At 51.7% G+C, this 140508-nt stretch overlaps 2 protein-coding genes across 2 annotated transcripts; both read left to right on the top strand.

The window, feature by feature from the left end:
• Nucleotides 1-68970: 68970 nt before the first annotated feature.
• UNC5B (unc-5 netrin receptor B) lies at nt 68971-120134 on the top strand (the record flags this gene model as incomplete). Its single annotated transcript, XM_084264369.1, has 17 exons — nt 68971-69055; nt 105419-105640; nt 109422-109565; nt 111277-111380; nt 112218-112398; nt 112682-112849; nt 113146-113310; nt 114271-114303; nt 115347-115541; nt 115945-116337; nt 116760-116847; nt 116940-117108; nt 117211-117444; nt 118387-118536; nt 118804-118968; nt 119062-119252; nt 119744-120134. 17 exons carry the CDS (start codon nt 68971-68973, stop codon nt 119907-119909), a joined length of 2853 nt encoding a protein of 950 aa, XP_084120495.1. The 3' UTR covers nt 119910-120134.
• A 6076-nt stretch (nt 120135-126210) lies between these two features.
• On the top strand, nt 126211-133468 carry SLC29A3 (solute carrier family 29 member 3). Its single transcript, XM_084265787.1, has 5 exons — nt 126211-126468; nt 129688-129770; nt 130686-130912; nt 131936-132098; nt 132741-133468. The coding sequence occupies exons 1-5, from the start codon at nt 126220-126222 to the stop codon at nt 133408-133410; spliced, it is 1392 nt and encodes a 463-aa protein (XP_084121913.1). The 5' UTR covers nt 126211-126219; the 3' UTR covers nt 133411-133468.
• Nucleotides 133469-140508: the final 7040 nt, after the last annotated feature.

Below are 140508 nucleotides of genomic sequence, written 5' to 3'. Positions count from 1 at the left end.
AAAGAAGTAAGTCAGAATCAGAGACTTTTGCAAGAATTAAATTAAAACAGTGTGCAGGGTCTGTTTTGGTTCCCGGGCACAAGAATTGCATTGAGGCTCCGCTCTGCCTGCTGTCTGATAACAGCAGTACCCACTGGCTAGGCTCAGCCTCTGCTACGATATGCAAAAAAGAGGACAAGAAATATCAGGCGGCAGCCTCACGCAGCCTGGTAAATGTAATTTCAGGTGTCTCTCTCTTTACTGCTGTTCCCTGGCTCCCAGGTAATTAATTCAGCAGGAGGAGGAAAACCCCAGATGTCTGATGGAGTCATGTTCCCCTGGAAGTGGCGGGAGCTGGCTGCCGCTTGGGCTGCATGCTTAGCAAGCTCACCTGGATGTCACCATGGCTCCTGCACAGGGAATGGAGTGATTTGATCCAGAGGAGGTGACAATGCTCAGCCAGAGACCTGGAGCAAGGCTGCGTTGGTGCAGGGGGAGACCACAGGAAGGTGAGAGACCCTTTTGGGGACATCCCTTGAGGATGAGTGGAAGTGGAACTGTTCGGATGGTGCATTCCCCACCCTGTAAAATCTCCCTGCACAGCATGGGGAGGTTTGTCCCCTTGAAGGTGCAGGTTCTGAGCCCAACGTGAGCTGTGAACCTGCAGGTTTGGTGCGTCCCCTTTTCCCACCTCCTCTTGCAGGGTTTCACACCTCTCCGCAGGGCTTTATGCCTCGCAGGGTTTGCACACAAACCACCTGAAGAAGCTGCTTCTCGGCTGCAGCACCCTTTGCAGGGCCTCTCCCTGACGCACTTGGGAGGTAATTAGATAACTGCCGCCAACAAATACGTGCATTTAATAAGTATGCTAATTGCTATTGACCAACATGTGGCAGGCGCTCTGTCAAGTGCCAATTAGAAGAACTGCTTGAGATACAAGAGGCCGGTGATTAGAGCTCGGCATTGGGGATCCAAGCAGATACTGGCTGCCGATCCAGCTGCGCTGGCGCCTCGTGCCCAGGCAGGACCCTGCTGCCCTGGCAGAGAGGGAGGACAGGGCTTGAATGGGCACAGGGGTGTGCAAGGTCCTGTTTGTCAGTCCTATCAGCTTGGCTGGGGCTTGCCTGCGATGCATTCATTTGATCGGTATCGACTGTGCGTGGTGTATTTATTTATCTCCCCCCACACCACTCCCAGGGGTGTAAGGGGGTGGGATAAACCATTTGGGTTAAAGAGGCCTGCTTCTGCCTGGGTCTGTCGGGACATACCAAGGAGAGAGTCCTTCCCATTGAGTTCAGTCCCCACAGGGTGGTGAAGCTTGCGCCGAGGGGGATAATCGATCGGCCATGGCTGCCGTCCTGTCCTGGGCATATGGAGGAGGAGGAGCAGGTCCTGAGATACTCATGGGTGCTACTGCTTTGGTGCTAGTGTTGCCCAAACTGTGTGGCCAGAGCTGCACCCCGGGGTGCCTCACTGCCCACGTTCGCTGCCGTTTGGCTACAGGGCATCCAATACTCTAACGTGAGCCCCGCTCCCAACACACGCTGCTTCCCGCTGCAGGCTCCATGGAGCAGCTCAGACGCTCTCATTCGCCTGGATCGGTTTATTTATTGCCACCATTAATTAATTTTGTTTGGGTAGGAAGGACAAGTCCCCCGAGACTGTCTGCGTGCTGGAGACCATTACTGCACTGGTGTCTGAAGGCTTCAGTGCACAAAAACCCCTCGCTGCTGTCAGCCTGGCACAATTAATTAACCGGCACCGTTCAGTAGCTGCAGTCCAGCGTGTCTGTGTAGTATAATGACGCTGGCCCTGGGACATCTTTACTCAGGGTAAAAGAGGCTCTACCTAGAGGTATGGCTACTGCCAGCACCCCAAAGCTTCACCGGATACACTGTCTTTTCCTAAGAAGGGTCCCAGGTGTTGCACGGAAAGGCCACACATCTCTCCAGGTGGGCTCCTACATCCCTCCCAGTTGAGGACTCCAAGGTGGGAGCTGCTGCTTCCGTCTTCCCCTGCTCCTGTCTTCCGCTGTGTGAAGGCACCTTGGGGCTGTAAGCTTAGCTGGAAAGCCAAACCTGGTTATGGTCCCTCTTGTCTTGGCCCAAATTAAGTTTCCACATCCTTTTTATGAGAGCCAAAGAGAACAACCCTTGCTTTCTGCGGGCTGTGCCGGCACACATAGCTGGTCCCACAGCATGGCAATGAGCAAAAAGGAGCAGGATTGGTTTGGTTTTATATGTTGTTGGAAGTGTGTTTCTCAGTAATACAGTGACCTAATCTCACTTTTACTGATTTTGAGATAGATACAGACAGACAGACATACATGTGGGGAGAGACAGGCATCACTGAAAATACAAACCCCTGAACTCCGGGAAGGGCAAAACCTGTTTCCTTCAGGTTTTTTTCTAAAGCCCAAGGAAATGCAGGCACACAAAGATGGCTGACCCAGCTCCGTGTGGGTGTATGAAATGGGTCTGTGTCCCTGGCAGCACTGCGGGAGAGTGGTCTGTGCTGTACGTCGGTAGATGCTCCATCTCAATCCCAGGGCAGGAGGTATCTGGCTAACCAGGAACATCGTTTTCTGTAATTAATGGCTTCCCTCCCTGCAATGTGGAATGTGGGAAGAGAAAAGCCCTGGCAAATTAGGCAGAGCGGTTTTTCTGACAGGCCAGCGCTCTCCCAGATAAAGGAACAAACAGAGTTTTCTCATGGTCAGGGTGACACTTTGCCACAAAAGAAGAGTAGGGAGAAGTTAATTAAACTCTAAAGAAGCCATTTATTAGAAAAGGAAAGTAAGGCATGGCTTTTCTTCAATACAGGAGGAAGGTTCATTATGGAGAGAAACCATTCTTTAGCAGTTAATAAACTTTTTCCTACCACCTGGCTTTGAGGAATAGATAATGGAGTGTCCACTGCTCATTTTAATGTGCAGCTTTGCAAGGTCTCTGTGGCCCGTCGGCTGAAACAGTTTAGGAAACAGCTTTCTCTGAAAACAAGGGACATGGGAAGCTTGGCAGGTCTGCAACCTGCCAAGGAGAGGCCTTGGGGCACCGTTTAACATTTGCCCTGCAGAAATGAGTCCCTGCTGTGCTCAGTCGATGCTGGGGTGCATGCTCTGCCACCAGCCAGAAGGACTTTCCTCTGTCCATACAAGTGAGAACCAGGAGCCTTACACGACCAGAAGCCCTCATGGGAGACATATGCAGACCAGGAACCCTCACTATACTGGTATAGTAATAATAAGTATCCAGATGTGCTGGCAGGGACAGTCTTTTCCTGCTGAGGGCTGACCCTTTAAAGAATTCATTGCCACTGGATGTATTTTTAAAACAATCCAAGAAAATGTGATATATGGCCAACAAGGAGCCAGACCCTCGAAGAGCAGCTGTAGAGCCCCAGCACCTCCTTGCTGAGAACCTTGTTTTAATCCCAAGCCTCCTTTTTTTTTCTCCCAGCTGCATTCAGTTCTCCCCAGTAACTCTCCCTTTGGGGTTAGAAAATAAAACCCTCTCATTTTCCTCAGAGTCTGAAAGCCCCCAGTGTCAGGGAGGACTGGTACATACCACAGGTATAACTCTGGAGGAGACTTCCCAGGTTATGGCAAAGGCTAGATGTTTTAGAAGGGCCTTTTCTTACTTCATCTTATGTCAACTGCCTTAAAATTTACCTCATTTCCTCTGCAGCCAGACTGCATGGGACTGCTTCCCGCCTGCAGCGTGCTCCTCGGTGCAAGACGCTACCTTGAGAAGATGCTGATTCATCTGTTGACCATACAGCATTGCTGTGTGTCAAATCCAGCTGCATCTCCCTGTATTTGGGGAGTCCAAGGGGGCTGGGAGCAAAAAAAACGAATGAAGTAATGATGTTCGCCAGTGATGCTGAGCTAATACCAGAAAGATTAAAATACAGCCAACCTCCAGGAATGGGAAGAGGACCTTATGATACTTAGTGAGTGGGTAATAAAATGGCAGATGAAATTCAAGGCCACTAAATGAAAGCAATGCACAGGGGAAAAATCATTCTAACTTTACGCATAGGGTGATGGGCTCTGAAGCGGCTATTACTGCTCAGTGAGGAGATCTGAGAGTTAGGCTAGAAATATCCATCAAAATGACAGTTTCTGCTCTGGAGTAGTCCAAAAAAACCCCAAATATAGGACTTCAAGGGAGGTAAAGAGAGGGTGAAACGGAGAATGCTGCTACATTGCTTAATGAACCCCTGGTATATCCCCACCTTGTATACAGTTGCCAGTAGGTCTGGTTTTCCCATTGTGAAAAAGCAGGTGGGGAAAAGTCTGGAAAATTATCCACCAGCAGCAAGGACTGATAAAGGCAGGGCGAGATAATGATGTCGTGTGTATCACGGAGCTGAAGAATTAGTCAGCAGCGATTGCTTAGTTCAAGAAACGCTTGGTAACAGGAATAGCAAGTGCCTGGAGAAGTTCCAAGAGAGGCAAAGGCAAATCCTTTAGCCAGCACCCAGTTAAAAAGGAGGACTCGCTGCCAAGGGAAATGATAGGTCCTGAGAGCTTACATAGTCTGGGAAAGTGGTTAGGTATCTTTCACAGAAAAAAGTGATGCTGTTTGTGATGAAACGGTCATTTCTCCCCATTCTGGTGCAGGGCAGCTGCATGGTTTGACCAAGAAAAGGATCTTCACCAGCGGATCTCCAGGACCCGTCCTAGCAACTGGTGGTCCCATCCAGCTGGTGACTTTGGCTGTCTGCCTTTTCCACCTCTATCCGGACCCGCTGAGCTCATTTTGGAGGCTTCCGAGAGGACTGGCATGCTTCCAAATGCCATCTCCGAAATGGCTTCATTTGGCCAAGGGTGGGATTCAATTCAATTAGTACTTTTACTGTGAGAGATGGGGTCTCCTTCCTTGCCATGGAGCACGGGCAAGCAAAGACGGAGCAGGCTTTTATGGATGCAGAAGTCCTCGGGCCTGGGAGGTGAATCTTCATTCCTCTGTGGAGTCCGGCTGCCGGAGATAATCTGCCCGATGATCCGCTTTATGGCCGGGCAGACAGCCTGGAATTCACTGCCACCGCTTCCCGAAGAATAATGAAACATTTCCTGAGACAGCAATAAATACCTCCTGCCGCGACAATGCTTACCAGCACCTCTTTGATCCAGGAAAATGTTTTAAAACTCGGCAAATTGGGAGTTTTTTTAGTTGTTCCTCTCTCCTTGCTGGTTGCAGTTGCCCTGGCTGCTCCTGGTTGGGGGGGCAGTTCCTCTGCCCAAAAAATGTGTGCTGGGGTGGGGGGAAGCACCTTTCTGAGCTGGGCATGTGGGCCGGATAGCTGTCTGCCATCATCCTCCTGCGCCAAATGCCCCTGACGCTGATTAAAACAACAAGAGCGAGTAGCTTATCAGTTACAAGGGATCGATAAACCTTGGCTTGGATTCTTCAGCCTAAGAAAGTCTGAATAATGTGGGGCAGGAGGGGGATCCGAATAGTCATTGCCGATCGATAGCTCTCCCTGTGTGAGCATGCAGTGGGGCAGTGGGTGAGGGTCATTTGTCAACACCGCCCCCTCCCTCCCCAGCATCACCCCGCATCATCCTCAGCGGCTGCAATTAATTCCTCCCCCTAATGCAGAGCAAAGCAGTGCTGCTCCTTCACTTCCGCTCCCCCCGCCCCCGCCACACCTCCAAAGAGCATCACGTCCAATTAGTGTTGCTTAATGGAGAACAAGCGAGACAGATGCTACACCCAATGCTCTTGTGCACAGGGCAAAAGCAGGAGGAGATGGGGATGCGCTGGGCTGGAGGCAGCATGGGTGTTGGGTGGGGGATGGGCAGGGGTGCCAGCTCTTAGCTGAGGAAGAGCCTGGGGACAAAATGTCCCAGTGCAGCCTGCATCCTAACATTGCCATCCCTGCATCTTCCTACCTTCCTCCCAGACTGTAACAGCTATGGGCAGCAGCTGGAGAGGGGTGGGAATGCTCCGCAGGGAGCAATGAGCAAGAGGGAGACATCAGATGTGAGCTAACACCAGAGAAGATTGACTTAATGCGATCAGCCCTCATGTTCTTCTTGTCGACACCTTGGGAGGGCAGCTTCTCCACTTTATCCCTCCAGGTCTCTACAGCACACAGCTGGGGTTTGTGTCCTGTCAGTGACTGCTCCTGGGTTGGGGCAAGCAAGAAGTACAGAGGTCCCTGCCATCACTCGGTGCTTGGACATCTCTGCAAACTTCTTCTCAGTTGGCTTGGCCCTCCTTTGGAGAGTCGGAAAGGCTTGGTGGGTTTTAATAAGTAGAGAGGAGATACTTTTCTTCCTGATGTTGTTCTTTGGTTGGCAGTGCATTTGCAATGTTATTCTGCTCAATTGATGGGGGGTGGGGGGTAGGATTGGCTGTTTCCAAAGAGCTCTTCCTTTCTCTTACTTGGGAAGGGGTGATCCCTTCCCTGAGGTGCTGGCATCTTCCAAAACAGACATATGTTTTTGAATGCATTCCATCATAATTTTCTTACTGGCAGCTTAAGTGCCTGGTGTGCAGAAATCCAGCCTAGCCTGGGTCTGCCTGGCATCGCGCAGTCGCCAAATCACCGTCTCTGGGGGAAAGCGTTTTCCTCCATCTCCGTTGATGGTTCACTGGGTTTTTAGTGTCAAGCGGGAAGAAAAGAAGAGCTCAATTTATGCTCTCGGTATCACTCAGCATTTTATATGCCTTTGGTAAAGTTGTGATTGTTATCAAGGCTATCAAAATCTCCAGAGTCTGAAAATCAAGGTGAAAGCTTGCTTTCATGGATTATTTCCAGTCACTTTTCTTCTGGCTCTGCTAAAAATAATGCTGGAATAGCTTTCTTCGAACTTTCCTATTCCCTCATGGCCGGAACGGAGAAGGTCAGGAGCATGAAAGTGGAGAGGAAAAAAAGAAAAAAACAAGAAAGAACAGGGGAAGGAGTCACAGCAAACTCTTCACGCATACGGCTTTGGATGAGATTGCTCGCTGATTTGTCTGTTGGTTTGGCATTGGTTTTTAATAGATAGCTAAACTTGATTGACTTTCTGCATTGCTTTAGCTGCTGCGGGGACTGTTTCACTCCTCCTGGAGCAGAAAATACTCCGGTTTTAACCATTCCCTCTTAAAAACGAATTAGAAACACCCCCCAAAACTAGAGGCTGGTCCGGCATTGGACCCTACATTGTATTCGAGACCTGGGGCCAATGCTCTGCCCTGTATCTCATGTTGGGCTAGCCAGGTCTTTTCCTCCACAGTGGCTATGGGGTTTTTGTTAATTACTGCATCGATGCTGAAATTTGCTGCGTCTTTTTAGTCTGAAGTGTTTCTCTATGATGTGACGAGAGGTAATGGTACCACAGGAGATAGCCAAGGTATTATCTCTAGGTGTGCATCCAAGAGAGGAGATCTCTTTTTGGCTGCTTGGAAAGGGCAAAATAGTAGTTTCTCACACCCCCCAATCCCCTCCCCCCCCACCCCCAAAAAAAGAAATAAACGCAAGCAGCCTTGTGCTAAGCACAAATTGAAAGGGAGGGGGGCTGTGTCAGAGGTGGAAAATCCTCGTACGACAGAGATTTGGGTTTGTTGCAGAACTACTGTGGTTGGCTGCAGGTTTATGAGTTTTGATGCTGTTTTGTCAAGCAAGGAGATAAATGCCATGCTGTGTTCTTCAGCTGTTTGTTAGCGGTGTTAATAACGATTAGTTGTAAGGTATATGTTTCTGTCCCGTACTGCTTTTTAACATCCTTTCTTAAAAAAGGAAGGCAGACAGTCTGGTGTCGCTTCTAGGAGAAGTCACCTTTGCGAGACAGATGTTTTCTTGACCCCAGCCACCATAAAAGCACCATGCAAAGTCCCTTTATTCCTTCCTGCCACTCCACTTCGGGGACAGGTCACCCCTTTGCCAGGAGATAAGGTGAAGGGTCCATCCTGGCTGCCAACTGCTGGGAGGGGACCTTGCGTGGGTCAACCTCCAATGGACCCAAGGGGGAGAGGGTTTTCCTCAGCCAGCTTTTTCTGGGGCTGTTTAGCTTGGAGAAGAGGAGTCTGAGGGGAGACCTTATCACCACCTACAACTTGCTGAAAGGAGGTTGTAGAGAGGTGGATGATGGCCTCTTCAGCCAGGTGACATGTGATAGGACAAGGGGAAATGGCCTCAAGCTGTGCCAGAGCAGGTTTAGATTAGACATTAGAAAAAAAAATTTTACTGAAAGAGTTGTCAGGGCCTGGAACAGGCTGCCCAGGAGGGTGGTTGAATCACCTTCCTTGGATGTGTTTAAAAAAAGGGTAGATGAGGTACTTAGGGATATGGTTTAGCATAGGACAGGAACAGTTGGACTTGATGATCTCAAAGGTCTTTTCCAACCTTGTGATTCTGTGATTGTTCCCTTTCCGGCATTTCTTGGCTCGCAATCCCCTTATAAATTGATATTTAATGCTAGCCTAAAAAACTGCCTTTCCTACTCAGCCTTTCGCTCCGTGTGCCAGCTGCTGCAGGAGATCCCACCACAACGCAGCGGCACAGGAATTTCTGCCGTGGCTTGGCCAATGAGAGTCAAACTCTTCTTGCCTGAGTCTACTTGAGGTTCATTAATGATGCAAATGGCCTTTGATTTTGAGATGAGACCTGTTCCCCCTGTGGTTTTGCTGCTTGCCCTGCACAGGCACACAGGAGGGAGCGATTTGCAGGAACAGAAGTTTTCCTCCCATAAATCTTCTTCTGGGCAGTCCTGGGGATGCCCAAACAGCTGAGATGGCTCCCCCACATGGGGGAGATGTCCCTACAATAAATTTTCAGTGGGGTGTCTCCTGTGGAGCCAGGTCCTCTGCAGAGGAGGTTGTGGGGTTGATGGCACTAGCAAGTGCCACCAGTTTCTTTGGTCATGGGTTATCGATGTTATTACACACCCATGCCGATGCCAAGGTAAGCACAGTGATGCGTGTTGTCCTGACCTTTTCAAGAAGGGATTTTCACAAACATCTCCCAGGATACCCATGGAAAATCAAGCAGGGAAAGCATGCCCTCCATGCAGGGCTTTATGGGTTATTTCCAGCTTTCCAAGTGAGGCAAAGCCAGAGGTTCCCCATTCTTCCTGCACTGGCATAAGCGGTGCAAGGATCAGGCCCCACTTAGGTGTGGGAGCAGCATCTGCAGAGATCAGAAGGTGGTGACAAAGAGACCAGAAGGTTTAGCTGCTGTCCTCTTCGGGGTCCTAGGACAGCAATAAACCCTTCAGCCACGGTGGCCTGGAAGGCCGCATAGCCCAGTGCAGAGCCAGCACCACGGGGCAGCGTCCTTGGGCAGGCTGGGGTATCCCATGGGATCCTGGGGACATGGCAGCCATCTGAGGGATTAGTTGAGGTGCTGCTGGGGACAACAGCCAGTTCTGGGGCTCTTATGGCAGTCTTCTCCCATCCCTAGCATCGATGGGATCGCTGAAGGCTCGGGGTTAGCGATGGCCTTCAGCGGGTGCTCAGCCTGCGACCTGATCCACCAGGCAGCAGTGGCCAGCTCGAGCCATCCAACTTCATCCCATGGATCATCTCAGGAGGTCCCACAAGCTCTTTGCTATTCCTTTTTGGTAGCATGTGACTGATCACCGAAATTACCCTCTGTTACTTCTGCGCTTTGATTAGATTCCTGCAATTTTGGAAGAAGTGGGATAATAAATAACAAACCATGAGGAGCGAATAACAAGTGTCCCTGTTTGTGCCGCAGGGCCCTCCTTTGCATGCCAAAATGGGGAGTTATCTGCTCTTGTTGTCCTCTGCCTGTGATTTTTTTTTTTTAGTGCTGAGAGTTTAGGTGGGGATTTTCCCAGCACACTGCGAGCCTTGCCAAAGCAAAGAGTTCTTTGCAGCCCAATCACGGGTCAGCCGGGGGACCTGGCAGCATTTGGCCACCTCCGAATCTCCTGGAAAGCCTTTGAGAGAAGGAGAGAAAAAAAACCCTAACCCCCAACAAATTAGGGGGCGGGAGAAAGAACCCAACCCTAGTGCTTTTTGTTCCAGCAACTTTCTGCCACCAGTTAAATACAGAATCAAATCTGGTCAGACAGGTAGAGAAATGAGATTGAGACAGGGTTTGCTGATGTTGCTGCTTTCATAGAATCACAGAATCATGGAATGGTCTGGGTTGGATGGGACCCCAAGGATCACAGAGCTCCAACACCCCTGCCACAGGCAGGGCCACCAACCTCCAGGCCTGGATCTACACAAGGTTGCCCAGGGCCCCATCCAACCTGGTCTTTAACACCCCCAGGGATGGGGCATCCACCACCTCCCTGGGCAGCCTGTTCCAGCCCCTCACCACCCTCTCTGTGAAAAACTTCCACCTAATATCTCATCTAACCCTTCCCTCCTTCAGCTTCAATCGATTTCCCTTGTCCTGCCAGTGTCTGCCTTTTTACAAAGCTGATTCCTCCCCTGTTTTTCTGCTCTCTTTAGGTACTGGGAGGCTGCCATGAGTTCCCCCCACAGCCTTCTCTTCTCCAGGCTGGAGAAACCCAGCTCCCTCAGCCTCTCTTCGTAGGGGAGGCTTTGTTTTGCTGCTTTTTTTTTTTTATCTCCCAGCACCCATGGGCTGCCACGGCTGATGTAGTGCTACGTTGGCTGTGTCAGCAAAGACTAGGAGTAGATATGTTGTTTGGAGTTATTATTTGGGGGTTTTGTTTGGGGGTTTTTTTTTCCCCTTCCATCCAGTGCTCTGTTCCTGCTGCTGTCAGCCTGGAGTCACTTTGGTCTTTACTTCATTGAGTCAATGTAAATCTGAAAAATCCCTTGTTTTTTTACCCACTGTGCTCTACCCAAATGCCAAAAGGAAGTGAAACGATGGGAGGAACAGAAAACTGGTGATAGAGGGAACGAAACCTAGATGGAAGGTCTGTGTAACAGTGGGTTTATGTACTTACTAAAGCTATTGAAATGTGATGGATCCAGACAAGAATACTAGCTTCTATTCGTTTGTTCTTCTCAAGCTTTTTAAAGCAGTAGCTTCTTTTTCTGGTATTCTTTGTTCTCTTGCTCTGCTTCCTCATCTATCCATTCTCTTATCCATGTCTTTAGTTCCTCATTTCCTTCTCCAGTATATGTAGATATAGAAATTATATCTTTGAATTCATGTGTCTTTTCAGATATCATTTCACCCTCTAGCAAGGGTAAGAAGTCTCAAGGATTCTGTAGTCCTCTGCTTTGGTGTCTTTTGAAAGCCTGGAGCTTTCCAAAAGCTAAGTGCAGAGCTACAACTCTTGTGCAGCTCTGCTGGAGTGCGCTAGCTCGGTGGCCACGGAGGTAAAGGCGGCTGAGTGGGGAGGTAAATTGCCTTCGCCTGCCCATCAGAAAAGAAAAGTAATTAAAGAAATTGGAGGTATAGGCAGCTGCCTGAAAGCCAAACCCATCTCCACCCCCTTCCCTACCAGCAGCGGTGGGTTCAAATGCTTGCAGAAACCTCACACACTCAGCCCAGTGCACTGGAGCAGCATTGCCAGCTCTTTCTCCCTCTGATTTTGTTGTTGTGTTCTCTTTTTTCCTTATTTTCCCCAAGGACTTTCGCTTTTGAAATACTCTGTTGATATTTTGTTGATCTCCTCTACTTTTGAAAAGGCCGCCAGGAAGGTCCTGTCAGGAATTTAATGGGGACATAAAAGAAGGAGGAAAAGGGGATTGTTAACAGAGGGGTACTGCCTGACATCTGGATGGGTCTAATGTGTGATAAGGTGGAGGAGGGTTGCAGTCAAATCTGCTGTGCTTGATCTCTTGCCAAGGCAGGGCTCAGACTAGGTTTTTAAAGCACATCCATGTGGACGGAGCCTGAGCAGCCCAAATCCCTGGGGATGCCTGTGGATCAGGTATGTGGAGGCCTGAGATCCCTGCTCAGATGCTCCCTGAAGTTAAAAGTCCTTTGGTTGACTTCAAAGGGATGTAAGCCCAGATTATCTACCCCTTCTGTTTTGACTAAGAGAGATTAAAGAAATAAGTTTAAAAAGGAAGGTGCTGCTTCCAACCTGATTTGGCGGGAGGAGGAGGATGCTAGTAAGACGTGAAGTTAGCGGCCAGAGATCTGGGGGTGCCGATGTCCTTCCAGAAAGCTTTGTGCCACACAGAGCTCCTGGGCGACCCACCTGAACCCACCTGTGGATGTGTTGGAGCAAGCAATCACTGGCCTGTTAGGCATTGAGCTTGTCATTATTTGGTTTATCTTGATGCTTTTCCATTCCTCCAGTGACTTTGAGCTGGAGTAGCTGGTTTTTCTGTAAAAATCGGTCAAATAGGAGGATACATTTATGATGTTGGCTTGAGACCCCTCTGGGGCTTCAAACCCCTCTTGGTTCCGGTGGGATAGGAAGCAAGTGCTTTAATAGATTGGGTTGGTAGGAGATCGCATCCCTGCCCATGAGCGGACCTGGGCAAGGACAGCTCCAAAAATAAAATCGATGACAGTGAATACACAGTGTTGGAGAGAACTCTCCATAAGAGATGCTGGCTCAGATGCTTCTTTCTCTCCATCCACAGGTGAGAACAACTTCAAAACTTAAATCCAATATATAAAGGCAGAGAGGGAAATGTTTAATTGTCCTGACTCTGCTGCAGGCTGATAAGCTCGCATTGATTTTCTGTAGCAAAGCCTCCAGAGTGTACGCGTTGGTGTGTGTGCATGGACGTGCGTGAATGTTTCTCGCTCCTTGGGTATTTCTAATCTCCCGTTGTGTGGCTCCGAGAACTCAACACTTTCTCCGGTAAATGGCCATTTACAGCACAAGTTTTATATATATTGTGTATATATATATATATATAAAATCTATTCTGTTGGCTTTCTGCAAACTTTCCACCAGAGCGGGGAGGGAGATCTCAAACATTCTCCAAAGTTTATCACTCAACCTGAAGCTCAAACATTCATGTTCACCACACCATTTAAAACCAACCCATCCAGGGGTCTGAGCCCTGCCTATTTCTGCTTTATAAATACAAAGGAGGTCCTAACCATGATAAACCCCCCAACCGGGGCTTTACCAATGTAACTTCGACTATGGAGAAACACAGAAAAATGTCCGGTTAACTCTTTATTTATTTGAAAGGTTTATTGGAAAGAAAAATAACTGAAAGCAGCAAGAAAGGATGGTCCAGCAAGTTTTATAGCTCATTGCAGAAGCCTGTGAGCTCCAGAAGCTTTGGATGTCTAGCTGAACCCTGGCTGTTTATCTTCACCTGAGCCTCTAAACACACCAAGATTATTTTTCCTTCCCTCCTGTGCTAATTGTTAAAAAAAAAAAAAAGGGCTTGTCTGTCTAGGGGAGCCAAAGCAGAGACAAGCAGCTTCAGATGAGGGGAGTAGGAAAAAAGAGAACACGCCAACCTCCCAGGAGATGTAATAGGCTTAGTAGGCCTGCTTGACACATGTTGGATAAAATAAATAATAACACCCCCCCCAACAATGTTTATAAGAAGATTAGCTTGAACATGGTGAAATTTCTCTAGGGACTGTCCGTGGCTGAAGCTCAATCTAACAACTCCCAGGGCCTTATCAGAGTAATGAATTTCCACCACTTTGTGCCATTAAAAAAAATGCTCCCCTCGCCCCCCTCTTTTCAAGGTCCCTTTCCCCACCCGAAACATCTTTAGATTTGGGGCGCATCTGGTGGGGCCAGTTCAATTTGCACCATGCCCCTCCTTGGCGGGATGGAGGTGCGGCATTGGGAGTTAACTCGCTGGAAATAACGCGATGTGACTATCTAATTTGTGACTGCAACCCCTCTGGGGCAGGGGGGGGGTGAAAATACAACCTGTCTCTGGGCAGCAGATTATCCTTGGGCTCATTACGATATTGTTCCAAAACAAATCCCCCAGGCTTCTGCCTGTAATCGCTTTTACATACGTGTAGGCAAGTGCCTCTCTGTCCGTGCATTGAGGAGATGGAGCTGGGGCGACAAGATATGGTGATAACTGCACGCGTGGGTAGTCACCAGTACAAACCACTGGTTAAGTGCTGGGCGAAATGAGGGTTAGTTTGCATTTTTCTGAAAGCCAAGGGTTGAGTGTTTTGGGCTTTTTGGGTTTGTTTTTTAAATTTTGTTAGAAAAGCAACTCAATGGTAAATGTAAAGGGACCAACACAGAAAAATTCCACCTTCAATCCTCAGCAGATATAAGTATTTGGGAGACCAGAGAGGTTAACCCACATTCCCCTCAGCTGTGCCAGGTGACAGGAGATAAGATAGGACAAGGGCAAATGGCATGAAGCTGCACCAGGGCAGGTTCAGATTAGATGTTAGAAAAAAATCTTCACTGAAAGAGTTGTTTGGATGTGGAACAGGCTGCCCATGGAGAGGGTTGAGTCACCATCCCTGGATGTGTTTAAAAAAAGGGTAGGTGAAGTGCTCAGGGCTATGGTTTAGCATAGGACAGGAATGGTTGGACTTGATGATCTTAAAGGTCTTTTCCAACCGTGTGATCCTGTGATACAGCAGTGCCATGGAGGTACCCCGGTGTTTTTACTGTTGTTCCAAGCCTTTCTGTGCCGATGTCCCAGGGCTGTGTGCTGCTGCTGTGCTCCTTCTCCTGCTGCCACCACTTTTTCTATGAGCATTCTTCTGCTAGGAGCCACAGTTACTGTGTTTTTAACCCACATACATTGGTGATTTGGATATTGGGGATATTTGGGTGATACCTGTGGTGGGGGTGCATGTTAGGGAGCCGAACAGAGCTGTTGAGTTATTTCAAAGGTGCATGCTGGTTTGCGGAGTATCAAGCAAGCAGCTTACGATGTGTAGGATGTTTGTGGTACATGGAGGATATATGATATGCCACGTGTGTGCTACGTGGCACACTTGGGGTACCGGGAGAGTTTGGGTGGGATTTGTGATGTTTGGGCGTTCCCATTTGAAAGGTCTGCAAGAGGTTGTGGTTTTTGCTGGAGGAGGAATCATTCTTTTGTGGGTTTTGGACCCCTCAGGATGGCTTCAAGAAATCCAGTGAATGACTGATTTTGAACCTATCTCTGGGCAGCTCCAGCTTGGTTTGTTGCTTCTGGTGAGACAAAACATGCTTGCCTGTTGCCCTGCAGTTAGCTGACCGCAGCATCATGCGCGCTCTCGATTCTTCATGGCTTTGGAGCCGCCTGAGAAGTGCTGCATGTTTCACTGGGACAGGATACACAGTCCTGAGGCCCTGCCTGTGTAGGTACCATGGCCAGAACCTGTCTAGAGATGGAGACCCCGGGTTTGAAGCCATTGGTATGAAATGCCAGGATCTGGTCTGGAGCAGCTGATGGCCAGGACTGGAGAGAACCCAACCCATGCATCCCCAAACCTGCGCTCATCCCCTTTGGCACACTTGCCCATCCCTGGCATACTGCTTAAGCCGGCGTGAACACCCTCTCTTGTCTCACAAAGGCTTGGGGGATGGCATGAACCCCTCCTTCCCACCCCTTTTCCTGCTATCCTGGGCATCCGGAGGCAGGGATGGATAAGTTTCTTGCCAGCACTGGAGATTCATCTAGGAAAGGCCGTACAAAGGGCTCAGGAGCCGCCCTGGCTTTAAAAATTGCTTTTGCAAGAATTCACTATCGTAAAATTGCCCTCAGTACAGCAGACAATCTCCTGGGGCTTGCACGCTGCACCACAAGGAGCTCCTCAAGTGCCAGGAGACCTCTGCCTGGACTGGCTTTGCCTCCTTCCCAGGAATTACATCCTTCTCTTTTGTCATCCTCCTGCTCAACAAATTATTTATTTGGGAGGGGCTGTGAAGGGAGATAGATTATGTATTCGCAGTTTAAATACATGAAAAAGGGATGAAAAGACTCTTCTCCCTCCCCCAATCTCCCTTGTTGGGCTCAGTGCTACATCCCGTATTTTTCATCCAAATGGAATGGTTTATTTTTATCTCTTTAGAAAAATAAGCATTAAAAGTTACAAGATGGATTGCCAGCGTGCAGATCCTCAAGGGCTGGAGGGGAAGGCTACAGGGAATATTGTAACTGAGGGGGACGCTGAAGGAATAAGTCAGTAGTACGTGCGGAGCTGGAAGGCAGCTGGACCATTCATTCCCATTATGAAGAGGTGCACTACCATTAATAATAATTTTAACAAGAGCTGGCCTGAACTAGCAGGTCTGGGCTGCAGTTCTGGGGACTGAACTTTTATTTAATAAAAAATAATAAAATAAAATATAAAAAAAATAATAATGACATGCATACAAATGAAAAGGTATGGCAGGCTCGCTTCTCCTACCTGATATTTATTATTGCTTCACCTACCTTGAAATAGGAACATTTATTTGTCTAAGGCATATTAAAAGCACTGCGCGTGCCGTATTTCCTTTCCTCCAGCACCCAAACCCCAGGCTACTTTGAGTTAAAGCTCTGAAAATGCCCATTTCTGAGCAGCTGTAACCTTCCCAAGGAGAAAAGGACCGCCTCACCGGGATGGAAGGCATCTCACCATCGGCCAGTGATGCCGCATTTCTAAAGGAGTTGGATGGATCTTGAAGGTCAGGCGGTAAGGTTGGGCTTTCCAAAACTTCTGCTTTTGCTCAGGTGTGGGTTTTTGTAGCTCTGGGCTGTCTGGAAAATCAGTGGATTCGGGAGATGGAGCATCGCTGAGGATTTTACCCATAAACCCACAGCTTTTAAAATAGATAATGCATTCCTTTCTTAAAGGAATGAATGAGTAAAGAACCTTTGGGTCTTTTTATGAAGCAGTCATCGGGAAGAAAGCTTTTAATCTCAGCGATTTAAGAGAACAGAAGAAATTAACTGTTAACCAGGCACTCCTTGTCCGCTTTATTTTTGGGGGCAGAAAGAAGAAAAAAAGCAGCGAGGTGAGGAGCCAAACCTAAGATGAGAACATTTGGGCTGTGGGCTGGGAGCTAAGCAAAGCTCACCGGTATGATCCCTGCTTCCCAGGGATGCATAGGAGGTCTTTCTGCTCTTGCATGTGCCCAAAGCATCCCTGCACCTAAATATAAGCACCTTAATTGCTGTGTACCGGTGTTTGTGCCTGCACAAGCCATAGAAGGTATGTACAACCAGCTATGCATGTACAACCAGCCTGTCATGACCTTGAAGTGCCACCAGGAAACATTTGGAAAGGCAGAGAGGTTGGGCAAGGCCAAGCTAAGGTGTGCGCTTAAACAGCAATATTGTGGCTGAGATTCCTATGTTGATGAGGAAAGGACAGGCGAGGTCTGATGAAGGACTATCCCAAGGAACTTCTCATGCCCTGAGAGGTCTCAATTCTCTGAGAGGTCCTGGTCTTCTGGCATCTGGTGGGGCATCCTGCAGGTTGGGGTGCTCTGCAGAGGAACTCTTTAGAGACATACCCATCACTATATTAAGTGACTTGGATTTGGATATGGATAAGGTCTGCGGGGCACCCTGGGTTGTTTTGTACTGCTGACGGTATGATCACAAAGTGAACGTAGCCAGTTTGTCCTCAGGAAAGTGTGGGGTGGTTTTGTTTAATTAATACACACCAAAAGAAAGAACACAACATCAGCTGGGCTCCTGCTATGTCTGACACCTTCATCTTCCCCCCTGATGCTGCTTGGCCAGACTGTCTGGTAAACATATTTGATGTTTCCTTCTCTAGATGGGCTAGGATAATTGATGCTCGCCTCCCACCAAGCACAGGGTACCTACCACACGTGGGATGGCACGCCACACTAGCCGCATGCTGGGCACATCCTGGCACACCCTGGGGCTAGCGAGAGCTTCTGCACCACCAGCAAACCCCTTATTTGGGGTAAATAAGACTTGTAATTTTTTTTTTTTCCCAGCATTGTAGCTTATTTTTCCTCTTCGGACCCAGTTATTTGAGTGCCGGGCTTTCAGAGGTGACCCTCCGTCACAAGGACAGCATATCTGACCGAAGAGATGGGGGGTTTGGGTAGTGCCAAGCATCTGTTCTTTGGTAATGAAGGTGATCTGAAGTGCCGAGGGACAGGGATGGCTCGCTTTCATTAGTCACTGTTAAGATCTTGGTCCCTGGATCTCGCAGAGGCCAGGAGAGGTTGAGGATTTGCTATTTTCACAGTGTCACAGCCGTTGATGCTACAGGCTCGGTATCTGATGCAAAGTGGAGAGTGGAGAAGCTATCTCCCTGGAGGAACCAAGGAGATGGAGAGATATCTCATCCTCATCTAACAGAGCTTTCCCTCCTTTAATCGACTCGTTTCAACCCTCTTTCCACAAAGACCCTCTCCCCGGCAGTACCTTTGTTTTGCTTTTGGTGGGGTGGGGGTCTCACAGAAACCTCCTTGCAGCCTTTGCCCCAAATCTATGAGGGTTTGCTACTTTTGGAGTGCTGCCCTTCTGCCAGGTTTGCTTCAAGAGGAAATGGAGTCCAAAGCTACGAGCAGGGGACAGGCAGATGGGTGTTGACGTACAAACACGGAGTGGGACCTCTTTCTCCTATGGAAATGAGGAAAAAACCCCCTTAAATTACCAAGATTTCCATTTTCTCTCTGACAATCCACTGCCCTGCCGCTTCCATACCCAGCCTACCCCATACGCCCACCTCCTATCCCCTACCTGCTCTTTTTCCGTCTCTGAGATTTTGGAAACTCGGATCCATCTGGTTTGTTTTGATGGCAAGATAGCGTATCGCAGGCAAGGCAGGCACGGCCCTGACGCAGCCGTGGCGTTAATTAATGGTAATCCCTTAATCCTAGGGTGATGGGGAGAGACTTGGTCGCCCACCTCATCCCCTCCTGAACAGAGAGAGGTATCAGACCTGTAACGGCAAAACTGCCCATCCAGCACCATGCCAGGCACTGGAGGTGTAGGGTTTTTTTTCTCTCTGGTTATCTATATTTGAATAATTAGGTATTATCACAGCATTGGTTGACATCATCTGGTGAGGATACCTGTGACATAAAGAAGGAAAAAAAAAGAGGAAAGTTATTTCTTTTGCAGTTTTAAGGGGAGTTAGGGGTGGAGTTTGCTAGGACAGGTTTTCTTCCCTTCTGCCCCGGCATCAACATTTTTATCCAGCAAGGAGCCCCAAGTGCTGAAAAGCACCCACTGTTTCACTTGGACAATTTACCGTGTTTGACCTGGAATTTTCCTGAGTGCTTTCATCCAGTCGATCAAAACTGCTCAGCCATCCAAGAGAAATTTTTTTAAAAAAAAAAAAAACAAACAAAAAACAACCAACCAAACACTTCTGTGTGCGTCGGTTCTTCAGCGAGAAGCAGCGTGAGACAACATCGAGATCGTGTAATTCCCACAGAAAATTGCATTCAGATGGGAAAGCTGCCCCTACTTCTGGAGAGCTGGTCGGAATAATGCGGGTTTTTTTTTTTAAAAAAAAACAAACCCAGTGCTATTGACTAGTTGCAATGGTGTCTGGGTTTTCTTCTCCAAAAGGAAAGCAACTGGTCCCAGGGTATGCTGGGAAGCACTGTTGGGCTGTGAATATGAAGGCCACAGTGACACAACCTCCATCCTTCCCTCTCCTGATTTCCTGTGGGCAGGCTTTGAGCTTTCAAAATCGCCGACCCAGTTGGAAACAGCGGGGTGGTGTTTTGATGGCCTAAATTTCATCTGAGTCACCTTAGCTGTGCCTTTCTTCTCTTTAATTCGCTCCAGTTTTGTTAGATTGCCTGTTTCTCCGTTTCCCATTGTCACTCAGCCTTGGGCTGAGGCCAGCATTGAACACGTTCGAGCCCCCAAAGGAGCCTGTTGATATCTTGTGTTGGGTCTGGCACAGAGGTGGGTTTTTATCCCTGGATCACAGTGACCTGGAATTTAAAAGGCCAGAAGATCTTGCCAGCTGCAGTGCAATGCAGCCCAGCCCTAGCTGGATGCTCACGCAAGCTCCAGTTCTTCTGGGCTGTGGTGAGGCCAAAGCTGGCAGTGAGAAGGAGGAGAGTGTTTTTCTCAAATTTGTTAGTCATGGGAAGCTCCTTGGAGGGTCTTGCACCCTCTCGAAGGATGCTAGGTGCTTCCTCCTGGACCATCTTCTCTGGGGTGGTCCGAGTCCCCCTCCCAGCATCGCCTGCCCCCTCCCTGTGCCACTTGGGAGAGGAGGATTGACTCGGGTGCGCCTGGCTGTAAGATTTAGAAGTGCTTTCACCTTTTCTTAGCATCAGCAGAGAAAAACCTGGGCTTCAGGTTAAAAAATGAAGACTAATAATATCGCTGTAAGTGTCATTAAAAACCTGCTGGGTTAAACAACTACGGCACGTTTCCACCCCCCGAGAGCACTATTTCAGGGGTAGTGAAACATCTTCCTCTAGTGCAGAGAAGTGTGAATATTCTTCCAAAGAATGGTCTCTCATAAATTCCTCTCTGCTGTAAGCACTAACCATCTCCAAGGGTCTCTAAGCACCGGCCTTCAGGGTCAGCCCTGCCTCTGACCTCCGTTTGCAGAGGAGGTGAGCCGGGATGGGTCGGCAGGTGAGGCGCATTCCCAGCTAAAGCCATTTAACTGAGTGGATGCGGCTGCTGGGGGTTGAAAAGGGAAGAGCTGGGTGGCACTGGGTTAGTGAGGGGCTGTTGGGGTGGGGTAGGCTTTTTTTTCCCTGGGCCTTTGCAAGAAGGCTTTTGCAGAAAAAGCTCCAGGAGAACTCCAGGTCTGCTGTATTTAAGGCTAGTGTTTACTAACCCCCTAAACTTGCTATTTTTGCCTTTCCCCACACCCCCTCTGATATCTAAACAGCTTTCTGGCTATGCTGCTTGTTGCTTTCTGCACCTTTTCTTTCATAGTGTGGGAGGAGGTTCTGGGGGAGGCCGAGCCTTGTCTTTTCATCAGCTCTTAATATATTTGGGGCATCAGCTTTTCCTTCTTTTTTGATGTTTGAATTTCCTTATCTTGTAGCAGACTTCTGGTTTATGAAAGCTGAGTGTGGGGATGCCTGGGAAATCAGGAAAGGTGCCTGCTGAAAGCATCTCAGACTGTGTGTAGTAACAGCAGCACTCCTGCATGTGAAGAGGGGGGAAAAAAGCCACCTTAAACCAGGGGAAGAGCGTATGTGCTGAAATACGTGCCAATGCTGTGTGTGTAGTAGCTGTTGATGTGGATTAAAGCCCCAGCTGTGTTTAGCCTTAGTTTTATATTACTTTGGATGGGTGGACCGGAAAAGGAAAGAAATGAAAAAGGGACTCATACATGCATAAAAATTAGAGATGGGGAGACCTAGGTTGTTCTACTCAATACTTTCTTGCCACCAGATGATTGTTCCCAGCCTGAAATCTCTGCTTGGCGTTGTGGCTGGGAATACATTAACCTTTAAAACAATAGTATTAGAGTGTTATATATTTTCTTTAACACAGATGCTGGAAAGCTGGTAAATGCGAAGCGCAGGTTGCGCCTCAGTCCCCCAGGAAATGGGTTTTGTGGGGCTTTCTTTGTGAAGGACTGCTGTGGCTCTTGCGAAGGTGGTCTGGACCCACAGTGCAGCTTGGCCATCCCTTGGCCCAGAGGTCGTGCTGTGTCTTCCCAGGGCTGTGACACTGGTGGGAAGAGGTCAAAGCCATCGTGGTGATGTGAGCTGTGGTTAACGGCCAGGTCCTGCTTCTGTGGCTTGTTCCTGGAGGCAGATGGCAGGGAAATGTTTCTTCATCTCCTCTTGTTCCAAAGCAGCACGGTGAACATCAAGGGGATGTGTCTTCTTGAGTTTTGTTAGTGCCCGGGAAGGTACTTCAGTAGTGATGACTTGCCTGTGGCTTTCAGAGTGGTGCTCTGAGATTTCTACCATTGTGTTTGCCTGTGCATCGTAGGGAAGAGAACTGGGATGCTAAATTAGAGTAACTCTGCCTGGTGCCTTACCTGCTGAGCATGTCTTCCCTTTCCTGAGCTGCTGCTTCTGGCTTCTTACGGGCCAAGAAGGTGCCTCAGTTTTAAGTGGCTGGAAATTTTTTCCAAAGGCACCAGCTTGGTAGAGCAGGTCCAATTTGGAAAGTGCTATTTTTTTATATTTATATTTATTTATTTTTTGAAATCTTCTGTTTGTCCTGTTGTCTGGTGCCTTTCTGAGTTGTTTGGCGAGTTGCAACACAAAGACGCAGAGAGAGAGATGTGCTGTTATTATCGGTGGTTGTTGTTCCTAAGTCTTTATTGATTTCTATGAAAGAAATAATAACAATGTGCATGAGGTATCCAGCTAACAAAAGAGGTCCCGCAGTACTCATCTCGAATTAAATATATAGAGGCAGAATCCAACTGGGATATTGACAGGCAAATACAAAGCTTTGTGATTCAGCGCAGTGCTGGAGCGAAAGCAGGACTTTGCCTTGCCACTGCCCACCTTGGCAGAGGAGAGAGACAGCATTGTTCTTCTCTACAGCGCATCGAGAAAAATGTCCAAAACATCTTCCCCTGAGGCCAGAAATAAGCATGTTGTCAGTAGGAGGGAGTTGCTACCTGAGACTCCAGCTGATGCATCCTAGCGAAGGTGGGGGAAGGAGCTGGGATGCCCCACAGCACCAGGAGTGGAGTTCGAACCCATCCCCTTGTCATGCAAGGAGGTGACTCTGACGAACTGCTGTGCTTAAGCTCACCTGGGGTGAGCAGATCTGAGTCTGTAGAAGGTTTCTGACAGCCATTTGTTGTTTGCCCCTGTTTCTGGTCTGCGTCAGCTCAGTGCATTCTGCCTTTCAGTGGTAAAAACGCTGCGGGGAGAGAAAGCAAGGAGAAAATGTGTAAATCTGCTCCTCCAGCTGGTCTTTCTTTTCCCTACTGGATTAACTTGCTGACTCTTACTCCATGGTTGGTGCATCCCAAGCAGGGAAGGATGTAAGGAACCAACTCTGACAGCACCCCAAGTGCTCTGTACACTTGTTTTAAGCTGACCCTACTGAGGGGTTGGAAAAGCTTGCTCTCCCTTTTCCCTTTTCTCCCCTTATTTTTGCATGGTCTCGTGTGGGTTGGGCTGTAACGCCCAAGAAACACTGTGTCGCTGCCGTTCCACCTGGGAGCAGGAGCAACATGAAAATGCATTGCAGTCTTTTGTAGGCTTATGACCCAATTCCTTCTCCAGAAAGACTCTGAGAAATTCAAACGAGGCTCAGGTAATCCTGTAATGTCAGAATTTGTCTCTCCCTTGACTTTACAAGGAATTCCCAAGCACAATATCAAATCACAACCATATCTCTGCTCTTAAATCATTTCCTCTAGCAAAACATCACCCCACAGAGGAAGTCCTTTCAATGAAGACAAAAATTGAAAGCATTTATCGGTTTGAAAAGATCCCTCTGTGTGCCAGAATCAGTGAGAGAGAGAGAATGGGAAGTGTTAGTGCCTCTGGCGATGCCTTCGCGAGGCTGTTTGTCATCCCAGCACAAGAAGAAGCTGAGCACACACAAATATTAAACTAATATTTTTGGCGCTCGGTGAATTTTGATCATGGGTTCATGGTGCCTGAGGCAGCGAACAGGAATGAGATGCAGTATCCTTAAGCTTTGTATTCATGGCTGAATTGATGCTCCTTTTATATTTATTTATAAGTATGTGTGACTCTTGATATTGCTGTTTATCTATTGTGTGTGAGAGAGAGATGCTAGTGATCGCCAGTAGCGGGACCCAACCAAGGCTGCCAAGTCAGTAAGTGAAGCAGCAAAACAAGACTGATTTTTGGTCCTCGAGATGCTGCTTATGCTGAATTGATGACATGGCAATGTTCTGCTCAGATGTGAGCTGAGAGATGGCTGAGGAGGTGCAGGTCACTGGGATGGGCTCCATGTTTCCCAAATCTCTGCAGTTTGGTGTCAGAACTCTTCATCCTACCTAGATGGAAGGGTGGGAGGGAGAAGGGGAAAACTGAGAGCTGGTTAATCACCAGAAGGCTGAAGCTGAGGCTTTTTGCAGGGCTGTTGGATGGTAACCTGTCCTCTTCCTTCAGACGTGCCTTGAATTGGCACTACCGGACTTGACTTTGCAGAGACAGGATGTTCTTGGGTTGGTTTTGCGCAGAGGAAAATAAACGAGGTTGTCAACCCATAACCCTTCTGAAAAGATGAGGCCACCCTTCGTGCTCCAAATAGCCACGTTGTTGGTTGAGGTGTACTTTGTAGAGAGTGTACCAATTATGTGGGCTTTTTCAGAGCCCAGGAACGGTGTGAGCTGTTATTTTCTTGAGTGAACAAGGAAGAGCCTGAGAGGCATGAGAGGTGATAGACAGCTTTGGGAGGAAACTGCAGTTAACCCAGAGTTAAATTTAACTCCCAGGGAACATGAGGAGCGAAAGCTAAGCTTTGTGCATCGTGGCACAGGAGGACAAGCACCCTCTCTCTCTCTCAGCTCGCCATTAGTGGCTTTGCGGAAGAAGCTGATCCAGCACCGAGCTCGTTGAGCTTCATCCTGTGGGGAGGTGCAAGCAAATTCATGTGTGGTGCTCCTTGCTTGAGAGCCTGGGGCAAAAATGAGCTAAATGACGAAGAGAAAGGACAAGTGGTTCTCTTTCCAGTTTCTCAGCCATCTTTGAAGGTGATTCATCCTCCCCAAGTTCCTGGCAGTTTCTTTCAGTGACCAGCAGCTCTGTCTTGTGTTGCTGACTCATAGCTGCTGGAAGCTTCTTTGAATTCAGAGTGAGGAAAATGTATGTGTTGGCTTTGATCTTGCGTGAAAGTTGTTTTTTGGAGGGTGAGGGACGACCCAAGAGAGGGGAGGAACAAAAGATGTAGCGTGGAAGAGGTAAAAATCGAAGGAAAAGGAGGTAAAACCCAAGAAAGGAAATGTTTACGTGGACTTTGAGCACTGGGGGGCAGAGGGGACACGGAATATTCAGCTGATCCCAAGCCAAACAAATGAACAGCATGATGAATGATGCGAAACTATGTGCTGCGGTTGATTTCTTATTGCGGCAGTGATATTAGTAATAAAATCAATACCAGTAGTTAGCTGGGCCTAATAACTGCACAGGTTGGATTAGATTGATATTACTTTTCCTAATAATCTGCTGTTGTTGCTACTGCGTGCTAGGTAGGAACAGTTGCCACGTCTTTTAATTAAGAAATGGGGGCTCCAGCACTTCTATTCACTTGTATCCATAACTGGAAATGGCTAGTCCACACCCCAGCAATTAAATCTTTCCCAAAGGTTCTTAGATATTAAAATAAAGGGAGAATCCTTCGAGAATCCCCTGCCTGACAGACTGGGTGCTGTGGGCATGCATTTCACCAGGTGAAAGGCATGGAGAATCAAGGCAATTAAAACCAGGCTTGGCCTCAGCTTTGGACTGCTCCAAAACCCCAAAACCAGGCTTTTGGGGAATTTCGTTCAAGTTCTGTCATTTCATACTGGAATGCAACCAAAGCCCTTCAGATGTTTGTCAGAGAAGATTGCGTCGAGATACCTGCTTTCAGATGAGATGGGTCAGGTTGTCTGTCACCACCTCCCCCGTGGCTCAAGGTGACCACTGTGCCCAGTGTCTCACCTTGGGAACCTCCCTCACGAACCTCCTGGCCTCAATCGATGCGCTTCCCTGAAAAAACACCAGCTTAGAGAGAAATGGCATATTTAAAAGCAAAAGGCACGCCGGGTTTTATTGAATTTGTTTCAAATGGTTCTTACTTTCAATCACCCAGAAACTGTCTCCCTGCAGGCAACAATATCTTTTACTAATGAGTGTTTGCTGTATGAAATAGCCCATCTTGTACTTCTTGAGTTCTTTGCCCTGGCTCTGCACCTGCCCCATGTTAAGGCCCCTCCTGGGTTTTCCTTGGATTATTCTGGGCTACTTCATGTGAATGAAATTGTCTGCAAAGGGGGAAAGGAGACCGGGAAAGACGTGAGGTCACTTCAGGTCTGAAATGGGGTGAGAAGGGTTTTGGGTGCATCCCGGATCCTGACTGTGAGGGCTGGATAAAGCCCCTTTGGGTTGCTCTCCCGATCTCTGAGCAGAGTGGGTTGTAGTTTCTGTTGACTTATAGCCCAGCCATGGCTTTGCGTGCTGTGGCGCAAGGATGCTTTTGCCTCCCACGGAGGCTGGCTGGGTACCAGCCACACCAAACCAACGTGTGTGGTGCTGCGGCTCACTCAGACCTGACATTTGTTCCCACCAGGTTTATTCTGGTGCCTCCTTGGGGCATTGTGGAGGACCAGGCTGTGCTGCACCGTGGCATTGCGGACCACAAGGCTGCCTTTGACCCTCTCCTACTGGTTACCTACTTGGTTTTAGGTTTTATCTTTAAAAAAAATAATTTAAAAGTAACTTGCAGATGGTGATGTTTGCTCTCCTCTCCTATCTTTCTGCTCCCCAGCTGTGACCACAACTGTATCTGGTGGTGTACTCAGGGGAGTGCTGGATGTCCAAGCAGTGTTGGGGTGGAGATTTAACCCCAATCCAAGGGGAGCTTTGCCACAGCGAGATTAAAAAAACTGACGGGTTCGGTCAGCTAAGTGCAGGTGAAGTGAGATGCCTGCCTTGCATCTCTTGGGTGACAGTTGTTGGTAGAGGGGAGAGCTGGAAAAGCAGGCTGCTCCTCTCCCTGCCCCCCTCAAACCTCCACTCTCCCAGCTAGCAGGAGCTGTGGGGCTTGTGTGTCTGGAGGAGCTGGAAGAGGATAAAACTCTTGAGCTGCCCAGGAGGGAGAAAGAGAAGGACTTTGAATTTCTTCCCTTAAATCATAAGTCACTCTAATTGTTTTCTTCTTTTTTCTGTGGTGGTTTTGTTTGGGTGTTTTTTTTTTTATTTCTAGCTCTTGCTGCCTCCCTTTGAATCCGGGATTTATCTTCACTGGCACATGTACCCAGGGCTATCGCAGACAGCGTCGTCTAGCAAAACACCCGCAGGCTGAGTGGGTGCCGATGCTGCTGCCGAACTGCTCTCCGCGCCTCTGGGACCTTCCCTCCCCCCCCCAACCTGTGCGCAGCAGCAGCATCTTCCCCCCTCCTCGCTCTCTACAATGGAGGTGCATGAGTTTATTAACAAAACTGCTCAGATGAGCAGAAAGGATGGGGTGAGGAGGAGAAAGGAAGGTCTGGCTAACCGGAAACCCAGGAGGAGATCTGCAGGATGCCCAGGGTAAGGACTGGGGTGGGGGGGCTGTAGCCCTGCCCTGTCTCACCAGCATCCCAAGGTGGGTGGATGCTGAAGGACAGCGCACATGGATAGACCATGCGCCAATGTCAGCTAGCACCCATGGCTGGCTTTGTCCCACTGTGGTTGTATGATTAAATATCCCAAAACTTTGCCTGTCCTGTCAAACCTGGGTACAGAAGCTGTCCCAACATGGCTGGTGCCTCCAAATTTTGCAGCGTGTGGATGAAGGGATGCTCAGAAAACATCTGTGTGGGCATCTATCCCCGAACCTGCACCAGAGGGATATATCTGCCCCGTGCAAAGATGGTGCCCCTCCCCATGCAGCCATCCCTGCTGCGCTGCCTCTGCCTGGTTTCAGCAGCCCAGCGCTGGCCGCTAAAAATAAAAAGACAGATTGTCCACTTCAGCTGTAATTACCAACTGAAAAGACTCAGCTTGAATAAGAAGGGGAGGGAAATGAGGAAGAGAGGAGGGAGAAAGAAAAGAAGGAAAGGATGAAGCGAGAAAGAAACGCATCCTTGAGCAGGTTATATCAATCATTCCCCCTGCTGCCTGCCCAAGGTCCCTGGGAGGGATAACTGCATCCTGCACTGGGGAAGCATCACCTGCCTGGTTCACTGGAGCCATGACTTGCTGGGGATGCAGAGGGAGGTTTTTCCACCCTCAATTATCCACCCACCCCTAATTATTTTCCATTCTGTTCTCATTGTTTCCCAGCAAGCAGGGCTGGCTGGGGTTGCTTCTCCTTACCCCAGGACCAAACCAGGCTCCTCTTCAGGTCCCACATGCCCAGGTGCAGAGCTGCTGCACATGGCGAGGGGGAATGCCCTCTTGTCAGAAACCAGAAGTAAAATACATGGGATCACTAGAACCACAAGAAATTTTATTTGGGCTTCTTTTGCCACCCTCCCCACCAATTTGCCTGTGCCCCCTTTTCTCTGGAGTCTTTAAATACCGTCCTGCCCACCCAGCTGGGTCCTATTTGTAGAGCTGTGGTTTGGCTTATATTTATTTCTTTGTTTGGAAGTGCATCTGCCCTGCCGATTGGAGAAGCTGATGTATTTTGACTGGATTGAATAGGAGGAAAGCGCAATGCTGGTGCTCCCTGCAGCACTGCTGGTCCCACGCCTTCCTCTTGCCCCAGCTCTGGTGAGTGATGAGGAATCCTGAGTGTCAGAGGTGGTGGATGATGGGGAGCAGAGAGCGGTTTGGGTGATGTTCCCGGAGTCACTGACATTTCTTAGTGCTGCAGCGAGTCGTTGGAGGCAAGGATGGGTCCTGGGGAAGTGGTGTCACAGCTCACCACAAGAGTCAGTGGGGAGAAGGCAACAATAACCCATGGTAGAACAGCCCTGAGGTTGCAACATTGGGGCTTCTAAGCCCACTGCAGCATGGGTGTAATGCAGCTGCTCCTGCACAGCTCTGTGAGCCAAAAATACACCCTGGGGACAGTCACCTTCTCACCATCCATCTTCACCCTCATACCTCCTCCAGCACCCAGCAAGGTGTGAGAAACTACATCCAAGTCTCTCCCTGGGGAAGCAGTTCAGATGCCCGGAGACAGCATGACAGATGGACAGCCACGCACATACCCCAGGCCTATAGCTTGGGCTATGCCTGTGCACACTGCCTGTCTTTAAGATGCCAGCGATGTCCTATCATTATCAGCTAATGCCCTCTAATGGGTCCATTAAACAACTCTGCCTTGGCTTCTAATCCCCCCTCCCTTACTCATAATCAGGCAACATTACCTGCTTCAGAAGATACGATTACATTACTTAATTTTTTCTAAACGACAGCACTGAGCCAGCAGCAGAGAGCTGTTCACCCTTACTTCCTTACTTGGCCAAGTAAGACCCACACCTCCCACCACCACCTCCCTCCCCCCATCCCTGACCCGCCCCACCCCACCCCCCCCCACCCCCCGCCCTGGTGCAGGACCAGACAGTGGCTGTGGGAGGGGAGGCTCAGCTCCTGCACCCAGCTTTCCCCTTCCCTGCTGCAGCAGGAGGGCATGTGCCTATAATTATAGCAGATCCATAGCAAATAGTTCCTCCAGCCCCGAGGAGCATAGGGCTCTGCCTTATCTCCACCTAAAACGAGTCTTACTGACCAGCTGTGGACCAGGAAGCTTGCTGCCATACCACCCCACATCTTTGCTCACTGCCAGGGCAAAGTACTCCACGAAGCCCAGGAGGACATCCAGATGCCCACCACCGTCCCCTCCATGCATCTCTGGAGTGACTCAAAATCGACTGTTTTTTGCTCAGTAGTTGGCTGGCTTTCTCTGGAGTTTGGAGAAATTTTTAATAGCGCTGGGTATTGATAATATGTCACTGGGAATTTGCTTAGCACTTTGTGGCACGAGTGCTAAAAATACAAGGTCCTGCTCCCTGGAGTGTTTGGAACCTCTGAGAGAAAGCAGCCTTGGAGAAAAGAGGTAAGGTCGTGGAGAGATGTGGAGGTGCCAGGAGCACAGCCAGCAGAGAAGGGTGCTGGGGATGGGCCCGCACAAGGCTTCTGGGGCACCCAGAAGAGGAAAGGGCGAGAAATATGTCTGCTGGAACCTCGGTGTTAGCACTGCGGGGCCGGTGGATCGTCATGGTTTTTGGGATCCACCATGCGACCTTGGGTCAAGTAGTTTGCCTTTTCCCCTGAGGATGGGGAAGATAGGGCTCTGGGGACTCTCTGAGGTCCATGGGTGGAAACCACAGTGGTAATTTTGGTTATTCAGAGGAAGGCATAGGCAAAGGCAAGAGGAGGCACAGACCTCAACAAAATGCATGTGCTGTTCCATGTCCCGGAGCAGAAGGATATCTGTAGCAGAAGGCAATGACAGAAACAGCCTTTAAAACAATACTGCCCTTCCAGCACATTTGCCGTGCATTTTACCCTCAGGATTATGTATCAGCTTTATTTCTAATGACCTCTGATGCGGCAGGTGGGCCTTCATCTTCTCCTTTGCGTGCTGAGCTGTATCCTCCTTGAGGTTTGTGGTGGGTTGTTGGGGTTTTTTTTTCCTCCTCCTTCCTGTGTTGCTGTTCTAATGTCACACTAAGCTGTTAAATCCAGCTGTAGTTTTGACAGATGATGAGCTAGTTCCCTCTGCTTTGGATCTGACATTTCCATGAGCACTAAAAACACATGTGCTTAACAAATTTTAAAAGGGAAAAGAACCACCACCACCACTCCCCTCCTGGGTTTTGGGAGGTTTGGCTTCATTTTGGAGTTGATGAAAGATGCCAGATTAACAACCCCTAAAACCGAATCCTATTTTAGCCGCCGAACAAGCAGGGTGCGAGAAGCCACCGCATGCATTGCTCCTCTCCCGCAGCAAGCCTCACCCCCATGGCGCTGCCATCCCTGGCACCTTCATGCCCTGGCTTTCTGTCTCGGCTGCAAAGCTGCTCAGAAAGCATCATCTGTGCCATTAGCCCCTCTCCCATTGCTCCACAGGCCTGGATTTAGCACACAAAGCTCTAAATATTTCAGGGCCATGCTGCTAGATGCAGCAGCTCCTTCCTTCCTTTGCAGTCAAGGCGGTGTTGCGCAACCGGTTCAAGAGAGATGGATCTTCTGGAGGATGGAAGGGATGGTTAACCCCAGAAGGGAATCTATTCTTGAAGCCTGCTCTCCTGGAAGAAAAAGCGCAAGGGAAAAAGGTGGGAAGAAATTTAAAACTGTTAGCCCATGCTGATGTTTTGGGAGCTTTCGTGCTGCGGAAGAAGCAGCCAAGAGGATGCCTTTTTTTTCCTTCCACATTGATGGAAGCAGGATCAAGCTATTTTTCTGTGATGAAATGCCAAGAAATGGTTGGTTGTGTTTAGAAGCAGCAAAAAGGTATAATAAATAGTGCTTCCTGCTCCAAGACAGGCCAAGGAGTTAGAATAAGGAGACCAAGTCTGATAACCATCTGCACACATCCTTTCTTTGTGCCATGACTGATGTGACTCCAGTGTCAACAGTGGATCTCACGCTAGAGGAGATGTTGAGGTATATCGATATGTCTGCCACCTGAACAGCTGGTGAACCTTCGATATTACAAAATAGGGAATACTCTGGAGCAACGGGTCATAGTGGTCCCATTTCCACAAGGTGGCTCTGGATAATGTGGAAGGAGGTGCTGCCAGTCAGCTATCATGCAGGAGAAAGACCACCCTAATTCTGAGGCTCTCGTAATCTTGCAAGCCACCTGCTGAAAAAAGATGGTCAAACCAAGACGGAGAGGAGCTCCAGGCTGTTGTTGCTTGTGTGAAAGAACAATGGAGAGAAGCCAGCAAGGGTCAATGCCATCACGTGTCAAACCAAGGACAGCTGAAGGATGGAGGAGGACCTCCGCACGCAGAGAGGAAATCCAATGGAGTCCACACTCCGCATGCTCCCACTTGCTGACTAGTGGAGTGTTCTCACTGATCCTGCTATGGGTGGAGCTGAAGCATCCTGAGACGTTTAAGGGGGTGGTGTGTACAGCTGTGGAGTTGGCCACATGAAGGCTTGGTCAGGTCCTCTGATGGGCTGAACGCGGGTGCATGGTGTTGGGGCCAGAGGTGACGTGGAGTAGGCAGTGGGGTTTTGGTCTTCCAGAGACAGCAGTTGCAGTGTGCTAACTTTCCTCTTTCCTCTTGTTATTGCTAAATTAAAATCCAAACAGGTGAAAAAACCAGATCTTTTCTTTCTGGGGAAGTAAATGACGCCTTGCAATTTCCAGTTCAGGAGGATGAGCACGTTCCTTGCATTGCCTTCATTATCAGACCATCCCAGTTACGCTTCATCATCCATACTTCATCTCAGCTTGGGCTGCAAACCCCTTGGGCTGGCAGCCTCTCATACCTAAACCAGGGGTGCCAATGAACAGGAACAATCCACAGCCTCGTAGAGAGAAGCAGTCGCTGGGGTTGGGTCAGTGCTGCTTTGGGTGCTTGTGGAATGGAAAAGGATTTGTTGCTGTGGGTCAGATGGGCCATCTCCATCTGAGCATGGAGATGTTCACCTGCTTGCTGCCACCTCTAGGGAAAAGACAAGTGAGTCGCTTGCTTGTTAATACCTTGTGATGTGAATTGGAAGAACTGTGTAGATCCTAAATGCTATTATTGCTTTTTTAAATTATGATAGAGCCAGAGGAGCAGCAAGAATCAGACTTGGTACTGAAGAATCTCATCCAGAAGATGATTTAGCCTGTGGTGGCCACCCACTTTTGCTTGTGTGGCAAACACCGACCCATGGCAACTGCAGTGGGTGAGAAGGGAGAGGAGGGAGGCCAGGCAGGAGAAGGGCAGGTGATCAGGCAATATTTCCTCCTTCTAACCACAGAAATTAGCGGTGAGACAGACAGGAGAAAACCAGAGGGTCAGAACTTGCTTGCTGCCTGTGGCTTGCCCTGAGCATGGCATTCACCTCCACCTCCTGGACCTTCGGCAGCTGGGTGTCACCTCTGTGTCTGTTTCCCCACCTGGGACAGGAGCTGACGGTGTGTTGTAGCACCGTGCTTCAACATTGTCCCCAAGGGAGCTGATGGGCATGGAGGAATAGGAGCAAAAGCCCTCGAGTATGGCAGAGCTGGGTTGCTGTTGGGGATGGCGGTCCTGCCAGATTTGGGCCAGCATTGGGATGAAGGCAGTAAAACAAATGGGGCAAATTTTGGCTGGCATCACAGCCATGCTTTTCTCAGGACATCTTCATCTCAATCCTGCTTTGCTGGGAAGAGCTGGTGGGGCGACTGACACACACCATCCCGCTCCATGGGAGGAGCACATCTTAATTTCAGGGCTGAATGGATGCAGGAGCGCCCAACCTAAACTTCCCCGTGAGATTTCCCAGCCAGCAGCTTGTGGTGTAATTCTCCCTTTCAAATCCAAGGTGGACCGTGGCTGGGCTCTGGCGGGAGACCTGGCCGAGCAGGAGTTCATCCGGGCACAGATGTGGCCATTCATTTCCCACCTGGGGATCCTACAGGTCGCACACAGCACCCTCTGCACTGGGAAATTACCAGGGAACAAACCCAGCTCCTCATTTCCACCCACGGGACCGCTTCTCCAGACACCTCCAGGTCCCTGCGGCACAAGTGATTCCAGGGAGAGCGTCAGAGGTACTGGCCCCATGTCAACCAATGAGCAAAGGGCACAGATTGATAACGGATACCCAGTGATGCCACCTTATTTTTTTTTTTAATATTCTGTCTTTTTTTATTTAAGTACTGGTGATCCACAGGAAACATGTTTTTTTGAGAGATTTGAACAGAAGCATCAACAGATGCACTCTGCAATAAAAATGTGAGAGCTGCTATTATGCTTTCAGGAAGAGAATGGAGAGGAGAAAAACTGCAGGCATCGGAGATAAACACACAGAGAATTATGGGCAGGCAATATTTAATAGTTCACCAGTCACGTTCTCATTTCCAAGGTACGTTACCCCTAGAGCTGATTTTATTTTTTTAATTAAAAGAAAAAAGAGCTCAAAACGAAGTACCTACCACCCCTGGAATAGAATAGGTGGGGTTTTTGGAGCATCTCTACGAGGCGCCTTGCTCCTGAATGTGTTCACTAGCACAACCCCAAATCTAGAGGAGCTCATGTTACTTGGTGCAGGGCGCGAGGAGGCAGTGGATAAAGGGCAAAGGATAGTTAGGATCACTCCTTGCACCTAGTTCATCTCTAAAGGCTGTAACGGGGTGAAATCAAGGTCTCTCCTATTCAACAGTCACTATAGGCGTATTTTCAGGAGAGGAGAAAAACAGGCAAGATGACAGCACCCGTCCTAATCTCATCGTCTTCACGTCCCCGTGCCATCACTTCTTTATCTCCTTCTGCAGTGGATGTCCTGAGGCTGCTGCAGATCACATGGATCATGGGTTTTGATCCCCCCAGCTATGGGTGTCTCTCTGGTGGGTCTTCTCTTCCGTCTCTGTCATGGGACCCTTTTGTTCCGTGATTATATTCCAGCAGGTACGATGGGACTTTGTGAACGGGCCTTTTGGGTGCTGTGTTAATACGGCAAATAAGGGGGGGGGGGGGGGGAAGAACCACCATCCCCAGATGGAATGGCTCTTTCAAGGAGATATTACATTTAATCATTTCTAAATTCGCGTAAGGCAACTTGGAATTACCTCTAAAGGCCTCTCTATAAAACCCAATTGTATTGCATTTAATACCTATGCTTTTAGCCCTCTCTTTCCTTATTTTCTTGTACTTAGATAGATTTTTCCTTTAGAGGACACTATTTTTTCTTTCCAAGTGTCCGCACTGGCTCAGAAGTGACTCGGTACTTGATCGATACCTATGGTGGCTGTCGGTATAGCTGCTGATGGGAAGGCAGTGGCAAATTATTCAGGTGAAAGCCTACGAGAAAAACCCCATCAGGGCAAGGTTGGTTAGTTTGCTTTGTTTTAAATCTTCATTGTTTTCAGAGAGGGGAAAGAAAAAAAAAAAAAACCAACTAGAGAGACAGCCAGAAAAGAGATTTTGGAGAAAGCCAGAAGTATTTAGCTACTCAGTGGGAGGAGGTGGGAGTTCATAGTGACAAAACGCATTCCCAGTTTAAAATAATTTTTTAAAAGGCGTATTTCTGATCCCATTGCACTTTGCAATGTAGAAAAGCCTGTAAGGAGGTAAGAAAAGCCTTTCTGGTGCAGCTGAAGAGCACATCTGTACTTGCCACAAGGTTTGACCTGATTTCCAACTGCTTCCCTTTCTGGGAATCCCGGAGCCTAGTGTGATTGCTCTGCCTAGTAACACCCAACAGATTTCCCTCCATCTCCCCCATGAGCTGCTGCAAACCTCTTCCAGAGATGTTAAAGGTGCAAAACCAAGGTGCTGAAGTTTGCAGATGGGCACGGAGGGTGGGAAGTTGGAAAGGGTCATGTTTCCTTCTAGCCTTCTACCTTCATATGTGCTCATGTCCTCTCTTCCAGCACAAAGCCTCAGCTTGGAGGGAGCAGCAGGACCCTCACAGCTGTCCCTCTCTTGTCCTTGGGAATGAAGTTTATTCCTGATGCTCGCAAGGCGTTAATTCCCCACCCCCACCCCATCAAAAGCATCTTCTGATGCAGAGTGATGCAGGATGATGGGCACTGGTCCTATGGGGCCCTGAAAAAGGGCTGCTTTCCACCTGGGACTGAGCCAGGTCACGCTGTGCTACAGACCTTCCACTGCTCTGCTCTAAGGGATTCTCCACTGTTAAAAACTCTCCCCATGGAGTTTTCTGCTCCAGCAGAGCATCCTGCCCTTGCAGCACCAAAGGGACTCAAGAAAACACCCATGTCCTTTCTGCGCCTGGCTTTGGGCAGCTGAAGGGAAGGAACAGCAGCTCCTTAGCAGAGAGAAGACATCTCTGCTCGGGAAACCCAGCCTCTACTGGAAATGCTTTTCTCCATCGATTCTCATTTTCCTCCCCTCTTGCTCCAACCCTGTGTGATGAATGCCATGCTACACGCTGCACGCGCCATCCCCCTTTCCAACCATGTATTTTCAAGCCTTGTGGGAAAGGGCAGATGAGCAAATTAGTCTGGAAGGGCTTTATTTCTTAAAGAGAAAGTGTTTTGGTGGGACAACGGCAACCTGTGTCCCTCACTGGTCTCTAAGCTCAGGAAAAAAGGTGTGGGGCCAAATGTTAGGGAGCCCCGTGTTAAAGCATTTGCAGCACATCACGGCATCAGCCTGTGACAACATGACTGTCACCCTGAGGCTAAACCCAGTGCCAAGAAGCCTGACAGCCTCGGTGAAACCAGCCGCAAGTGACTTCTCCCGTCCTCCTTGGGAGGGAAGATAAATGTCATAAGTCATCAGCTGTCACAGCTTATACAAGGCACATTTTTCTCTCCCCAGCACTGAGCTGAAACCGCTCTGGGTGGAGGGAGGGCGAGGGGCGAAGGGGAGCTGTGAATCCTGCTAAACTTCTCAGATCCCTCACGTGGGTTTGTCAGCAGCAATAGAAGGGTGCCTGCTTAAAACCGGAGGAAGCAAGGTGTGCAGCCACCCGAAGGCAGCTAAAGCAGGTAGATAGATGGATGTTGTGATAGGTAGGCACCTGTGCAGTGCACAGCAAATCCAGTGGAGACTGAGCACATACTCTCAGCACCCTCCACCTTTGCCAAACAAATGCTCTCTAGCAAGCCACTGCTGAATGCGAGCAGGGGTGGACAGCTGGGACCAGGAGCACCTAGGGGCTTTGAAAGCCCTCCACCCCTTCCTGGGAGCTGCCTGCTTGTGTTTGGCATGGGTACCTGAGCTGAGCAAGCCCATCCTCCGCAGGCACGTTTCCTTGGGTGAAGTTGCACCTTAACTACAGATGGAGACCCATCCTTCTAGCACCCCTCGACCCCAGCTCCTCCCATGCAGCCCAAAGGCCACAGACTATATTCTCCTCTTCATGTGTGAGAATAAGTGCAAGGGGAATGTTTTCAGTGATGAAAAGTCCATTTCCTTCCTGTTCACTAACTTCAAGAGCCTCTTTAAGAGCACAGAGGGACAAGCTTTGCTGTGATTGAGGACCACTATGGTATTTCTGCTCTCAGTTCACCCCAGGGAGAAAAGAACGAATCGTGCTGAATCCAGGATGACTTTGGGTCATACCGATAACACACCATCACCAAACTCTACTGGGTGATGGGTAAAGCCCAGCAAATAATTTAATGTAAATAGCTTGCTAAGTGAATTGAGCTTCTCTCACCTCTCGCAAACTGCCTGTGAACGTGCTGTGACCCACAGCGTCCTCAGGTAAACCAGTTATTGGAAATCATTCGCCACTTCCAAATTTGTTCTTGGGCTTGTGGCGTTCGATAAGTGAGCTGTGCAGATTGGCAGTGGCTGGTCATGTAAATCACGGGGCGTTTTCTTCCCCTTTCCTGAACATGAGATGTCAGAAGTGAGATAGGTGAGATGCATCCTGGAGGTGGCCAGATTTTGGAGCATTTCAAGCCTGTCCCTCCCCGACCAACTAATCCTCATCACTCCAAGGGAGAATTGACCCTGGCAGAGAAGTAGTTCAGATTTAATCTTGTTGAGTTTGCACATAAATAATTACCTGTGAACTTGCTGCTTCGATCTGTCCCACTGCCCGACCTCTTTTGAGGCTTGGGAAGTTCTCCTTAGATGTTTCGCATAAGATGAGACAGAAGAGAAGTGTCAAGGAGAGATTTTTTATTTTTTTTTAAACGTGAAAACATCAGGCAGTGTTTACTCAGAGGATATTCGTTCCTGGTATCACTATTTTTGTGGTGGCTCTTTGCAATGATTAATTTAAAGCACCAGCATCAGGAATCATGGGAACATATGAGAAATGCAGTTTTTCTTTTAAAATAGAAGTTTCCTTCCTGACGTTACAGAAGAAACCTGGATAAAGGTCATCCTTAAAGATAAGTAAAACGCTGCTCTGCTTCTCATCTAATCTCATAAGTTTTCATTCTACTTCTTAATTTGGAGAAGAAAGCCTCTCGTTTGGAGTGTACCATATGGTTGCAGATCACCAAAATGGAAAAGCCAGTATCATCCAACCTTTAGCAGCAGATGCCCCGATTTCCCAGGGTGCTCAACACCAGGCATGCCAGCCACCACCTTCCCTACATTTTTCGAGAGCTTTCATGACCAAGATTGGCTCAGGACAAAATCACTAGGTTAGAAAAGACCTTTGAGATAGAAAAGACCTTTTGAGACCGTAGAGTCCAACCATACCCATTTTCTACTAAACCATATCCCTGAGCACCTCATCTACCTGTCTTTTAAATACATCCAGGGATGGTGACTCAACCCCCTCCCTGGGCAGCCTGTTCCAATGCCCAATAACCCTTTCAGCGAAGAATTTTTTCCAAATGTCAAATCCGACCCTGCCCTGGCGCAGCTTTGTGCCATTTCCCCTTGTCCCATCACCTGTTGCTTGGGCGAAGACCATCACCCACCTCTCTACACCTTCCTTTCAGGTAGTTGTAGGCAGTAATAAAGTCACTCAGCCTCCTCCAGGCTGAACACCTCAGCCACTCCTTGTAAGGTTTGCTCTCCAGCCCCTTCCCCAGCCTGGTTGCCCTTCTCTGGACATGCTCCAGGACCTTGATGTCCTTCCCGTAGTGAGGGGTCCAAAACTGAACACAGCACTCAAGGTGCAGCATCACTCACCTCAGACTGATGAAGCAGCGACCTAGGTGTGCATTACAGGGATAATGTTTTTGTCCATCCACTTCCCTATGAATAAATTTAATTTCTCCCCTTGCCGGTCACCACCTTGTCTCCATGTGCAGAGGAGAACTGCTGCCAGCCCTTGCCTGGGGTGCCTAGTCTGTGTGTTATTTGCCTACCAGTGACGTAGTCTGCTTCTTCAAGCCATCTGACAATGTCACCTTTCAGGGACCTTCCTTGCCTTGTCTTTTCTTACACTTCCTAGCATTTGGCCTCTTTATGTCTGCTGTGTAGCGCTGAGAAATGCATAGCCTGTAGTTGGGTACGTGGAGGAGTATGTAATCTCCATCTCCCTCCGTGGGATGCTTTGACCAAGGGTCTTTTTTCATGCCTGTTTTCCACAATTTTACGTTTTGAAACCATGTTTTATTGCTTGACAAGCCAGGAAAAGCCTTTCCTGCTGGTTTGCAGTCTGCTTCCCTGCAGCTGTACTTTGGATGTGGCCCTGTGGTGGGTGGTGACTCCAGTGCTCTCAACCCCTTGCCATATGAATCCCCATCCCAGGTTGCCCTGTGGGCATCTCTCATCTCACTGCTTGCTGATGCCGTATGCTGCATCCGCCCAGGCTCCTGGGGCTACTGCTACTCTCGGCCAGGGAGATGAAAGCCGAGCTTCCTCCTCGCCTACCTCAGACATGGACTAGCATAGGGGTAAAGCTGCTCAGGCGCTCGAGCAACTGGGGTTTGATACAGCAGGTCAAGTGTGCTGCAGCACAGAACATCCAGCTGGATGCAGAGCCACTGCTTCACTTAACACACCCGGTCACCTTCATGCTACATCTTCCCCACCCGAGCATCTTCTCACAGAGGCAGCAGACCAGACCTCCAGGTGACAGCTGGGCAGCAGGAGGGGGTCCTACCCACCCCATTTCACTTTGCCCACCTGCTCAGAATAAGGAGTCTTGCCCATCAGCTGTGACTGGGATCTCTGAAGCATTTCTGCCACATTCTTAACTCCAAATCCCTCCACTTTCACGGATGCTACACGCATGCGCGTGCTTCTACATCCCCAGCCACCCTTCCCCATCACCTCCTCGTGTGCCCCCACCTATCCCAAGGCTCCTCTGCCTTCTGGTGTGGCACTGTGCCTTTATTATACCCTGCCCATCCCTCCCCATCCCCTTGCGTGAGGCGCCCCATCCCTTATGGCAAACCCCTTACCCTTAGCAAGCAGAGGGCTGGCGGTTATTCCCCAAGGAAAGAAGAAATGGATTTATATAAAAAGTTATTAATAATTTTGCCCTTTCCCTCCACATTTACCAGCCTGATTTTTGTAGCTGCTGAGAAGTCACATCGCAATAAATATAGCAGAGATCCCTTGCACGTAATGGTTTATAAATCGTGAGTCATAATTCAGCGGGAGCCTTGGGTTTGGTTTGCTGGCTTCCGTCGGCGCGTGCATGCGCGCCTCTGTTTTCCTTTCTCCAGCCCTTAAGCCTGCACAGCTCTCCAGTGGGGTAATAAATTGGGAATAATAGAAGCTCTGCTAACTGAATTTCGCTTGTCAGTTGGAAGACTTCATACTGTGCATGAAGTTCTTGCAAGTAGCGCAAGGTAAAAGAAAGAAAAATAACATTTTATATATATATATAAAAAAACAAACCAACCATCCCCCTCCTTAGCTCCCTGCTCTGGGTTATCAGCATGTCCAGATGGGAGGAGAGCTCCCAGCTCATGATGGGGTTCTCTTGCTGGGAAGAGAGGTCCCCACCATGCCACAGTGGAGATGGGGGCGGGAGGGGGGGGTGTCCTTCCAGCCTGGCGCGGAGACTGAGCTCAGTGCATCACCCAGACAGGCCAATCCGTATCAGCCGCAGGTTTATTATCTCACACACAAAATGTAGCAGGGATATTTTTAAAGACATGGGGCCATTAAGCTCTCAGAATGTGCCGGCTCACCTGCTATTTTAACAACATGTTGTGACACCATCTTATAAGTATTCTTCTTGGACTTAATAAGTCTAAGCTGTCTCATCCTATCTTTGAGGGAGGGAAATCCCATTGAGATGACCGATCCGGTCACACTGAAAGTCTTTCTAAGTGGCACAGGAAATTTAAGGGCTGGTCCAGGATTTTGGAGACAAAAAAAAAAAAGAAAAGGACATATTAGGGATGGCGGTGTTTATATTGCTTTTCATTTTCCTGCTCCTTTCTCTGCCTGGCCTTGTGTTTATTGTGGGATGGGTGCACAAGAGCTCATGAGCTTCACCTGGGTCCCAGTGTTGAAGAGGATGGGAATATTTAAAGATTTCTCCTGGCAACATGAAGTGTCTGCAAGAGTGGAACATCCCTAGGCAGACTCATTTTTTTGTGCCAAAGAAACCCAAACCAAGATGTTCAGCTCTGTGGTCTGAGTATTTTTGCATAAATTAGTTTATTTTGGAGGTGAAAAATTAATAATAATTAAAAAAAAAAATTGAAAGCTTTTGGAGCTTTGGTGGCTTTGACAGAGCCAAGCACTGACTCTGGAGCCCATTGGAGCCAAAACACACCAACTGTCTCCCAGTGCCACCTGCCCTCCTGTCAAGCCATTCCGTGCCATGCCAGACAGACATGGGAGGCAAGATTCAGCTGGGAGATCAGGAGCTACAAGGGTTAACTTCCAGGATGCTGGGAAATCAGCAAGGTGGTAATTTGGGGCTGCTTAACAGGAATGGGGCACAGGTTTCTCTCCTGATGCACATTAGGGATAACCATGTCCTCTTGCAGGGGCTTTAGCTGGGCCCCTTCACCTACACCCAAGCCCTACTATTGGCTTTAAATGGGGCTTGCGGGCACTGTTTCTGGCTTGAGGACCTGGTGGGTGGGGAATGTTAGACCTGGGTGCCTGAGGACTTTGGAGATGCCAGGAGAAGCTGTGTTACCTGAGCACTGTGGGATGCGCAGGTAGGAGGTATGGCAGTTGTAACGTGGTTGTGAGGGTTGAATGCCTGTTGTGGAGGGGTTTGGTTGAGGGTGTTTTTAATAGATGGTCCTTAATAATCATCTGCTGAGAGTTGTATGCTGCTATCAGTGCTGCTGCTAGCTAAGCTGTGTGAGCACCTTCTGGTCTTCACCCTTAGGAATGGAAAAGGAAGCCTTGGTCCCAGTTCCTGGCAGGTTGCCTGTGCTCTACCTCACTCCCTCTTTTTGTTTTTTTATTTATTTATTTGTTTTTCTTAACACTTTACAATTGCAGCAGGGCTTTGCTGGGGAAAAAAAAATGAACAAGTAGCCAAGAAGAATGCCCACAACTGCCCAGGAGAGGTAATCAGTTGTTGAAACGTGCCTGCTGCTCTAATTAGAGAGGAAATGAAAATGGGTTTATAGTGGGATTAACTGAAGGCTCACTTATCCTGTTGCGCTCTCCCAGCCCTTCTGGACAAATGTGATGGAGGAAGGAAAAATAAAAGAAAGAAAACTGAACCTCCCTGAAGTTCCCATCCCCTGGAGATTCCTCCAGAGCCTGGACCTGAACTGTGCCAGAGGAGGGTCCCCCAAGTCCCTTCTGCTCCCCAAAACATACCTTTGGCATCAGTATGGGCAGTTATATGGGCTCATGCAGAGCTTGTCTTTCAGGGTGGGCTTGTGCTGATTTTTGGTGCCTGGGGAGTAGGCAGGAGTAGGTTGGCTGTGCCTGATGGGTGGCTTAAGCTGCTAGAAAGGATTTTCTGTTTATTATATCTCAGTTGGTACCACAGCTATCTTCCACTTCTTTAGGTGAAGGTTAAAAGCCTGCATCGTTGGTGCTAATGTAACTGCAATAATGCTAGTCGGCTTCCACCTCTCCTTTGAAAGGAGAAGCCCTCTGGCCTTTAGATCTGTCCCCTCGGGAGAGAAGTGTGCTTTGGTTGTCTGCTTTGTGATCCTTCCTCTCTTGACAACAGGGTGATCCATCCTGTGGCCTTCTCAAGAAAGGGCCTCTCTCTTTCTCCTCTCTTCCTGCATGCTCGTCTGTGCTCTCCTGGCTCTTTTGGGAACAGCTCTGGATTTACCACCCGCAGCAGAGGACTTCCAGGATGCTAACAGCTCTTCAGAGGGGGTGAAGTTAAAGATTGGCAGTGATGAAAAGAAATGGGGGGTGGGTATTGATGTGACCTGGGTAGCATCCATGAGGACACTTCTCTCGGCACCCTGCCTGACACCTTTTACATTAAGACGCCTTCTCTCCACTTTCACTTGAAACCAGGCTTTACGGATTTGGAGGAGGACAAACCAAGGTGTTAGCACCATGCCAGGAGTTTTTCTGCAAAACCACAGAAGAGTACTTGAAAAACTGTCTTGGGATGGTGATGGGGAGCTCTGGGAGCAGGAAGGGTTTCCAGCAGCACGCTGTTGGTGACTGTTGACAGGAGAAGCCCATTGATGAAAGCGAAGGGAAAACCCCCAGCCTGTGGGAAGACTTTGCAGACATGAGCATCATGTCTTGACCTGGGAGTCCCAGCCTTATTCCCATTGGCTGATTTGGATGTATTTGTTGGCAGAAGTCGATGTTTGGAGATAATCTGCTGATTCCGATGCATCTAGGCAAGATCTTTGCAGCCATCCCCTACCACACAGCCTCCCCTGTTACCTCTGAGCCTGAACGCCTAGGGCAGGACCCTTACAACCACACCTCCCAAAGAGATGCTCCACCAAAGTGCTGCCTGCATCTTATATTTAAATGTGGCTGCTCCTCCTCTCCCCGTCATCCTCCCAACACCTCCTTCTGTTAACCCTTGTACCTGTAATACCCGTGCACCTCCAGGAAGTAGGAGCTAAGGCTGGCGAGAGGTCCACATGTGAAGTCATCAGTGTTGGAGTGAGATGGTGCCATGGGGCGCTGTGGCAGTGAGTGTATGTGTGTTTGCTCAAAATAAAGAACCTCAAAACCTCATGTTTTCCCTTTTAAATTTAATTCAGGCTTCCACACCTGCATGTTCTCATGCTGTGAGAAAGGGGAAATACCTTCCTGGGATCATTCGTTATGTCTGTGCTCTATTATGGCTCTCTTATTGAGCTGCTTTTTGAAACCGCCAGTCCCTGACCCGTCAATCTCTCCTTGTCCCTGCCGGTTTCTATTACTCGTCTCAGAGCCTCTTTTGTTTCCACTGTGTCTTTTTTTCTTGGATTAAAAATGCAGCCATATATTATACGTCCTCTGAGGAGTTGGGGGAATTCAAGTGGGCCCTTTGGAAACGCAGATGCTCTGGACCAAGGCGCTGCTGTACGCTCACGTTCATCTTGACGTGCTCATTGTGTTTGGAAGTGATGAGCCCACAGTGTAGGGGGGATCTTCAGCTGGGCCATGCGCAGAGGAAGGAAGCCACGTCTGGATTTTCCCCCCTCTATATGATTAAATTCCTATAGGATTAAATTCCTCTAGATCCCAGCTTTCTGCCCAACTGGTGTGGCTCTCTCCGAGGATACCCTCACCGGTAAGTGAGCAAATTGCCGGATGGCTGAAGAGATGTGAACTCAACATCCTCTGGACCTTGTGCTGCCACACAACTGTATGTGGAAGGGAAATACAAGCGGTGTGTCAGGCCAGAAAGCTCCAATTTAATCTCTGCAAACACTGGGTAGTCAAGATTTTTCTCATTATCTTTTTTTTTTCCCATTGCCACCACAGCCCCATCCCATTGCACTCAGACAAAAATCTTTCAGGTTTTTTTTTCTTCATAGCTTTGCGCTTCTTGTTTCCATTCTTCTAGGCAAAACTCCCTTCTTGCCCTGGGGGATCAGCAGCCGTACCATCTAAATCTAACTGAAATCCTGCTTCCCTGCTTGGGGGATTGGCAAAAATGACCCAGTGGGGGTTTACCTGTCATAGCATTCACCTGGCTGCCCTGGGCATTTGTACTGAGAGAAGCGTCTCCGATGGCTTCTTTTTCTTCCACTCACAGCTATGTTATGGCACTGCTCTCCGCGATTTAAAACTCAGGAACCTCTGCTTGTCCTTCTCACATTTCCCTGCCTGGCTGGGGGATGGACTCAGGCCATGATCTTTGATCTGAAAGCCTTCTCAAGTTGTCTCGTTCAACTCAAGCCCAAGACACAGCACAGCCCTTTGGACCAACATTACATGCCCCAGAGAAACCTTGTTCACCGGGAGCCCTGTCTGCCCTCTCCAACCTGTAGACAAGTTCCACCGCGTGGCAGCTGCGTGATGGACAGGCTGCATAATTTTGTGTTTTACTTGTTTCTGGGTGTTTTAATCAGTTGCAATTAGCTAGCAAGCCTTGTTTTCTTTATGGCCATTTGTAGTGCTGATTGTTTGCCATGGATCTCTGGGCCTGAGCCAGAGAGAGTGGCCATCTGGAAATCAGCTGGTACCTGAAGCTGGTCAGAGCCCTGGACTGATGCATGGGTTATTTTGTGATGGCATATTTTTATTGAGAAGAGGTGAAGGTTTGATCTTTACCAGCTTGGAATATTGCTTCCCTAAGGGAAAAAAAAGATAATTAAAACCCCCAACAATAACCACAACCTAAAAAGCTTCTACTCCTAAAACCCTGAGCTTCTATTCATTGTCTCGGTTGGCTTCAGGTCTGGTTTACACTGAAAAGCTAGTGAATAAGTGCTCAGTATGAACCGAGGAGACTTTGTGCTTTATGGTAGGTCACAGGGGATGCAGATTTTTGGGGTTGCTCAGTGATGGCTGTCAACTGCAGAAGGAGGAAAGCATCGCTGCTCACTTCTACTGAAGTTACCCAGCTGCTATTTCAGAGAGGACTTGCAGGCCAAGCAGTGTTAAAACTGGTTTTCAAGGGTTGGGAAGCAAAAGAAATAAAGCTGAAGGTTGATTTACAAATCTATTTAGTGCTACTTGCAGAGTAGGAGTCGATGAATGTGTGAAAAGAGCAAATTTGCCTCTGGAAATTAGAGTGTGTCTCTGGTAGAGTTTGCAAGCTGCCTGTCTGCAGGAACTGTCCCAATCAGTGGAGAAATCTGTGTGGTAGAGGGATTGCCTGAAAGCGTTTGGAGGAGGGGATGTAGACACCAGCCTTGCATGCCTGATGCTAGTCAGGGGCTCCCAGCAAACTCTTCCCACTGCTGTGGACTTTCCCAGGAGGCTTTACGTGTAAGAGACCAGAGCATCAGTCCCTGGGCTCCTCAGAGCTTAAAAATAACGGGCTACATCTAATATAAACTTAATCTGTATTGCCTGCCTCCTGGGTGTAGCTGTGGGGTTGGGGAGCCTGTCCCCCCACTTCCCACATCCCTCCCAGGTATTTGGGGTGTCTGTTGGGAGCTGGTGCTGCTTGGGTTTCCTGCCATGCAAGATGTTGCACGAAGTCCACCCAAGATTGCAGGTGCTGTTGGGTGATAAAGGAACAACAATTCCTGTCTCTGTTCCTGGGTCGCAGCCGAAATTAATGAATGGCTTTGGAAAAAATATGGGGAAGTTTCCTCTCATATTTATATATTGTTTGGGCTCTTTCTTTGCCCACAGGTGTCTGGGCACAACTAGGTCGTGTTTCCACGCTTCCTATAAAAAAACCCCACCAGTTCTCCTTTTGCAGTGAAAGCTGAGATGCTCTGCTAATCACATGATTCTTTGGGGTGGGGGAGGCAGATGCCATAAGCAGCCTGGGATGGCATTTTGGTGAGATCCTTCAGTCAGACACGTAAAAGCTCATGTTGGGATTCACAGGGCTAGAAGGGAGTCATTGGGTCTTGCTCTTAACGGGCCAAAAAAAAACCAAACATGGGAGCAAGGTAGGGTGCTGTGAAGTCCTGGTTGTGAGGCGGCGTGGTGAGAGTGGCTCAGTGCCTGGCCAGGCGCTGAGGTTTCGTTGCAAATGGATGAGGGGAGGGAGAGAAGTGGCGTTTCCATGAAGCCATGTCTGAGATGGGTGCTTGGCAGGTGCGCCAGGAAGGATCACTTTTCAGGTAGCTCTGCTGGAGGAGAGGAATACTGAGGGGAGCTTGCAGACTGCTCTTCTCTGGGGTGCTTTGAAGGATGCTCGTGTGCTGCTGTGGCTTGAGCATCTCCTTTGTGGAGCATAGCTGGGGGATTGCTGGGGAGCCTGGGCCACCATTCCCTCTCCAGCATCACTTGTCTCACTTTTGTTCTGCATTTCAGGTGTTGAAATGTTAGTTTGGGGTATTTAGGGATGGGGAGGAATGGATGCTAGGTTGGCTTCCCATCCTGTTCTACCTATGGTGATGGACGCTGGTGGTCCAGGCACCCTGGGGTGGCACGCATGGATGGTGGTGGCTATGAAATGAGGAGGTGGGAGGGTGGGGGGAAGAAACCACAGGCACAGGAGGGGGAAATAATCAAGCTGAGGGGAAGGGGAAAAAAAAACCCCACAACCACCCAACAACTTGTCCTCTTACAACATAAAAGCCCTTCTCCCCTCGAAAGAAATAAAAGTCAGAGTGAAATGAAGGTAAATGCCAGAGGTTTAAGTACCACGCTGCCGAGTGTGTTTTAAAGGTTACCTTTCAGGGGGTTGAAGAGAGAGCGAGCGACAGAAAGGGAAGGAGATGGAGCTCTTCCAGTTGCAAAGACCACTCCAGCTCTTAATGGATTTTTATATCCCTGTCTGCTTTTCCGTGACATTATTAAAATTGTTTATTTTTAATTTATTTCACACACACACACTTTCTTCATCTGGGGGAAGGAGTCAGGGGAAGCGGGGGGACACGACAGGAGGACAAACTCCATTGCTGTGGCAAAACCCAGCTGCATGGTGCACATCTGCATTGCTGATTTGGAGCAAAAATGAAGTTTTTGGGGTAGTCTTTTAAAGAGGGGAAGCAAGGAGCCGGGGAAGGGGCGGGGGGGTAAGGGGGGCATGCGTTCACATGCCACGGCAGAAGTCAACAGGGTTTAATTACAGGAATAGGAAGGTGACATTTCCAGTGCTTACCTGATAAAGGATAAAGAAACAAGGAGCCTGAAGGGAGGTAAATACCTGTTTACAATGTGTATGTTCATGGCAGAGCATCCCCCCCCACTCCTTGCTTTAGATCTAGCAAATATGGCTCCGCTTTCTGTCGAAAAAGTATGCCAAAATTTATTTCTAGTTTGGGGTATATGCCTTTTCCTTTGGTAGGATGCATACGTGCCTAGGAGGTGTGGGTTGTTAGCTTCTAAAAACAGGGACAGAATAACTTTTGGAGGGTAAATACCACTTTTCTGAACCCTGGAGGACTCTCCATCATCTGTCCCCATGCAACACCAGCCTGCCCAGTAAAACCTCGCTACTGGGCACCTGACGGCCCTGGGGTACCAAATCAAGAGGGTCTGATGGACCTGACAACACACTCGCTGGTCCTCAGTGGGCTCCCTGGCACCCCTCCTTCACCTTTGCTGGATGGACATCAGGACCACCAAAATACCTGGGCAAACAGGTTTGCAGCGGGACAGCATCCCAGCTCCTCCCTAGGACAGCTGAGAATGCTCACTGCCTGCTGGCTGGAGCTTGGCGTGGCTTTGCCTCCAGAAGGAAGGAGGTCTGGGGAGCAGCGTGGCTCAGCAGCACTTGCCAGCACCCCCCCGGCACGGCACTGAGCTGTCGCACAAGCTGCTGTAGGATGATGGCACAGCCCTTGCTCTCCTTGCAAGGGTGACTTCATAGGCAGCAGAGCAAAGGTCTGCTTTCTCTCCAATGGAGGGAAGAAGGCTTCCTCCCACCCCATGTCCGGGTGGGTGGGATAAAGATGCCTACCCTAAACCCTGCTTTCTTCTCCTTCCCCAGCCTTCTGCTGGGGTTTGTCTGCTTTCATTCTTGTTTTCCTGTCAGAATGCAAACCCAAGCTGTGTGCTGAGTGATGCTCAGGCTCCATTGTGGTGGAATGTACACAAAATTACTTGGGATGAGCTGCCTGCCCTGAGTCCATCTTCCCTGCCTGCCCAGCCGTCAGGGAGAATCCTATTTCAGCACAGCTCCTGAGCCCGGCTGTATTATCTGCTTGGGTAAGCTCTTTGCTCCTTACATCATAAATGCCTCATCCTCATGACACGCTGGTGGGGAAAAGAAGCACGTTTTGGGTTTCTGCATGGGATAAACAAGTTGTACTGGGGCTGAGCTTGGATGGGAACCAGCATTTGTGCAGGTAGCCTGCTTTTTTTCCCCTTGCACAGCTGAGGATTGTGTAGGGATGCTTGCCGGGAGCGAGCAGGGCAGTGTCACCTGGTGCTCAAACCACAGCTCCATGCCAGGTCCGGCTGAGCGCAGATGCTCCATCTCCTCCAGTGCCTGGTGGGCAGTGGGATCGGGGAGGGGGTGTGCAGAAAGGGTTTCGGGATGCTCAGCCTGCCCTTGGGTGAGGGAGATGCCTTCTCCCTGCTGCACATCTCTGCTGGCAGAGCCGAGGCCAGTGCAGAGACTGGGATGCACCAGCACCAGGTTGCCTTGGCAGGGTGTGAGTATGGCCTGACAGTGTCTATCGAGGCTCAGGCCCTCCTGGGTTGGGGTGTGCAAACCTCCCTGGGGAGTGGGGGGCAGGGCTCAGAAGGTGGTGCAGAGCGAAGGGTCCCCAGCACAATGGCAATCTCCACCTCTGCAGGCCCCAGCTCCCCTTGGCCAGGCTCTTGCCGAGTGTCAGATGGCCTCATGGAAACAAATTATCGCCTTTGCTGGGGGGGCTGATGCGATTGCATTTAGTGCTGCTTTTCCCAGCCGTGCTAGGTGCCCAGCAGGGCCCAGGCTGCACACCTGTGCTGGTGCTGGGGGAGGGGGCAAGCAGAGATGATGGAGGGCCCCCCCTTCCTCACCATCCCTGAGCTTGATATTTTTTTAGCCACTCTCGCAGTGCCCGTGGAGAGGGATTTGCTGTTATCGTGTGCGCAGCTGGAGGGAGAGGAAGAAATCCTGCAGTGTGGGCTGTCCTCATGGAGCAGGGTCCCCTCCTTCATGAGATGGGGGCTGCAGGAGTCTCCCTCCCACCCAGCCTTGCTGTGCTGGAAAGGCTTCAGCAGCGATGCCTGGAGCAGGGAGGGTGGGAGGGATGATGGGTGCTTTGGGTGCATCAGCAGGCTGCATCTCTACCCCTGCCAAATGCTGGGGGAGGGATGCAGAAAGGACCCCCCCCACACACCCTGCACGTAGAGCTCTCTTGTGTGTCACGTAGCAGCCACCGGCTTTGTGTCACCAAGCCCCCTCTTACCAGACCTGCTGTCCCACCACCGTGCTGAGCACCCCAGGCACCATGACTCCAGGACATGGGTGGGAAAAATGAATTAACTCCTTAAAACTTTGCAGCCTCGCATCCAAAACCTGTGTTTTGTTGGAGCTGTATTATTTTTAGCTGGGGGGGTGGGGGCTCCGATAACCACTGCTTTGCTCTTATTTCCTTTGCTCCTGTTTCACCAGAAAGCCTGCAATAAAAGCACCACAGAAATGCTTGGAGAAGAGCAATTGTCATGGCAGGCAGTTATTGGGAGTACTTTGGGATGAGGGGGCGATGCGAGAGTCATGCAGCAACTGGGCAGCATGACCCCAGCATCTTCTCCTGCACCAGGAAGAGCTTGGTGGGGACGAGCCTTCACCAGGGATGGGCTGAGGCCAAATCCTGATGCTGCGCCGGCCACAGCTCTGGCTGCGAGGCAGGGCTGGAAAGGAATTAGCCATGTTATTAGCCTTTTTAGTTGTCACTTTTATTTAGCAAGAGTGGGGTTTAGCGTCTGTGCTTAAGGAGAGCAGTGGCCCCTACTTCTGCTGTGCTCAGGCTTGTTCGTGGTGTGGTGGCAGAGAGATGAATAAGGGACCTGTGGTATCAGAAAGTCAAGTAGGGGGGGAAAGCCCAATACATCAAGCTCAGTCTGTCCTGAGACTATACGGTGTCTGCCAGCGTATATATTTAGTTTTGGTTAGCTTTCCTTGCTTCCCAGCAACCTGGAGCGGTTCTCCAGAGACCCAGGCCGTCGCTGCAGGGGTGTACAGTTGATAATGTGGCTATGATGGGGGCAAGGCAAGACCCCAAACATGAAAGCAAGGGAGAGATGGGGATTTAATTGGGTAATTCTCACTGAAGCATCTCCTGGCTAACCAGGCAGAACCCCACCTGCATCTTTACATTATTTTGCATGTTAACAAGGTCTGCATCCCATGAAGCGGCCAGTGGGGCCATGATCGTGAGCAGACACTACTCACCAGCAGAAGGAGACTGTGAAGCTTTAACATCTAACCCCCATCAGGGTGAGCAAACAGGAGCCCCATCTTTATTTTGCCCTTTTATTTTTCTTTTGTTTTTATTCCTCCTCTGGCATTCGAGTGATGAGTAATGGCAAGAAGCAGGGTTGTGGGAGCAGAATGGGGCGGCCAGAAGAGCTGGAAGTGTCTGAGCTTGTTTATTGTGCTCTCCTTAATTATCTGAAGCAACTGGAGTGGATGGGTTTGTCTCTCTCAAGGCTGGGCTGGGCACATACATTAAGCTGGGTGGGAAAGGCCTGCAAGAGATGGTCATGGACAAATGCTTTAAACAATTATTTTTATATATATGTATAAATATATTAACAATTGTTTATATACATATATATATATATGTATATATATATATATATATGTATCCCTGATGATGTCTGGAGTTCTTCCCATCCCAGACAACCCCATCTTCAATTTGTTGAACTTCACACGGCAGTTTTAATGGCTGTGAGTGCAAAGGCAAGATGGTCATTCGTGGGACTGCTGAGCCATCCCCCAAGCCTGGAGAGAAGTTCATGTTGCCCTCACATGCTGTTTCCCCACCTGAAGCCCCACAGAAGGTTTTGTTCGAAGCACTTTGTTTGTGTCGAAAGCATCACTCTCTTCTACAGGAGATTGCCCTCTGCTCTGAACCTCGGGGAAACAAGGGCTTTGAGGGTTTGACTCTGTGGGGGAGCCATGGCTTAAGTGAGTTTGTCTGCAGAATCTGGTGAGGGGAAACAAACCCTGGGAGAGGGGGGAAAGGTTGGGGTTCTCCCCTTGATTGCAGGGCTAGCGAAGAGTGGAGATCCAGGGAGAATGGTGCTCTAGGGACCCATTCCTGTCACAGGATCACCACCCCCTCACCCCCTGAGTCCGGTTGTTGGCTTCTAGGAGGGGGAAATTCCAAATAAGCAGCTGATAATCCCAAATTCTCAATGAGGTTGTGGGTAGTAAATTAGCCACAGCAAGCGGAGGCATGCGGCTCAGGCTGACTCACAAGGAGTCCCAGGGAGCATCCTTTTTCCCAGAACACGGGCACAGCTTGGCTTGATGCGGCCTTTGATGGGTGTTCCTTAACCAGGGCGAAGTGAGATGCGGAGTCCCGCTCTGAAGGGAGCTCCTTTTCTGGGAGTTAAAATTGTTGGGCTCCTGTGATGTGGCCCTATCCAGGTTTTCGCAGGTAAATGATGCCATGGGGGATGCATAGACCATTTCCTGCATGGCTCAGCCTGAGAAGGGACACTTAAAATCCCTGAAGTCCCCAATGCAGCCATAATTCGTGGCCAGGTTTCCTAAGGAAATGTGCTCATGCTGTCCCTGTCGGAGAGTTTGTCTGTTTGCCAGCATGCACTTCATCCCTTCTGATGCCGCTGCATGATCTAAGGTGGTTTTGGAGAGGTTTTCCAGGTGTCAGGGGCAGGAATCATGCCTGTGTCCCCACCAAGGAGGAAAGCGCAGTGTCAGGAAGCGTATGTCCCGTAGCAGACATTGGAGACAACGCACCAACACCCACTTGCTCCAGAAACACAAAGTCTGATCCGAAACCAGGCACCTCTGGCCCCGTGCTTCTGAGGAGACCTCAGGTTCTGGGAGTCTCCAAAGCCTTGTACTTCAGGACTTTGGATTTAGGTCAATGTAACACAGTGTTAATTTAGCGGTGGTGGGGAAGGCTCCAGGTCCCTCCAGCCCCTTCCTGGTAAGCCCACGTTGCCCTGGTTTGGGGTGGATGGGTGGGTGGGGAGGGAGGTCTCCACGGTGGGCACCAGTGCCTTGGGTGACTCCGCCAGGAACCAGTCTTGGGTCTGCTGCTGGAGTCCCTTTCTCAGTAGGGTGATGCTCTCCTTTGGCACCCAGAATGCTTCCACCTACGCTCTTGGCTTTGTACTCGCCCACCACTCATCTTGAGCAGCTCTGGTTTTCATCCGCTGAGCCCAACATTGAGTGGCTTCTCCCCTTTACCCAACATGGGGTTGTGGGTGCAAGCGGGGGCCTCGAGTGCTGTTTGTTATGTTCCCCCCCCCCCCCCCCCCCCCCGTCAATGAGAATAACATTTACAGGGATCTGCTCTTTCCCTTGACTTCACTACTGCTTCCTTGATGATGTGAGATACGGCACAAAGCATGCTGGATTGAGTTGTGGGACTCAGTAGTGTTGTGTTTCCCTGCCAGTGGAGACTGGAAGCGCTCAGCACCTCCTGACCCATCACAGAACATCATCCCCAAGTGCCAGATGTCTGCATCCAGCCAGAAAATTAGGAGATGCCATCTGAGCCTTGTCACAAAATAAAACCACACCAGGATGTATGGCTGGAGACCTTGGTCCCTCCATGTCCTTCTCTGCCCGGAGCGTCCCCCCCGCAGCACTCCCGGTGCTGTTGGCAGGTATATTGCAGGAGGAAGCGGGGCTTTGCCTGGGAGAGCACCGGTGTCACGCGGCGAAGGATGTTCGCAGCGCCGGGCAGTGACACGCATTGTTAGCGAGGCCAGGCAGAATCAAGCAAAACAAGAGAGGTGACACTCAGCGATCAGTAATTCCTCCCCCTCGCTCGTAATTCTGTCAGCCCTTTCAGCTGCACTGTCAAAATACGTTTGTCACAGAACAATTCCTACTCTTTTCTCTTTTTTTATTATTATTATTATTTTATTATTATTTTTTCCCCTTTTTCAGGCTCTGGCTGAACTCATCCGTTTGGAACAAAACCCAATATTCATTTCCTCTCTGGGCAGTTGATTTTATTATTGCTCACACCACTGAAAAGCTCTATGACTAGCTGGGTCTTCAAAATTAAATTCTGTTGGGGCTTGGGTGGTGGTTTTTTATATTTTCTTTCCCCTGTTTTTTTGGGTTTTGTGGGGTTTTTCTTTTTCTTTCCTCAGCGTCACATATTCCATGACCGCAGGTTACCGGTGGGGATTTGAAGATGTACTTGGAAAAGGTGCTTTGTATTCCAGATGGGAACAAGCAAAACAGGAAGCCTGCAGCACCTTTCCAATTTTTCTATTGCAGGGTAGGATGGACCTTGCTTGTGCCCCACACATCTTTTGCTGGTGGTGAAGCAGGGCTGTGGGCGGTGGTTAGGCAAACCTAACGGAGGAAACTGTGGGTAAATTTGGGGTTGGTTTGCGGGGAGAGGGTCCTGCTCAGCCCCAGCTTGGCAGCTGGGAGTCCTGTGAGGTGAGGCTAGACTTGGGATGTCACTTGGCTGTGGGCTCCTTCCCAGGCTCCCCGATTCCTGCTGTGGATGGATGGATCTTGCTGCTTAGGGAGGGCAGTCTCAGCTCTGCACTGCACTGCCAGCTTTGCTTGTTTTTATGCTGATCTTCTGTACTGGTCTTGTAGGAGAAAGATCTTGGGATGGGGAGGGAGGGACCCACGTGCCCCATTGCATCACTAAGCCCAGCTCTCCCAAAATGCTCCGAGGGCTATTTGAGAAGCTGCATTCAGGGCTTAGAAACTCCCAGTTAGCTGCCACTGGATTAAATTCCTCACCTTTAGTGGGACTGGGTGATGCTATCTGTGTTCTGCATCTGAGGAGAGAGGACCAAGGGTAGGAACAAAACCCTAATCTCTGCTGACACCATCTCTTAACTCCCCAGCAATACCTGTGTGAATTCCCTGTCTCTCTTTTTTTTTTAATTTTTTTTCCCTGGGGATCCTGGCTGAGACGTTTGCTCCCTGAGAGTTCCCTCCAAATGCTAAATGGGGTGCCAAAGCCAAAAGCTGACTTCATTAGCAGGAAATAAGTTTGCCAACAACTGGTATTTTCACTGACCTCATGCTGTGAAAGATCGGCGTCCTGTTTTTACCTGGAAATGCCAGCCACGAGACAGCGCTGGGAGCAGGGAGCCAGCTTTTTTTGTTTTACTGGAAGGAATATTTTTAGCTTGGCAAGGCATTGCAGTGGGAAGCTTATTCCTTCCGACAGTAATACCTTGGTCTGTCAGAGCAAGTGTGTGGGCTCAGAGGGGCAGCCCGTCTGGCTGGGGGCTGCTACCAGCACCATCTCTGTGCATCCCCCACGGCATTCCTGTGCATCCCCAGCACCATGAGCCCATCCAGCCCTGCTTTCTTCACCCCAGACATGTGTTAAGGCATGAAAAGCAATCGCAGCTGAAAATGAGAAGAAGGGGAAGTGCGAAGAAAACCCCCATGGGTGTCAGATGAGCCTCCTGCCTCTGCACCCCTCCCCACCACTCCCTGAGAAGTCTCCCTGTTGGATAACGGCTGGGGAGGGGGATGCTGTGGCATGTGTGCTGGCTTTGCGGCTCTGCCCCAGGACGTTGGTGGCTGGGGAAGCTGGCTGCTGCCGTGGTGCGTGGTGTGGTGCTGAGCTGCTGTTCCCCGAGCTGCCACATGCTCGCCCATGGCACATATGGGAATATCCACTGAGCATCCACGCTCCCTCCGTGTTGGGTGTCCCAGACTCCCCTCCCACTAAACCAGGTGCAGGAAGATGGGGAGTAGCCCACGCTGTCATCCCTCGTGCCCGTGGATTGACTGGAGAGAGGAAAGGAGTGCTGGCAGACGCTGTGCATCCTGTGCTGCCCACGCGCTTCGCTGCCTCCCCATTGCCAGCCGCAACACGGGAGAGGGCAGGACCAGCCTTGTTAGTGGGACTGGGACCAGCACAGTCTGGGATGAGTTTCCAGCCTTTGCATGGGCTGCGCTGCTGTGCCTGCGCCATGCGGGACCTTTGATGCAGATGGAGCGGGTGGAGGAACCTGCAAGCCCGGAGCTGACTGGAAACCAAGAAGAGTGAAATAAATCCCACCAGAGTGCATCCAGCACACGGATTTGGGGATCAGAGGAGGGCTGTAGGGGGACGGGGATGGGGAGATGCAGGGTAGGGCAGCTGCCTGGGGAATTCTCTCTGCCTGCATCCCAACCCAGCATCTGCCCCAGCAGAGAAGACCAAGCAGTCACTGCCTTCATGCCAGCCCTCTCCCTGCAAGTCCCCTTGCTCTGTTCTTCTGTTCTGTGGCTAAAGATGTCCAGCCTCCCAGCTTCGGCATGCTGTTATCCTGGGCAGTGCTGGGCTCTGACCTGCCTTGCTGAGCCCTTGCCCATGCTTGCTGTCGCAGTGTCTGGCAGCGGCAGCAGGCGGGAGTGTAGAAGGCGGGGGGGGGGGGCGGGGGGGAGAGGGAGAGATGGGGCGGTGGGTGAAGTCGGGGAGGTGATTATTTTACACTTTTGGGGGGAAGGAGGAAGCAATTTCCATGTGGCACTCCCTGGGTATACCTGGAGGGCACGGCTGATGAATAGGACTGTTCGGCTTGCCGCAGGCTGAGCCATGCAACACTCAAGAGAGTTTTTTTCCTGAGCTGCTCCATTAACGCAAACAGACAGCAGTGCTGGCTGCTGACACCGGGGTTAATTAAATCCATCTCTCCATCAATTCTTATTCAACTATTATCGATGGTCATTAGATCAGCGACAAAGTGACAAGCAAACAGTAATAGACTCATCTTAACCCTTGCAATGCCGGAGAAGGGTAACTGGACCAGGTGAGGAGGGGAGGCAGCATCTGCTGCTCCAATAAATTCTCTGCTTGCTCCCCTTGGAGCACCCCACCTGCATTTGAATTCATCTGCTGAGTGGGCCATGCCACCAACCCTGCTCTCCCAAGGAGCAGTGGCCATGCCTGTGTCCATCCCTGTCCCTTTCCAACAGCTCCGAGGCCCAGGAACCCCGTGGAAGCTGTACTGTGCCCCAGGGATGCTGGGTACAGCGAACACAGTCTGGTGACAGGCAAAAGCTGCCACATCCTTTCCACTGGAGGTGGGAGGATGCTTTGGGGCAGCTACGCCTTAACATCCATCTGTGGGGGCAAAAATCACCTCCCCCCTCATCACAGAGTCTCCCCAAACTGTATCGCAGGAACTGTGGGGGGTGATGCCACCCTCAGAGGGGAGACACAGCCCACGGGAAAACTATTTTCTAGCTAAGGACAAGGGAGATGTACACTTTCGGCTCCTGGAGCCCTTTCTTCCTGCAGCAAGGCAGAGCTGATTTCTACCCCCACCCCCTCACCCCCCTGCCCATGCCAAGTGGGACCCGTGTCCTGAAGGCCCTTCCAGCCCTTCCAGCCCTTCCAGTGCCACTCACACTTTTACAGCCAGGCTCACGGGGGAAAGCTGCTGCTGCTGCTCTTCTCCCTCTCCCCCTCCTTCTGATTAACAGCTTAAATGAGAACTGAAGGCTGCCCAAGGGCTGCAATACATTTTCACGCTTCCGCCGCCGCAGACGACAAGCCAACGTCCAGCTCTCTTCAAGGTCGCTCACAACCTTCAAGTGACTTTCTGGCTTGCTCGGGGAGCGATGCTTGCATCCCATGGTTTAAACTCGTGGGTCATGGGAGTGGGGTGTCTCCTTGCTGGGAGCACTGGGGCTGAGTCTTGGGGGAGGCTCATGTGGGACACACGGCGATGCTCTGTGAAATAAAAAATAAACCAGTTTTATTAAAATGCAGTAAAATTGAGTACGTAGCTCTGTGCAGACCTTGGTTTGCCCTGATTTTTGCCTGGCCATGGGTGAAACCCTGTGTGGATGTTGCCCTTGGTGGTCCTTGCCCTTGGTCCTCCAAGACCTTGGAGGTCTTGGGTAAGGAGGACTGCTTGAGATGGTGAGGGAAAGCCATTGCTGCTTCAGCTTTTGGGGTTGCATTGGTGTAGCCCACAGCTTTCCAGGTACTGACAGGCTGACTCCTGTTCTTACCTCTACCATCAGAGAGGTACCAAAGAATGTTTATCAATACAGTGATAGGCACTTTATATATATATATTAAAAAATATTTATAAAAATATAAAAATTTCTATTTTTATATAAATAGGTATTTTCAACAGCTCTGTGGGCCACGGAGCTGTTGGAAGGGGACAGGGACGGACATGGGCATGACTGCTGCTCCTCGGGAGAGCAGGTCTGGTGGCATGTCCTACCCAGCAGATGAATTCAAATGCAGGTAGGATGCTCCAAGGAGAGCAAGCAGAGAATTTGTTGGAGCAGCAGATGCCGCCTCCCCTCCTCACCTGGTCCAGTTACCCTTTCCAGCTCTGGGCTTCCTACATCGGCAACATTGGTGCTAGTTGGCTCGCAGTGGAGGCTTGCTATGACTTCTGGGCCCAGTACGGTGTAGGTAAATGGTTTAAAAAAAATACACTTATTGCCACCTTCCTTCCCTCTTCAACAGTTCTGCCACGACAGCAAGATTTCTGAGTGAAGGTACAAGCGCCTCATGAGGGCCCATCTGCTCTGCCACAGGAAGCTTTGGTTCTCACAAGATGCGTTCTCACCCGGGGTTTGTGTTTCTGGAAGCAGTTAATAGCCACGGGGCTGGTGGCTCTGCGGTACGTGCTGCTGCAGCATTGCTTTGGCGCTTCTTTTGGCGGGGTAGAGACCTTTTGCCCCACAAATAGCTCACTTTGTGCGGCTCCTCTCCAGCGGCTTTTAGCGCCTGCAGAAGCCATGACAATGCTGTGCTTGAGAGCTGGGGAAGAAGCACTCTGCGAGTGGGTGAAACCCTTCGCTGGACTCGGATGCGCTGGGGAGCCGGTGGGGGAAAATAAAGAGCAGGGATGCTGGCAGGTGGGCACAAGGCCGGGCTCGCTGGGGAAGTGCAGGCCCAATGCCATAGAGGTTCTCATGGTGGTGAGAACAGGCTAACCCCCAGTCTCCTGGGCGCTACTTTGGGTTAGGGAGACCTCGTTCTCCAGGTAGGGCATGGGGCATTGATGAAGGGAGAAGCAGGAACGTGGCTTATCCACAGCTGCCTCTGTGGCTAGATGGAGAAGTCTCTGATGTGGCGCCTGTGCGCACAGCCAAGGCAGTATTTTATCCCCACTTTTCCTCAGTGAAGGGATGCAGGCTGGGCACGTTAGGAAACATCTTTTGTTCCCTGCCATTAAAGATGAGAAGAAGACGGTTTTTGGCACATCAAATCGGGAAACAGAATGTTCTGGCTTAGGGCAGGGAGGCAAGGAAAGGTCTCCCTTAACTTTGTTAGCCACGCTGAAATGCTGTGGTTCAAAAGGTGACTGTGGCTCCAGAGTGTTCCTCCCACCTGTAGCAGGTGAGGGCTGGGTGAGGGCTGATGGACAGATGAAAGGAGCCTGTGCATCATTTGGGAGAGGCATGGGGCAGGCACTTTGCACAGGTTAAACAATTTATGGGAATTAAGAGGGAAAAGGATAAAAAAAACCCCAATACTTTGAGGACAGAAGGTTTTTCTGTCTGTGTCAGTGATGGGGTTGGAGCTGAGACCTGCTCCTTAGGAAAAAAGTTAAAGGCTGGAGTTGGGATTTCTGGGTGAGCAGCACGAGTTGCTAACGGGCTCTGGTCTCACACACTGCTGTGCAGATGGCACACTTGCGTGGTGTGAGGGAAGATGAGGCATCCTCATTGCAGCCATGGAGGGAAGTAGGGGGTATGGCTGGCTCACGCCTTGCAATTTCTGCAAGGGGTTAATGGGTACTAAATTATGTGGGAAGTGAGGGAACTGAAGGCAGGCGGTCCTGTAAGTGTATCTATTTTTTGCCATCTGTGCCGCCATGATTGAAGCAGATGTCAAGGGTGATACACGAGAGAAAATTGATGAAACATTGATGTCGGGGGATGAATATTTCAGGAGGGTCTGTATACATTGTACAGTGCTGTCCTTAAATCTTTAACCAGGGTTGGATAACCTTGAGAGGGGTATTTATAAGTTTATTTTGTGGCAAGAGGAGCCCAGGGGAAATTGGGGTGTGATGCCCCAGGGAAGAGGGGGTAGGGGTGATACCCTGCTGTGAGGCATCGTTGCATGTCCCATTGCATGGGGCTGTCTGGCTAAACCAACACCATGGGAAAAATGGAATCACAGACTGGTCTAGGTTGGAAGGGACCCCAAGGATCACAGAGCTCCAACACCCCTGCCGTAGGCAGGGCCACCAACCTCCAGGCCTGGATCTACACAAGGTTGCTCAGGGCCCCATCTGACCTGGCCTTGAACACTTCCAGGGATGGGGCATCCACCACCTCTCTGGGCAGCCTGTTCCAGCCCCTCACCACTCTCTCTGTAAAGAATTTCCCCCTAATATCTAATCTAAATCTTTCTCCCCTTTAGCTTCAATCCATCCCCCTTGTCCTGCCAGTGTCTGCCCTTTGGAAAAGCTGATTCCCTCCTGTTTCTCTGCTCCATTCAGGGACTGGAAGGCTGCAATGAGGTTCCCCCTGCAGCCTTCTCTTCTCTAGGCTGAACAAGCCCAGCTCCCTCAGCCTCTCTTCATAGGGGGATGCTCCAGCACTCTGACCATCTTTGTGGCCTCCTCTGAACCCTCTCTAACAGTTACACATCTCCAGACTAACACATGCCAAACTTTTCCTAGCTCCAAAAAGCACCCCTGGATTGATGGGGGGGAAAGAGTTTGCAAGCTGCTATCTTCTCTGGGCCGACTTTTAAGCACCTGGCTTTTGGCTCAAGGGAGAGGAACAGGAGGTGGGGAGGCTCGGGGTCTGGCTGGGGACCCTAGCGATTACAACGTGGGGGGAAGCTCGGGCCTGGTGAGTGGAGAAGTCCTGCTGGCTCGTAGTTATTTTGAGGTAAGGCATTAATTGAGGACCAGAGGGAAAACAATGAGGCTGTCCCCAAAATAGAAGCTGTCAAAATGCCGTTGCTAGGAGTGAGAAGCCAAGCCTGAGCTTGGATTTTTATTTTTTCTCTCTCCTTTCCTTTTTGTTGTTGTTGGGGTTTTCTTCCCCCCCCCACACCTCTGTTGGCTTCAAAGCAATGGTGATGGAGCCTGACTTTGGGGTTTTTCTTTGCTCCCACCACCCTCAAACTTCCCACCCTGCCCCATACCTGGCACAGGGGACCGGGGACAGGCGTGAGGACCAATGCTTCTCAGTGACATTTAGAAGGTGCTTCGGGGGCTCTTGGTGTTTGCTGCTCTGAAGATTGGTTTGTTTGTTTTGGAAATTAGCAGCAGACAAGCTCTCTTATTAATAAAACCTCTAAGAAAAAGGGGTTTTCCACACAGAGGGAGCATCATCTGGGGGGGTGGGGGTTCAGTTGGGTTTGTTTCCTTTGGGGGCTATTGGTACTGCCGGGTAGGGTCCATGGTCTTTTGGGTCGTGCCACGGTCTCCAAGGACACATAGAGAAGAACACTTTCCTGCCACCCCTACTCTCTTGTACCGCTTGCCATCAGGTTTCCCTCACACATACCCCCCAAAAGCTGCAAATTGAGATCCCGAGGCATCCATGTAACATGGTGAGAACTTAGTATATGTTTTTTAAAGTTATATTTTTTCATTTTGCAGTGTTCAAACACCATCTGCTGTTTTGTACAGCGGCGCTTTCACAGGAGGGGGTCATTTTTAGGTGTAAATTGTTCCTTAAAGTACACGTTGACTGTACCAGAGGCTGAAGCAGCTGGGACAACCCTACAGTGAGCACCACAACCCCAGTCCAGTGTTAGCTGGCCACCCTCGTTGTGTGGGGGCTTTGCTTTTTGCCTTCCTACCTTCAAGAGCATCATCTACCCTCGGTGTCCTACAAACCCAAGGACAGCTAGCAGGGAGCATCATGTGCCCTTGCTGTCCTACAAACCCAAGGACAGATAGTAAAAAAAAAAGAAGGGAGGAACAAAATTTTAAAAATAATTTTAAAATGGGTTGAATAATAATAAAATAATCCAATTTCTTGGCTGAATCAAGGCCGTCATCGCCCTGATGAAGCCACTTGGTTTGATAATAACGTGCTGGTAATCCTGCCAGGGTTATGCATAGCGATCGTGATCATCGGAGTGATGAGGCACCATTTCGTAGGGATGCTCTTGGCCAAAACCAGGTTAAGGGTAGGAAACATCCCTCCCAGTTAATCCCCTGGGGAGTCAGTCTCTGTTTCAAGGTGAACAAAGCAACAGCAAATAGCTGGTGAAGGAAGTTAGTCCCTGATTTGTAGTGCTTAAGCAAATACGATGAGAATAATTGCCGTAGCTGGGTAGCTGCTCTCCCATTTCTTGTTACGGAATGTCACCAGGATGCGATGACTGCAGCAGCGCGACCCCGTGCAATTTCAACATCAATTTGGTATCTCATTTCCAGCCACCACCTTATTTATTTCAGAGGCTTTAATTTATGTCAGGCCAGGTATGCCAACTGTCCCAATTACATGAAGGTTGGGGAGCAGCTCCTGTGAGCTGCGCCTGAGTTGGGGCTGGATGCTGGAGCAGCCTCTTCCTGTGGTCTTCTCCTGCTACGCCGGCGTGATGGAGCTCCTGCTTTGGGTCCAGGCTCAGACCGAGCACATCGTGCCAAGCACAGGAAAACAAACAATGGTGGTTTTGGTGGGTTTTGTGTGTGTGCTTTTTATTTTCCCTCCCTCTTTTTTTATTTTATATTTTTTTCTTCTTCTTTTTTGTTGTTCTAGTGTCTTGCTGGCAACAATAGATGTTATATTTTGATGAGTTAATAAACATCTCCCCCGGGAGTGAAGGAGCTGCAGCGTGCTCTGCTTCACCGTGTTTTATGTCTGCCTAACAGAGTTTCCAGAGCAAAAGGTGCTTTTCTAACCTGAGAACTTGGTGGCTCCAGGCTTCTCTCCCTGAAGCTGCTTCCCTTCCCCGCGTGTTGCAGAGGGCTGATACCGTGATAGTTCTGTGTCACCTCCTGGGGTCTAGCCCATCCCTGCAACCCCCACCCAACCCCAGGTCATCTCTTGGATGTCATGGTTTCGGAGCCATTTACCAGCCTCGGATGTTAAAGTACTGCCGCACATCTCACTCTTTGGCATCTCTGGGACGTGCAGGCTCCCATGGCACGGGGTTTCTGCACCCTTGCTGCTGGTAGGGGGATGCTGATGGACACCAGACACTGCTGCAGTGATCTGCTGGTCTTGCCACCTTGTCTTGCACCTCCCAAGCTCCCCTGCTAATACAAAATCCCACAAAACCTGTGGGTTTTATTAACCTTTTGGAACAAAAAACTGGGAGTTCTTCATAGCTTTGAGACCGGCAGGCGAAGAACCCCTTGGAAACCTGAAGAGTGGGGACAGAGGGACAGTTCTCCAAAACCTGCTGCTTCTCAGATGCCCTTCACGGCTGTATCAACCCAGTACCAGCCGCTGCCTTCGTGCCTTTTGAAATGAGAAATGAGACCTTGGACATGGCACGAGGCGGGCCCGGGAAGGCGGCGTGTGGTCCTGGGAGCCAAATTGCTGGTTCAAACTTGTAGAACATTATTGCTCGTGAATTATGGATAGTTATTGCACCTCATGGACGATAAATTATTGAGCTGACATGCTGGATGGAGAGTGAGGAGCCGGTGCTATGTTTATGGCAGGTGGATCTGGCATGTGGTGTCTTTGCAGGGAGGGAGGCAGGCAGAGAAGGAGGGAGGCAGGATGCTTTTTTCTCCCTTTCCTTCCGAGCGAGAGCATCTTGTCCTGGAACTGGGGAATGGCAGGGCTCTGCCCACTGCAGCTCCCTGAGGCAGCCATGAGGGCAACTGCAGGCAAATATCCCTGGCAAGGGATCACCAGGGAGTTGGGGGGGGCTGGAGGGTATCCCAAAATCCCAGCTTGCACTCCTTCTGGGTTTGGGAATGGCCTGCAAAAGGAAATGAGAGGTGTTCCTTAAAGAGCAGGTATAGGGAGGTGAAGAGCAGCCCCTGCCTGCTCTGCAACATGGGGCATTCCTTTTGCCCAGGGAAGAGGGAGAACCCTGGGCCGTGTGCTCAGTCTGCAGCCAGCTACACGGTATTTCTGGGGGAGATGGGAGATAAAGTAAGCCAACCCATCCTGTAAACGTGATGGTGCCTCTCGAACACTGCCTGCAATTAGCTTGGATGCTCAGCTTGAGCCCAGCCTGGTCCCAAAGTGTGCCATGGCCCTGGATAACCAGCTTGACCCTGTCTCCCTGGACCACCCTGCCCAAGGGGATGGGGATTTAGCACCTCGCTGGGGTGGTCGTTAATCACCCCCAGCATCCCTTCTGGGAGAAGGGCTGGGCGGCAGGAGCAGCCAGCCCAGAGTTTCCAAACCAGGATCAGCTCAGCTGTGAAGAAGAGCTGTGGGTTGGTCTGAAGATGGGGTGGAAAGACACTTGTTTCACTGCGGCTTTGCTCTCTGGGGCTGCTTGTGCCACCGCAATGCAGCTTTGTAATGCACAATGCTTGGTGCCACCCTGATAACCCTGCATGCTGCCCTCTGCCTAATCTATAGCATGATCCCCGGCACTTCTGAGGTCAAATAACCTCCCCCTTGCCCTCAGAAGGGTTTGGGGAATGGTTTATTTCCATAACAGACACTATCTGTCTATTTCCCTGGTCTAGCATCCCTGGCAGGGGCTGGCAGGTCTGTCGAGCAAGTCATCCCATGCGCGTTCCTGGCAGATTTGGGCTGAGGGACTCCCTGAGGTGGCTGCTCCATCATGTTTGACAGACCTTGACGGACCTGTGTGCCCCTTGAGTTTGCCTAAATGCTTTTCTGGGGCTGTAGGTCTCCATAGCATCCTGTGGCAATGAGTTCCATAATGTAATCATGGGTGGCGTGGAAAAAGCACTGCCTTTTGTTTGTCCTTAAATCTGCTGCCCGATAACTCGATTTGGACACTCCTAGTTCCTCTGTTGGAAGAAATGGGGAATTATCACTGCCTCTGCACCTGCTCCATGGCACTTGTGCTTTCATACCGGGCTGCTGCGGCTTTTCTTCTGCTTCTCCCTCTTTCATACCTCCCGGCGATTCCCTGCTTCCCTGCCAGCCCAGTCTGGCATCGCGCAGAGGATGGAGCCAGAAAGCTCTCTGCTTTGCTTTGCTTTGTGGCCATCTTTATCTCTGCTTTTCTTCAGCTCTCTTCTTGTATCGGTGTGGGAGAGATGCTTGGTGAGGATCCCCAAAGCATCTTCAGGAGCTTTTGGGCACCGGCTCCTGCCTGTTGGGTCCATGTGGTCATTTCCCTGACCACCCAGCTCATCTCGCAAGGAGAAGGGTTCAAGCGAGTGGAATGCATTAGAGTCCTTATGGCCACCTTGGGAATTACTTAACTCCTAACCAAGGGGAGTAGGTCCCCTCTCAGTCCCCCTGTGGGACAGGGATGTTGTGAAGCATCACCTGGGGTGGAAGAGAGAGGTGGCACGAGGCTCCCGGGGGGGATACAGGGAGAGGGGGGTGGCGTTGGTGGCGGGGGAGGCTGACACAAAGCAGGGTTTCCATCATGCTGAAGCTGAGGAAGTCAGTAGAAAGCAAAGAGCTTTCCCTAATCGAATCACACGCCAGTGTCGCTTGTAAAGCTCTGCAAAGCAGAAAGGACTTGGAGCCACTGAACCACAAACACCTCCTCCCTCCCCAGCATGCCCACTGAGACCCTGCCTCTCCTCTCCTCCGTGTCTTGCTCACGAACATGGTTTGGGAAGAAGCCAGGACAGGGACTTTGGGATCCTGCCTTGTGCCCTGTGTCTGGTGTGGCACTGTCACACTGAGTATCCTGGGGATTTTTGGAGATGTATGGGGGGTTCATGGTCTTGATCATCATTGTGTGGATGTTCTGCCCTTGCTGATCATCTCCCCAGCAGAGACATCTCCCTCCAAGCAGGCACCAGGCATGTGGCATGTTTTGGTCATCTGATGGAATCTGCTCCATCCTCAGCTTCCATGAAGATGATCAGCCTTCTTCCACACCTCCCCAGCTCCTTTGTGAGCCCTTGTGTGGGATATGCAGAGTGTGGCCACTCCATTTGGAGGTGAGGGGCAGGAGGACGGTCTCTTGCCCTCGTGTCCCAGGTGCAAGCCAGAATGGGTGGTGTGGGGACCGCAGGATGCCCTTCCCAGCATGGGGCGGGGGAAGGAAGGGTTGGTGCCAGGTATTTCACCCTCAGGGAGCACAAGAGATGTGGAGGGTGGTGGTCATTTCTGAAAAAGCCCTTGGGTTTGGGGTTTGAGGGTGCCACAAGCACTGAGCACATCGCTGGCTCCGAGCACTCCTATGGACCTGCGTACAGTGCAAAATTAGCAGGGAGGCTGCCCAGCACCAACAACCTGCCCAGCAAAATATGCCAGAAAATGTGCCCTCTCCTTCTCCTCCAGCCCTTTTTCTGCCTCTGCTCTCCCTGTGCTACAGAGAAAAGCAAATTCCGTGCTACAGGCAGCAAGCCGGGATTTCTCCGCAGCAGTAAACAGCGTCCTTGCAGCGGGTCCGTCAGCGGCAATTTCTGCAGCCTTCTTTGGTGTGCCCAAAGCAGGAGAGGGAAAAAATCCACCCCTGATCAAACCCCAGCGCTAAATTCAGCATGTGCTTCATGCTGGGGGCTCTCTTGGTAATAAGAAGAAATCCCCCTTTAAAAAATCAAGGCAGGGGGGATTTCAGCCCGGCTGGCTTCCCACAGGAAGGGAAGCAGCAATTTGTGGAGTGAAGAAGAGATGCTGCAGGGGCTGTCCAAGCTTCCTGTGGTGGTGTGACCTACAGGTTTCAGCAGTGGCTGTTATGCCCAAGCAGAGAAGTAGTGATTGCCCACATTTTGCCCCTCTTGCTGTGGGAGAGATGGTGGGGAGCGGATGCCAGAGTGTCCTAGGGAAAGCAAAACATGACCCTGTGTTAGCCGGAGCTCTGCTACACATCCCCCTCACTACCCCCGTGTGCGTGTCTTTATCCACTCTCTTCTTACCAGTGCCTGATTATGTTGGCGGGACTGTCAGGCCCGATAGCATAGTTAGGGGTGATGTGATGTAAATTTTCTGGAAGACCTATGAACCCCCAAATCGATAAGCATCTCTGGCTACCCCTGTGCTTCAGCTGTCAGTGGCCCTTCCAGTCAACCACAGCTGCAAAATAGCAAGCGGAGGGGGGGGGGGGGGGAATTTAAAGAAAATGCTATTGAGAAAAAAAGACAATTGAAAAAATAATCTTTCCCCATCCTCAGTGGAAAATTCTTCATCCCACAAAGATATCTTGACATCTCAGCACCACCAGACATTACCCCAGAGAGCTGAGCTGTTTGGTAAGGAGCATGGCCACTGCTGGAAAGGAAAAAGCACTTTTGGAGGACGTTTCAGGTGGTCCACTCTGCTTCTAAAGTTTGGGTGGGAAGAGATACCCACCCATCCTGTGACAGTGTTCTGGCAGCAGAAGGGTGCCCTGACCTCGAAGTCTGACCAAGCGAGTCTTTGCCTCACCCCCTGATTGTGCTTTGGGAGATCACACTACAATTTTCCTTAATGTTTTAATGCCCCCATTCCCTCCCCAGCTATGCTACAGACCTGAGATGCACACCAGAGAGGGTCCCTGATTGGATGCTGCATGCGTCCTTGGTGGGATGGGGACTGCTGGTCCTCCCGCAACCCTGAGCGGGCACTGTTCCCCCCCGTGCACCATCATGCATCCCCTCTGATGCTGGCCCTCTCTGAGCTGTACCCAAACTGGGCAGGAGCACACCTTTCCAAATACCGCCTGCATCACAGTTGGCTTCATCTGGCACCATCGCCCACCCTCCCTTTTGGGGCTGGCAAGACCTGCCGCGGAGGGGGCGGCTGAGGCCTGTGGGACTCGTCGCACCTCAGGATCAGCTGCTGGGAGCGGTCCCACTGCTGCGCTGGGGATTTGATTGACCTGTGCACACCAGGCCATTAGAGGAAAATGAGGGGTAATACGTAAACACCTAGGAGGAAAAGCAGCCCTTTGCCTTAATAATAGTTTGTCATGTCATATTTTCCCTGAAGTTGTGAAATAGCGGCAGGCTAACCGTTAATTTGCATGGCTTTAATTCCTATTTTGAATACCAGGCAACGCCGCCCAATTTAACCCACACCTTCTCCCTGACTTCTATCAGGGGGAAAAAAGCGTACAAAGGTGCGCTCTGCTCCCCAAAGCAGGCATCCTGAACCCTCCCCCATCTGCACCGATGCCCCTGCTGGTACCATGCCATGCTTCAGAGCCCCTTGAAGGGCTTTGCACACAAACCCGAGTCTTATTGGTGTTATTTAATAAAAGAATAAGCACCCATCCAGGCGCAAAGGGTCACTGAGCTCTGGGCTTGCATGCCAACATGCCCTTGCATTAATGCTGCTACGACCTGCGCGTAAACCCAATGTGTGGCCTGATCTGGCTAGAAAATAAGGCTTTTGGGGGGGGGGGGGTGGTGGGGGGGGTGAGGGTGGTATTTTCCCAGGCCACTCACCCCCAGGCCCTCTCCACCTGCTGGCTCTGCATTGGGCACATCCATTCCTCCCCCTCGCTGCCCAGCCTGGTTCTTCTCTTGCTGCTTCACCACATTGACAGCAACTGGAAATGAGATTTTAAAAATTTTACTTAATTAATTTTTTTGCTCTTAAGCCTTTTCCGGCACATCCCACTGCTCTGTAAATACAGGCCAAGAGTGGGATGCTGGAAGTAGCACTCAAGGCAGCTGTATCACTGGTGACGTGCAGGTGGCCCAAGCAGCGCTGCACGAGTACCCCTCATTTTGGGGTCTGAGGATGCTCTGTGAAGGTGGGGGGGGAAGACAACCGTGCAGTGGGGAGAGCTCATGGTGGGTCTGAAAGGTTTGCCGAAGGTTGAAAAATTCTGAGGAAAGCCGGTGCCAGACCCACAGCTCCGGTCCCACCAGCGAGGCACAAGCTGTAATGCCTGCCTGCCTGCCTTTCGTCTCTCCCCCACTGCCCTACCCGGAGGAACCGAGCAGCTGTGGGGAGTTAAAAGTAGTTAGCAGTTCCCATGCTGCTTTAACCATTTATAGACAGCAACAGCAGCCCCGTCTCCCTTGGGGGGGGAGGAAGGGGTTCTTGTTGTCACCCAGTGCTTTGCAGCCCCCCTCTCCGGGGAATGCTGCTTGCTGGAGAAGCATCAACTTTGCTGAATTGGGGGTTGTCCCAAAGGGCGCTGCTGAACCCTTTTGCCCCCCCCCACTAGTGAGTGGGATGGGGTTTAATCCAGCTTGAGGAGGAGACGCTTGTCATGCGGAAAGCTGCAGTCCTGCACCCGGAGTTTGGGGTTCCCGTAAGTTTATTTTCGGTTCTTCGCTAGAAAGGGGACGTTAAAGATGCCGAGGAGCAGTCCCGGGGTGCCTCCCCCAGCCTGTGAATTCCATTTGCTTAATTACTTCGCGTGTGCTCCTCTGCAGCCTGGGTTTCCATTGAGGTTCCTGAGCGGGGGGGGAGGGGGATGTGGGAGGGGTACGTAACAGCCCGTTATCCGACCCCCGCGGCACTCACATCCCCAGCAGCGAAACGACATGGTCACTTCAGGCGTTAAAAGCATTTTTGCCGGCGTGCTTCTTCCCGAGGGAAGCCCCCTCGGCGCGGGGGATGGGAGGGCACGGGTACGCCGGTGCCTGGCTGGGGACCCGGGGGATGGAGCGAGGGGGGGGAAGGCGGAGCGGACCCGGCGCCGATCGTGTTGCGGAGCTCCCCCTTGTGCCTGCACATCCCCACTGCAGAGTGGGCTCCGCCGGCCGGTATTTAACGTGGCGTTCCCATCCGTCGCACCCCCCTTCTCGGCTTGGCTTTGCGCGTACGCCTCACACCCCACTCCCCTTCCACCCCACCCCCGCCTCAAAACACATACACCCCTCCCCGCCGCATCCCCCTGCGCGGGATGGGGGCGAGACGGGGTGGCGATGCTGCTGCTGGGAGAAGGGGGGGTAGGGGGGGGGAGCTGAGGCCGGGAGCAGCTCATCGCAGGCGCGGGGCGGTGCCGGCCCCGCTCCGCCCCGCCGGGCCGCGCCCCGCTCCGCCCCGCTCGGCGCCGGGCAGCCCGGCAGTGTGGCGAGGCGGGCGGGCAGGCAACGCCGCTCCGCTCTCCTCCCGGCCCCGCCGCCATGCAGCCGCCTGGCCCCCGTCGCCCCGCAGCCCTCCTCGTCGTCCTCCTCCTGCTGCTGCTCCGCCGGGTGCTGACCACCGAAGGTAAGGGTTGGAGGGCTGGGAAGGGGGCAGAAGTTTTTTGGAGGTGGTGGGAGGGCGGTAGCGGGCAGCAGGCAGCATCCTCCGCTGCCTCCCTAACCCCCCCCAAAAAAGTTCACTGCGGTTTGCCCTTTTTTTTTAAAGGCAGCCAACCTCGGGGTGTTTACTACCTACTTCTCCTCCCCCCTCCCCCCCTTTTTTTTCTCATTATATTAGAGGTTTGAGGGGTGCGGGGGGATCCGAGCCGCCTTTGGGGCCAGGGGGGATGCTCTGGGGGATGCTGGCTGGCAGCGCCGCTCCACGCCCGCCGTGTCGCTTGCTTATATATATAAACGTATATATATGTTTTAAAAATAGATATTTATTTAATTTTCCGTGGAAAAAGCAAACCAAACCCCAGCCCCGCTCGTAGCGTTGCTGGCTGCGATTCCCAAGCGGGTCCAGTCAGGGATGGTTCAGCCTTGCGTGTGCGTGTATTTATTTATTTATTCCTTTAGTTCCTTCTCTTTAAACCTGCGTTTTTATGGACTGAGCTGATGCCGGCCCGGCAGATAAGTGGCCTTTTCTTATGGTCCTTCAAAGTTTCCTGCGCGCAACCCAATCTTGTGATTGAGATGCACTTAAATCCAGCCCTCCTTCCGTCGGGTAATCCCTGCCACAGACAATAAACAGAGGCGCGTCTCTCCTGCTGCCCTCCCTCCTTAGGGCTCCTGTGATCGAGTCCAGCCTTTCCGCTATATTTCTCTCCCCCCACCCCCGGCCTTACACCTCCCGAACATCCTCCGCATCTCAGGACTTCTGTCCTTTGTCATCCTCCAGCGGTGGCGAAGCAAAAAGTGCCTCCGGTGTTTATCCTCCAGGTATCAAATAAATAAATAATAAAAGTAAGATGCCTTCGAATGGAAGGCTGGAAAAGTGGAGCCCTGTGAAGTTTGGTGGCTTTTGGAAGCCGGGAGAGAGCGTGATTGTAACCCTTCGGGGGGCTCTGGCGATGGGCAAGGTGGTTGTAGGAAGCTTGGGATGAGAGCTGGTGGCTGGCTGCCCCACAGTTTTTGGGCAAGGGTTCTGGGGACCGATCTGTCTGGCACGGATCGGTCTCACCTGGCAGTTAAAAGCATCTCCTGACAAGCTGAACCATTTTCTAAGAAAATTAACCAAGCCTTCTTTTCTGAAGCGTAATTAAGGTGATGAGGAATTTTGGGGAGGGAGTTTAATTACATTAATATTTTCTCCGCCTCCGCCATACAAAGGTCTCTGTGTGTTTTGGCAGGCGGAACGCAGAAATGGCACTATCGCCTTATTCAGTGGTCTGAACGCTGCTGCAGCCGCGTCCTCCAGCCAGAAGAAACTCTTTCCCTTTGCTGGAGACGGGGAGAGAGCTTGGAGAGCTGGCAACCGGCTCAGCACAGTGTGTGCCGGGGCGTCCTGTGCCATGGGAGCGAGCAGTGAGAGGCCTGGAGGGCTCGACACAGCATGGGATGCTGCGGGTCTGCGTGGCAGAGGGTTGGGAAGGCTGGATTAGCCAAGCAGCTCTGTAGGTTGGGGTTCAGCCTGGAGCTGCTGGGAATGATGGGTGGAGCAGATGGAGAGGGGGGAGATTTTTGGGCTGCTTTGATGGTGTAGGATGCCCCCCGCCTTTGGTGCCCTTCTCCCTCCCGTGCGGCGCTCTTTATTTTTGCATGTACCAAGTTCACGCAAGGGTGGAAATAAAACTGGGTGTGAGGGACGGAGCAGGGAACCAAAAACAAGTTAAACCTGACCAAGCCGTCTGGGTTTGAGTCTGGAGAGCTCTCTAAAGGTGCACTGTTAATCTGGTGTATGTAAACCTGCAGAAAGTTTTTTGCTGTGGAGCTATAATTAAGTGCTTCTCCCGGAGCGTTGGGTGAGGATTACATGTGGTGACACAGAGGAGGGAGCAGAGATGGGTGCTCAGCGCCGCTTGATAATCCTGCTCCCTTTCCCCATCTTAACCTGGTTTTAAGGAGGGGAGGGAGACACAGACAGACACACCCACCCCCACCCATCCCTCCCAGAAAATAATTTTCTCTTTTAATAACTCTTTTCTGCTTTTCGGGAAAACACCTGGGGAGAGAGGGAGGATGGAGGGAACAGGATATCTGCGCTGCCGTCGCCCACGTAGGGTGCCCCTAGCGCGTCGGCGGTGAGCAGATGGCCGTGGCAGGGGTGCTCCCGGACCTGTTGCTCATCGGCAAAGCCTGCCCTTGCCGGGAGGTGGAGGCTTGGTGGGAGCCAGCCGTGTGCAGAAGGGATGGGCTCAGGCTTTCTGCCTCGGTCACCTTTAGCTGCCTGGTTGTGGAGCCCGCTCTCTTAGAAGCGCACGATGGTGGCAGGAAGAGATGATGAAACAAAAACAATAAATGGAGCGAAAGGGAGAAATGCTCATTTTAAGGCAGGGGGCCTTGGAAATGGTAGTTGATAGGGGGGTGGGGAATGGATGCAGGTTGCTTTTTGCCCGTTTAACAATTAAAAGTGCATGGCGGTAAGCAGCTTGTGGAGACCAGCTGTGGGCTTATCTCCTCTCCTGCGCTGAGGTCCTCAGGCCCTTACAGTGCTGTGTGCTCCTAGCCACGCAGGAATTAAAGGAAAAAACAACTCAATACTGTGTTTCAGGGCAGCCAAGCAAGCCAGGAGCTTGCTCACCCTTCCATTCCTAGCAGCGGCAGTGCTTTCATCCCCCTCAAGCCCCCATGGCTTTCTCTAGCCTGATGCATTTGGGGTCGGTGGGGTGGGAAAGGATCGCCCGCCAGCCCCCTGTGGGTTATCGGCAGGGTCCGCGAGCTGGGCTTTGCTCGGCTGGAGCCAGGCTCACAGGCAGGAAGCGTGGTGAGGGCGGAAGGGGCTGTATGGAGTCTGCGAGGAGTTCATTACAGCAGATGTTGGTGCCATAAAGCCACAGGTCCCCGCTGTTTCCTATTCACTTATATCCTCCCGACTTTAGCTGTGTTAATGTGAGAGAAAACATTTGCTGGAGTGAAGGAGTGCGTGTTTGTGTGTGTGTGAGTAAGGAATAAATCCCCAGCCTGTTCCCTCTGCCCCCTATCCCATTGCCTTGGGAAGCGGGGGGATTAATACGGCTGCGAGGGATGCCCGAGCCGCTGGCTGCCCCCAGCCCCACTGTGGCATTTTAAGCCCCGTTGCCTCTGATTATTCCTTTTTTTTTTTTTTCTTTTTCTCTTGGTTCCCCTTAATACGCAGAGCTGCAATTTGCTGTAATCAGTTGTATTGTGCAAACCACCCCTGCTTCGTGAGTCAGAACGTGGTGGCACTGAGCTGACACAGCCCTGGTCCTTTGGATGATGGGGATGGTTGGGGATGGGGGTGTCCAGTGAGATGAAGGCTCAGCTCGGTCTTTCCACTGTTCATCCTGGAATGAAGGGAACTTGGGTGGGCCTTCTTTAGTGCTGCAGGATGCTTTATCCCCCCACACCCCTTGCCTCCCAAATCTTTGTGGTGCCCGGGTGTGATTTGTGTCTTTGCATCAGGTTGGGGCTCTGGAAAACAAAAATAAAAAATAATCACGCTGTGTGCCCTGCAGTCGGCTTACTCCAGGGCTGGGGAATGCTGAGCTTTGAGTTGAGAGGGGCGGATAGCCCAGAAAAGCTGCTCTGATGCCTGGTTTCACAGCCACCCTCCAAGGTCCCCCTCCTGGTGTGGGGCAGAGGCCCCTTGCTGAATGCAGCACCCTCCCTGGCACTCCTGAAATCCTGCGTCCCACTGTCCCTGCAGGCTTGGCTGACGCTTGGGCTTTTACTGTCAAGATGGTTTTGGAGCGTGGGTTTCCTCTTGGCTTCATTCTGGGCTCCTGGCAATGGAGGGTGATGATGTTCTTGAGGGTCCCTGATGGGTTTTGGGTTAAATCAGTGCTGAAAATGGGGCCTGAGTGCACAGGGAAGGCCAGGGAACCAGAAGGGCGAGCAAAGCATCCTGGCTGCGTGGAGTATTATTTTTGAAGCCTCCTGGTTTTTCAGAGGCCTGACTCACGGCGCAGGAATGTGCTGGGCTGGCAGCCCCAGACCTGCTCCTTGGTGGAGGGGAAGAGCTGCCGTCTCCTTCTCCTCCTCCCGAGCGGTTCCCCATCCCCTCTCCTTCCAAACCGCTGGGCTGGGCTGGTAACAGCCACATGTTTGCTGAGCTTAGGTTTTTAGGGGAATTTTTTCCCCTCCCTTTCCCTATTTTCTTTTTTCACGTAGAGGCTGTATTTTTTAATTTTTATATATATTTATTTTTTGCTGGGGCAGCTTGACGGGTCATAACAAGGCATCTCTGGGTCTCACCAACTGTTTGGAGGTGAGGAAAAAGGTGAGAGCGAGCCCCTGAGATCAAACACAAGCCTGGCTGGGAAAGCCTGGGTGAAGCCCCGCTGGAAAACGAGGAAAGGGAAGCAGGAATTATTTAGAATGGGGCTTGCTCCAGCGTGTCCCGCGTGCTGCCTTTAATCTCCTGCAAGTCCTGGCCCCACTCGGCTCTCCTCCGTTCCCTGCCTCTCCCAGACCTGTTGGCTCAGCTTTTTGGAAGGCTGTGTGGGGGCTGTTGCCCCTTGCAGCAAGCTCCCCCAGACCCATGTGGATGTGGTATATCTGCATTAAGTTTATAGCCAAATGCCTGGTCCTCATCCCAAAACTGGGGGTCCAGGCGCTGCTACCTGGTGTAAGGTTGGGGGGGTGGGGGTGGGGGGCTGGAAGCTTTAAGCCCAGCTTTTAGTGGTTGGGAGGGTACCTTGGGGTATGTTTGGTAACAGGGCTGTGGTGATGAGATTTTCCTCTGTCAGGATCTGGGGAGTGAGGGGCAGAGTCCTCAGCATGGGCTCTGTCAGGTCCCTTGCCTGGAGCATCCACAGAGGCCACAGTATCCTCCCCTGCTTCAGCCCTCAGCCCCTCTCCAGAGATGGCCGAGCACTCACTTGTTTAGCTGTTGGGCAACATCCCCTTTTCAGCTTATACATCACTGACCCTGTTTTTTGTTAGGAAGAGGAGGAGGAGTAATCGCCCGGTTCCAGGGCCGTGGGGATGCCAGGCACAGTGGTGGCACTGGAGTCCTAGGCAGTGACCGTGGGACCAGGCTTCCTCCTGGAAGCTGGATTTGTGCTGGTGACATGTTTGTTGGGAGGCTCGTGCCGTTGCCTGTCACGTAGGGCTGGGACTGAGCGGATGGGGCTGGTATAATCCCCCAGGATCTGAAAAACAAATATTTTGAGTCAGCTGAGCTTTCCCCCCTTTAGCCTTGCTGCTTGTTTGAGTTAAAGGCAGAGATATGTTTGTTTGTGTTGGGTTGGGTTTTTTCTTCCCTGGGAGATGGAGGACACCGGTTGAGATGCTGCTGAGAGACATGCACCCGCTTACGCTGAGCAGAGCTGGTGCCTCAAGGTTTTTTCTCCAGTTGCAGGTGGGGTCTCGGTCTTTCTCCAGGGAAATGAGTCCCTTCCAACAGGGAAGAAGACCCTTACAGGTTTACAGTGTGTCTTTTGGGGAGTCTCCTTTGCCTCCATCCCTCTGCCCCATGAATATGATCAGCAGCAGTCCATATAATGCACGTCTGTACACACGTACAGCTGCCCTTGCTTCCCAAACCCTTTTTATTCCCTGAAGAGCTAGGAGGAGGAAAGGAAAGGGACTTGTTTGTACCATGAGCGATCCCTTCCCTGCCCGTATACTGGGACCTCTGTCCTTCTAACCGGTACGGACCCCTCATCAAGCCAGATGTGATACTGGCATCTCTCATGCTTCTGGGAGGTCCTGCTGATGTGTTTTCCATAAAGGCCCCATGAGTAACCTCTGCTGCCCTCGGCTCCCTGCCTTCACGAGCCCGCACCGAGTGTGAAAGACAAGGGATTGTTCCCCTTTGAAAGGGCGTGGAAAATCTCATTTTGAGATGTTTAATGCGTGTTAGATCCATCTGCCTTCCTCTCAAGTGCAGACCACCGTGGGAGGAGAGGCTGGGACCTCTGAGCACAGATGCCCAATGCCCAGGCGGGCTTCGGGGCTCTGTGGGAGTGATGCTGTGGGCAGCATCCTCGGCCAGGGGACCTGTGCAGGTGGATAGCATGGGATGATAGAAGGAGGGGGAAACAGCCCCCTTGTGAGAGGGCTTGAGTGCAGGATGTTCTCACTAGACATCCCTCCCCGGTGAAGCTGTGTGGAGACGGCCATGGTGGCTGCTGGATGATTTGAGCCCTGCACTTGGTGGGAAGGTGGGAGAGCGGCTGTGATGAGAACCAAGCTGTTGTCCTGCTGGGAGTCTTCCCTTTTACAGAGCAACTCTCCTCCCTGGGAGCTGCTGCCAGCCTGGAAATTATCTCCGATTACCCCTTCTCGCTCCCTGGTTGGCAGCATTTAAATGCCTCTACGTGTCCTCCTCTGTGACTTAAAGAAGGAGCAGCATGGGCTGTCCATCTCTGGGTGGGTTCCTTGGCATACTTGCATCTCCTGGGGTGGTGGCAAGCTGGAAGGACAAGACATGGGCAAAATCAAGCCGGGCTTTCTGGCTGAGTGGCTCATGGAAGCTATTAAAGGGGTTGCGTTGCATTGTCGGGTGTGGGAGTTCTCCTATAGGAGGTTGGAGAGCCCGGAAACTCCTCGGGACAAGTTTAAAGTGGAGAAGGGACACGCCTGGGATGCCATGTTGCTGTCTTCTCCTGTCTGAGGTTGCTGCCAGTGAGCGTCCCTTGATGCTTTCTAGGCTGTGAGGCTTCGGGTTTATTTGTGACCAGTGGCACCTGTGGGCGTTTCCACCCAGCAGTGGCTGAGGGCACCAAGAAGGTTCTCAAGCAGAAGACCTTGTTTCACTGACTGTCCTGCTTTCTGGTGTACTTGCCTGATGTGGTGGGAAGTTGCAGTTCTTCCTTTGGGTGATGGTGATCCCTAGTTGGAGGACTAAGAGCAATCGGGATGGAGGAACAGGGACTCGGAGGGTTTTGTGGAGATGGATGAACAGAGCTTCCTTCCACTGGGTTGATCAGCTCTGCCCTTCTGCCATCTCAAGGGGGGGTGGGGTCTCACACCCTCCACACACACACCCCCCCCCCTTGCATGGTCTATGGGTGGGGGCTGATCCCCTCTGCATACTTGTTATCCCCCATGGAAACCTTGCTATCCTATGCCATCACCCTGCTGCATTATTGGCTCTGCGTGTTTGGTTTGGCTTGAAAAACAGAAGGAGGGTGTTTTCCAGCAGCCAGAAAGTGGTTGCTATTTAAAACAACCGAAAAAAAAAAATGTGCTCGGCTGCTTGCTTTTCATCCACGTAGCCAAACAGAGCCAAGCAAAAGCCTCCCCACCCTCACCTGGAGGGGCATCTTTGAAGGCTTTGCAGGGCCAAGGAGTGAAGCTAGTAATTAGTGCTGGTCATGAGGGTGGATTTTGCAATGTGGCCGTGCTGTCTGCTGTGGTCTGGCCTGGGGCAGTCACCTTGTTTCAAATGGCTGCTGCCCAGATATGGGATCCCAGCAGCCTCCCTCCACCTCTCCGTTTATCCCAAACGGGACGGGGATGCTGCTGCTTGGATCACTAGTACTGTCTTCTCCCTGCCTGGAGTGGGCTGTTTTTAGAGTTGCTGGATGGTGCTTTGGTGTTCCTGTGCTGGAATATGGTGTCAAAGGGGTGTTTTTTCTCTTCCACCTTGAAAGATGTGAAATGGAGAGATGTACTTAACACTAAAGTGTGGCTCCTAAGTCCAATTACATAGCAATTAAAAGTCATCATCAATCTGGGTTGCTGCATTGGGGAAGCTTGTTGAAGGGCTTTCTCCTCCAACCTGTCTTGGAGAAGTTTAAATGCCGTTGTCTGTCCTGCTTCCTAGGACCTGGCCAGAGGACATCTTCCTGGAGCGGGTCAAGTATCGCTGAAAATCTGCTTTATGTTGGAAGCCAGGTATTCCCCGTGCTCAGGAGCTCCCTGTGGGGCTGTGGCATCCCTGTGTGGCTCTGTAGGGTCTCCATCACACCAGTCAATCTGCTTTGGGATGAGCCCCTGGCAGCACAGTGTCACTGCTGGGTGCGTGCCCAGCTCCTCCAGCATCACTTTTGGTCCTGGGGCTAATGCTTTTGGTTAGAAGGAAGGAAGGAAGAAGGTGGCAATCTGGCTCCCCTGCTGTCTCCACCTGTGTGTTTCTACCTCAGTTTGTGGTTCCTCTCGTCCCCTCTTGGTTTTTATGAGGAAATATCTGACTTGGTTGTGGAAGCACCTTATCCCATAGGATACTTGATACCTGCTGCACATTGTTTCGACTGCTTTTAGGCACTGAAGTGGTTTGTTTCAGGAGAGGGAAACCCCCCTGCTCCAGGGCAGACCAGGGGCCCTCAGTGTGATGAAGCTGGCCAGTAGGCTACCAAGGACTATTAAACTTGGGTTGTTTTCCCCCTTTTCCTTTTGCAATCTCACTTTTTTTCCTTCTTTTTTTTTCCTTTTTTTTTTTGCCTCCTTTCTTTTGTTTTTTGCCTCCTTTTTTTTTTGCCTCCTTTCCTTTTTTTTTTTTGCCTCCTCCTTTTTTTTTTTTTTCCTGTTTATACCAAGTGAATTGCTGCTCAGGGCAACTTGTCTGTGCTTGGGTGAAGCAAGCAAGGTGCAGAGATGTGCTTTGGGGGGGCTTAACATGTTAAACCCACCCCCTCACCCCCCTCCATAGTCAGGGGTCCCAGCTTTGCTTTGGAGGACTTAAAGCTGTGCTGTTAATTAATCCCTATCCTGGGCACTTTGGCTACCCTTTTTATATGTATATATAAATATATTAAAGTGTATATATTTTTTAATATATATATATATAAAAAGAAGGTACTGAGGTGCTTATTTGAGGCTCTAAGTTGGCTCTGCCTGAAGCTGGAAAAGCGAGATCCAAAAGCTGGGAAGAGGGGTTGGGTTTTGTTTGGGCTGAACAGTGACTAATGAGAGTCGAGTTTTTAAAACAAATGCTCGGGATAAACTGGTTATGCAAACTGGGGCGAATTGGGTAGGATCCTTTTTGTAGTTTGCAACAAAACCCCAGGAGTCTGGGACGTGCCGAGGCTGGTCCTGCCGGGGATGGAAAAACCCATGTGCCGGTATTGCAGCTGGGGGTCCCAGCCGACCAGGAAGGATCCCTGGGGATAAGCAGTAGGGAAAGCCACAGCTTGCTGCTGGGCTTAGTCTTAGTCTGTCCATCTTGAGCAATCCTGGACCTAAAAACCATGCCGGATCAAAGACAAACAACTATCTTTAAGCCTGGTTTTATCATACCTGCTGAGAGGAGCTTGTGCTCTGCTTGGCTCCAAGACGCTGCCAGGCTTGCTGGCCCTGTGCTGCCAAAAATAAATAAATTCGGAGGATGTTCAGTTTTTGGGGGGGGTTCCCTCCTTGGTGTGGCGTTTGTCCTCAGCCGTGGCTGGGAGGATGGTGTGGGGTATGCAGGCGTGCCAGCAATGCTCGGCATGCTTCGCTAAGGCAGCCGGGCTCTCAGACTGCAAGGCTTCTGGTTTCTATCACAGCCTGTGCTGTTTTGGCTGGGGGGCATCCATCCCTCCCTCCCTCCATCCATCTATCCCTCCATCCCACAGCCCTCCCGGGCTCTGCCAGGCTCCTCTTGAGGATGGTGCTTTAAGGATACTAGGAATAAAATAAATACATAAATAAAGAAGCAGGTCCAAGGGTCCTTGGGAATTTTTAACTTCATCCTGCATGCAGGGCTTGGGGAAGGCGATGCTGTCCTTGTTGGGAAGGCAAAGCAGCGCTCCATAAAAATCTGAGCCTGCTGTCATCTCTTTGTGGGGAAAAGCCCGGCTGCTGGATGAAGCAGAAAATTAGCTGAAAGCTGCCTGACAGAGAAAGGAAAGAGGATTTTGGCATGGGGAGGAGGGAAAGAGGGGACAAAGCTGCTGCTTAACCCCCTCCTAATCAGCTGGCACTTGCCCTTTGAGCATCCTCAGACCACCATTGCCCCATGGTGCCTTGGCATCGCTGTACCCCTTTGCTGTCTGATGGTTTGCTGCTGCTTGTCCTCTTCTGCTAGAGGGGAGGGATGAGGTTGGAGGCCCACACAGGGCAATGTTTTGGTAGGGAAGGCAAAGCCCTGCTAGTGGAGCGGGTTATTTTTTGGCCCGTGCTTGATGCCTTCCCCTCTCTGTCTCCATGTTCCACTGACTCACCGGGTTTGGTTTCATCTGTATTTCTGGACTAGCTATATGGGGATGTGGCAGATCCTGCCGGGCTGTTAATGACCCCTGTGTGAAACAGCAAAACCTGCTTAAGCAGCCATGGCCAAGGGGTTTTACTGCAGCCTTCATGGGCCTGTCTGTGCCCGTTCCCCTTCTCCGAGAGTGCCAGGGAGGGCTGCCGGGACAATTTCTGGTTTAAAGAGGAAAGAGCTTGGGTTTGTGTGCCTACTGGAGGCTCGGGGAAGGAGAGGCCATGTGCAAGTCTATGGAAAGCACCGGGGAGGGGTGGATAGAATGCAAACCATATGCTTCTGCGAGGGTCGAGCTGCGATGCTGAAACCAGTGTGGAAGCAAACGAAGCCGGAGCCCTGCTGTTTGGCTGCGCTCCGCATCCCGGTATGTGCATGCTGGGATGGAAGGGGGGTGGTTATCCAGTGTGGTGCCCTGCCAAAAGATGGGTTTACAGAATAAACCCACCCTTAGAGATGATGCGTGTCCCTGCCTGAGACTGTCACCACTGTCCCTGTGTGTTTAAGGCGGTGCCTGGGACTCTTTCCGAGGCCTTGAGGCTCCTGTAAATACATGGCAGGGATGCTGGCAAGAAGTTCCTCTCTGGGTTGTCCCGAGTTTGTGATGCATGCAAGCTTGATAAAGAAATAAAGGGAAGGAGCTTTTTTTTCCCTGGAAAGAGAAAGCCTGTGGCTGGCTGGAAGAGCCAGGTTGACGTTGTGCCCTGTGCCATGCCTGTCCCCGCGTTCTGCCAGCTCCAGGGAGGAGGCTCAGATGAAAAGATCTATTTTTCCCTTCTCAGAGTGAAAAGAGTTATGTGCGGGCAGCCTGGAGAGTTGTCTAAGGCTTCCAGACTGAAGTGATGCAAGCTGGATTGAAGGGCTTTGACAGAGAAATCTGAAAATAGGGGGAGCATTAGGGTCTTGCAGCAAACTACTATTTTTTGAATTTATTTTTTTTTTTTAGCCAGGGAGACATCTTTTGTTTCCAAAACTAAAGACACAGAGACAATATCCGATTCCCTGACCAGCTCTGCAGAGCTGTTTGCAACCTGTCAGCTTGGTAACCATCTGCTCGCAGCCCGTGGGGACCATGCTATATATGGGACGTGGGAGGAGGGATGCACTGCTGTGTTGTGTGTTGTGTGTGTCCCCCTCCTGCCCCAACCCACAGCAGCCATGGGCAGAAGGGGACCATGGGGCAGAGCATCTTGTACCAAGAGGAGCTCCTGTGCCGAAGGCACTGAAGATCCCTGTGGAGTTGTTTTTTGGCTCCTGGGCTTGTTTGGGGTTTTGTTTGCTTGGAAATTTCCTAATTTCCTTTTTCAGCTTGACTCTTTTTTTTTTTTTTTTTCTAAAAGAAGAAATAAATATCAGGTTTTTTTTTTTTTATTTGCAGTTTGGGTGGCTGCAGCCCTCCCCCTCTTTGACTCAGAAGTAGGCGTCTCGCAATTAAGCGCCTGCCTGATTAGGAAATCAGCAATAAAGTTTTTATCTAGGCGAGCTGGTCGGCCAGTGAGAGAGGGATCTATTAATATCCCACTTAAAATAAACCCCCAAACCAGCATGGCACACTAGCCACCTACTATTGGGGAAACACAAACATGTGTGGGTGTAGCCTAAGCAGCAGATCTATAGAAAGACAGGTTTCATTCTGCTCCTTATGGGCCTGTGTAGTTTTAGCTGAGGTGGAGTGCCTCAAAATACGTGAGGAACAGGGGTGGGGCGCGGAGAAGTACAAAAAAATTTAGGCAAGATGAGAGAAGCTCTGAAAGATGCCTTTGGGTCATGGCAAAAGGCACTTGTTAGCAGATGACCTCTAATTATTGTGGAAGTAGACAGTCCCTCACTCATGGTGGTTGGGAGACTGAAGGGGAAGCAGCAGGAGGAGGAGAGCATCCTACCTTTGGGTCAGCCTGAGGAGAGATGGGGAGGGAAGGGTGGGCTTTGCTGTAGCCTGCATGCATGCTTTGGAGGACATTGCTTGGCATGGTGGATGTGGCAGTTTCTAAGGGCTTCCTTTGCCAGCATGTGTAAAGAAAACCAGAGGGGGAAAAAAAGGAGTTAAAAAGATAATTATGTAAATTGCTGTAAATTGTGGTGTCTACAGGCCAGAGGAGTTGGGATTATCACAGACCTTATCTACCCAGGAGATGCTTTAAGCCAAGAGGTGATGAGCCCCAGGGATGAGCTGCTCTGGGGTCGGTCGCTTGGCTGGTGGGATGGGTCTTTGTCCTATTGCTAAGTTTCCTAGGTCTTAAACTGTGTTGTTTGAAGAGATGGGCTCTTAACACAATGCAGCAGGAGGCTTGAGGAGCCACAAAGAGCTTCTCAAGAAGGTGATGAAAATCGGAAGCGAAGGAGTGTTTTCTTACAGTACCGGGGTGCCTGTTCCAAGACTAAAAGAACCCCCCCCTCCAATTGATTATCAATTAATTCCAGACCAGAAAAAGTAAAGGTGTGAAGAAAAGACTTCTTTCATGTTTTTTGTGTGAAGGGTGATCTGGAGCTGCTCTAAATTTTGGGCATGTAGATAAGTGAATTGCGTGGTGCGGAAGGTGGTTTACTTAGAGGAACACTGGCAAAAGCTGGAAGGAACTACTCTTCAGAAACTGGTAATTTGCATTTTTTTTTTGACTAATTAAACTTTGTGAGTGCTTATTTAGGAAGAGGTTCAGCCCGCTCACTGTCGTACACAGCCTTTTGGAGGAGACTTGAAGTCCGAGGCGAGCGGGCTGCCTCTGGGAGCAGCTGAGACTCTGAGCAGGGCTTTAATTTTGGTGGTGCATCAGCGTAATAGAATTGTTTATAAGCTGCTCTTGCCACATGAAAGCAGCATTGCATTATCCTGGTTAGTCCTAAAAGCGGTGAGCCAGCCAGGAAGGGGCCTGATGACAGGGCAGCAGCTCTTTCTTCCCATCACTACAAAAGAATAGACAATAGAAACAGGGGATCCGGTTTTAGCTGTGGTAATGTAATGCCCTGCTTCTGGTGGTCATGTCACATGCTGCCTGAGTAATTCCCAGTCCTTGTTCTGCCTGGAAAACCGGCCGCAGAGGGAGGGAAGTGATGGTTTTGGCTGGGTGATGCTGGGATCTGGCACACGGGTACAAGCTGGCAGAGCTGGTGCTGTGCGGGGTGGGGACAGGACTGTCGGTTTTGGGGAGGGTGGTGGCCCTCAAAGCTTGTGCAGGCCTGGGGTTGGCATGTGTGTGTGTAAGGATGTCACCACTAGAAATAGGGGACAGTTTGGCTGGGCTTTGCTTGGAAGACAGAGATTGCCAAAGCAGCTCCATGGCTATCACTTGATCCTGTCCTGAGCTTGCTGTCCATGTGTGGAGGCTACTAAGGCATGGCTGGTGTGGGTGCTCTTTTCAGGAGCAGCTAACTGCACCTGTGGGCATCTGTGGCATAGGGGTTGTAGCCAGGAGCTGTGCAGCATCCCATTGGGATGCGGTTCCTGCGCGTCTGGTTACTGTGTAGCTGCATCGTGTGCTGCTTTTGCTGTCCTAAGGTCACTTGGAAGTAGGACAAGGGGATTGTTTCCAGATGGTTTCGTGTTGTTTGGCTTCCCCATAGCTTGGGGTGATCCTTGTGGGATTGAACAGGGGAGCAGGGAGTGGGGGATTGCGAAGGTGAAGGTGGACCCTGATGGGGTTTTGCTGCAGACTACATCATTGTATGAGGCATGGGGAATAAAACTCTGGCAGAGTTATTTCTTAAAAGCCAGCTACAAATCACAGCTGGTTTGTTTTGGGGTGAGTATCCAGCTCTTTGGGAATGGGGAAACCTGTGCAGAGAGAAACCCGCGGCTGAAAGCTCACGGCTCTTTGTGGCCAGGACAAAGAGTTGGTTTGGAGTTACAGAGGAGAAAGAGAACGGAGTAGGGAGGGGAAAAGTGATGTAAGATGGGTATTGGGACCTGGATGTAGCAGAGAGAGGCAAGTGGGGCAGCAATGAGTGAATACATTGTTGGGGATGATTGAGGATGCTGGCTCAAGAGAGTGGGGTGGGGGGGCAGAAATCTTTCGCCAACCTGGTAGTGGTGTGGATGTGGATTCTTTTTTTTTTTTTTTTTTCTTTAAATTCCCTCCCTGCTTCTCCCCAGCTTTAAACACTCACAAGACAAACTTTCTCTGGCAGTCTTTGTGGCAGGAGATGAGTGCTCAGCATCAGCATCCTCCTGCCTGTCCCTTGGGAGTGGGTGTTGGGTGTTCACCCTTCCCATGGATGAGCCCCAGACCTGCTGCTACCCCTTTCTTCTCCCCAGGCCTTCAGCCTCTGGGTTTTTTAACCTTATTTTGTCTCAGTGGGCTGTGGAGCTGGTGGCCCAGTCTTAGATCTGGAGGTGATTGAGAGTGGTGGCAGTGGAGAGGCGGGATGGTTTTGTGTGGGTGGTGGCAACTGGGAGCAGCAGAGGCACGTTGGGTTTTGCAGGAGGAGGGACGCTGAAGCATCCGTTGATGGTGCTGACCGTGTGCTCACGGCTGCAAGTGATGAAGTGCAGTGCCCGGAAGAGAAGGGCTTTTCCCCAGGCTGGCATCTTGCCACTCCCCACCGTGCTCCTGGCTCTTGCTGGTGGGATGCGGTTGCAGTGTTGGGATAGAGGAGAACCTCTTCGGGACCTGCTGCGTGTGGGGTGTAGGTCACAGTGCCGTTTGCTCAGTGATAAACCAATGTCTTGACCACCCTTTGGGATGTGGCTGGAGGGATTTGTGGTCTGAAATGATGCTCAAATGGGTGACTGGGGAGGTGTTGCCCAGGCAAAGTGAGGATGTGGCACTTCTGGGGCACTCCCTACCCCAAACCTTGGCTCTTGAGCTAAAACATCTGTGGTGGGGGGCGGGGGCACCCTCCTGGTCCTATGGGGAGGGTGATACAGGGGTGCCCATTGGAATTTGGCAGGCGGGAGGGGGTACTGTGTGGCATGGGATGCTCAGCATCTGTGGAAGAAAGCAGCCTTGTGTGCATTAATCAAAGAGCCTGCAGCTCCCCTTTCAAGCTGTAATAGCTAGAGCTGAGAGTCAATCCATATCTATTTAAAGCACTTCAATAAATAAAGATACTAAATAAAATCACAGCAGCCCTGCACTCTCTCCCTGCTTCTAGGATTTCTCTTCCCCACCCCCATTTGCCTCTTAAAGCGTTGAAGCAAAGGTGGAGAAAGGATGGGGACCCCCAGGAATGTCTCAGATCGGGTGGATGCCCTTGCAAATTGGGATCTGGAGCCTTGTGCCACTGCTACCTGTGTCTCCAGCAAGCAGCAGTCCTGTCCTGCAGGAGCCAGGATGCTCCCTTCATCACCCCAAGCAATGACACTGGAGGGGGTGCATGTTGTCTTATGGATGTCTTATTAAAGCTGGCTTCCCTGCCATCCTCAGCACAGTGGAGAAGCTTCAATACTGTGTGTACTTGCTGGTTTGTTTTTTTTACCTTATGTCAGGGAGGTGACATGTGGGAAGCTGTCTTTGCAAGCCCCCTGTGATGCTAACAGGAACCGCAGGTTGTTTTTTCCCCCGCTCCCAGAGTTTGTTGGGGGTCCCCCCAACCCCCCTCCTTCCCCAAGACTAACAGGGAACACTCGGTGAAGGATAAAATTAAAAAGCCTGTGGCAGTTTGTTTTGAGGACAGTGGGTTTGCTTTCACAACAGGCTGGAGGGAATTGCTCTGCTACTGTCAGCAAATAAATAAAATAAGAGCTTTGTTTTAAATTAGGCTTTCTTCTGGTGGCTAATTAGGCGAGCTGATACCTGCAGTTGCATTACCTAGACACCGACTGTACTGTACATATTTGAGGCATATGGCTGGTGTCGGCAGCTTCTAAAACTTCATTAGCCTCTTATTATTTCTTTTTAAATATCCCTTTAATTGGAATTGCAAATTCCTCGGGGCTCTGATGGCATCAACAAAGCCCTTCTTGGGCGGATGCCCACGAAACCACTGGCAGGGCTGAAGCTCTGAGGGGTGCCGGGACTCTGTGGCTGTCCGTGGCAGCCGGGTACGTGCAGCACCACGCGATGAGTACCAATTCACTGCAGGTTGCCAGCGTGATGCTTTCCAGCTGCTATGGGGGAAAAGTTGGGGTTCTTAATTGTGAAAATAACCACTGGAAGGGCTTTTTGGGTGTTAGAGCATCCAACCTGGTACCTGGAGGGGGCGGGGAGGGGGGTGCTGGGCTGGAGCCACGTCTCCAGTCATGCCTGGCAGGAGGAAGGAAAGGCAATAGCTTGGCTTTCGCCTCCTCTTCTTCCCCACCCCCCCTCCGCCTAGCTGCTGTTAGGCTGCTTGAAGTTCTTGTCAGTCCTGTTGGTGATGGAGATCAGCCCTTGGGCAGCTCCAAGCCAGTGTCTGAGCACAGCCCTCCTTGCTGGGGGGAGGAAGGCTCTGGGGGGGTGGGGACCAGTCCTCATCTCCCTCCCACCCTAAAGGCTGGTCCTGTCTTGGAGGGTCCATAAAGCCCAGAAGGTCTTGAGCTGCTTTTTTTTTTTTTTTTTGAGGGGGTGGGGAGGGCTGGCTCACAACCCTTACCCTCTGTTTGTCAGGGTGGGAGGAGTGGGAAGGGTGCCTGCCAGCTGGGGAGGGGGGGAGGTGATGTTCCCAGCCCGCCATCCATATCCCTTAGGCCCCTGCCCTGGGCTTTTCCCAGTTTGATCAGCATGGCCTTTTTAATTTTTTGGAGCCTGCCTGCCCAGGACTTGACTTTATGGGCAAATGAAGCAGAGCAATTATCCCCAGGATAATTACACAGCCCTTGCGCAAGGTGGTGGGTGCTTCCGACCCCTCCGGCTGCCCCCCTGGGACATCTTAGCTGGAGACATGGCTCCAAGTGAGCGGACATGGTCACCCACCCCTTCCCCACGCTTTTCGATTGTGCGCAGGGGAGGGGGGAGCCATGGTGAAGGGGGCTTGTTTCTTCCCCCGCTTTCCTGGAGCTGTTGCAGGAGCTGCCTCCATCCCACATTCCTTTTCGGGAGGAGATAAGGATCCTGTCTGGCGCCAGGGTTTCAAATGTGCTCCCTGATTATCAGCAGGCGCCGGGGCAGAGCCCCAGGCAGCAGATAAAGAGGGAAGGGAGTGGAGGAGTGGGGGCTGCCCCCAGCCCTTCTCTGCTGCTCTCTCTGTGCGCCATAGCCCCCCGGAAGCTCCCCAAACGTCTCCACTGTGCTTAGGAAATTGTTAATCCCGTTGGAAAAGGGTACTTTAAATTTGCTTTCCCTGTTTTTTGCATGCGCTCCCAGGGCCTCCTGGCTGCCAAAGAGGACTTTCAGGCAGGGATGGAGGGGGACGAGGGAGATGATGTCCCAAGCTCAGCACTTTGGGTTGTAGCTTTCCACCTTTGCCCTGTGCCAAAGGACACATGAGGATGCTTGCCACCAAGCATGGGGTGGTGCTGTTCTCCCTGGGAAGGGCAGACGTGTGTCCCAACACTATGTGCAGTGGTGCAGCAAGCTCTGTGTTGCACGGGACACTGCCATGTTACATGCTTCTCCTACCAGATGTGGCTGCCAGCCCCTTGCATTGTGCGCCTTGGCCTTGAGTGCCCCCTGCCAGCCCTTTGCGTTGTGTGCCTCGGCTTTGCGCGTTCCCCAAACCAGCCCCTTGTGTCACCTGCCTTGGCCTTGCATGTCCACTGCTAGCCCCCTGTGTCACGCATCTTGGCCTTGCACGCCACAACCAGCCCCTTGTGCTGCATGCCTCAGCCTTGTGTGTCCCTCATCAACTCATCAAGCAGGGCTTGGCCAAGGTCCCCTCTTAGTTTTCTGAGCTGTAGGGCAGGGTCTTTATCAGTCGGGTGAACCCACTCCCCTGGACAAAAGCTCTTATCGCACTTGTGTCCTGGCTGTGGCATATCTGTGTGCAATTAAACCCCATGTGTCTCCTCTCTGCCAAAGAATCTGGAGGCGAGAGGCTTATCTTCCTGCTGGTGGCTGGAATGCTCTCGTAGCCTGAAGGCATTTCTCTGCCCAAATTAATCGCTGAGATTTGGGGGAAACAAAAATCAGAGTTCTGCCCTCTCTTTTCACTGTTAAGCTTATAAATAACAAGAACAGCATCCCTGGGAGGGGTGCTGGGGTTTGTGTTGGGGTTTGTTTCCCCTTAGCTTTTTTTTCCCCCTTCCTCCAAGTGTAATTCTGAGCTGATATCCCAGGAATGTGATCTCTCTCCAGCTCATAAAGCCCAGCTTCTGGCCTCCTCCTTTCTCCTCCTTCCTTCCCCAGAGTTAAAGAGCCAGGCCTTGGAGATGAGCTGGTGGGATCTCACATCCACTGGAATGCTCTGTAACATCTGTGGCCTCTGGTTTCCGGTGTGATCTCTCCAAAGCTTCCTGCATTAATTTTTGATGCTCTTCCTCGGGGTGAACAGTAAAAAGAAATAATGACCATTGCAAAAAAAAAAATTACAAATAAAGAGCTTTTTTTTTTTTTTTTAAGTAGTGAGAAAGAAAGGGTGGGGGGAAGCTGAAGCACAATCGTTTTTTATGGCTTCCTGGAACAGCTTGGATGTGGGTTGGACTGCAGTGGGTCAGGAGGAGAAGGAGCAGATAGCCCCATGATTGTCTGCCTGCTTGCATCTTTTCCCTTTCAGGTCGTAAATATAAAACCACTACTTGAAAAACAAAAAGCTCGTTAAGCTGTCAGTGGGCTCCCTCTTGGAAGGTTGTAAACGTGTCTCTTAGCAGTGGGTTTTCGGTCCTGTCTGGGCTGGGGCATAGGCACCAAGTCCCCCACGGGGCTGGAGGGAGGTCACTGCCTGTACGGACACCAGGAACTGGTGGGAGGACCCTGGCCCCCACTAACAAGGGGATGTAACATCCCATCACCACAAATTTGAGTTTCCCCATCCGTTCTTGACCTCTTTCCATGGTCTTCCATGTAGACCTTGGGGTGCTACCTCTACATACTGTGGTCTCCAGTGGAGCTGAAGTGAGACATGGACTCTGCGTGGGTTCTGTCTGCTGGTGTGTGGGTGTGGTGTCAGGGTTGGCTCTGCTGGTCAGGGCCTGCAGAGCATTGGCTTCTCATAAAGCTTCTGGTAGAGCGATAAAACGTGATAACATATTTGATACTAGGCTGGTGTGGTAATGGTGAGCTGGCAGTCGGGTGAAAGGGAGGCCATCATAGAGCATCATGGCCAAGCCACCTCTGAGCACGGTTGGGTTTCCAGTCGTGTCGGTGATGCTGAGCGGTGACCCTCACCGACTGTCCTGCAGTGGGGCAGGTGTCACAGGCAAGGGCACAGGCTCCTGCCTCTGCATCTCCTCATTGATTGCGTACAGCTTGTCTCAGTTCCTTGTGACTTGCTGAGGTGGGCATTGGAGACCGTTCACATAAGCAGCCCAGTGAACAGCAGAGAGGAGGAGGTGGTGAAGAGCATCCCTTTGCCTTCTCTTGAGAGATGGTCTGCAAAGGAGCAGCCAGGAGGGTTGGTTGCTCTGGTGGTTGTGCTAAATGTAGGTTGTGTTGGGACGTCCTGGTGAGGCTTTTTCATAGTTTAAACTTAAACCTTGGAGACCTTTCCTATGCCCTAACAAAGAGGTTGGATGTGAGGATGGAGAAGGAGATGCACAGTGGTGCCTGCTTCAGCTCTCTCAGGATTGACCAGTGGTGCAGAAGCAGTCCATCCTGTTGTGAATGGACCATTTTCCTTCCAGAGAGAGAAATTTTCCACACTGGGAAGGACACGTATCCCTGTGATCTGTTTGTCACTTAGGGCCCTGATACTTTCCTCTCTTGGTTTCACCACGGGTTGAAAATGCTCTCGCATTAACATCTAATTAGCAGCAGCTAAAAAAAACAAACAAAAACATGCCTGAAATCGGGAGGAGAAAGAAAAGGGTGAGAAATTAAGGATGCAAAAGACCTGTTAGATCATCTGGCTCTTCCTTAGGGATTGTTTCGGTGGTGTTTTGTCCAGTCTTGCTCAAAAGTCTCCAGGGCCATTACTGCTTCCCTGGGAAGGGTGTTTCATTGTGTATTGAGAGAAACCTTTATAAATGTAAAAGCTTTATACAATTGAGGTAAGAGAAACAGATTGAGTCATTGTATTGTTCTTTGTAATCATCTTTGCTTTTCATTAATTTCCTCCCCAAAGCCTTATTTAGGCTGGGAATTTTAAAGAAAAAGCAGGGAAACAGCATGTGTGAGGGGTGGTGGGAACAGGCAGCCCGGCTCCATGGGGTTCCTGTGCATCGCCCCACAGCCTGGATGTGTTGGGACATCTCCAGGAGCTTCTCTGCCTCCTCACTGGGCTGGATTTAGCTGTGCTATTGCATGCCGGGGACTGGCTCAGTGCTCTTGCCACCTCTTGCAATGGGGTCCAATTCATCTAGGCAGCAGCTAGCCTTGTGATTTAGCTCTCTTTAAAGATGGCAAGTAATAGCATGTGTGTGCACACACACACACACAAAAAGCCTATAGGTGGCCATCAGTGAAGGTGACCGAAAATCAGGGAACAAAATAGGACTGCCTGGGCTTTCGTGGCACCCTTGCTGTGGGCTATGTGGTGACATGGGGTTGGGCTTGCAGCATCCTATGTGTCTATCCCTGGGTGCTTTTTGCTAGTGGCTTGTTCTGGATGAGGCTTCTCTAATGAGGTCTTGATGTCCTCCTATGTCCCGGTGGCTGTGCTTGCTTAACCTTGCTGGCCTGATGGAGAATTCCTTTAACGTGTCTTGGTTCATCCCCTGATTGTCTCTAATGTACGTCCCTGTTCTCATCCCTAACGTCTCCATTTCACTCCCCACCACTCCCTGCATCCTGCCTTGGCTCTCCAGGATGGAGATGCTCTGAATTCGAGTGGGCTCCCACCATGGGTGCAACATGCCCCCGAAGAAATGTCCCTTCTGCTCTCATAGGACGCTGGAGCCATGACTGCAATTGCTGCTGGCCCTCAGCAGCCCTGTATGTGGCTGCCCACATGTACACAATGAGAAATGAGCAGCAGGTACCAGATGCCACGCAGCCGCTTCCTTACTGTCATGGTCCAGCACTGGACAAGCTTTAATCCTCCCTGCTGGAAAACACGAGATGCTAAATCCTGGGCTCTGCCAGAGCAAGTTATGTACGTCTCTGCCAGCCTTGGAAACATGGAGATATTTTAGGGGGGAGCTGAGGCTTACTTTGGCTTTATCTGGTGAGCTGGGGGATCCCATTCTGTGCAAGGAGCGGCTGCTTTGTTCTGAGGAGCTGAGCGAGGCTGGTTGCCCAGAAATTTAGTGCTTCACCCTGTGCCCTGACGTAGCTGATGTGCAGGTGGAGTTGGCAGCAGAGCTGCTCCATGCGTTTGAGTGTGGTTGTTGCATTTTCCCAGCTATAAATGGCAGGTGGGGATATGCAGAGATCACAGAAGTGACTCCTCTTGTGATCTGAACTGGTTCTGAGCATCACCACCCTTTCATTAAAACTCCCTCCCGCTCTCTAATAGCTCTCTGGGAATGCTTGCATCTCTGTGCCCCCTCTTTTCTTGCCCCTGCTATGGGCAGGTGGGCTGGCAGCTCAGACTGGTGGCCATGGGGGAATTCCCCTGTGCGAAAGGCCTTGGCTGTGAGCTTGCCAAGCTGCACTTTCCCCCCACACAGCCAGGCTGGAGGTGGCCCAAGTGTCAGGCCCTGCAAGTTCCCCAGGCTTCCCAAGCCTGCACTTGGGATGGTATGCCAGTAGGCTCTTTCTGTGGGGCTTTTGGAAGGAGAAGAGCGGGACGTGAGAAACAGAAAGAAGAAAAGACTTCCAGCTTCTGCATCTGTTGGGCAGTACCTCCCCTGTCCTGTGGAGAAAGGATGTGGGGCATCTCTTAGGGCTGGGGAGGTAAGCCCTGGTGCCAGCTGAGCACCCTGCCTCTGTCCTGCAAGGCTTAGAGCCCCATACCAGGGTGAGTGCAATGCTCAGGGGGGTACTGTGATGCTCAGAGCCCTGCTCAGGGGGAGATCCTGTGATGCCCAGAGCCCAGGGTGGGTGCAGTGCTTAGGGGGAGGTCCTGTAATTCTCGGAGCCCTACTCAAGGGAGGTTCTGTGTTGTTTGGCATGTCCTGCGATGTTGAGAGCCCTGCACTGGGCTGTCCCCTGCTCAGCGGTGACATACCTCTGGGGCTTTCCCCACTCTGGCAGAGGCGCTGCTATTGCAATGGGCTGGGCTGGGTTTACTCATGTCGCCAGCACAGAGAGGGATAGGAAGTTTGGGGCTCACATTGCTCAGCAAAGGAGATGAGCTGAGTGGTACGGTTTTCCCTGAGGAGTGTGGGATTTTTTTGGGGGGAAAAGAAGCTGTTTTGGGTACCTTGGCTGATTTGGAACTGCAGGAGCAGGTAACCAGAGTTGTGCCGAGGGCTGGGCTTGCAGGACGGCTAAGTCCAGATGTTTCCCAGATGTTACTCACTTCCTGTCTGGCTCCTCCGCGTTGAACTTTTCATGTACTTGTTTGTTTTGGACTACAAACAAAACAAAAAGGGTTTTTATAACCCTGTTCCCATGAGGCTGCGAGTTCAGGATATAATCTGAAGTCTATTCACTATTGTCTTGATCCTTCTCCTTGCCCTCTGTGTCATCCCTGGGCATGCAGAGACTCACACACTGCTTTTGTTAAACTGCCCTCCTTTTGTTTTGTTTTGTTTTCCCACATGACGTAGTTTTCTCAACGGGATGCTGGACATTTATTTTTATTTCTTTCCTTATGACCTCCTCTGGCGCTCAGGGAGCGGTGGGAATATCCCCAGTCGGTTTGGGATGGAGGAGGAGGAAACACCATATCTCCCTGTCCTGACCTGCTCCTTGCTGTGGGCTGTACTAATAGGAGGGTTCTCCAGCCCATCTGAGGATGGGAAACTCATTGTATGGATGGGATCAGGCATCCTGATGGATTGCTGTTGGGCCAGCACTTTGCCTTGTTGAGGGTGTTTGGAGAGGGATGGGGTGGGGATGGAGTGTGGGAAGAACGAAAATAGCCGTATGGACCGCTTTTAAAAAGGAAGAAAAAAGATTGACACGCGTGAATGAAAGGTGTTTGTATGTCATCAGGCGGATGTGAGTGGTAAAAGAAGGGAATAAAACATCAGAAAGGGGTTGGGAATGGTGCTGTGTAAAGGAATGCTGCTGTCTTGGGTGGGGGGAGGAAAAAAAGCTTATTTAATAAGTTCTGTGTATTCTGACACCTCAGGAAGTCCTAGCAATTGCTGTAGCAGAGTGCTTTTACCAATGTGGCCATGGAGTTTTCCTCTCCTGGAAAGGACCTGGGGCAGAACCGCTCATGTGCTGAGGATGCTCCCCAACCTGTCCCCCTGGACTTGGGGCATCCGCTGTAGTACCTGCCAGGCTTGGGCATGTGGAGAAACAAAAGGAAGCCGGCAGCAGCCTTTAGGATGTGTGTGTTTGGCTCTTTCTTGTCTCCTCTCACTTGGTTTATTACCATTTTCCCCCTCCCGTTGGGGTTAAGGCCCCTTTTCCTCTTTTCTTTCTCCTGTCTTAATTGCCTGTTAAATAATTTAAATATTTAGGACTAAAGGACTTCAATTATCCATTAATTTACATTAGTAATTTATATATCAGGCTGAGTGGACATGCTGTTAGTGTAATGGGTCCCCGTGGATGGGCAGAAGCTGTGCTGTGGTGCACTTTCCTGGAAGCACGGGCGCTCCTTTACACCTCCCGGCCTTTATTTCGAGTGTGTGGGAGGGAGCCTGGCACGCGTCTGCCTGCTTGTGGGCGGCAAATGCAGCCCCCACCTTCCAAAGCAACCCTCTCCCAAGTTTTCTATATATTTTAAGTTGGAGCTGTGTTGGCAAGAGCTGACCCGGTGCAATTCCTGTGCTATATGGAGTGCGCTGAAATATCCCTCTCTGACCTTGGCTGCAAGCATCGCTGCCCTGAGCAGGTCCTGCTAGGTCTGAGCCTAATGAATCATAGAATGTGTAAGGTTGGAAGGGACCTTTAGAGGCCACCTAGTCCAACCCTCTGCAGTAATCAGGGACATCTTCATTAGGTCAGGTCGCTCCCCTTTTTGAGTTTAAAACCACCACCCCTCATACTATTGCTTCATACCCTCGTGAACAGTTCTTCCCCAGATTTCCTATGGGCACTTTTCAGGGGCTGGAAGGCTTCTATAAGGTCCCCCCGGAGCCTTCTCTTCTCCAAGCTGAATAACCCCAACTCTCCCAGACTATCTTCGTAGGAGAGGTGCTCTGGCCATTTGATCATATTTGGGGCCCTCCAATGGGTCCATGTCCTTCTTATGCTGAGGCCTCCAAAGCTGGACACAGTGTTCCAGGTGAGCTCTCACCAGAGCAGAGGGGCAGAATCCCCTCTCCGTGTGCTGGCCGTGCTCCTTGTGGTGCATCTGAGGATGTGGTTGGCCTTCTGGGCTGCAGACACACATTGGTGGCCTGGTTTTCAACTCCCCTGGAAGAGCTGTGTCCCTGCGTGGGTCTGCATTTTAGGAGTGCTGCTTGCTGGCACTGATGTGTCTTGGTCGGTGGCTCCCATAGGCGCTGAGGGGCTGAACTGGAGGAGCTCAGTGTGCTTCCAGGAAAACCCATCTATCTAGGAGGGGCCTGTGGGAATGTGCCGGAGGATCCTCAACCCCACTCAGTTTGTGTTGCAAGCCCCAGTTTAAAGCCTTGCCTATAGATGTGCCTCCTGGCCAGCGCTGAATGGGCTGCATGATGGTGATGGACGTGTCCTTGAGTGAGGATGGGGTTGATTTTGGAGGTGGTGAGACGTTTGGAGGCTGAGCCCTTCGGTAACAAGATAAAGCCATCCCTGGGTGTTGCAGGGATGCCGGGAAGCAGATTTGGGCTGGCCAGTGTCCCCTGGGTGGTGACAGCTGGCTCTTCCCTCCTGTCACCCTGCCCTGGAGTAGGGACACTGCAATAGCTATTTCCTACATACAGAAATGCGAATTTGGGGGGGGTGGGGGGGTGGGCTGGGCTGGGGGTTTTTAGGTGGTTGCTGTGTTTGGCTTGAACCCAACCCGGTCACTATCAGCTCGCAGTGCCCCAGTGTTGCCAGCAGCCAGTGCAGAGGCAGCCAGGTGTCATTAGGATCTGGCCCTGCTGCAGCACAGGGTGTTGGGCAGCATCTCGGTTAGGGCAGAAGGGAGGCCAGTCACTGATTGGGCTCCAGGGAAGAGCAAATTTGAGCCAAACTCCATTACCACAGCATGCTGGGGACATGAGAGCGTGCTCCACTTAGGGGGGAAGGCCAGCCCCGTGGCCCTGCGTGGAGAGGTCTGCACCAGCCCTGCCTGCCCTCTCTGAGCAGAGGTCACTTAATGACTCTGATTACTCGCAGCATGGCCATATTTAAAGCAATTAGCACAAATCACTTATGGAAATGCAGCTGCTGGGGGACTAAGAAGATGAGGTGGGGGCAAGGTACTTTTTTTTCCCCCCTCCTTTTTCCATGTGCAATGGATACGTGTGATTCTTTTCCCTACTCTTTTGGGACCTTTCTGGTCCCTCTCTGTTGCTGCATGTGTCTTGGTGATGCCTCCAAGCTCTGTAAGAGCTGCTTCGGTGCTGGCCCAGCTAAGGCTTAGCCTTGAGTGTCCTGCATTCATCCCCTTGATGCTCCAGCTCTGCAGTTAGAGATGCTCAGCACATTTGTCACCGTAATGTCTCTGGGTTCAGCATCCCAAACTTCATTTAATTTGTTAGTGCTATGCCTTGCCAGCAATCATCTGGATTGTTTAGGACCATTGTTATCAATGCTTTGGGATCCTGTAGCACTAAGGGAGAAAGGAGGGAGGGGAAGATCTGGGAGGCAACATGACTTGTGTGTTAATGTATGTCTATGTGTAGGTCCACACAGGTTGCAGCATCGATAGGGTTGTTGCCATCAATGGGATGGCACAGACCCTTGAAACCAGGGCATTTCCAGGCTGGGTACCTCTCAGCAGTACCCACACTGAGAAGGGGGAGGATGCCTGTGTGGAGACTGGTCCACCTGGGAGTCGAGGTTTGGTCCGTGAGGCAGAGCTGGAGTGTGTGTGCCAGAGGACAAAGGGAGGAAAGAGAAACTTGAGGCTGCAGGAACATGGGCTGTTTCCATAGAAGAAAAGGTGGAAATTCCTAGTGCTGAGAAAGGAAGAAACTGGCTGTGGCACTTGGGCTCCCATAGTATTTAAATGCCAGGGAGTGCAGGAGGGGAGGAAGGTGCCAAACGTTAGGAAGCTCCCGAAGACTTCCCACCTTGCTGGTGATGGGAATGGGAGTGGGGAAGTATTGATTGGGCTTTGTTTTTTGTAGGGGTTTCCTTCCCCTGGTTGTTCCTGTCCCCGTCCCCCATTCCCCCCCCCCCTTCTCTGGGTACGGTCAGGGAGGCAGCAAAGGCAGGCACCAAAAATAGGCAACTACCAAGGAAAAAAAAATATCACAGGTTTCCGCTTTCTGTAAAAGCAGGTGTGAAGTGCTGGGACCCCAGCTGGCTTTGGGGGTTCATAGAATCATGGAATGGTCTGGGTTGGAAGGGACCCCAAGGACCTTGGAGTTCCAAACCCCTGCCACAGGCAGGGCCACCAACCTCCAGGCCTGGATCTACACAAGGTTGCCCAGGGCCCCATCCAACCTGACCTTGAACACCCCCACAGATGGGACATCCATCACCTCTCTGGGCAGCCCATTCGAGCCCCTCACCACTTTCTCTATAAAGAACTTCCCCCTGATATCTCATCTAAACCTTCCCTACTTCAGCTTTGCTCCATCCCCCTTGTCCTGCCAGTGTCTGCCCTTTGGAAAAGCTGATTCTCCTCCTGTTTCTCCACTCCCTTCAGGGATGAGAAGGCTGCCATGAGGTCCCCCTGCAGCCTTCTCTTCTCCAGGCTGAACAAGCCCAGCTCCCTCAGCCTCTCCTCACAGGGGAGGTGCTCCAGCCCTCTAATCATCTTCGTGGCCTCCTCTGAACCCTCTCCAACAGTTCCACACCTCTCTTGCGTTAGGGCCCCAGCTCTGAACACAGTAATCTAGATGGGGCCTCATGAGGGCCAAGTAGAGAGGGACAATACCCTCCCTGCCCCTTTGTCCACCCCTCTTCTGATGGAGCCCAGGATACCTAAAACCCTTTTCCAAGTGGTCACAGACCTCCATGCTGCAATGGAAAAAGTGGAGCTCTTGGCTCGGGTACCTGCTCCAGACTCGGGTACCTGCTCTCCTACGTGCTTTCAGCTGCAGGGATTAAAGAGTAAGGGAGGCAAGGGGACGGGCAAGCTTGGTCCTCTAAGTTATCCTTGCTGATTGCTTCGGGGTTTTTCATTCTTTAATAGGGATATTGCTGGAGGAGGGGGAGAGAAAAAGTCTTAATAACTGATATTCAGCATCAGAAGGGATTATTTAATGTTTTTTCCCCCCTTAAATCTCTTTCTATCCCTGTTCTCCCCCTCCCTTTCTTGTTTTTCTTCTTCCTTCTGTTTGTCCCATACCCGAGCAGTAAAATGAGAAAGGACAATGGAAAGCAAAGTATTCCTGGCCTCAGTTTGTGGTGGTTGGGGTTTGTTGGTTTGGGGTTGGGTTTTTGTTTGGGTTTGGTTTTGGTTGTTTTTTTTTTTTTTTTGATTCTAGCAACAAATCTGAAAGATTAAGGGCAACTTTTAAAGACTGTCTAATAAAAGGACCTTAATCAGCCGCTCTTGTGATGTTCTTCCCCCAGCTGAATTAACGGGGAATTTGGGGCATCGAACAGACCTCTTCCTTATATTTTACTGGCAGATTTTATTGGGGTTTTTAAAATTATTTAAAGAAATCAGCACAGAATGGTACCAAGCTCCATCCTCTGAACTAGAATGCCCCCATGGGTTGGGAGGTGACCCTGGGCCAGTGGGTCCGGCGGCAAGACCCCTGGTGTGGGGTGCTGAGGGTACCAGGGAGCGGGTGATGCTCCCAGCCTATGCCTGCTGCTGAGCGAGCTGCAGGAGGAGAGTGGGAAAAGCGTCAGGGAAAAGTAGGACAGCGTCTGGTGAGGGGCCTGTGGAGAGGCTGGATGGAGGCGGTGGGGAGCATCCTTCCAGCCAGCTTTGGCTTCCAAGGGCTTGCGGGAGCTGCTGGGGAGGAGAGAGTGGGTGAGAATGACAAAAAACAATGTGGGGGGAGAGGAAAGCTTTCTCCTTTTACGCTGCTTTTCCTTCCTTTGCAGCCTTTTGCTTCACCTTGTTTGGGCTCGGGACTTCTAGAGGTCGGCCAGCTTCTCCCCCCACCCCTGCATCGACCTCTGGATGCTCAGAGGGTGAAACGTGCTTCCTCACTGCCCTCACCATGTGATGTGTGTGTGCAGGGAGGGATGCTCAGAGGTGGGATGATGCTGGGATGGGCAGTGGAGCATCCCTCTCTTCCCAAAGAACACCAGGAGGTTCACGGCCCCGCTTACTGCTGGTTTCAAGTTGCTTTTCTGTGCCCAAAGCCAAGGCAGTCGCTTCCAGATCTATATTCTGAGTGTGGGGGGGAATAACAAAAAATAAAATAAATAAAAAGAACCAAACCCAAACCACTGCAAAACAGGAAATTGCATTCTCGAGGGAAATGCTGGGGAATTTACATTTTTAAATATGTATGTAATTTGGGTAAGGAGAAGTGGCTTTCTGTCTGCAAAACCAACAGCTAGCTTTCTCACGGAGTTAGCATTTTAAAACTGTGCTGCTCATTTGAACAGGAGAGCCCTTTTTTAATTTTTTTTTTTAATGAAAAAAATAATCTCCAAGGAGAGATTGCATCTTGCACTTGATTTATTCTGATAAATTAGTAATTCCTTGGGCCTTCCCAGTGTTAACCAGGGCTACAGGTCCATGTTTGTTCCCTGTTTCCTTTTCCCTTCTCTCTTTTTCTTGTTGGAATTACTATTCTTTTCACAACAGGAACGTGGTACGCGCCGTACATCTGAATAAACAGTGCGTTACCGCCTTACCCGCTGCCGGCTCCCTTCTTTTTACAAGCCAAAGTAAATAAATAATAGTTCATATAATTATTATATCCATTAAAACACATCATGGCAGCTCAGTAAACAGAACAAACTTAGATGAGAGCGCCCTGACAATGGAATTAAAGCAGCACAAAGAGAAAGTGGCCATGCTCGTAACGAGAACCAGCGCAAGATGGAATTGGGTGATAGTTTTCAAACATAACCTCTTCCCTGAAGGAAATGTATTGTGCTGGCTTCTTTTGTGTTATTTTATAGAGTGTAACGGGGATTTGCTACATAATTTTTCTTCCTTTTTTCCTTTCTCTTCCTTTTTTCCTTTCTTTCCCCCCCTTAATTTTTTTTTCATTCCTGCTCCTTTCCATGGGTATTTACGAGGATCTGCGAGGCTCCCAGCCTCCGGTCTGTGTAAAACAGAAATAAGGAACAATTTACTCCCATCTCCTTTGTTTGTAAATCTATAGAGTGAAAAGATGGAGAAGTTCTGTGCCATAAGGGGATCTCAGCTGGTTTACACTTCTCAGGAGGCTTCGCCTTTGGTTATCATAGAAGTAAAGATAAACAGAAAGAGTGGTGGCTCCGTAAAATACCCCAGTGTAACGCATAATCAGCACGATAAAAATCTCTCTCATCCAACCTCCCAGCAAAGGGAAGTTGCTGCCGGAGCCTGGATGAGGTTCTCTTCCCAGGATGGCAGTGGTTGGTTGGGACTTGGGTCGGACGCTTTTAGCCGCAGGGCCTTGCTGGGGATGCTCGCATGGGATGCTGTGCTGGGACAGGAGGTGTGAGGGTACTCTGCTTTTAGGTTTCTTCTTGGGCTGATTTAGCTAAAGAGATGGTCTTGGGCTGGTTTTTCTTTTTACTGGGGGGGGGGGGGTCAGGGAAAGTGGGTTTTGATGGATAAGGCCATCACATGCAAAACCAGCCTTGGTGCTGCCCGGTTCCTCCTCCTTCCTTGCCCTTTTCTCAGCACAGACTTTTCTTTCTGGTGTGGTAGTTGGTTTCTTTCTGCCCCCCCACCCCTTCCCCATCCAGTCCTGGTTTAATAAAGGCGCTCAGTGAGGGAGGCCGGCTACAGGCTTTTCATTTGCTTGGGAGAGGAATCTGCTTATTTCTTTCCAAGGGTGTAATTAGGGCTGGCTTGACGCACCCCCTCATTACCCGCGCTGGAGAGGAATGCTCTCTAATTATAACATTTGCCTGCCGAAGGGCGGGGGGATCTACTAACTTGTCTGGGATGCTGCCGCAAAATACTGCCCTAGTGCCTGTCTGTCCCCACTGTCCCCTGTCCTAGGCTGGGTGGGCTCCAGCTGGGAGCTGAAGGTGATGGGATGGAGGGATAGGGCTCACTCCCAGAGGGATTTATCCCCCTTGGGGGGAGGATGAAGCCAAGTGTTACAAAGGGACTGTAGAAGTCCCAGGAAAGGGCAATGGCCAGAGGAGTATAAGCTTGGGTGGTCAGGTGGAGATGTCTTGGAAGGAAAGGTTGAGAGGTTCTTTCCAAATTTAGCTGTTAATAACAAACCAGTGAGAACAGAGAGGCTCTGCTGTGGTGCACAGGAAATAAGGGGCTTTGCAGCCTGCAGGGGCAGTGTGTCCATTTGTCCTGTTGCTCATATTTGGAGGGGAGGGGTGTCCCCAAATGCAGCCCGTGCAACCAGGCTTGTGGGCACTATCACAGTGGGCTGTGGGCTCTGTCTGGGACATGACATGGAGACGATGACCCGCAGACACCAACACACTGCCAAGGGTTGAACACCGCAAAATGTTGGGTGCTGTGTTTTTTGTGGTCCAGCCTTTGCCGAGTTTATCATTGCATGTGCTTGGGGAGAGGGGGGTGGGGCTGTCTGATGCCACAGGGATGGGCACCCAGTGGCTGGACAATTCCCTGTGGCTTTTTCACCTCTAAAGCCAACCTTGCTGCAGGCTGGAGGTGAGATGCTGAGTTACTGTTGTTTGTCCTTTCCCTGCCCACCCCAGTGCTCAGCTTGTGACCTCCTGAGGCTGGGTCTGTGGGCAGCTGGGGTCCATCCCATCCCATCCTCTCCGTCCTCCCCCAGAGGGAGATGTTAACGAGCACCGAGCTGAGTTAACGAGGCGGGGGGGTTACATCAGCGAGCTGCAAGCAAGGGCTCAGAGGTGGTGGCAGCCCTCGGGACCATGGTGCTGAGGGCCCATTACATCCCCTGCATCTCGCTTTCATCAGCTTGCATCTCATCCTGCATTGACCAACAGGAAGGCAGGAGGCTTTTTGCAGGCTCTGTGCAAAGAGAGCTGGCGAGGGAGCTTTGCTTGGTGCGAGCAGCTTCAGATCCTCCGTACCCTTCCTCGGGGACAGCCTTTGTTTTGAGGTATCAGATATGTCCCCAGAGAAGGTGTTTTGGGCCGTGGCTTTGCACAGCACTGCTCTGTCTCATGCAGGCTTTACCACTGAAGGTGCCATGAGCTGCTGGCACCTCCTTGGGGATGTGTCTTTGTGTTGGGAGGCTCTGCTGGTGAACGGAAGGCTGAGCTGAATTGGTGCAACGGGGAGCAGAGCAGGGAGGAGAAAGGGGTGCTTGGCAAAGAGAGGGTGATGCTTTGGGGAGGGAGGATGCTCAGGGTGCTTTTAGGGGGAAAAGCTTGGCTGTGTTTCACTACTGAACCCAAAATTATCCCAGGAGGGAGGTCTGATAAAAAGCCCTTGGGAACGGTGCAGCCCTGAACCAGTGACACTGTCTTCCCCTGAGCTCCAGGATGGGCTGAAACATGGTGAGATGAGGTCTGCATTCCACGTGATGACCCTCTCTTGGGTAGGGATGCCTCTACATCCCTCTGGCTCAGTGAGCCAGGATGTCCATGATCTGGTGGGCCATGCTGTGGCTCCAGCATTGCAGTTTGCTGGAGTTTAAATTGCAACAGCACTAATCCTGAAGCGAGTCTGTTCATGCACTTCTAGAGGTGACAGGAGGGGGTTTGGGGTGGGGGGGAGAGCCCCACTTCAGCCTTTTGGACACCTCCATGGCCAGAGACATCCCTGCCAGCTTGGCTGCCAGAGCTCTCCCTCTCCATGCCAGGGGTTTGGGGAGGCAGACAGCTCTCCTCCGGTGTGGAGATAAGCTGTTATGGGAGGATTTCTGCCCACGCAGCAGGCAGGAATGGGTTTAACTATTGCTTCTCAGTCCTTCGCATGCAACGGGACTTGTCCCGAGGCAGGCGTGGGGTGGGGGAGATGGAGACGGGAAGGGTTAAGCACCCACTGCCACCAAGATTTAGCTGGAGAAACACCGGCTTTAATCCTTACATCGCATTCCTGCCGGGCCCAGTGCAGCAGGGAGGGATGTACGTCTGTGGGTGATGGGCACTGGGCTTCGAAGCCGCTAATGCTCCTGTAATCTTCCAAATATTTGGAGGGATAACAATTGCAGGAGAGAGGATTTTAACGCTTTCCTGTGGTGGTTTGCTCAGCTGTTGCTGCGAAGGGATTCGCTTTCTGAGCTCATCATCCCTTGTGCTGTGTGTTTTGGGGTGATGGAGGAGGGCTGAATGCTCCCCTCCAGCTCTGGTGCTGCTCCCCGTACAGGCTGATGGTGCTGGTTGGTCGGTCGGGGTTGTCGATCTTGGACCAAGCTGCAGACACTGGCTGCAAATATCTGCAAGTCAACCCCAGGGGAACAGATGCTGCAGATAATCCAGCTCAACCCCATCAGATTAAAATGTGCAATGGGGTAAACTCGGTGCCTACTCCCCTCCTCCCTTTTCTGTCTTGCTGCTCCCACCACGCTTATCCTTGGGGTTTCATGGTTTGGTTCTGCGGAGCCCCTGGAGCTGCCTGCCTCCTCACTTCTGCTTCCCCAAATACAGACACAGTACTGAGGTTGGTGCTCCAGTCGATCCCGTAGCACATGGCACCGCAGCACCCAATCACGTGCCCCGAGTAGCGCAAGACTGTGGGATGCTGACAGCTTGGGACTTCCAAAAAAAAAATCCCAAACAACCCCAAAAGGGGAGTCAGGAAGCAGGCACCCACCCCCAGTGGGAAGGAGGGAAGCCAGCAAGCAGATGGGAACCCCCTGTAGACGTCTGCTGGGGAAATTATGATTGCAGGCAGCGTAGTGCACACTTCAGCATTTATTGGCTTGTCTCTGCTGGGAGCTTTGCTGCTTGTCTGATGGCAGTCCTGGAAATCCTGGCCGTGCAGGGTTCCTGCCCTGGCTTTGCGTGCAGAAGGGCCTCTGTTACAGTCAGCATGCCGAATTGTCACCTTGGGTGGGATCAGGGCAGTGCCAGGCGAAGCAGGAGCCTCTGCACACATGTGCGTCAGAGCATCCCTTCCCAAGGGGTGGTGGTGGGGGGGTGTGCTTATGGCCAGCTCCTTGCAAGCACATCCTGCCACCCCTCCTGCTGACAAGGTCTTTGTTGGTACCAAAACTGTCTGGACAAAAGTCCTCATTCCTGAGGTTGGCTGGAGGAATCTGAGGTACCTCAAGACCATCATGGGGAGGGCTGGGGAGAAGGTTGTCCTAGCAGCGGGTATGCTCTCTGATTCTTACAGGGCTGTTTATCGATGTGTTTATATTTTAATCTAGTTGCTGCTGGATAGTAAGGGCAGCCGGGAGCAGCACTCATTCAGCCTCATGCTTTCCCTCTCCATGAGTGGGCAGGAGCCTGGGGCAGCTGTGGGGTCAGGGCTCTGTGGCACGGCGCCTATAACCACTCCGCTGGGAGGAAAAAACCCATCATCTTTTCCCCAGTCTCCTCCTGAAGCTACTTTTTTGGCTGCAGATGTCTCTTGGCCAAAGAAATAAAAGCTCTTGCAGCCGTTATGAATTTGCAGGATTTCAGCCCTCCCAGCAGCTCGTATGGCTCCTGGCTTTAAAGGTTTGGGGCTTTGGGGTTCCAACCTTAAACTGAGCAGGTTTCTACAGGGACCAAAAGCAGGTGCTGGATCTGGACTCGGGAGAGCATCCCCTTCCACTGGCCTCGTCCCCAAACTCTGAAAGGAAGATGAAAAGGCTGAAGTGTCACATTCAAGCCCCCGTGGGATGGATTTGGGCATGCTCTCTCTCAGGGGGACCTATCAGTATGCAGGGGGGATTGGAAAGTTTTTGGTACTTAGCACTGCCAAAGTGGCAGTGGGCTGGGAGAAAACATGGCCTTAGCATTGACTGCTGGAAGAGGACCTCTCCTTGCCCAGAGTGAGGGATGCGTGCACTTTGGAGTATCCCCTTGCCAGACGCAAGTCCCAAAGGGAAAGGTCTTTCTGAATATCGCCTTCTTCAGGAATGTCAGGTCCTCCTTACAGTGGCAGGCAGGCTTCTGGGCTCCTCACCTGCCTTGGGGAGAAAAAAGAAAATAACTAGTAAGGGGAAAAAAAAAAAACCTAGAGAGCAGAAGAAAACTTCTCAAGGAGCTTTGTGCCCACGGCTTTCAGAGGGTGCTCTACCTGCGCCTGTTCCCAATTGCTGAGCTTGGGTCCGACTCCACGAGCTGTGTGCCGCAGGGATGCTGGGAGCATAGCTCCAGGGAGGATTTCCCTTGAATCTGTGAGGGAAGCTTTGTTGGCTTGCCTCCCTGGTTGGATTACCTCCTGCCAGCCCCCTTTGCCGGGGAGTTGAGGTTTGTGGCATCGGAGCAATTTGAATAAAGATAATAATAATCTATAAATTAAAAAAAAAACCAAAACAACAAACAAGAGCTCAGTGGATGCAAAATCGAGTAGTAAATTAAAAAAGTTGTTTATTTGCTGATGGGATGCAGGTGAAAGGCTGCTCAGCAGGAGGGGAGCAGGAGCCTGATGCAGGTGGTAGGGAGAAACAAGGGCAAGGGCGGGGGGGTCCCACACTTCCTCACATCCCCCTGTTCCCTCCCTCATTGGGATGCTGGGAAAATTACAGCTCAGCAAATGAGATGGGGAGGGGAGGAAATGGATGGTGCTGGAGAGGTGAGGAAGAGCCAGCCAGAGAGAGCAGAGAGAAATTAGCCCGGAGTTTAATTCATTGTTTCCAAAAGAGCAGTTAATGGATTATGACAAATGTCCTACCGCTCTCCCGTAGCACTGTGTTAAATGGAAATGGAAAGTCAATTTTCCCAAATGGATTTTAAACGACTGACCTCGTGGTTTGGGTGGGTTGGGGTTTCCCTCCCTGCCCCTGGCTGATTCCTTCTCAGGAGGCAGCTCAGTCAGCTCGTTTTCTTGATGCATCTGATTATTTTGTTGTTTATTTTTTTTAAATCCACCCCCCCAACACACACCCCCCCCCTTCCATCTCGGGATGCTCTGATCCCCTTGGCACAGCGCTGCTCCTTGCTGAAGGTGATGAAGGGGGAGTGGGCTCCTCTCTTCCTTGCCAGCTCCAGAGATGTTATCACAGTGGCTGGAGATATTTACTGTTCTCCTGCACACTGCAGCGCCTGGAGTTGAGAATCACAGCTTTCTCTAAGAGCAGAGAGGAGGAGGAAAAGCTCCTAACTCTTTTAGATATTAAAAATACATATATATATATAAATAAAGCCTTGTGCTATGGTCTGGCTTGCTAGTGAGGCACCCAGAAACAGTAGGTCAGAATGGCAGCATCCCGGTGCCTGCTCGTGTTTTATCAGCCCTGAGGAAAGTCGGATGTTTGGTGTTGAAATGGCTGGAAGCAGGTTTTCTATGCTCCAGATGCTCCTTGCTATGGGTCACAGCGTCCTCTCAGCTGGAGCTGCTGCGATGCTCCTGGGGATTATGTGCCTGGGTGAACAACCCAGAGGTGCTTCTCTCCCCAAGACTTTTGTTGGCTTGGCCTGAGCAGGTGTGACCTCTTGTTCTGGTTATTTTTGCAATTAACTTGGTCTTGAGAGAAAACAATCCAGGAAGGTGGAGAACCCCAAGTACCTGACCCACCCCTGATTTCCTGGGGGTGAGGGTATGACATTGAGAATCCCATTGCATCTTTGGGTGATGCTCTCTGGCGGCGGCCACGCTGGAAATGCTCTCTCATGTGTGATGGGCAGACACCTGGTCCCTGTGGGCTGTGCTGGCAGGGACTGCTGGTACCCCCCCACGTGCAAGCGATGCTGAGATCCAAGTGTTGGCGGGTGTGTGGGGATCCAGGTGCAGCTCCACCAAAGGGCTGAGGGATTTGTGCCACGGTCAGCATTCCCAGCATGAGCCCTGCTCTCTAGCTAGCAGAGATTTGCTTGCCTTTCTTCAGGGAACCTCTGAGCATCCTCAGCCAGCGCTGCTGGTGACAGCACAGCGAGCGGGGGGCGGTCCTGGGAAGGACTGGGGAGGGATGAGGTGGTGTAGACAGGAGCGACATCCCTGCTGAGACGGGACTAATGGCACCTCTCGCTCCCCTGGCAGGGCTGGAGTACAGCGATGTGCTGCCTGACTCCTTCCCCACAGCCCCGGTGGAGACCCTCCCTCACTTTCTGCTGGAGCCACAGGATGCCTACATTGTGAAGAACAAGCCGGTGGAGCTCGTTTGCCGCGCCAACCCCGCCACCCAGATCTACTTCAAGTGCAATGGGGATTGGGTCAACCAGAATGACCACGTCACCAAGGAGAGCCTGGATGAGGTCACTGGTGAGCAAACCCCACCTCGGCACCCCCCTGCCGGCTCTTTCCCTCTCTTCTCTTTGGGATCCTCTGCTCTTTTCCTTCTTGTGGCTTGGTTTGAGGTAGGAGAATACCTCCTCTTCCTCCTCCTCCCATCTCCATAGCCTGATGCTTACATTTCTCGCTCTAAATGATGTTGCTTTTTTGCTGTCCCTCACACTTCTCTGGGTTAACTCGCTGTCACCCAAGAGACTCTCTCAATCTTTGCTCCTTTCTAAGTCTCTTTCTTCCGTTCCACACCCATGCTGGGGATGATTGTCCTCCGGGTGGGCCATCAGGTCTCTCCCATTTGTTTATACCACTCCCAGATGGTTAGGAATCTCATGAGGTTGCTTTTGTATGTTTCCCACCACCTTGATCCGCACGCAGTTCATCTCTCTATATCAGCGGGGAATTTTAGCAGAGGAACCATCCCTTTCCAGACCATTGATAAAGGCGTAATGATGGTATGGGTCACCCTACTCCATAGATGGCTTACCCTTTTGCAGGATTCAGGGGTCGTTAAAAAATGGGATTTGAGAAGCAGCATGTGTAAAACAGGTTTTTTAAAAAAACCCAAACCAAAGCAGGCATCGCTTCCCTAGAAAATGCCTAATCGTCATGTAGGAGTCGTTGCCATGAGGGATGGCAAAGGCTGGCAGCTTACTTGGGTTCACAAAAGGATTAGAGGTATTTAATGGGTAATGAGAACATTTGCAGGTAGGATTTGAAATTATTTTAATGGCAGGTGGGCTTTTTCCTGCCTCAGAAGCCGAGAGAGTGGCCGGCTGCCTGAGATGGGGGGATGAGAAGGTGGTTCAGGATGTCTTATTGCCCAGGATTGGGCACTACAGAGCTGCTTGGCAAGAGCAAGGTGTGAGGGTTGGATATATCATGAAACAGAGTCGATTTGCTAAAACCAGGAGGTACTTTAGCTAAGCTCCCACCTCCTCTGGGTTCCTGTGGAGAGGAGGAACACAGTTGTGTTTCCCTTGTAAGATCCGCTTGCTGCAAATCATAGAATCATTGAATGCTTTGGGTTGGAATGGATCTCAAAGATCATCTAGTTCCAACCCCCTTCACTAGACCAGATTGCCTAAAGCCCCATCCAACCTGGCCTTGAACACTTCTGAGGAAGTGTTCTTCCACCGATTCCCTGGGCACCCTGTGCCAGGGCCTCACCACTCTCATTGTGAGGAATTTCTTCCTGACATCTAACCTAACCCTGCTCTCTTTTAGCTTGAGGCCATCACCCGTTGTCCACTCCCTCGGGAACAGCCCCTCTCCGACTTTCCCATAGGACCACTTTAAACATCAGTGCACCACAATTAGGTCCTCCAAGAGCCTTCTCTTCTCCAGGCTGAACCAGCCCAACTCTCGCAAATCCCTGAGCCTATGGCATTCCTCATCTCTGGAGGGCTTTAACAGCGTTGGACCCAGGAGCAGGCTGGGCTTAAAGAGACTTTGTTAGCCCAGAGGAGCACAAGTGCTTTTACCGAATCTTCTTTTTTCCCTAGCTTTTTCCCCCCACCCCCAGCATCATCCAACGCTAGCTGTCCTTGCTTGGGTGCATCTCTGAACCTGATCTCCAAAGGGAAGAACGTTTTCTTTCCACATAGCTTTTTGAGCCTCTCCTTATAAAGCTGCTTCCTGGGGTGTTTTTTCTTCCAGAGGATCTCTTCTGTGGTCAGAAATGCACAAGTAGGCTGTGCCCTTGCTTCTCTGGAGGCTGCCCAAAACACCGCTTCTCTATTTCGGGGTGCATCTCCACCTCTCCAGCTCTGGTGGAAGCCAGATTGGAAACAAACTAGTAATACCTTTTGCATGGAGGTGATGCCATGCACCTAAAACTCTGCCAGCATGGGCATATCTGCCCAAGAAAAAAGGAGCTGGAACCAAAAGGCTCCCAGCTGAGAGAGTTGGGGTTATTCAGCTTGGAGAAGGCTCCTGTGGGACCTTATAGTGGCCTTCCAGTACCTGAAAGGGGCTATAGGAAATCTGGGGAAGGACTGTTCCTGACGGCATCGAGTGATAGGATGAGGAGTGATGGTTTTAAACTAGAAAAGGGGAGATTTAGGTTGGATATTAGGAAAAAGTTCTTCAACATGAGGGTAGTGGATCTCTGGAACAGGTTTTCCAGAGAGGTGGTGGAGGCTCCATCCCTGGAGATATTCAAGGTCAGACTTGATGGGGCTCTGAGCGACCTGACCTAGTGAAGATGTCCCTGCTCACTGCAAGGGGGTTGGACTAGGTGGTGCCTTCCAACCTTACAAGTTCCACGATTCCATGAAATGGTTTGCTGTGCTTAAAATAAATAAAGGTCCATGTTTGCAGTGCCTGTGGCATGTAGGGAAAGCTGCTGCGAAGGGCATGGGGTGTGTGAAGGGGGAGCTGGCCACGAAGCGATGGGCTACAGCACAGTTAGGTGTCCTTGGTTAAAAGCTTGACAGAAGGGACCTTAAAGGGAAATGAAAAAAAGGAAGAGCAACTTTTAAGATGACGTGTCTTGAACGAGCTGGGCTCAGTAGTGCTGTGGCTGTGCCAGATCCAAAGCATTTCATGCGGAAGAAAGCGAAAAATAGGCCAAGTCAGAGAGGATAATTCAGCCAGACGAGAAGGGGCGGATGGTAGGAGCAGCTGGGTCTGGATGCTCGGCCGTCACTCCTGTGAGCCTGAAAGTCTCAGGGAGGCTCTGCTCTTAGGGCTCGTGAAGATAGCAAGGGGTTTGCAGGGTGTTCCCCACCCTCCCCAGGCTTTCCAGAGACATGAACTAGTTTTCAGCCATCTCTCTCCCCGCTCTTTTGAGCAGCACTAATTCTTTTTTAAAAATGCTTGTCCCAAACGCCTTTTTTCCCCCTCCACCCCCCTTCCCTCACCTCCCTTCTTTTTCCCCTCTCTCCTTAATAGTGGCAAAATAAATCCTATTTCCCTGATGCGTGCTTGTCAGCTATTCTGCAGGAAGGTGGCAGGGAGACGGTAATTGCTCCTCACAGCACTGGGAGCGAGCTAACGAAATTACAGCCAGGGAGCGCGCTGCGCTCTGTCCTTGTGAACTTGAGGCCCTTTTATAAATAGAAACTACAAAATAAAATAAGGAAAAGGGCAGGTGTTGCTGAAATAGAGGGAAAAGTAAGCCCCAAGTCTCTCCAGCCCTTGGCCGTGGCAGTGCCGTGCCGGTCGATGCTTCAGGTGAGCCTTGGCATCCTGCAGTCCAGGGGACCCTGTCCTGCGTGTCATCGTGCCCCTGCCATGGCCGGGGGTCCTGGCAGGCTTCATGGGGTGGGGGGATTGATGGAGGTATATAATCCTTTGTGGGGTCATTGGGCATGAGATGCCATCATCATTGGATCATTTCCTTAAGGCCTTTTATTTGGCTTGTTATATTTGTATTTAAAGGGCAGCAAAGCCTCAGAGGCATCCTACAAATGCAGTGAGTGGGAAGGGGTCTAGGAAGGGACGGAGATGTCAGTGGCCAAGGGGAGAGGGCTGGGGGAGGAAGGCTATTCCTCTTGAGACAATTAAGAGGTTGTGGTCCTGCTATCCTGCCCAGATGGACCAGAGAAAGGGGGAAAGGGAAGATTCCTCCACATGAGCCGCTGTCCTGGCTCCATGATTTGCAGAGATGCCAAACCTGGATGCCTGCGACATGCCTCCAACCCACTACCTCCAGCCTTGAGCACGCAGTGGCCCAACTCTTGGGTACTGCCTAAGTTTCCCTCCTCCCAGGTGCTCCTACCAAGCTGATGCCATCCTTCTTGTCCCCTTGCAGGGATGCTGGTGCGGGAGGTGCAGATCGAGGTCTCTCGGCAGCAGGTGGAGGAGCTCTTCGGCTTAGAAGATTACTGGTGCCAGTGCGTTGCCTGGAGCTCTGCAGGCACCACAAAGAGCCACAGGGCCTACGTCCGCATAGCATGTAAGTGCCCGCCCGGTACGCGCTTGCTCAGGTGTGATCCCTCCGGCAGTGGTCCCTGCCCCTCTCCCAAGAGCTGCATTGCACCTACCTGTGCTGCTTTGGTTCCCGGTGTCCTGACTTAGTTTTAGTGAATCCTCCTCCCACCGTCTTTTCCGCTTTGGGGGCTCTCAAAGGTTTCCAGAGGGTACAACCCACCATTGAAGAAATTATTTGCAAAGCCTGAGGTGTGAGGCCCTGAAACCCAGGCTGAAGAAGCAGCGGTGTCAAGGCAGGCAGCTGAAATAGCAACCAGATCATTCTTTTCCAGGGCCCCCCTCAAGACACCATGGTGGTGGGGTGGCAGCTATGTGGGGTTGGCCATCTCCAAAAAATGAGCTCCTTGTTGAAAGCAGGGGTATTTTCTTGAGTTGGAGATGACTCGTCGTTGGTGGATAGCCCTGGTCTTAGCTCCCCGTCTCAGCTCCAGCTTTGCTTCTGAGCAGGCATCCTCTGTACCTGCCCGGGCGAGAGGTTGTGGCACTGGTCAGGTTAATACTGCATTGCCCATCAGCCTGCTCAGCTCTTCCCAGTGCTTTATTATCATTAATAACCCAGCGGTTAGCACCTTGCACACTTTGCCTGAATCAGCGACTCCGTGTCCCCGGAGTCCCCGCTGTCATATGTCACTTCTCTAAGCTGCTGTTTGTGGGTGTCAGCCTGATTAAGAGCGAGTTAATCAACCTATTTCCCTGCTGAATTTGCTCTCCTAGCAAATGAGGGGGCAGAGCTAGAGGAGAAGGGCCAGGCTTCCCCAGCCATAAACAGATTTTGCTATTAAGAGAGCTAATAATCCAACACGTTATCCAAGCCAGAGGTGGCTGACCATCAGCTCTGCCCCTGGAGGATTTAGGGAGAATGATGTGCGGTGCTGGATACCGACAGAGCCCTTTTGTCTGGTTCCTCCCAAGGGTTTGGTGTTTCTGGTAGCAGAGCAGATGATGCACCCTGGGTTTGCTTGCTTCCCTGCAGTGGAAGAGGCCTGTATGCTGTAGCAGAGGATGGCAGCACCATCTAGTGATGCTGCTTTCAAGGCTCTTGAGCCAGACCCTGCCGAGCCCCCGACATCCCTGGAGGCTCTGATGGCCTTTTCCCCTTCCCCAAATCACCAGCCAGCCCCTTGCTGAGCCAGCCTGGCTCCTCAGCAGCACCCGTTTGCCGTTTTGGTGCTGGGGTGTGATGGATGGCTTTCAGGCAAGTCTGAGGACGTGGCTCAGGCAGGAGCAACTGTGCCTGAGCTGAGCAAGAAGTCCTTGCAAACCTGAGATTTGGGGGGATTCACTTCGGTGCTGAGCTGTTGTGCAAATCTTGTTTTTCCCCTGTTCAATGAAGGAGAATCCTGAGGGCAGAAAGAAATGAGAGAGTTGAAGAAACGGTGGTTAAGATGAGGTTTAGCCCCAAAAGGAAGAGCCAGGAGGGGGTATGTGCTTGCAAACCCATGAAGAAGGGAAGACATTGTCTTTGAGCATCACATGTTGCCCTGAATCCATCCTGGAGAAGCACGAGCTGCTTGGGCTCCTTCCTCCCAGGACATGTTTTGCTCCAGCTGTGCTATGCCAGAGGGATTCCCCAACTCTTGGGCTGAGGCGATGTTCTCTCCTCACCAAGGTTTGACCGGTTGCCCTCTTGTTTCTGCAGCAGGCTGGTAACCCCTGGGTTTTCCTTTCCCTCCCAGACCTACGAAAGAACTTTGACCAGGAGCCGCTGGGTAAGGAGGTCCCACTGGAACATGAGGTCCTGCTACAGTGCCGCCCACCAGAGGGGGTGCCACAGGCCAAGGTGAGCAGCTTGGGACCCAAAAAATGAGGGGCATCCCTGTGTGGTGGTCCACAGCCGTGGCCAGGGAGAGACTGAGCATGTCCTTGTTGATGGCTTGCCGCCATGATGGATGACCTCGCGCCGAGACTGTCAGCTTTCATTATTCAGCAGAACAGTGTATTTTGGGCAGTGGATCTGTTATTTTGACATCCAATAACACACCTAACCTGGCTGGGTGCTTATCCCACCTCTCCCGCTCTTCCTGATGTGCCATTAACCTGTTAGAGTTTAGAGATCTAAGGAGGAGGTGTCCGATGACTTGTTGGAAGGGGAGCAGTCACAGGCAAGAGCTGAGGGCTGGGTAGGTCCATACAGATGGGTTTGCCTGGCCTTCCCTGCCCGTAGCTCTGTCAGCACTCAGGGGATGTGCACTGGTGGTAGCCACAATGTCCCATCCTTGGCCAAAACAGCAGCAAAGTGCCCCAGTCAGGCCTGGTTTGGCCCAACTTTCAAGGAGAAATAAATAGTCAGAGGCAAAGTTGGCTGGGTAATGGTTGTGGTGCTGAGGATGAAGATGAGGAAGGCTTTGTGCTGCTCTGAGGGGAGTTTGTTCTTTGTCAGGGCTGGTGAATTCAACCCCTCCAGCCTGGTGTTTGTCCTTGACTGTCCACGCTTGATGATAATATCAACTCACACCCTTCTCAACCAGTCCTAGTTAAGCAGTTGTGCTTTCAGAGGCCCCTGTGTTGGTGAGCACGTGGGATGGGTGCTCCCACCAAAACCCATGAAGTGCTTTTCCTGTCTGAGTGTCTGGTTCAATCAGTGTCCTTATGCTTGTCTGTCCCTTTGCATTGTCAGGTGGAGTGGCTGAGGAATGAGGATGTCATTGATCCCACCCAGGACACCAACTTCCTCATCACCATCGATCACAACCTCATCATCAAGCAGGCCCGGCTCTTGGACACCGCTAATTACACCTGCATGGCCAAGAACATTGTGGCCAAGCGCCGGAGCACCACGGCTGCTGTCATTGTCTACGGTACTGGCCCTTGCTTTTGGGGAGGGGACCTTTGCTGCTGGCAGCATCTGCAAGCCAAGGGGGAATGCAGGCACGTTCTGGTAGTGGGGAGGAATGAATCCTACCAGGGCAGGCCTGAGCGTCTTGTGCGTGGGGAGTCTGGGAGTCTTGTGATTTGCTTTTTGTGAGGGTGAGCAGAGGGTCCCAGGGTGTTGCAGAAGGACAGAGGATCTAGTGAAATAGCTCCAGTCCCTGCTGAGACAGGCACTGTTGATGTGTTATCGCTGTCTGTCTCCTCATGCAGTGAATGGTGGCTGGTCCACCTGGTCCGAGTGGTCTCCTTGCAACAACCGCTGTGGCCGGGGCTGGCAGAAGCGCACCCGCACGTGCACCAACCCCGCGCCACTGAACGGCGGCTCCTTCTGTGATGGGCAGCCTTTCCAGAAAATCACCTGCACCACCCTCTGCCCAGGTAAGGCAGCATCAGAAACCCCACCCCCCAGGATGTGCAGTCCAACTGTGCTCCTGGGACTCCCCAACGAGACCAAGGCTCAGGAAGCCAGCCCGAAGTATCTTTCAGTCTGCCAAGACCTGAAAGAGCTGGAGATGTCTGCCGAGACCCAAATTAGCCTCCCCCAGATAGCATCAGAGGGCTGGGTTTGGTGGGATGACACCTCCCAAGAAGTCACTGGAGACCCTGAAGTGGGCACAGATACCTTTCTGCTGCCGGCACGGTATACCGACGTGTTTGTGTTTGGTGACCCGCAGTAGACGGCGCGTGGACGGAGTGGAGCAAGTGGTCGGCGTGCAGCACTGAGTGCACCCACTGGCGCAGCCGCGAGTGCGCAGCCCCGGCCCCCCGCAATGGCGGCAAGGACTGTGGCAGCGTGCTGCTCGACTCCAAGAACTGCACTGACGGGCTCTGCATGCAGAGTGAGTACAAGGGCCAGGCGGGCAGGGAGATGCTGCCGGAGGCTATGCTGGCAGTCCCGGCACTCCGGTGGCTTGGCCACGCTGCTTTTGCCGCATCTCCGAGTTCAAATTGTGTCTTTAATGATGTTGGTTTGTTTTTTTACCCTTCCCCAAGGTAGTTCTCAGCCGGTCGGAATACTGGTTCAGGGCTTTATTTTATTTATTTTGGGGGTGGGATTTAAACACACGCACACACACAGACACACACACACACCCCCCCCCAAAGCGGCACCAGGTTTTTGGGTGTCTGCTGAAGTAAGGCTGGTTGCAGTAAGTGGGGGCCAACTGGGTAGATGGATTGTGGGAGAAGGCATTTCTCAGCCCCACTGTGAAAACCTCTGACCTAGGTCATTGCTCAGTAGGAGCACTGGAGTAGCAGCTAGGGGAAAAAAAACCCGATAGTATTAAGAATAGTATTAAAATAATATATGTAGTAATATATAATACTATATATAATAACATATGAGGATAACGGGGCTGCTACACTGCAAGTAGGCACGCTGGAGGCTGAGCGTCCGGTGCTGCCACCTGCTGCTGTGTGATGCCAGACTGTGGAGTGACACCAGACCACAGTGCAGTGACACCAGACTGTGGTGTGATGCTAGACCATGGTACAGTGCGCCAGACCGTGGTGTGATGCCAGATAATGGTGTGACATCAGACTGTGGTGTGGTGATGCCAGACCCTGTACCACTGTGGCCGGTCAGCAATGCCCTCAATTCCTGTTCACTGGGGACGTCCTCCTTACCACGCTTCTCCCTGGCTTTCCTCATGCCCTCCCCAGATCAGTCCTGCCCTCCTGTCCCTCCCCACCGCATTGTGGCTCCTTGTGCCCACCCCAGCCATTCGTTTCCTCTCATGCCCATCGCACCATTGCCACCTTCACTTTTTGTTTTCTAACTTTTTTTTCCCCCCTGACAGATAAAAGAGTTCTAAGCGAACCAAAAAGCCACCGTAAGTGCTCATTTCATGGCCATTTTCTTTCTTCTTTTTTTCTTTTTGCAAGGCATTGTTTTGGTTTTGTTCTGTCCATCCATGGTAGGGGAAGGCCGGGGGGAGGAGGGAGTGACTAAAGCCCACCCCAAAACCATTCGCTCTGCTTGAAGCTAAAAGTACCATCTTCTTTTGCACTCTCCCACCGCCGTCCCCCTTTTGCTGCCTGAAGTTCTCACATGTATCACGACACCGGCAATGTCACACTACTCCAGGTATCCCACTGTGAGGACTTCCCTCCTCAAGTTGAGGGTCCCAGGGGGCATCAGGATTCCCCTTTTCTGGTGACTCCTCCCAGGAATGGCACAGCCCTAACATGGCTGAGGTCGCCAGGCGTTAGGGGCAGGGCTTCACCTGAGCACAAAACCGAGGGTGGAGGGAGGGAAGGAGGGCATGATGGGCTGAGCATGCTCAGCTCCTGCTGCTGGAGGCTCCACCATGCTCTGCCTTCATCCTCCTTCGCTCTCATACCTCAAACATACCCAGGGATGCATCCAGAGATCAAGGGCCTTCATGGCAGGGGAAGGGAAAATGGGGGGAAGCTGAGGGGTGTCTGTGTAGACACAGTGACTTGATCTTTCTGGATGGATGCGTATATATGAGGTGTATATCGATGAGATGCGCAGGTGGGTGCTACGTGTACTCCCGGAGGTCAGCTCTTAGGCTATGACGGTTAATAGATTCATGAATCCAAGCTGCATAAACCTGATGTTTCTGAGGCTCTTGGAGGTCAGGTGAAGTTTGCACAAGCTGCGGCAAAGGTGTCCTCAAAAAGGTCTGAGGGGTTCATCCCTATCTCTTTCTCTGGCATCGCTCTGACTTCTGAACTGCTCTTAAAAAGCACCCTCTGTCCTCTTGCCGCAGCCTTTCCAGCAGGCCCAGTACACACCTTCCCCTTTGTGCCAATGTCCTGATTCAGTGGTGGGGCTGGGGAGCACCGGTGGGGCTTGGCGTGCATTTCTGGTCCTCCTTTTTCTCACCTCAGTTTCTTTCGTCCCTCCCAGTGTTGGAGGCCACAGGTGACGTGGCCCTGTACGCTGGGCTGGTGGTGGCCATTTTTGTCTTCATCGTGATCCTCATGGCTGTGGGGGTGGTGGTGTACCGGAGGAGATGTCGGGATTTTGACACGGACATCACTGATTCATCAGCCGCTCTGACCGGAGGCTTCCACCCTGTCAACTTCAAGACCTCCCGGCACGGTGAGAGCCATAGCCCATGCAGGTCCTGCTCGTTAGCTCAAGCCCAGGTAGAAAAAAAGCTGGGTTGCAGATCACAGTAGGGGATGGGTCCATGGTAGATGCCCCCTTGCCCAAATTTTCTAGGGGAACGTGCTGACTTTTGAAGGCTGACAGCTCCACGGAAGTAGCCAGGAGGTGGAACTCGAGGCAGAGCCCCCACAAAGAAGATGTGGTGGGGATCTGCTGTAGGATGCCACTCCTCACTTAGCTGTGGTGCTCCAAGTGCATGGTGGCAGGCAGAAGGATGTAGCCCAGAGGCCTGTCTGATGTGCCTCCTGCCCTCCCTCTCCCAGTCTAGCTGGGTTCTCCTGTCCCCTTGTTTCTGCTGCCATCTTCATCCCACCCGTGTTTCCTCCTCCCACAGACAACCCTCAGCTGCTGCACCCCTCGATGCAGCCGGACCTGACAGCCAGTGCAGGGGTGTACCGTGGCCCCATGTACGCCCTGCAGGACTCCTCCGACAAGATCCCTATGACCAACTCCCCCCTCCTAGACCCCCTTCCCAATCTCAAGATCAAGGTGTACAACTCTTCCACCACCTCCTCCTCGACGGGTCTCCATGATGGGACGGACCTGCTCGGGGGGGTCCCTACCACCGGCACCTACCCAGGGGACACCACCAGGGACGGCCACTTTGCGAACATGCGGAACAAAGCCCTGGGCTCCCAGCATCTCCTCAGCTTGCCCCGGGAGCACGGCAACAGTGCCAGCAGCACGTTTGGCTACCTGGGGGGAAGACTTACCATCCCAGGCACCGGTAAGCCCTGGGGTATGTGGGGTGGTGCGTTTAGCTGCTGAATGGTGAAGGAGCTGCCCTTGCCACAGCAGATTTGCCTGCTGTGAGCAGCCCTTTGTGATCCCAAAGCTGGCTCAGGGAAGAAGGCAGCAAGCCGTTCCCAAGCCAGGCTTCTCTGGCTGGAGGTTACAGCCTCCTGGGACTCTTTTGCCAGCCCTTCCATCAATCCAGTGCCTTGAAAAAACAGCCAACTTGCTGTTTAGCTTCCTAATGCAGTGGCCGGACTCCTCCCTGCAAGCGATGCAGCTGAGGAGCATCTGGAGATGTTTCTCCTGGGGTACTCTGGGCTGCCCTGGCTCACTGCTGTCCTTGTGCTGGCTGGCTGGGGTGGAAGGGTGGTTTCTCCCTGGGCTTGTGACTAATGCCTGTGTGTGCCATGCTAGGAGTGAGCCTGCTGGTGCCCCATGGAGCCATCCCCCAGGGGAAGTTCTACGAGATGTACCTGGTCCTCAACAAGGCAGAGAGTGCCCTGTAAGTCATACTGCAGTGCCCGTCCTCCTGCCCTTTGTCAGCTGCCGCAGGGCCTTCTTTCCAAGCCATGTCCCTCCTTTTTCCATCCCCAGCCTGCCCTCCGAAGGCACGCAGACAGTGCTGAGCCCAGCGGTGACCTGTGGACCCACCGGCTTACTCCTGTGCCGCCCCGTTGTCCTGACCATTCCCCACTGTGCCGATGTCAGCTCCTCAGATTGGATTTACCAACTGAAAACGCAGTCCCACCAGGGAAACTGGGAGGTAAGGGGGGAACCCTGTCCCTACAGCTACCGAAGACCTCAAGTGTTGAGAGACACAACCCCCACGTGGGCACCAGCCTTGACTTCCCATCTCTCCCTGTAGGAAGTTGTGACCCTGGATGAGGAGACCCTCAACACTCCTTGCTACTGCCAGCTGGAAGCCAAGTCCTGTCACATTTTGCTAGACCAGCTTGGCACCTATGTCTTCGTTGGAGAGTCCTACTCCAGGTCAGCCATCAAGAGGCTCCAGCTGGCCATCTTTGCCCCCACCGTTTGTACCTCACTGGAGTACAGCCTCAAGGTTTACTGCTTGGAGGACACACCAGATGCTCTGAAGGTAACGTCATCACCTTGCGATGCCGGTGCCGGCTTCCCACCCCGCTTCCCAAAGCTGTTTGTGTAAGCAGCGAGATGCCGGCTGGTGCCTCCCTGGATGGCCCTGCAATTGGGGAGCAGGCAACCTGATGCGACTACCTGCAAAGTGACCACATGTTTACTGCTTTCCCCATCCTTCCTCGCCCTCTCTGAAGGAAAAGAGGGAGGGTATTGCTGAGCTCGCACTCCGCGCCCCTTTCTGCAGACCTTGGGGGGAGAGGTTTTGGGGCTGATGGGTGAGTTCTCTCTCCCTCACACCGAAAACACTTGCTGTCATGATTCGCCTCAGTTTTCTATCCATCCCGTCACTCCTGTGTGGAGACATGTCTCTTCCCTCCTCAGAGGTGATGTCAATAGCATTGAGCGCAGCGCGAGGAGCTTCTGTTTTGATGCTCCGTCTGCCTGGACCGCCAGGACAGCTGTCCCCGGCTGTTTTAATTCCCTGTGAGCCGTCGGTCCTGCAGTGTGAAGATTGCGGGGATGCCTCTAGATGGAGATGTAGGCAGCGCTCTGCCTCCTGGAGCGTGTTTTTCTTCCAAGAGCTCCTAGTAACATTATGGGATGGTGTTAAAAACAGGCACTGAAGCATCCGGACCTCTGTGTTGGACCCCTGCATCACCTGGACTCCTGCATTGCCTGAGGATGCAGGGACACATACAGATGGCCACATACAGGATGCGCTCATGTGTTAGAAAATTCAAGTTGTAGGTGGGGCTGGTGTGTGAGATGAGTCGGCAAGTTCTCGGAGGGGGTTTTTGGGGTGGAAAAGGGTGCTCTCCTGAGGAGGACTAGCTGCTGCTGGCTCCTTCTGGCAGGAATGTGCCTGGCTTGGGGTGTGGAGCCTGGAGAGGAGCAGGTCCTGCCTTTCTCAAGGGTCTCACACTGCCTGTCCCGCTACCCACAGGAGGTGCTGGAGCTGGAGCGGACACTGGGTGGGTACCTGCTGGAGGAGCCCAAGCCCCTGCCCTTCAAAGACAGCTACCACAACCTGCGTCTCTCCATCCACGACATCCCTCACGCACTGTGGAGGAGCAAGCTGCTGGCCAAGTACCAGGTGAGGGGTGAGGGCAGCCGGGGTCCCAGACTGGAGACACCATTTTAAGCCAGGCGCTGCTGGGTTGTGTGTGCCCTGGTCTTGTCTCCAGAGTTGTCTCCTCTGGATGGAGGAGGAAAGAGGACTAGTTTTCATGTGGTCTTGATGGGATGCTGTCTCAGTGGTCCCTCTGTCCCATCTCAACCCCCACGGGGTGGCCAGAGGAGGTGGTGTCTCCTGAGGGAGCTGCTGGAGCGTTTGCTGAGCCCGTACTTTGTCGGCCCACAGGAAATCCCCTTCTATCATATCTGGAGCGGCAGCCAGCGTGCCCTGCACTGCACCTTCACACTGGAGAGGTACAGCCAGGCCTCCACCGAGCTCACCTGCAAGATCTGTGTCCGGCAGGTGGAAGGGGAAGGGCAGATCTTCCAGCTCCACATCACACTAGGAGAGGTGAGCACTGGGGAGGTGGAGGGGACAACAAGGGGACACGCTCAGGAGCTGCTCTGTGCTGCAACGTCTTTCTCCCCATCCTTCCCCTTGCAGCATGCCGGCTCCTTCAACACCCTCCGGTCCCACCACAGTGGTGCTGCCACTGCCACCGCCACCACCCAGCTGGGACCTTATGCCTTCAAAATCCCCCTTTCCATCCGGCAGAAGATCTGCAACAGCTTGGATGCCCCCAACTCCAGAGGAAACGACTGGAGACTTCTGGCCCAGAAGCTTTCCATGGACCGGTGGGTCTCCCCGTGCTTTGCTTCCCCCTCCTCTGCTCCAGGCAGGGAGAGATTTGCTCTGTTTCCCCTCCTCCCCACCAGCTTCAGTGCATCTTGCTGGGTTCTGCCTTAGCTACACAGGTCTAGCTATAAATACAGAGCCAGAGATGCGCCGTTATACCCACCTACATTCATGCATCCATCTGTGCCATAGTCTTGGGTCTCTTGTGGCTTTGATCTGGCCCTGATTTACCCAGGTCCATGCTCGGGCTGTCCCTGTCTGGGTTTCCCTCGGAGCACCCAAGGGAGAGTTAATTTCAGCCAAGCAAAGCTTGCCTTGCTTTCACTTCAGTGCCTGCATTGAAAGTTGAAACCTATGTCTCAGGGGCTTTGGCATTTCCATCAGGGTTCACACTGCAAACAGGTTTCCTGCTCCAGCATCTTCCTTCCCTCCATCCGCCAAAGGCACTGTGCCAACCCCCACACCTCCTCTCTGCTTCCCCCCTCCACAGGTATCTGAACTACTTTGCCACCAAAGCCAGCCCCACCGGGGTGCTCCTGGACTTATGGGAAGCCGAGCACCAAGATGACGGCGATCTCAACACTCTGGCCAGTGCCTTAGAAGAGATGGGCAAGAGCGAGATGTTGGTGGTCATGGCCACAGAGGGGGATTGCTGACAATGCTCCCCACAGCTGGCGGGCCAGGAGGATGAAACAGGGAGCGAGCCAGGGTGGAGGGGGACACCCCTTGCCTGACGGCGGGGGGAGGCACGGCCATCCCCAGGCAGCGGCTGAGCGAGGACAGGCCAAGACTGTCGCTTTTTCCTCCCTCCCCGCGTCACTGTCAGCCTTAGAAGACCCATCCTTGGTGTTTACAAGCAATTCAAGTGTTACATAGCATTCCTCTTCCTCCTCTTCCTCCTGGCTGTCCCCAGGGTAGCAGGCAGCCAGCGTTGCTTGCGGCACGGGGAGGAATTGGGGCTTCTTGAGTTGGGACAGGGCAGGGGTGTGGGGGGGACTTTCCTTTTCCTTCTTCGTTCAGGTTTCCCTCCTCCTCCTCTTCCTCTACTGGCATTTCTGCATTGAAGAGACAAGTACAATCTAGGCAAACAGCTTGCTTCTGCCAAAAGCCCCTGTCCGGCTTCGTTAAGGCAAATAAGAAAGAAAAAAGGAAAACAAAAACCAACCCAAAAACGAGAGTTTCTTAGGAAACGCAAATAATTTATTATCCAGATCTTTGGATGAGTCCTTTTTTTTAAAAAAAAAAAAAAAAAAGAAAGGAAAAAAAAGGATTTATACATCTTTGTGTGAGAGAGCAGGGGCGTTGCTGTGGTCAGGGTGGGCGGAGAGAGAGAGATTAGAATGAACACATTTTTGTAGGGAAAGGTGTGAGATCTGAGCTGAGCAAAACGTGTTTACATGTCCTGGGACCCCTGGGGAGTCCGTAGGGTGAAGTGCCTCTACGCCCCTCTGGTTCAGGGCCTGCTCAGACCCTCCCTGAGACTTTTATTTTGGTCTCCTTGCAAACTCTCCTCTCCCCAGCACAGTGAGAGGTGAGGGATTCTGTCTGCAAGGAAGGCTTGAGGAGATGCTGCCCTGTGTTTAGGGTATGGGGCTGGGGCAGTGGGGAGGGTGAGTGTGTCCAGATATGGGTATTTTTATTGAATTCTTCCCTGGCATCATTCAGGGGGGAGCTTTTTTAGGATGACTACGCCTTCATTTACATAACTTCAGTGCAAACCAAAGAATTCAGTCCTGGGGTCAGAGGGAAGTGAGCAGCTCATGGAGGGGTCCAGGGAGAGCGGGGACGGGGGACAGACACTGGCTGAGCAGGATGTAGCTGCTTGCAAACCACATCGGTCCTGGGTCTGAGTGCTCCTGCCCAGTTTTTTGATGCAGTATTTAAGAAAGGGGTTTGGGGGCTGGAGGGGGAGACCTCAGTATCTCCAAGTTGCAAGTCAGGCTGAGCACTTCCTCGTAAGCGACAGCGCTGTAAGTGATGGTCAGGTTTCCCATCCTCTCATTGCAGCTCCTTTTCTTTTTGGCCTGTAATAGGGCCTTTAGAATGATGGAGAAGTTGTGGGATGAGTGGAAAGTCACCAAGAGGTAGGCAAGGATGAGGTTCCTCACAAAGATAATGGGGTCTTGACAGAGGGTGAAAACTTAGGTTGCTTGCAGGTAGAAATAGTTACTCGGCGAGTGCTGTGTCTTAGAAAACATGTCTGTCTGGAAAAAATAAAATAGGAAGGGGGTGGTAAGCTCAGGATTAAGAGTAGATCACATGGCAAGGCTGTGGATTCTCCATCAGTGAAAGTATTAAGAGCAGGGTCTGAGAACGGGTCCTGCTTTGGGCTGTGACATGCGGCGGCGTGCTGGCTGCAAAGACCTGGACCAGTGTTGCGGGATGCCATCCTGCAGCATCCTGGGGACTGGAGCAAACTGAGGGAGCTCCCGCAGTGAGCAAGAGCATTGCTGTCACGGGGTGGCTGTGGGGGAGTGTGTGGGGGCAGTTTTCGCTGTTGTTCAGGCATGGAGTTGATTCCTCCTGGCAGCTCTTGGAGCAGTGATTGAGCATGTAGAGCCATTCCCTGTTGTGTTTTGGGAGGTCTCCGGTGTTCCTTCCTGTTGGGTTTTCAAGGCAGTGGAACAAAGGGGGCTTTTGTCATTTGCGCTGGGTGGGAAGACTTCTGCTGGGTGAACTCCTGTGTCGTGTAGGCAGGGTTTTACTTGTCATAGGTCGTGTTTGAGCATCCCGTTTCTGAGGACCCATCTCTGAGCTTGGGGGGAGAAGGGGGTGGGGGAGGAATAAGAAAATGTGGGAAGAAATGAATTACTGATGGATCAGACCAGCTGCTGGTGTTATATAGGGCTCCTTTCTCAGCACCGTGGTGATCTCCGTGAGACGAGAGGCTCTTCTTTCGGGTCGCATCTGAATCTCTCTCGCTGTCATTCTTGCTCGCTTTGGTTCACAGATCACTCTGGGCCAGCGTGCATGCCTGTCCGTTCATTCATCCATCTGTCCCACCCGTGGGTGCCTCTTCCTGCATCCCCATCCCTCCGCCTTTGTCTTCCCCTTCCTTTCGGTGGGCAACAGCCACCTGGATCTGCTGAGGTGCATGTTTGGCGGGGGGGGGGGGAGTGGGGGGGTGGTGTTCTCCCTGGTTTTCAGACCAGGGACCCCACAATGGGAACAGGATGGGGGGAGGCAGGCTTTTCCCTCCACCCTGGTCCTCGTGAGCGCCTACACCCATCTCCCATGGGTGCCTCCCTCCCCTACCCGAGGATTTCTCTAGCCAGGCGTTTCAGCGAAGGCAAACCCTGAGCAGTCCACGTGGAGCTGGCAGTGTCCATCTCTTGCTCCGCAATCTGTTTCCATATTTATATGTCCAGGGGATGGGCCTGGTGGCATCCTCGAAAAACGCATCTGTTTATTCTGTAAACTAAAGAACTGTAAATAAAGTTTAGCATTCCTATTGTAACAAATTAATTTTTATGCAATAAATTATATTTCCTAGTCTAATAAAAAAAAATTAAAAAAAAAAAGATGAAGAAACAATCTGCTCTCTCCTCTTGTGTTCATCACTCACCAGTTCCTGACGGGTTTAGCATCTGCAGGGATTTGGGTCCAGCTCGAGCAGTGGCAGCAGTGTGGGTGGATTCCCCTCAGCATCCCCCCAACCTGTTTTTGGGTCGGATGCTGCATGAACGCGATCTCCGCCAGCTGGAGGATGCTGCTGTCGGAGTCCCCGATGGAGGTAAGCTGCAGAGAGGGATTTATGGCTTGGTTTGGACTTGTGTGGGTGGTTACAAGCAGGAGAGGAACTGTACAACCGTGTTGCTGTGGGCTAAGCCGACACCCCAAGCAGTGCATATCCTTCCCTGAGGGATCTCTGCCCACCCTGCAGAAGCAGATGCCCCTTCCCAAGGACCAGGGTGCCTAAACTGGGGGGGTGGGGAGGGAACAGCCCTGCCAGAGGGAATTGAGGTGACGCCAAGGAGATGGCAAGCCGTCCCTGATCTGACCAGGTGTGGGGATCCTGGAAAACTGCTGCCCTATCACTGCAGGATTGGTAACAGCCACACACAAGGCGTTAAAACCCTCCCAGCTGGGCTTCCTAGGCACGATGCTGAGGCAGATACCTTCTCAGAACTGTTGACGACTTCTTTGTCATTTATTAATTCCTTTAACCTCAGCTGTCCCAACCTGCTTTCACCGGGCACCTTTCACACTAACGCCTCTCTCTCTGATGGTCCAAGTCCATGGACAGCTTTGACCCGCCGGTGACTGGCATCACCTGATGTTCTCCCATTGGCTCATCCCCCCGAAAATCAGGCTGGCTCAGGCAATGCAGTGAACCTGGTCCCTGCCACAAGTTCCAAGGTGACGTGTTGAGAGATTTATTCTTCCAGAGAGAGGATGCCCGAGCAGCCCGCCCCTTTGGCTTTTCCATTGCGTGTTTAGGGAGCTTCCCTTGGGCAAATCCCAACGGATTTCACAACATGCTCACCGTGAGCTGCTCTGCGCAGCAGCAATGGCAGGGGGGAGCTGTTCTGTAAATCCTGGTTAACAAATTCCAATCTTTTAACCATTATACGCCCTTTGCTCCGTTAATGCTGCCAGTGCTGCATGTGGGGTTGGAGTGGAGGAGGAGCAGCCCAAACCACCCCACTTTGGGTGCAGGGGTGTCCCTAAAATCTGTCCCAAGCCCCACATGGGGCTCTGCATTGCAGAGGGTCTCTCAAGTGTGGGTAACACTGACTCAAGGGGCTGTGACAGCTCCAGTTAAGCTTTGTTTACCCTGCTCGGCTGTCATGCTCCCTTGTGCTGATATGATCCGAGGCTCTTCTCCAGCAGTGGGTTTTGTGACATGATGGATGGCAGCAGGTCAGAAATACTAGGCGAATCCCTCTGAGCTAATGGGTTACTGACTGTGCCATCTCCTCAGGTGATTTCCCAGCCTGGCATGTCAATGCAGATGAAAATCCTAAGGAGAAACCTCTGGAAAGAACCCTATGTGCTCGTCTAAAGTCTTTCCATTTCAGCATATTGCTGGTGGGTTGGTTGTGTGTTTCCAATTGTTTGCTTGCAAAAGAGGGGCAGAGGGAGGAAAAATAGAGCTTTGTCTGTGTCTCAGGCTCTTTTGACATCTGGGTGGCCAAGGCCGTCTGCTCCGAGCGGCTGGAAATGGGTGAGGTGGGTGGTGTCCAGCTGCGCGTGCACTGGTGCTGCTGGGAGGTGATGAGGTATCTGGGTCTGTATGTGTTTGTGCTGTTAGGCAGTTGTACGTGGAGAAAAATCCAGACTAGAGCATCTCAGGGCCTTCTGTGAAAAACGGAGAGTGTTTCACTTCGGTGAAGAAAGGCTGGGTGCAGGAGGCCAAAGCAAGGAGGAGACTGAGGTGGGTTGTAATTACCGGAGATACTGGAGGTAGGGAAGGCTGAGGTTGAACAGCTGGCAGCAGGAAACCTAGGATGTGAAACTCCACTAACAAACTGGGACTTCCGATGGAGTGGGGTTGCCCAAAAGCTGTGCCCCCTCATCGTGTTCATCATTTTCCTGCATCACTGCCTGCATGCTGAGCCTAAGACTGGCTTTGGGAAGGAGAAAGAGAAAGAAGAGTGGAGCAGAGGAAGAAGGGTGATGCTGCTGTCCCTCACAGTCCTCAAGGTGAGGGTTACGGGGTAGTTTAGAGGAAACCAAAAGCTTCATGGGGAAATTCATCTTAATGTGGTGTCGGAGGAAGCAAAGGCAGAGCTTGTGTCCCAGCTCTGGCTGGGGGTCCCTCCCTTTCTCCAAGATGCTCCCTGATCCCCACGCTCACCACCTCAGCCGGGGATGAAGCTCTTACGCTTTCATGTCCCCCACCAAAACCCAAGTTCGGAGGAAAGCTTTGGTCATCCCCGTGCGCCAAGCCTGGCCCCGGATAACGCTGATTTTAAGGGAGCACTTCTGATTTAACACCGGAGCAGGGGCAGGGGGAGAGGGAAGGGGTTTCCCAGCCGGGGGTCAGCCGGAGCAGCGCGGGGGTCAATCCTTTTTAAGAAGGTGGCGGGGAAAGTGGGGAGAAACGGGTCCAAAAATAGAAGGATAACGGAGGCAAAGGCTCGGCGGGAGGCCGTGCCTGGCTGCACCGCCCATCACCGTCCTGCCGCGCCGCGCAGCACCGCCCGCGGGGCCGGGCCGGGGCCACCCCCGCCGGGGCGGAGCGGGCGCGGCGGGGGCGCGGCGGGGACGCAGCCGGCAGGGCCCCAGTAAGTACTGGGGTTGTGAGGGAGGAGGAGGAGGAGGAGGAAGGAGGGGGTATGAGCGGGGGTGTTAGGGCGGGAGGGATGCGGCGCTTCCCGTGCCTGAAGCCGCGCGTTGTTTTGGGGAGTGTTTTTTAGGCAGCAATCCCCGATTTCCGGCATTTCCCTCTTCCTTTCCCCCCACCGCGCCCGGCTCGGCCCTTCCCCGGGAGTTTAGGAGCCGCTTCGCGAAGCCTGACGGTGCCGTGAGCCGCCGGAGAGCTGTGCGGCCGAAGCCCCGGGCTCCCCGCGGCAGTTCCGCGCCCGCGTTCGCTGCTTTGCGCGTTACTTTACGCGTCACCGCCCCGAAACCCTGGGGGACGCCGCGCTCGTTTATGAGTCACTGGGACTAAGCCCGGACGGTGCCGTGTTTAGTTTACAAGCCGGTTTCCAGGTCGCTGTGCCAGAGCCCGGTGGCGTTGTTAGTTTACACGCTGTTAATTATTTATCGGGGGGGGGGGGGACAACAACATACGAGTTGACTGTTCCTGGGTTTTGCGAGGCCGCGGGTACGGATTAATTATTAATTACGGGTGCTGCCACCTCCCTGCCGTACCTCAGGTCCCCTCACCCGGTGCCTTTCCAGCTGGTCCAGCTCATCCATGGTTTTTACTGGTGGTGGCAGGGGCTAAAGGAGGGGGGACCCACACGCAGCACCCCTTAGACCCTAATATCTTTGTTTTCCCCACAGCGTGCCAGCGCCATGCACCCTGTAGCGGGTCGCTCCCCCCAGGATGAAGAGCCCCTGATCCAGGAGCCTTCGGTGAACAGATGCAGCCAGCAAAAGCCCAGTGACCGCTTGCATGGTGCCTACATTATTTTCTTCCTCCTGGGCATCGGGTCATTGCTGCCCTGGAATTTCTTCATCACGGCAAAGCACTACTGGATGTACAAGCTGCAAAACTGCTCGGATCAGGCCACCCCAGCCGGACAGGGAGCATCTGATCTGCGCGTGAGTGTCTTGCTCTTGGGCTGGAAAAATAAGCCGTTTCCCTTCCCATTCTGCTCTTTTTTACCCCCTTATGCTTCCCCAGGAGGCAGGTAAATGTCCCCTGGGGTTTCACCTGGGACTAGGGCCTTATTTGGGGCCACACAGGTAGTTGCAAGAGGGAGGTTAAGAGGTGTAGGGCTTTGCAGTCTGGCCTTTAGCTCTATTTGAAGCAAGTTTTTAAAAATTTGGCTTAATCTACCCCCATGACCCGGACACCTTTCAGAGAACAATTTATATGACGCAAGGTAAAGCCAAAATTGTCTCAGTGCAAATCTCTCTCCCTGCTTCCCACGGGCTGGGACATAAATTGCCCTGAACTTCTTGCCCTGCAAAGAGGCATCTGACACATTTCAGGCCTTGTTGTCCCTTGTGCGGCACATCCTTCAGAGGCAGCAGCAGGGCCATGCAGCCCGGGAGCACCCGTAGTCTCAATTCCTTGGATGCTTTACAGCTTTTCCTTCAAGATCTGGCAGGTGTGACCAGAGTATCTCCTTGCAGCAATAAACATCTGGCTTTTGTCATATGGGATGAGGAGCTTGTCACCGAGCGATTGATGAGCCGGCCTTGGGGCGGCAGGCTTGATGGCCTCCCTTTTTCTTCCCCAAAAAGCCGCCTTCTCTCGCTCCCTCTGCCGTGGCAGGATTATTCCTTGTGCCCGAAGCAAAATGCCATTTCTTTGTGGCTAGGAAAAAAAAAATGTCGGTGTGACGAGGCTGCGTCCGGCCTCCTCTCCTTGCTGAGCTTGTTTGAGTGGTTTTGGCATGGTTTATTCTTCATGTAAACACTGAGCTGGGTGCAACAGCCACGTTTTCCCTCTGATTTCACCTCTGGTGAGGTATACATGGCTGTTAATAGCTGTTAGGCTGGCTGCGCGTTTGGTGGGAAGGAAGCAGAGCGTTGCTGACAGTGCTTGTACCCAAGGCTGGTGTAAATCCAGACTCTGGGAGGACTAAAGAGATGGAGGTGAAGCCATCCCATCCATTGTGGTGCCCAAGGACCGCAAATAGACTGCTCCTGTGCTAGTGAGGATGCTCAGGGTGGGCAAAGGGTGATCCGCCAGCACGTGGCGTGATACCCTCCTGCATTCCCTGCATCCCACCTGCTCCTGGTGGCTTCTGAGTCAGGCTTATCTGAGGCAGTTCTTGAAAATGCTTCATGGCTGAGGGATGCCACGTTCTTGTGTGTCAGGCAAAGGTGGGAGGAAGGCATCGGGCTTGCTTTGTGAATTGTTATTATTTACTAAGACCCAGGAAAGGTGCAACAGTTTTCATCACCGGTGTTTCTCCTTTAAAACTGTGATGGCAATGGGGATCTTGGCCCTCAAGCCAGCTGGGTTTATTTCTTATAGCCAAAAACTTCCCCTGAGCCTGTGCTTGCAGCAGGTGGGAACAACCCTGCACAAGAGTTACCCTCTGCTTTGGATTAACACCAAGTGAGCAGCAGCAACAAGGTGAGATGAGGATGGAGCCTGGTACTTCCCATTGGGCATGGATTAAATTTGCCAGCGGCCGTTCTGCCTCTGCGTTAAAGCTTTCCTTTATCACAGGAGTGACAGCAATTGCAGCTTTTCCTCTTGGCTTTTCTTTTCCAGCAGGGTTTGGCCACAGGGAAGGCAGGGCAAAATTTCCCAGTGCAGGTTCTTTGGTTTCTTAAATGTTTCTGCTGGCATGAGCACGTTGGCTGGGAATGGATGAGCAGTTCCCCGAGGTGCTCGAAACACAGCATCCCTTCTGGATTACTTCAAGTCCACTTCTGCTTCGCAGAAAGCTTTTATAAAGTCTCTTTTCCTCCTCAAAAGAAACAAGAAAATTAATTTAGAAATATATTAAATATCCCTGGGCTGGTTTGAGGGCTCGATTTAAGTAGACTGGTAAACAAGTCTTAGTTTTAGCAGCAGACTCTGTGTCTTGCTTTGTCTTTTCGTAATTCATCGTGTGGCCGAAGAGCTTTGAGCTTCCCCCTTCATCAAGCCGGTGCCATAGGTGCAGGCATTTATGTCTCCGTGGATGCAGACTCCCTAGGAGTGATTATTAGATTTCCCATCACTTACAGTAAATCTCCTGATAGAGAAGAAGTGCTTATAAACCGATTAAAAGGCTATGATGCAAAGCTGAAAAAACTGCCAAAAAACTCCCGAAATTCCCCAACCCCCCCAAAAAAAACATGCAGAGAAAATGTGCCAAGTGCCTTCCTGTGTTCGGCCATGATCTGGCCCAATCTCTGTAGCTAGGTAACTGTGGGAAACGAAAACCCATCAGGATGGGAGCAGATGGGTAGGTCATCGTCAAGTATCATCCGACCTGCTGGCTGAGATGCCCGCAGGAAAACCCTGGGGATTAAGCACCTTGAGGGAAAGGAGGTGGAGCAGACGTGCTTTAACGGCACGATACGTAAAATAGATTGGAAACATAAGCATCTGGCTTCAGTCTCAGTGGAGGAATCTCGTTCTCTGCTGCAGTTACTGCTTTCTGCATGCCCAGCCTGACCCACCATGTGAGGCAAGCTGGGGAATATTGACTGATGCCGCAGCCAGCTTCCTTGGACAATGATGATACAGGTCCCCAGAGTTTCGATGTAGTTTCTCAGTGAGTTTTGTGTTGTGCGTGGAGAGGGGGAACGGGAGGGGAAACAGTGTCCCCATGTCCTCACTTGGGTTGCTTTTGCTCGAGCAAGTTCTTGGCCGTGGAGAGGGATGTGCAGGTTTGCTAGTGGCCCTGGGCTGTCGAGGCAGTCGGCTGAGAATATTAACGCCCGACGTATAAAAACCAGCTCTCGCAGAGGTCTCGAGTAGGGTAAAACGTTCAGGGGATTTGTCCAGGATGCCAGGGCCAGCAGGACAAATTTCGGCTCCCCATATTGGATGCTGCCCATAGGGCCAGCACAGCAGCAAGGCAGGTATCTCTTTCTCTGCTTCTGCTTCTGGATGATCTGGTCTGTCCCTGTTTTCCTGAAATACCCCAGGGCTATTGTGGGATGACAGAGCTCCACAGCCCCATCCCTGCTGTCCTGAGCAGCTTTGCAACATGCGCTATGACACGACAAGGCAGATGCTTACATCGTAACTTCTCACGTGTGCTCCATTGTGCTATGTTTAGGACCTGAAATTGATGTGTTATCTGCCCCCCTTACCTTGTTTTCTTTGGTTGCTTTTTTTAAATTTATTTTTCTCTTTCCTGGCAGGACTTTTTTGAGAGTTACATCTCCATCGCTTCAACTGTGCCCTCAGTGCTGTGCCTGATCGGAAACTTCATGCTCGTCAACAAGTAAGCACTGCTCTATCCCTGGTTCCGTTAACCACAGCTCTCCCTGCATCGCTCCTGCTTTTCTCCAACCTCCACCGTGGCACCCAGCTCATCTTCCCCTTCCCTCAGTGGTGAAGGCATGGGGCATCGTGAGCACAGCCTCCATGGGCAGCCAAAATCCTCTGCCCCTGCTTGAGTGGCAGCTGGCTGAGATGGAGTGGGGTGAAGCACCCTGCTCCCCACCACCAGCACCAGTGCCTGGAGCATGAATCACTTCTGAGGTTTAATTGCTGGGCAGACAGTCTTTCCTTTTAAAAATGTCCCCATGGCCTATGCCTTTCAGTAAGCTTGACTTAAATCTAAAATAGCTGCCCACCCCCATCTGTACCATGCCTTGTCTCAGCTTAGACCCCCCACGTGGCTTGCAGGCAAAGAGGGGAGTGTTTGTGTGCTTCATTTCTGGATCCCAGCTCCTCGCATCCCTCCATCCATCCCTGTCTGGTCCCCAGGTCAGCCCCTCCGGCCTCCCAGCTGGGTTAACCCCCGTGCTCCGACAGCAGATTATCTTGCGGTGAGGTGCCCAGGGTTACTTTCCCCCATCCCAATGTGTTTTCCTGTGCAGATTTGACCGCTGCTGCGGTACGTCATCATGGTGGTGGTGGGCATAGCTCCTGACATCTGGGGGAAATGGGTGTTTACAGCTCAGCCAGGCTTAGCCTTAGCCCTGCCGATGGCGAAAGTGGAAACCGCAGAGTTAGCATCTAAAAGTTGCTGAGAAAAATCATTATTTTTAACCCCTTACCTCCCCCCACCTTGTTTTCAGCTTTTTTTCTATTTTTTTTCCTTTAAAAATCCTTCTCTCAGCACAGGAGACCTGTGTCCCATGTCACACCTATAGCTTTAAACACAGGAGTATCCTCTTCCCCTTGTCCCCAGGGTGCCTGCCAGTGTCCGGATCCTGTCCTCCCTCTTCGTCATGCTGGCTGTCTTCCTGGTGATCACAGTGCTCGTGAAAGTCAATACCTCCACCTGGACCACTCAGTTCTTCGCCCTCACCCTCTGCTGCGTGGTCGTCGTCAGCAGCGCCTCGACTGTCTTCACCAGCAGCATCTTCGGGCTGAGCAGCCGCTTCCCCATGAAGAACTTGCAGGCGCTGATCGCAGGTTGGTGTCCTCCAGCTACCCTGTCCCATCCCAGCGGGATCATGCTCTTGGGTTTCCTGTAGCTGGTTTTCTTTCTCTTGCATCTGGGCATTTCATCATGTGGGGTTTGTTTTAGAAACTTATCTTTGCCTTAAAGATAAAGGGAAGTTGTCGAGGGAGAAACTTGCTCAGTCACATGAGCTTTCATTTCTGTAACCAGGGGCAGCTCCAGCCAGCTTGACCCAAGTTATTCATCCCAGACAGGGCAGGAGATACGTCCCTCAGCTCCCCTGCTTGCTGCTGGAGGAACCTTCAGCCTTGTGTTGTCCCTCCTTTTCGCTGAGCGCTTCTGTGTGTTCCCATGAGTGATGAGGGGCGCGTCGGGAGCTGTGAGTGATGAGCTCCCCGGAGGTTTGGGAACGTTATAAATGTGCCGCCGAGCGGCTGACACACCGAGGCAGCAAGGGATGAAAAGCAAGGCGAAGAGATTTTCTTTCCCGGGGCCGTGACAGGAGTGCTTTAATGAGTTTAGCCCAGCAGGGGAAATCCCAGCAGCCCTGAGATGATGGACCTGTCGCTGGTGGCTTGGATTCCCATCTGGGGGAGTGCAGAAGAGTGGCAGGTGTGTGTGTGTGCTGGTGGAAAGCTGGATTTAGGCTTTTGGTGGGGTTTAGACCTTCTCAGCGGGGCTGGACACATGCAAACACAGTGGGTCAGGTCCCATCCTGACCCTTGTGGGGTGCTGCGGCTGGGTTGGAATGGACACAGGTTTGACCTGGGCCAGGATGCAGCCTCGCAGATAGCTGTGGCACAGTGAAGCGGGGAAATGAAGATGAGGTGGTGGGTTTGGGGTCCAGCATGTGGGGCTGGGGGTGAGCTACTTCTCTTGGGCAGGGGTGGGGGTTGTATGCCCCAAGAGGTGTTAGTGAGAGCGTGCTGCTGTTTCCGCGTTCCCTCTCTGCAAGGTGGGTTGCTCTCTGCCACCTGCATGTCCTTCACCTGTGCCCTGGATGCTGAGCTCCAGCTCTCTGGTCCCTTGTGCAGGTCAGGCTATGGGCGGCACAATCAGTGCCATTGCCTCCTTGATAGACCTGGCAGCAGCGGCTGATGTTACGGACAGCGCCCTGGCCTACTTCCTCACCGCCGACATCTTCATCGTCATCTGCATCATGGTGTACCTCCTCCTTCCCAGGCTGGAGTACTCCAGGTGTGTGCACCAGCCTGCCACGGGCATCCCACAAGCAGGGCTTGGGAGGCTTTGCTACTCTCCATACTGAGTAGGGGTGCTGGGGGGACCCATGGGATGTTTGCTGTGCCGGTCCCTGCCCCAGCATCCCATTGCTGTGCTGCCACCAGTCACACTTCCCCATTTGACTGAAACCACAGACTGAAACCAGGCTCTCGCCCCGGCATGTCCTGAGTTTCTGTGGGAAGAGGGGTGCTGACTCCTGGGCTTCTGCAATCTGTGAAGTCAGCAGAGCGCCGTGATCTGGAAGCAGCCAGCCTAGTGGGTCCCAGTAGGGTATCCACAATGTCAGGCACTGATGTGCATGACGCATTGGTCCCACTGGTGCTTGCAAGCCCCAGAACAACCCACCCCTGTCCCCAAATGCCTGCACGTGGTAGGTGCCACCCTGTGAACTGCTGAGGGTGTAAAGGCATCCCCACAGTGGGGAAGAGGTGGCGGGTCCTTGAGGGTCATCTCTTCACGTGATGGAGGTGTGATGGAGTCACTGCAGCTGCCTTCGCTGGGTCCAGCAAACATCCCTATGTGGCCAGCTTCTTTCCTGCTCGCTCTCCAGATCTCACACACACTTGGCCAATAATCTCCCTCCCTCTCTTTTTCCAGGTATTACTTGAGCAGCCCGAAGGAGAGACCATCTCTGGCCACCGTGCTGCCCGACAGCTCCACGGAGGATGAGGCAGAGCAAGGAGGCACCACAAACACCACCCTCCTCGCAAAAAGCACCAGCATCCCCCCGCTCCGCCCCATCGTGCAGAAGACTGCCCTCCTCGGCTTCTGCCTCTTCTACGTCTTCTTCATCTCCATCATCATCTTCCCTTCTCTCTCCTCCAATATCGAGTCTGTCACTAAGTCCTCGGGAAGCCTGTGGAGCACCAAGTACTTTGCGCCTCTCACCAGTTTCCTCCTCTACAATTTTGCCGACTGGTCTGGAAGGCAGATCACCGCCTGGATCCAGGTGCCTGGCCCCAAGAGCAAGCTGCTGCCCGCCCTCGTCCTCCTCAGGACCATCTTCCTCCCTCTTTTCATCCTCAGCAACTACCAACCGAGGGCTCACATCCGGACAGTGGTCTTCAACCGAGATGTCTACCCCGTGGTCTTCACAGTGCTGCTGGGGCTGAGCAATGGCTATCTGGGGACGCTGGTCATGGTCTATGGCCCCAAGATCGTGCCCAAAGAGCTGGCTGAGGCAGCGGGGGTGGTGATGACGTTTTACATCATGCTGGGCCTGGCTGTGGGGTCTGCCTGCTCCATCCTCATTGTCCACCTTGTGTAGAGGAGCAGCTGTTGGGGGACACCCTCGGTTTGTGGTGCTGCTGTTGGATATTTAGGGTCGGGTGCCTGTCTTAGGTGGGGAGGGTTGCATCCATGGGGAAGGTCCTCTTTCTGGAAAGGGGTGTCCCCTGTGCCCGAGAGGTCTTGTCAGACCTTTGTTGCTCCTCAGCTAGACCAGACCAAAGGGACCAAAACAAAAAATAGCCTCCTCCTCCCCATGGAGCTCAGGGAAGTGGTGGGTGGGCAGCACCGAGAGGCCTGTCCCTCACCTTAGTGTTGGTGGGCAAGGGTGGCTTGCTAGTGCCACCACACTGGTATTAAACTGAACCTGGGGTTTGTCATGGTACCGCAGGTTTTGCTAGCTCATTGTTACGGATTTACCCCGGAATGTTTTGGGGGGGGGAATCTCAGGGTGATCCCCCTTCATCAAGCCATGACAGAGGTGTTGAGCTGCAGGGGATTTGAGCCCTAGAGTACCTTCAAGGAAGCTTCAGGAGTGGCTTACAGCCACACCAGAGATCAGGGCACCGTTTCGGGGGGATTTCATACCTTCACACCCCAGAAAAGTATATGTAAGGGAAACCTCTCCACTTGGACTTCTGCTTGCTTTAATTCTTCCAGATAAAATTGAATCCAGGGCTCATCCACCACCCAGCACAGTGCCACTAGTGCCTGGACTGGACATTGCAGCCTGAGAACGCTTCTGCCGTGACCACGCTGTGATGGTTGCAGACACTGACTTAACCGGTCTGCGAGCAGAACCTCAAAGGAGCCAAAATGCGGAGCAATGCCAATGTGAAGGTTGTAAGGTGCCTTTATCCTGCTCTGAGGAGGGCCTGTAAAAGCTGAGGACAAGGTATTAGCGAGGCTTCGCCATGACACCCACAGCAGAACGCTGATTAATTGAGGTAGACAGGTGGCATATGGCCTCCAGATGCTTTCAGTGGGGTGAGCTACCACAACGCCCAGAAGTGATGGCCCACCCAAAGAGGACCAGCATTTAAAATCACTTAAACTTCCATATGCAAGTGCAGCCTGAACCTAATTACCAGTATTGTATTTACTTTCGCAGGTCGGGTGGATCTGTGGCTTAGGAGAGGTCCACAGGCAGGCTGGGGTGTCATGGCAGAACGTGGCGCTGCCACTGAGGCTTCAGGGATGCTCGCTGTGGGAAATACCTCCTTTCAGGCTGGGCTGGTAGCAGATGCTCTGTTCGGGAGGGGGGACAACACACTCTCTCGGCGTCCCCTCCTTTACCAAGTGGTAGTGAAGCTACCGCAAGTGGTGGTTGGTGGCAGTGGAGGTTTGTTTTTCAGTACAAGTCCCTTGCAGCGTTTCAGTTGGGCTTGGCAGGGCACACAGGGGCTGCTTTGGCTGGCATTGGTCCAGGTTAAGGTCCAGCTGGTAGTACCGGAGCATTGCTTGGGGCAGTGCAATTGTCACTCATGGCTGAAAACCCCACCCCAACGTTGTGTAGGCAACCAAAGCATCCCTTCGAGGTCTCCAGTTCTCTCCAAGTGAGAGCCTGCTGTGTGGTCTGGTTGTCTCAACTCCCGTGTTTCACCCCGTCCCAAGTATGATGAGATTCTTCTCGTTTGCCAACTGCTCCACCATGTTACAGACCAAATACCTCAAGACAGAACTTAATTACCCTGTACCGTTACTAATAAAGTTAATTCTTGATACTCTTCAACTCGTGGTGTCTGGAGCGATTTCTTGTGGAGACACACAGATGCAGGTTCTTTTACTTTGCGTTTTTCCTTCCAGTCATCAACCTCTCCCAGCATGGAGGTGAAGGAGCCCCCAGAGAATTGCTTTGAGAGCCCAGTTACTCTCATTTAACATCTACAAGTGACTTGAGTGTAGGTGTGGAGTGCAAACTCATCGCATCTGCAGGGAAGCAAGCAGAAAAGGGAATTTACCTTTGTCTTTCATGGTGTTCAGGTAAGGAAAGTTAGAGAAACGAGAGGAAAAAAGTCAATACAGGTTCGAATTGGGCAAGAATCGGGTCCCAGTATACAGCAGGGAACCAGTGGTGGGGGCGGCATGGTGTGAGGACGGATGGGTGGCCTGTGTGGGTGATCTCCTTGCAGAAGGGGATGGATAATTATATGGTGGTGTGTGTAACAGCAGCGAAGTCATTGTAGCTGTGTGGTGCCTGGGTGAAACAGCATCTGATGCTCTATGTCAGCTGTATGGAAAAACCCGAGCTGAGAAAACGGAGCATGATGAGGGGAAAGGGTGGTTACAAGGCAGAGCTGTCATGGTTTTACCCCGGCTGAGAGCTGAGATCCAGGCAGCTGCCTGCTCTTTAAAGGAAAAGAGGAGGATGAGGAGAGGAGGGGGAGGGTTGTGAGGCAAGGGAAGGGAAAAGGAAGGGGCAAATAACAGCCCCAAAACCAAGAAACCAAAAGCCCGTGGGTTGGTATAAGGATAGTTCAGTAAAATAGCAGAAAGATAAAATGTAACAATGCTAACAGGACTTTAGAGCAAAAAATATATGAAACTGTTGATACACAATGCAGTTTCTCACCGAATCACACAACTCAGGCCATGCCACCCAGAGCCATCCCGGAACCTGACTGTCCCCCAAAAACCACGCATCCTGGAGCCATCTGCTCCTCTTCCCACCAGCCCCCCTCTATACTGAGCATGATGTAACTGGCATGGAATACTCTCTTTGGCCAGTTTGGGTCACCTGTCCTGGCTTCGTCCCCTCCTTTCTCATTAATAGAGAAATATGAAGAACTGAAAAAGTCCTTGATTGCTTGACACAACTAAAAACATCAGGGTGTTATCAGCACTGCTTTCATTTTAACTCTCAAACACAGCATTCCATCCGCTGCTACAAAAGAAGTTAACTCCATCCTGACCAAAACCAGGACAAGAGCAAAGGATGCCAGGGCTGTATTGTGGGCACGTTAGTCAAAATGCAACCACAGTTCATTTCTCAATGGTTTTAAATAATCTATTGTGGATAAGGAAAGCAGTCATTGGCCCTGGGCTCTGGTTCAGGAACGCTCCTCGCTCCACAGCAGCGCTGAGATGGGGCAGCCAGCAGAAATGCTGTGGGGGTCACACCCCAACTTCTTCATGGGACTTTGCTGGGACATTAACACTTCTTTGTCTTCTGCATCTCGGAGGGGGAGTTGCTCCCTGGGTCTTTGGAACTAGGATACCTGAGTTCCAGAGGAAGATTTTGGGTAGGGGCACGGCTGGGACCCCAGATGGGTCCATGGATCTTCCTCACCCTGCCAAAGCTGTGTTCCCAGATTTTTATCTCTATTTAACATCATCCCCTCAGCTGCTTGAGGGACTAGCAGGGTTGTAAATGTTTTCACCATCTTTCAGCATAGGAAAGCGGGTTGTGAGCCGGCTGGCTGGGGAAGGACCACGTGCTCCTCTCCGCGGGGCTTGGCCCCATCTCACCAGCGGGTGTGCAATGAGAGATGCAGGCACTTGCAAAATTCATGAGGGCGAGCCCACCAAGTGAATCTAAATCAAAGACAGGCATGAGTCCCCACGAGGGGCAGAGCAGCAGAGCTGCCATTCGCCCAGCATCGCTGGCACAGACCACTCTGGGGCTGGACAGCCCCTGCAATTGCCCAGCTCAGCACAGGGCTGGCAGCCTGGCACGCTTGGAATGCTGTACCTGCCCTGTGCTAGCATCTCCAACAGCCTTTGGTCTTAAATCCAACTGGCCGAGGGGAGACGGATGCTGCAAACTGGCAAAGCAATGCCAGTGAGGTGGGAGGGTGCAGGGAGCAGGAGGGGGGTGGATGAAAGGGCAGAAAGTGGAGGAGATGCATCTGTTGTAGCTTCTGCTCAGAGGAGAGCGTCTGAGCCCATGCCTGGCCTTTTATTTTTGTCCCTATTCTCGGCTTAGCGGTGCCAACTATCCCTCCCTGCTCTGTGGCCCTGAGGTGTAGGTCTTGGGGGGGAATGGGGTCAGAGCAAAGAAATGCACTCTAGGAGGGAAGGAAACTTTTGTTATGGGGCCATACTCACTCCCCGTCTGTCACAAGCAGTTGTCTCTCCGATCTCCAAAGCCTTGCCTGGCCCAATCACGCTTGGTGGAGTGTCCCACGGGGTAGAATGCTGCCGCCTCTCCATCTGCGACATTGGCCTTGGCATTGCAGAGGCTTTGGTGCGGCGCTGTTACTCTTTGGGGGGAGGGGGCGTGGAGCAGTGGAAATGTCTTTGAAACAACCTTGCTACCCTTTAGTATCGCCTTGGTGGTGACCAAAGAGAAGATGTGCTGCCTCTCGGCTGCCCTGAAAGGGGAGCAGGATGTATATTGGGGTAGAACCCGCCCCTTCGGTGTTTTGATGGGATGTGCTGCGACTCAAAAGCCTGCATAGCCAAAGCCAATGGGCTCATGGCAGCTTGACTGCAGGAATAGGGGGCTGCGAGGGTGGTAGGATGTGGGTATCTGGCAGGGTATCCACCCAGCAGCATGGAGCATCCCTGCTGTCTCTGCCCTTGCATCCTGACAAAGCTCCTAATGAGCTCTGGGAGGCCCCACGGGCCAGCCCTCATGACCTCATTCTTAATTACCTCTCCTTGGCAGCTTCATTTGTATGGGCAACGGGGTCCTTGGGCAGCGGGGTCCCCTGTTCTGTGTGGCCCTGGGGGCTCGGGCAGCGTGTGTGGAGCTGTCACCCCTCAGCAGAGTGGGTAATGCTCTCTGACCCCCTGCCCCTCCAAAACGCTTGCCACCTCACCCTCCTCAACCAGGGAACAGACCAGTTTCAAGGTGTTTCAGCTCTCGGGCCTTTTCCCCCTATGTAGGCGTGGGGTTGGAGCCTGGCAACCTCGGCAGCTTTGCATCCTCCTGAGAAGGGGCATGAGAGCCAAGGGCTTGGAATGCCAGCAGTCTCTTTTATTTTCGGCAGGGGATCAGGGAAGGATGAGGTCCCCAGCAGATGAGCCGAGCTGATCCTACCCCTCCACAGGCACCCCAGAGAAAATAATAATAATAATAATTAAAAACCAAGCCAACCTGACACGGCGTTGAAGCCTCGCCAGCCAGCTGCAGGCTTGCCCGGCTGCTGTTCTCCTTTTGCATGTTTTATGGAGTAATTTGTACTATATTTACACGACGGTGATAAACAGTTTTTTAAAATGGAAGCGAAGAAAACGCTGTTGAATGAATTGTTACAAAAAAACCCCATTTGCCATTCCAGAGGGGGTGGGGTAAAAAAAGGAAAGGAAAGGGGGAAAAAAAAACCAACCCAAAAAAAAGAAAAGAAGGGATAAAAATCACCGTCCTAGGGACATGCTGTTCGTCAGATCTGGGTATTTTTTCCCTTGATTTGTGTGCCTAATGTGAGGAGGAGAAGTCGCAGATGCATGCTGAATTCTGCAGGGAACATATGCATGCATTTAAATCATTTACAGCATTTACTGGTGCAATTGTAAAGCACGTTATTTTTCTGCATTTGTAATTAGGCTCTAAACAGATGGTGAAGGGCTGTAGCTTCTGATTAGACAGGCTTGCGCTCTGTTGGACAGCACTGTGAGAACAAGCCGAGCCGAGAAAGTTTTCTTCCTAATTTATCATGCCGTGGCAGGGGTGATGGGGTTGGGGGGGTAGCATATCTGGGGCTGGTTGTGCACGAACTCCGGTGTGCCCGTAGCAGGCTAGGTGATGCCAAAGGAGCTGGTGGGTCTGTTCCCTCTGCCATCCCTGCTCTCTGATGGATGGGGCTCGGCTGCATTTCCAGGTTTCGTAAGCCTGCCTCGCTCAGCACTGCACAGCTTTGGGTACCCGACAGCGCGGGATGGAGCGCCTGCTTTGACAGATGCATTTAGTATGAAGCAGAAAGGTTGGAGAAGGGGTTTTAAAGTGGGAGCGAGCTCCAGGCTCGCGGCTGCGTGTGAGGATCATGTGCCTGGTGTTAGCTCTGCTCTTCGGCATTGCCTTTCCTCTGCAGCCATGGCGAGCTCCAGGGCTTGGCAAGGTGGGTAGAACTCTCCTGCGGCTCAGGAGCCAAGTAGAGGAGAATTTATCAGGTGGTATTTGTATTTATCCCTACAGTTTCTTATATTCCTGGCTGGTATCCTTCAGTTGCAAACACGTGAACCCAGCTAAAATGGATTAAATGGGAGGCAACTGGGAGAGCCGACAAGGAGCATGACACGAGTCTGAGCAGATCCGGAGACCCACAGGGCTGGAAGCTGGGTCATTGGGTGACCAGCATAGGTGTCCTTCAGGTTTCCCCTGTGTGGCCCAGTATACTTTGTGTCTCCTTGGTTTCTTCCCTCTCCACTGTGCAAACGGGGTTCATCTCCCCTTGTGCCTCTGTCCTGCTGCTCCCCTGAGTTACTGGCAAACTTATGCACAGAGTTGCCCAAGACTTGGCATGGGAGGAGGTCATCTCCTAGGTGGCACGGTCCCTCACCCCGAAAGCAGGCAGCTTGGACATGTGGCTTGGGAGAGCACGCTGCAGGGGAGGTGACAGAGCAAAGGGTATGGTGGCATGCGACAGGAGGGCACATCCAGCAAGGCCTGGGCTGTCGTGAGGATGCTGTGCCTGTAGATGGCACCTTTTGCTCTGCCTCTGCTCAGGAGGAAAGGAAAACGGGGACCAAAACCTAAAACCTGGGTAAGGTAGTGTGCAGAGCTAGATGGGAGATGTTGGATGGGTGGCATGAGGTGACCCGGGTAGTCATCCCCAGGGGTGTAAAGGACCCAGGTCCCAAAGCTGCCCTGCTCTCACCAGAACTGCCTGCTTCAATCACTGCCGAACGGTGGGAATCCACTAATGGTCCCTCTAGGTGGGAAATCACACTGCCAGCAGTCTCAAAATCCAGGGAAAAGCACCTCCAGCTGCTCAGAGAGCTGCAACGAAGGGTTGGGGTTTTTTTTAAACTCTCAAACAGCAGAGCTTCAGGCCTTTGGCTGTGTCTGGTTGGTGTGATCCCAGGAGGTTTCATGGAGCTCACACCTCCACCCTTCTGTCTGCAAGCCATCCCCATGCTGCAGCTCTGTTGCCCCACTCCAGTTGGGGATGGGAGGTCCAGGGCTGGCTCAGCTGGACCCACCTCTAAACACGAGCTGGCAGCTCTTCGATGGAGGATGCCACACGTGAGATAA

Source organism: Gallinula chloropus (assembly GCF_964237585.1).
Source record: "Gallinula chloropus genome assembly, chromosome: 5".
NCBI lineage: Eukaryota > Metazoa > Chordata > Aves > Gruiformes > Rallidae > Gallinula > Gallinula chloropus.
This window is presented reverse-complemented; position numbering and strand designations above follow the sequence as displayed.

What these genes read in the sequence shown, in the direction of transcription:
- SLC29A3 (XM_084265787.1), top strand. Translation starts at nt 126,220, where the DNA reads ATGCACCCTGTAGCGGGTCGCTCCCCCCAGGATGAAGAGCCCCTGATC. An exon ending in CTTGCAGGCGCTGATCGCAG is followed by an intron (nt 130,913 to 131,935) that starts GTTGGTGTCCTC and finishes TCCCTTGTGCAG; the next exon opens with GTCAGGCTATGGGCGGCACA. An exon ending in CCCAGGCTGGAGTACTCCAG is followed by an intron (nt 132,099 to 132,740) that starts GTGTGTGCACCA and finishes CTCTTTTTCCAG; the next exon opens with GTATTACTTGAGCAGCCCGA.